Here is a 144,179-nt window from a genome sequence, read left to right as displayed (position 1 = left end):
AAGTGAAATAAGCCAGTCACAAAAAGACAAATACTGTATGATTCCACTCACATGAGGTATCTAAAGGATTCAAACTCCAAGAAACAAAAAGTAGAATGGTGGTTGCCAGGGGCTGAGGAGAAGGTGAATTGGGGAGCTCTTGTTTAACAGGTATAGAGTTTCAGTTTTGTAAGATGAAAAAGTTCTGGATATCTGTTTCTCAACGATGTGAATGTACTTAACGCTACTGAAGTGTATACTTAGAAATGATTAAGATTAAAAAAAAGATCCTACTACGTGGGCAGGTCACAGGATTGTTAAGAAGAACCATCTGACTCCATCCTGAAGAAATTCCGACTTAGTAGGGTTTAAGGTAGAGGTTTAACAGCTCACCATTTGTAATCCCAGGGTCTGGAAAAGTGGCACACAGTGGGTGCTTCAGATATTTGTTAAATGGGTGCAAAATTATGAACACATCCTTAGAAAAATAGGTTTTTAAATTATTTCAATGAAATGTTAAATTTCAAAATGAAAATTTTGACTTAAAACTACATTACTGCTTTTGAAACTTCCTGTGAATCGGCAGTCATTTGAAGATTAAAAGTTCAAAACAACAAAAACAACAACAACAAACAAACAAAAAGTTTAGTTCCATTACCCTGCTCCGTCTCTTGTTTCTCAGAGGCCTGCCTGGAAGACAGAAAGAGGACTTGGGAAAGGAGAAGCAGGGTGGAAAGTAATCCTTAAAAACTGGCCCCTTGGGGACTTCACTGGTGGCGCTGTGGTTAAGAATCCACCTGCCAATGCAGGGGACATGGGTTCGATCCCTTGTCAGCAAAGATCCCACATGCCGCAGAGCAACTAAGCCCTTGTGCCACAACTACTGAGCCTGCAGACCACAACTACTGAGCCCGTATGCCACAACTACTGAGCCCATGCACCACAACTACTGAAGCCTGTGCACCTAGAGCCCATGCTCTGCAATGAGAAGCCACCTCAATGTGAAGCACACGCTCTGCAATGAAGAGTAGTTCCCGCTCACCACAACTAGAGAAAGCCCATGCGCAGCAATGAAGACCCAAAGCAGCCAAAAAACCCCCCAAAAAACTGGTCCCTTAAAACTGGTGATATTTGATTCAGGTTTATGGACTATTCAATTGTATTATAACAATGTTCATTTCCTCATTTGGATATTCATACTGTGGTTAATTAAGAGAATGTTTTGTTTTTAGGAAATACATCCTGAAGTATTTAGGAGAAGAGGGGCATCATGTCTGCAACTTACACTAAAATGGTTTAGAAAAAAAATATGGTATGTATATATTGACAGAGAATTGTAAAGCAAATGTGATAAAATGTTAACTTCTAGGTGAAGGGCATATGGGAAGTTTTTGTACTATTTTTGTGACCTGTAATTCTGAAATTATGACAAAATAAAAAAGTTTTTTGAAAAAATCAGGCCAGTTGTGAACCTAGTGATCTGCTCTGGCTTGTAAATAATCAGCAAACTTTGAGCAGCCATCTCTGCCCCTTTGATGACGACAGGTAGATGCCTCTTCTTCATCTTCCACTTCACGTGACCCTCTTCTGCTGTCACCCTAGATGGCTGCAAAACTGAGGTGGATCCTCCATCCTACATGAGGCCTCTTGGTGCTTCTCTTCCCATCTCCCTGACTTCCTCATCTATGTCACCTCAGCCACTTACTCTCCTGGACACAGCCTGAGCAGAATCACTACTCAGACAGCAGCTTCCTCTTAGTCCAGTTTCAATGCTCAATTATTCCCACTTAACTATTCTCTAATTTTTGCTGTCCCTCACTCCTCCTTCATCTTGAATTCAACTTGCCCCCTTGTCTGTCCTTCCATCCCACCCATCTGGCAAATCCTAACCCTGTATGAGGCCAGCCATATTCTTTGTTGTGGCTATATCTGGATTGCTTGGGTTGTGCTGGAGGCTTCACGTGACTGTGTTCATGGGGACCCTAAAAGTCATTGTAGAAAACTCTAAAGATAGAGTTACCATATTATCCAGCAATCCCATTCCTGGGCATACATCTGAACAAAACTATACTTCAAAAAGGTACATGGGGGGGCCTTCAAGATGGTGGAGGAGTAAGATGTGGAGATCACCTTCCTCCCTACAAATATATCAAAACTACATCAACATGTGGAACAACTCCCACAGAATACCTACTGAACGCTGGCAAAAGACCTCAGACTTCCTAAAAGACGCCCTCAGGCGACCTACACGCAGAGGCGGGGCCAAATCCAAAGCTGAACCCCAGGAGCTGTGAGAACAAAGAAGAGGAAGGGAAATTTCTCCATGGATCCTCAGGAGCAGCAGATTAAATCTCTACAATCAACTTGATGTACCTGCATCTGTAGAATACCTGAATAGACCAAATCATCCCAAAATTGAGGTGGTGGACTTTGGGAGCAACTGTAGACTTGGGGTTTTCTTTCTGCATTTAATTTATTTCTGGTTTTATATTTATCTTAGTTTAATATTTAGAGTTATTATCATTGGTAGATTTGTTTATTGATTTGGTTACTCTCTTTTTAAATTTTATATACATATATATTTCCTTTTTCTCTTTTTGTGAGTGTGTATGTGTATACTTCTTTGTGTGATTTTGTCTGTATAGCTTTGCTTTTGCCATTTGTCCTAAGGTTCTGACTGTCCATTTTTGTTTGTTTGTTTTTTGTATAGTTTTTAGCGCTTGTTATCACTGGTGGATTTGTTTTTGGTTTGGTTGGTCTCTTCTTTCTTTCTCTCTTTTTTTATTACTTTTTATTTTTAATAATTTTTTTCTATTTTAATAACTTTATTTTATTTATTTATTTTTCTTTCTTTCTTTCTTTCTTTCTTTTTCTCCCTTTTCGTCTGAGCCATGTGGCTGACAGGGTCTTGGTGCTCTGGCTGGGTGTCAGGCCTGAGCCTCTGAGATGGGAGAACCAATGTTCAGGACATTGGTCCACCAGAGACCTCCCAGCCCCACATAATATCAAATGGCGAAAGCTCTTTCAGGGATCTCCATCTCAATGCTAAGATCCAGCTCCACTCAACGACCAGCAAGCTACAGTGCTGGACACCCTATGCCAAACAACTAGAAAGACAGGAACACAAACCCACCCATTAGCAGAGAGGCTGCTTAAAATCATAATAAGTTCACAGACATGCCAAAACACACCACTGGCCATGGTCCTGCCCAACAGAAAGACAAGATCAAGCCTCATGCACCAGAACACAGGCACCAGGTCCCTCCACCAGGAAGCTTACAAAACCCACTGAACCAACCTTACTCACTGGGGACAGACACCAAAAGCAACAAGAGCTACGAACATGCAGCCTGCGAAATGGAGACCCCAAACACAGTAAGTTAAGCAAAATGAGAAGACAAATACACAGCAGATGAAGGAGCAAGGTAAAAACCCACCAGACCAAACAAATGAAGAGGAAATAGGCAGTCTACCTGAGAAAGAATTCAGAGTAATGATAGTAAAGATGACCCAAAATCTTGGAAATAGAATGGAGAAAATACAAGAAACGTTTAACAAAGACCTAGAAAAACTAAAGAGCAAACAAACAATGATGAACAACACAATAAATGAAGTTAAAAATTCTCTAGAAGGAATCAATAGCAGAATGACTGAGGCAGAAGAATAGATAAGTGACTTGGAAGATAAAATAGTGGAAATAACTACCACAGAGCAGAAAAAGAAAAAAGAATGAAAAGAATTGAGGACAGTCTCAGAGACCTCTGGGACAACATTAAACGCACCAACATTCGAATTATAGGGGTTCCAGAAGAAGAAGAGAAAAAAAAAAAGGGGGGCTGAGAAAATATTTGAAGAGACTATAGTTGAAAACTTCCCTAATATGGGTAAGGAAATAGTCAATCAAGTCCAGGAAGTGCAGAGAGTCCCATACAGGATAAATCCAAGGAGAAACACACCAAGACACATATTAATCAAACTATCAAAAATTAAATACAAAGAAAAAATATTAAAAGCAGCAAGAGAAAAGCAACAAATAGCATACAAGGGAATCCCCACAAGGTTAACAGCTGATCTTTCAGCAGAAACTCTGCAAGCCAGAAGGGAGTGGAGGGCATATTTAAAGTGATGAAAGGGAAAAACCTACAACCAAGATTACTCTACCCAGCGAGGATCTCATTCAGATTCGACAGAGAAATTAAAACCTTTACAGAGAAGCAAAAGCTAAGAGAATTCAGCACCACCAAACCCAGCTCTACAACAAATGCTAAAGGAATAATAATAATAAATAAATAATAATAAATGCTAGGCAGGAAACACAAGAGAAGGAAAAGGCTTACAATAACAAACCCAAAACAATTAAGAAAATGGTCATAGGAACATACATATTGATAACTACCTTAAATGTAAATGGATTAAATGCTCCAACCAAAAGACATAGACTGGCTGAATGGATACAAAAACAAGATCCATACATATACTGTCTACAAGAGACCCACTTCAGACCTAGCGAGACATACAGACTGAAAATGAGGGAATGGAAAAAGATATTCCATGCAAATAGAAATAGCTGGAGTAGCAATTCTCATATCAGACAAAATAGACTTAAAAAAAAAAAGACTATTACAAGAGACAAAGAAGGACACTACATAATGATCAAGGGATCAATCCAAGAAGAAGATATAATAATTGTAAAAATATATGAACCCAACATAGGAGCACCTCAATACATAAGGCAAATGGCTAACAGCCATAAAAGGGGAAATTGACAGTAACACAATAATAGTAGGGGACTTTAATACCCCATTTTCACCAATGGACAGATCATCCAAAATGAAAATAAATAAGGAAACACAAGCTTTAAATGATACATTAAACAAGATGGACTTAATTGATATTTATGGGACATTCCATCCAAAAACAGCAGATTACACTTCTCAAATGCTCATGGACCATTCTCCAGGATAGATCATATCTTGGGTCACAAATCAAGCCTTGGTAAATTTAAGAAGTATGAAATTGTATCAAGTGTCTTTTCCGACCACAACACTATGAGAATAATATCAATTACAGGAAAAAATCTGTAAAAAATAGAAACACATGGAGGCTAAACAATACACTACTAAATAACCAAGAGATCAATGAAGAAATCAAAGAGGAAATCAAAAAATACCTGGAAACAAATGACAACGAAAACATGATGACCCAAAACCTATGGGACGCAGCAAAAGCAGTTCTAAGAGGGAAGTTTACAGCAATACAATCCTGCCTCAGGAAACAAGAAACATCTCAAATAAAAAACCTAACCTTACACCAAAAGCAATTAGAGAAAGAAGAACAAAAAAAACCCCAAAGTTAGCAGAAGGAAAGAAATCATAAAGATCAGATCAGAAATAAATGAAGGAAATGATAGCAAAAATCAATAAAACTAAAAGCTGGTTCTTTGAAAAGATAAACAAAATTGATAAACCGTTAGCCAGACTCATCAAGAAAAAAAGGGAGAAGACTCAAATCAAGAGCATTAGAAATGAAAAGGGAGAAGTAACAACTGGCACTGCAGAAATACAAAGGATCATGAGAGATTACTACAAGCAACTATATGCCAATAAAATGGACAGCTTGGAAGAAATGGACAAATTCTTAGAAAAGCACAACCTTCTGAGACTGAACCAGGAAGAAATAGAAAATATAAACAGACCAATCACAAGCACTGAAATTGAAACTGTGGTTTAAAATCTTCCAACAAACAAAAGCCCAGGATGAGATGGTTTCACAGGCAAATTCTATCAAACATTTAGAGAAGACCTAACACCTATCCTTCTCAAACTCTTCCAAAACATAGCAGAGAGAGGAACACTCCCAAACTCATTCTACGAGGCTACCATCACCCTGATACCAAAACCAGACAAAGATGCCACAAAAAAAGAAAACTACAGGCCAATGTCACTGATGAACATAGATTCAAAAATCCTCAACAAAATACTAGCAAACCGAATCCAACAGCACACTAAAAGGATCATACAACATGATCAAATGAGGTTTATCCTAGGAATGCAAGGATTCTTCAATATACACAAATCAATCAATGTGATACACCATATTAACAAATTGAAGGAGAAAAACCGTATGATCATCTCAATAGATGCAGAAAAGCTTTTGACAAAATTCAACACCTGTTTATGACAAAAACTCACTAGAAAGTAGGCACAGAGGGAATTTACCTCAACATAATAAAGGCCATATATGACAAACCCACAGCTAACATCATTCTCAATGGTGAAAAACTGAAACCATTTCCACTAAGGTCAGGAACAATACAAGGTTGCTCACTCTCACCACTATTATTCAACATAGTTTTGGAAGTTTTAGCCACAGCAATCAGAGAAGAAAAAGAAATAAAAGGAATCCAAATTGGAAAATAAGAGGTAAAACTGTCACTGTTTGCAGATGACATGATACTATACACAGAGAATCCTAAAGATGCTACCAGAAAACTACTAGAGCTAATCAATAAATTTGGTAAAGTAGCAGGATACAAAATAATGCACAGAAATTTCTTGCATTCCTATAGACTAATGATGAAAAATCTGAAAGAGAAATTAAGGAAACAATCCCATTTACCATTGCAACAAAAAGAATAAAATATCTAGGAATAAACCTACCTAAGGAGACAAAAGACCTGTATGCAGAAAACTATAAGACACTGATGAAAGAAATTAAAGATGATACAAATAGATGGAGAGATATACCATGTTCTTGGATTGGAAAAATCAACATATGAAAATGACTATACTACCCAAAGTAATCTACAGATTCAATGCAATCCCTATCAAACTACCAATGGCATTTTTTCACAGAAGTAGAACAAAAAATTTCACAATTTGTATGGAAACACAAAAGACCCTGAAAAGCCAAAGCAATCTTGAGAAAGAAAAACAGAGCTGGAGGAATCAGGCTCCCTGACTTCAGACTATACTACAAAGCTACAGTAATCAAGACAGTATGGTACTAGCACAAAAACAGAAATATAGATCAATGAAACAGGATAGAAAGCCCAGAGATAAACTCACACATATATGGTCACCTTATCTTTGATAAAGGAGGCAAGAATATACAATGGAGAAAAGACAGCCTCTTCAATAAGTGGTGCTGGGAAAACTGGACAGCTACATGTATAAGAATGAAATTAGAACACTTCCTAACACCATACACAAAAATAAACTCAAAATGGATTAAAGACCTAAATGTAAGGCCATACACTATAAAACTCTTAGAGGAAAATATAGGCAGAACACTCCATGACATAAATCACAGCAAGATCCTTTTTGAGCCACCTCCTAGAGAAATGGAAATAAAAACAAAAATAAACAAATGGGACCTAATGAAATTTAAAAGCTTCTGCACAGCACAGGAAACCATAAACAAGACAAAAAGGCAACCCTCAGAATGGGAGAAAATATTTGCAAATGAAGCAACTGACAAAGGATTAATCTCCAAAATATACAAACAGCTCCTGCAACTCAATATCAAAAAAACAAACAACCCAATCCAAAAATGGGCAGAAGACCTAAATAGACATTTCTCCAAAGAAGATATACAGATAGCCAACAAACACATGAAAGGATGCTCAACATCACTAATCATTAGAGAAATGCAAATCAAAACTACAATGAGGTATCACCTCACACTGGTCAGAATGGCCATCATCAAAAAATCTACAAACAATAAATGCTGGAGAGGGTGTGGAGAAAATGGAACCCTCTTGCACTGTTGGGGGGAATGTAAATTGATACAGTCACTATGGAGAACAGTATGGAAGTTCCTCAAAAAACTACAAATAGAACTAGCATATGACCCAGCAATCCCACTACTGGGCATATACCCTGAGAAAACCATAATTCAAAAAGAGTCATGTACCACAATGTTCATTGCAGCTCTATTTACAATAGCCAGGACATAGAAGCAACCTAATTGTCCATTGACAGAGGAATGGATAAAGAAGATGTGGCACATATATACAATGAAATATTACTCAGCCATAAAAAGAAACGAAATTGAGTTATTTGTAGTGAGGTGGATGGACCTAGAGACTGTCATACAGAGTGAAGTAAGTCAGAAAGAGAAAAACAAGTACTGTATGCTAACACATGTATATGGAATCTAAAAAAAAAAAGGTTCTGAAGAACCTAGGGGCAGGACAGGAATAAAGATGCAGACATAGAGAACGGACTTGAGGACATGGGGAGGTGGAAGGTTAAGCTGGGACGAAGTGAGAGAGTGGCATGGACATATATACACTACCAAATGTAAAATAGATAGCTAGTGGGAAGCAGCCACTGTGTCCTCCCCTAGCACAGGGAGGTCAGCTCTGTGCTTTTTGTCCCCCTAGAGGGATGGGATAGGGAGGGTGGGAGGGAGACACAGAGGGAAGAGATATGGGGATGTATGTATATGTATAGCTGATTCACTTTGTTATACAGCAGAAACTAACACACCATTGTAAAGCAGTTATACTCCAATAAAGATGCTAAAAAAAAAAAAAGATACATGCACCCCAATGTTCACTGCAGCACTATTTACAATAGCCAAGACATGGAAGCAACCTAAATGTCCATCGACAGATGAATGGATAAAGAAAATATGGTATATATATATATATATATATATACACACACACACACACACACACACACACACACACACACACACACACACACACACAGTGGAATATTACCCAGGCATTAAAAAAAGAATGAAATAATGTCATTTGCAGCAACGTGGATGGACCTAGAGATTATCATAGTAAGTGAAGTAAGCCAGACAGAGAAAGACAAATATCATATGATACCACTCATATGTGGCATCTAAAAAAAAAAAAAAAGACACAAATGAACTTATTTACAAAACAGAAATAGATCCATAGACATAGAAAACAAACTTATGCTTACCAAAGGGGAAAGATGCAGGAGGGATAAATTAGGAGTTTGGAATTAACATATACTCACTGTTATATATAAAATAGATAACCAACAGGGACCTACTGTATAGCACAGGGACCTATACTCAGTATTTTGTAATAACCTATAAGGGAAAAGAATCTGAAAAATAATACATATATATATATTATATATAATATATAGATATATATAACTGAATCCCTGTGCTATACACCTGAAACTAATACAACATAGTAAATCTACTATACTTCAGTTTGAAAAGAAGAAGTCATTGTAGCCAATCTCAAGCCTTCAACACAGCCAATCTTCCCTAGTAAGTTTAACCTTTTTTTTCTTCATGAGAATTATTTCAAACTTTCTTATATCCTCCTTTCCTCACAGCAGGTGAGCTTAACTTTACACCAAACCTTTAAACTCACTGTCATCCGCACAAATTCTTCTCTTTAGCTTTCTGTAGCAATGGGAGAGTGTTTGACCAACCCAGCCAAGGCTGGTACTTCTGCTGGAGCAATGACTCCCTCTCTGTTCCATCTTCTCACCAAGAACCTTACTTACTATCACTTACCCCTCTCTGGCCTTAGTCTTTAACCTCTCCCTTTCTACGGCTTCCTTCCTATAAATACTGCCATAAAAATATACCATAGACTGGATGGTTTAAACAAGAGACACTTATTTTCTCACAGTTCTGGAGGCTGGAAGCACAAGATGTTGTAGTTTTCTTATGACAGGGCCGAAAGTAAGCTCATCACACGAGATGAATTGTGCCGAAACACAGCAGTAGAGGGCTGCCGCTCGCTCAGGCAAAACAGCGCCATCTGTCCTGCTGTGGTAGCTTTTATTTAGGCATTATCTATGTTTACATCTTAAGACTTGTTTTCTTAACATTCCAGAAATGCCAAAGCAGCAACATATGCTTTTATTGATTATACAAGCAACAATGGGCTTTCTTGAAGACATGCTGTGCTTCATCCTTGAGCTCACAAGCAACACAAGGACATCTCCGTGTTCCCATCATTCTGATTATACTAAAGTAGCACAAGGACATTTCCTTGTGTTCCCATCATTCTGATTATACTGAGATCATTTCATGGATCAGCGCCCAAAGTATCCAGGACTGCCAGCACTTCTGGCTTACTCGCTAGCCCTTGGTCTGCCGAGGGGTTCTGGCTTATTCGCCAGCCCTCGGTCTGCTGAGGGGTTCATGGGTCACATCTCCTCAGTTATTCCACTACATTTCACTACACAAGATCAGGTGACTAGCATGGTTAAGACCCTCTTCCAAGCTTGCAGATTGCCAGATTTCTCATTGTGTGCTCATGAGGGCTTTCTCCATGTGTTCATGTGGAGAGAGAGAGAGCTCTGGTGTCTCTTCCTCTTCTAATAATGGCACTAATTCCATCATGAGGACCCCACCCTCATGACCTTATCTAAATCTAGTCACCTTCCAGAAGACCCACCTCCTAATACCAACACATTGGTGGTTAGGGCTTCAACATAAGAATCTGGTGGGAGACACAAACATTCAGTCCATAGCAAACACTTACATCTTTTTCTTAGTGGTGGGGAGCTAAAGCCAACTTCCCATCTGAAAGCACCAACTGTTTTTTCCTCATATTGTTAAACCTACTTAGTTAGAAAATATTCTTTCAACAAGCATACAGATTGATTTTATTGTTCTACTCCTCATTACTTTAATCTCTGACACCTCTCACTCCCCCACTGCCACAGGGCAGACTCTTTTTCATGGAATGAGCATGGCTTCTGGAGGAACTGGAGCTTTTTAGAGCACAAGGTGGCTGCCAGCCCTGTGGGTCAGCCCATGCTAGTCGGGGCACTCAATACCATTGGGTAATTTTAAGGAAGGTGCAGAATGTTCCTTGACTTGGGTTTTCCCATCTCTCAAAGGAGGGGTTGAGGCCCAGGCACCCCTTGGGGTCCTCCCTGCCCCAGGAGTATTAGTACTGGCCAAGAGGGAATGGCAATGACCAGACTCTTGCCCCCTGAAGCTGCTCCCAGGAAGGTGAGGTGATGTCACCTTCCCCAGCAGCCAGGGGGCAAGTGTGACTTCTCTGGGCAGTCACACCTGTGTCGCTCTTGCTTCTGGAGAAGGGGGCAGCCTTGTGCATTGAATAATGACAGGGATTTAGAGAGACCAGGACTTGACTCTTCACCAGCTGTGTGGCTTTGGGCAGGTCTCCTTACCTCTCTGACTCTGAGTTCCCTATTCTGTGGAAACGGGGAATTTACTCTCTACTTCACATCTGAAAGGACTGGATGAGATAACTCTGGTAAGGCTCTTGCCACTGTACAGAATGGGGGGCACAGCAAATGCAAGCCCCCTCCCTCCCTCCCTCCAGCCTGGCAGAGAGAGCCAGGGAGCCCACAGAGTCCGCCAATGTGGCCAGCACAGGTGTCTGGGCCAATGAGGGCAGCATCTCTGCTCACACACTGGTACTATTGTTCCAGCCAGAGAGACTGGACATGAACGTGACTCTTGGGAGGGGGAAGGGCAGGGCAGAGGCAGAGAAAAGCTGTGAGCAGAGGAATGTCATAGAAAGCTCTGCTCTTTAAACAGGGCCTCGCGGCCTGCCAGCATCCTGAAAATCTCTGGGAACAGTAGCTCACTTCCGTCGGGGCTATGCCATCAACTCGAAAGTGTTCTTGGTGCACAGGAGCGTTCTTTTTTGTGCTAGAGTCCATCGCCCAGCTTGACAAAGCCTCTTCTGTGGCCTCCATAGTTCCTTCCTGTGGGGAGCCTGAGCCCTCACCTCCACCTCCATTATCTCCCATGAGCCTCACACTCTGTGAAATACCTGGGAAAAAAAATCCAACAACCCACTTACATCAGTTTGCTAAAGCTGCTGTAACAAGGTACGACAGACTGAGTGGCTTAAACAACAGAAATTCATTTTCTCACAATTCTGAAGGCTAGAAGTCCAAGGTAAAGGTGTCCGCAGGGCTGCTTTCTTCTGAGACCCCTCTCCTTGGCTTGTAGACGGTGCCTTCTTCCTGTGTCTTCACATCGTCTTCCCTCTGTAACTGTCTGTGTCCAAATTCCCTCTTCATATAAGGATACCAGTCATATTGGATTAGGGCCCACCCTGATGACCTCATTTTACCTTAATTACCTCTTGAAGACCCTATCTCCAAATACAGTCACATTCTGGGACTTGCCTGGCGGTCCAGTGGTTAAGACTCCATGCTTCCACTGCAGGGGGCTCAGGTTCGATCCCTGATCAGGGAAATAAGATCCCCATTTGCCACGCGGTGAGGCCAAAAAAAAAAAAAAAAAACGAAAACAAAAGCAAACAACAACAAACAACAAAATACAGTCCCATTCTGAGATGCTGGGAGATAGGACTTCCTCTAATTATTCCCACTTCTCAGAGGAGGAAACTGAGTCACTGAGTGGTGAAGTCACGTCTCACAGCTAGAAGGTGACGGAGTTAGGATATAAAAGTGGGCAGTCTGGTGCCCAAGCAGGCTCCTATCACTGCACGCCACAGCCTAAAAGTGGGTCAGCCTGTCTTGTCCTTTCCACACTCAATCTTAACCAGCTACATTTCCCAGCTGGCCTCACTCACTGCCCGACCACGCCAGGCCCTGCTGGGCTTGGGGAAAGGGTGACAGGCCAGGATTCTCCACAGCTGCCATTTCATCTACAATCACATTTAAAATTTCCCTCCATCTTGAGCATGTCTTACCCAGGGGTGTGCTTTCTCAGACCTCCCTGCGATGAGAGAGAAGACGGGGAGAAGCATATGGGGCTGGCTCAGATCCCATCCCCACAGCCCGGCTTCCACATGGCTGAGCAGGAACTCTGGAGCAGACGCACACAAAGGAGGGCTTTGAGGTGGCTCCAGCCAGGCCCAGGCTGATCCCCTCTCCCCCCCTGGTGCGTCACTTGCCCCAATCTGGGCCTCCCTGTGAGCCTGATTTAACGGGAAACTGTGGGCCGTGAGAAGTTCCTTGTGACACGCTAATTCCAACCTGCTGACTGGACCACGCCCCCAGAGGAGGCAACCTCCAGGCCCTGGAGGACACAGGCACCAGGTGTCCCAAGGAGGAGCCGCTGACTTGGCAGGTAAGTCAGTTGCAGGGGCCTGGCTGGGCCAGGAAGCCCAGGACTAAGGTGAGGAGTCAGCGGTGGGGAGACCACACCTCAGGCTGCTCAAAAACCGAAACCAGCTAGCCATTTTTCAGGTTGAGCCAGACCAACCTGATGGCAGACTTAGCAAATAACAATATAGGACACCCAGTTAAATGTGAATTTCAGATGAACAACAAATACTTTTTTAGTATAAGTATGTCCCAAATTTGTATGGCACATACTTAAACACTTCAAAAAAACTTTTGCTCATCTGAAACTCACATGTAATTGGGCATTCTGCATTTTAACTGGCAACCCTAGACGGCAGGGAACAGCCTCGACACGGAGTGAGGGGTGGGTATATTTTCTTGTATACAGCTCATAAATCAATATTTTAAAAATCAGAGTTAGTAGATTGGGCATATTTTAAAAAGAGTTGCTGTACTGACTTTAACCCTCCATTTCTAAGATCTAGGATCTTGTCCTGATGAGCTGCCTAACTGGCTGGGGGTGTCTAGCCACTGTCTCTCCTGTCTGAGCCCCTTGCTCAGGGAGTCCTATCAGCCTCTCCCTTTCTGTTCCAGCAAAATCCAAGGGAGAGCACAGTCGTATTTTAGTCTATCTTGTATATATGCCTGCATATTTGGAAGTCTACCTGCTAGAAAGCTGACTTAGATTTTATTCCTGTTGGTGGATGACAGCCCCCAGAACCTCCCTGCCCTGCCCTGCTGGGTCTGTGGAGTGGGAGAGGCAGGAAATGGGAGATCCTCAGATATTCCCTGGCATCCTCTAAGTCTCTCTGTGCAAGTTGGGGTAATGATCAGTATGATGCTAAGAAAGGGAAGGGGAACTATGTTTTAGAGCAAAACACTGTGCTAGGTACCCTACAGAAATTATAGGATCTTCATTACAACTCTATTTGGTAGGTGTGGTTATTATCCCCAATTTGCAGATGAGGAAACTGAGGCTCAGAAAGGTTAAATAACCTACCGCCCTAGCTCATATGGGTGGTAAATGACAAAGCCTGATTCAAACCTGGTTCTCTCTGACCCTAAAGGGTTTTCTGTGACACCAGCTCTCCTAGGGAGTTTGCCTGGAGATGTCTTGGCTCTAGGTGTCAAGGCAAGTCTAGGTCTCAGGCAGACATAGGTTCGAGTCCCACCTCTGCTACTAACCAACAGTGAACAGATGACAGAACTGACCAACGGAAACCTGGTCAGAGGCAGGAGCAGGGTGGTGACGGGTCTGGGGACATTTAGGTAGGAGAGGGGAAAATCTGGAAATAGAAGAGTTGTCTCCAAAAATACTCAGTGGGTTGTCATGTGCACAATGAAATTGGTTATGGTGGTCAGGCACTGCTTCTGTGTTCATTATTTAATTAAATCCTCATAAACTTCCATCTCCCTTTTACAGGGGACAGCCAAGATACAGGTTAAATCACAAAGCTTGCAAATGGAAGAGAGAATTCGAACCCAGGTCTAACTTTTGCCACAACAGGCTGCCTCTTGATGCTGATGGAAAGTTCACAGCTTGGTCTTAAGTCTCGATCCCTGGCTATTGAGGGCTGTGTGACCTTGGACAAGTCACTTATTCTCCTGGGCCTGTTTCCTCCTATGTAGAATGGGAATAATAATGCTGGCTCCCAGACAATGGATTTGAAAATAGTGCACCACAAGGCACAGAACACGCACCCAGTTATGGTTATGTAACTAGCCACCACCCCTCTGGAGAGTTAATTCACTGGAACGGGGCCATCCACTAGGCTGGGAAGTTTCTGAGGTGCCCCTTTGGGCTGGAAAAGGAGGGTCACAAATGGGAGGATGGATTGCCTTATCCTGCAGTGATCATGTAACTGAGAATGGAGGCTGATCCTAGTTTTTCCTAGTTTTTCCCTGGCTGGGCCAACTCATCTTAAGAACTGAGGTTTGAGGTATTTTTGTGTGTTCCTTCTCAAAGGGGAGCTTCCCAAAGTGTAGCCCAAGAACCACCTTCTTCGGAGCCACCGGGGGTGCTGTTTTAAAGTATAGATGCCCGGGCCCCAGTTCAGACCTCCTGAGTCAGAATCACAGGTGCAGGGCCCAGGCATCGGCATTTCTAACAAATGCCTCATGTGATTCTGATGCACTCAAAAGTTTGAGATCCACTGTTCTGAGACAATAACAGAACAGTTTCTCCATACCACTGCAGCCCTGACTTCCTCTCCTAGGAAGGAGGTTGCCTGGAGAGGCCAGGACAGAAGAAGTGGGGTCCTTCATTTTCCAAGCACTCCGAGTCTTCCAGAGGCAGCATGTCAGAGGGGGTGAGTACCCCTGTGCCCTGGGGCTCCCCTCCATCCACCTTCCCTCCTTCCCTTTCTCCCTTCCTGTTTCTCTGTCATCTGGTCTGTGCAGGGTTATGGGCATTCACCCCTACAACCTCTCTGCGGTCCCTGACCCCACCCAAAGGGAGGAAGCTCAACGGTGACCTTGGGCAAAAGCACTAGTTTAGGGTCTGAGCAGACCCATTTGACTGGCTTGCTCAGGTTGCTGGGGGTCTCTTCCTGTCTTTTCCTGACTTCTCTCTGCCCAGGCGGGCACATTCCGCATGGTCCCTGAAGAGGAACAAGAGCTCCGTGCCCAACTGGAGCGGCTTACAACCAAAGACCACGGACCTGTCTTTGGCCAGTGCAGCCAGCTGCCCCGTCACACCTTGCAGAAGGTGAGGTGGCCCCGGGGTGTGCAGAGGGACAGGGTAGAGAGGCAACAAGGGGGAATGTTGATAGCATCCTCTCTCCTGTAGAAAGGGTCCAGCACCAGCTTTCCAGGTCATTCTGGACCTAAAGGACTGGCTTGTTCTAGGGGCTATTCTGAAGGTCAGGGCCATGGCAGCAGTTGGGGTGACCAGATGTCCAGGCCAGCCTATTCCAAGACTATGGCACCAACAGTGTTCCCTGAAACCAATGCCGAGACCTAGGGCTTCTGGACCAGGGATCATCCTAGACTCAGATATGAGGAACATTGGTTTGCAATGGTCTTGGAGAACAGGGATCCACCTGCTGCCCCCATTGGATAGGAAAAGGCCTGAGTTCTAATACCAGACCGACTTCCAACTTGCTGTGTGACCTTGAGCAAACTTCTTTCCCTCTTTGGGTCTTGCTTTCTGTACCTGTGAAAGAAAGTTGTTGAACCAGTTCAGAGTTTATCAGACTGTGCTCTGTGGAGGGTGGCAGAGCTGTGTTGGGGTTGAGCTGGACCTGGGCTCCTGGCTTCCATCTCTGCTCCCTGGGCGTCTCAAGGGAAAGGTGCTCTGAGCTCCCCCAGACCTGCCTTTCCCCCTCATTCCATCCAAGGAAAGAGCTGCCCCTGGCATGCTGAGGAGTTCTCCAGGCTCAGCCAAGGGGAGGAATAGGAGGCAGAGGACAGGCTGCCATCTGCCTGGTATCTTTGATTTTGGAAAGATCAGAAATGAGCCTGGGAGGCAGCAGAGTGAAGCGATTAAAAGTCCAACCTGAGTAAGAGTTTCAGCTTCACCCCTTTTTATCTGGGTGACCTTGGTCAAGAATACCTTGACTCTTTCAGCCTCAGTCTGCTCACCCTGAGAAATGGGGATAAGATGACAACCTTCCTGTGACGGATTGTGGCAAAGATTTAAAAACATAATGTATCTAAAGGACTTAGCAGTGTGCTAAGTCAGGGCTCCAGTAGGCTGTTGTGATTAGAAAGGTTTAGCTCTCTGGCTGTCTCCTCAAACAAACCCAGGATGAAAGTTTGACTTAATTTTCTCCAAATGTAATTGGCAGTCTGAGGTGCTGCCAGTGCAGAAGCTGCCCCTGCGGGCAGAGCAGCCATGTCCCCAGCTGCCGTGCCCTCTGCCCCTCAGCCGGTCTGGCACCTGGAGGAGCCTCCCGCACCCGCGCCTACCTGACTTCGTGCCTGCACCCCATCCCTGTTCCAGGCCAAGGACGAGCTGAATGAGAGGGAGGAGACCCGGGAGGAGGCGGTGCGGGAGCTGCAGGAGCTGGTGCAGGGGGAGGCAGCCTCGGGGCAGGAGCTGGCCGTGGCCGTGGCGGAGAGGGTGCAGGGAAAGGACAGCGCCTTCTTCCTGCGCTTCATCCGCGCGCGCAAATTCCACGTGGGCCGAGCCTACGAGCTGCTCAGAGGTGAGGCCTGCGCCGGATGGGTGGCCCTGGGAAGGCTACGGGGGGTGGGGAGTGAGGGGGGAAGGGGGGAAGGTCACGAGGAGGGCGTTGACCCTCACCCGGGCACTGAGACCGACTCCTTCACTTCCCTCCCATTCCCTGTGCCATACAAGTCACTCTCTCTGAGCCTCCTTTTCCTTTCCTGTAAAATGGGTGTGTGAACTACATAGCCTTCAAGATCCCTTTCAGCTCTGACAAGGAATGGATGAGTCTGGCAGGACCAGATTCCTAGAGGTCTGGCCCCGCCTCTCCACTCTCCTGAGTCTCAGTGAGCAGAACTGAGTCACCCAAATTGGGGTAGTTTCCTCTCTCACCCCTGCTCTCCCCTTCCCCACCCGCCCAGCCTAGGTTTTGGCTCTGGAGCACTGCAGGGAAGGTGGGTATGAGCTTGACTCCCCTCAGGTACCCAAACCTCACGCATAGTAGAATTGAAGATGGTGCCAGCCCTGGGGGTGAGTCCCAAGGACAGAACCAACCTGGCCGTGCCCATGGGATGAAGACCAGTGTCTTAAGGAAATCAAGTCCCTGGTGCTGGTGGAGGGAAGGGGTGTCTGAGCAGGCCCTATGCAGGCTGATGATTCTCCTTACTTCTTCCTTCCTTCCGCAAATGGTAATTCTCTGCTTTGCTTTGCCAACCGCTGTTTGAGGCCAAAGGATGTGGCAGAGAACAAAGCAGACAAGAACTGCCGGCCCTCGTGGGTCTTATAGTCTAATGGTGGAAATAATAAACCAGACAAATAAAATAAAAATATACAGAGAAAAATAAAGAAGGTGGATATAAAGGACTGAGGGGTTGAAGTTTCAGGTAAAGAGGCTAGGAAGGCTCCAGTGCAAAGAGAACTCTTAAAGAAAAACTCGAAGGAAATGAGATGCCTGGGGAAAGAGCAGTATAGCAGAGGGTACAGCAAAGACGAAGGCTAGGTGGTGGGAACGGGCCTGGAGTGTTGGAGGAGCAGTGAGGAGGTCAGTGGCTTTCCCTTGGCAAATGCCTCCCCAAACCTCCTCTGGGCCTGGTCCCTCCGGGGTTTGGTGGAAGAGACAATCGCAGATAGGCGGGGATCTGTTCAGGATGGGTCAGGGTGGGGTTAGTGGGTGGTGGGAGTGCCGCTGGAGTCAGAGAGGGCCTCTGTGTCCTGCTTTGGGTTTTATCTGGGGGTCATTTCCCCACCCCGCCACTCAGCTAACCCTGTGCCCAACTGAGAAACCTGTGCCTCTACCGTTGGGAAAGAGAAAAATACCAAATAGTAATTGTCCTTAGATTTAGGATTCCATCTTGTGTTTTTACAGTTTACTCATGGCGTCTGTACCTGGAATCTTGTTTGATTACCACAGCAACTTGGTGAGATAGGCCAATATTATCGTCCTATTTTTTGGAGAGGTAATATGGGGCACAGAAAGGTTGAGTATCCTGCTGGGTTACACATAGCATGTAGGTGGAGGAGCCAGGCAGGAGCCTGGGTCTCTGGATGCCCACCATGTGCCACCCCAGGATGGGCTGGCTCCCTGAGGGGCCTCTTCTGCTCCCCCTCTGCCAGGCTATGTGAACTTCCGGCTGCAGTACCCAGAGCTCTTTGACAGCCTGTCCCTGGAGGCTGTCCGCTGCACTGTCGAGGCTGGCTACCCTGGTGTCCTCTCCAGTCGGGACAAGTATGGCCGAGTGGTCATGCTCTTCAATATTGAGAACTGGGACTCTGAAGAAATCACCTTTGATGAGGTCAGTGGGGATTCGCCTGGCTCCCTCCCATCTCCTGGGCTGGGCTCCCTCCTCCAAACCTGGCCTCTATTGGACCCTCATTCCTGGCTCCCCAGGAGGCGAGGTTTGTGGGGGAATGGCCAGTAGCTCATGGCACCAGACCCTTTCCCGGCAGGAGGAGAAATCCTAGGATGTGCCATGGCAGCTGGAAAACCCAGCAGCTTTGAAGGCAGGGCCCACTGGCCAGTACATTGCCAGCCCCTGGTACCCCTGCCAAGTGGGAGTGACAGCTGTGGGCCACGAGCTGGGATCAGCCCTGCCAAATGCTGAAAGCTGAGAGCAACACCGACCACATATATATATATATATATATATATATATATATATATATATATATATATATATATATATATATGTGTGATTTCACTTGTCAGGCCCTTAAGAGAGCTGTCCTAGCGGGGGAACTAGGGTTTATCTTGGGAGAACTTTGGCATGTGTCACCAGGCCTTAAAAAAAAAGTACAAACTCATTTTAGAAAATGCTGCCTAGTAGTCGCAACACCATTTATTTAGAAGTCCATCGTTTTCCCCAGTGGCTTGAGATGCCATCTTTATCATATTCTGCATCTTCATATGTGTTTGGATCTATTTCTGGACTTTCTATTCTGTGCCATCGGTCTGTCTTTTCATGCTTCAACATCACACTGTTTTAATTATAGAGATGGTATAGAATGTTTAATATCTGTTGGGATTAGTTCTGTCCTTAATGCTCCTGTTTTTCAGGGCTTTTCTAGCTATTCTTGCATGTTTACCTTTCCTTATGAACTTTAGAATTAATTTATTAAGCTCTAGGAGAAATGTCAGGAGACTTTTATTGGTATAACATTAATGTAACTAACAAACTTGGGGAGAATCAGCATCTTTATGAATGCAACATCCATGGCCAGTGGTACTATCCACAAAAAAGGGATGCCTTCCCTTTTACATTTTGAGCTTCCAGGAGTGTTTTAAAGTTTTCAAACCGTATGCATGTTTGTCAATAAGTTTGTCGTAAGTATTTATTTTATTGTTGCTATAGGTGGGACTTTCTCTGCCATTATATCTCCTACTTGGTTATTTTTTGTATCTATGAAGATTATTGGTTTTGTATGTTAATTTCGTATCCTGGTATTTTTACTGAATTCTTCTGTTATTTATGTTACTCATATAAATGACTCTCTCAGATTTTCTAAGAATACTATCATATTATCTGTAAATGGGGGACATTTTTTCTTTTCCTCTTCTAGTTCTTATACCCTTGATTAAAAAACAACAACAACAACAACTTGGATGCACTGGCCACTACTTCCAACACAGAGTTGAAGAGTGGTAGGGAAAGTGAACATGCTTATCTTGTTCCTGATCGTATTAGGGATGCCTGTAGTGTTTGCTACTGAATAAGATACTGGCTTTAGGACTGAGGCATACATACGTATGGTAAGGAAGAGACTTACAAATATTTTTTCTTGTTACATAAGTGATATCTACTCATTTTAGAAAATACCAAAAAAATCACAAATTTAAAATCATCCACAATTCTACCACCCAGAGATTTCTACCACTGACATCCTTCCAGCCTATTTTTTCTAGAAACCTAGAAACATATGTGAACGCATATGCACACAGACATACATATTTTTTCTTATAAAAATGGGATTGTATGCTACAATAATACACCATGAATGGATATCTTTCTATATCATTAGTCTTATATATCACCGTTCTAGAATACTCCATGGCATGAATACACCATAATTTCACCAGTCCCTTATTGCTGGACATTTAGGTTGTTCCACTATCATAGGGGTACAAGGATAAACACTCTGGCATCTAACCGTGGATATGACATTGAAGATTATTTTCTTGGCATACATTCACAGAGGTGGACTGTCCCAGCTCAAAGCCCGTGACAAATTACCTCTGGGAAGGGGTATACCAGTTAGCTCTCCCGTTAGGACCTTGAGTCTTAACTGTCTTTGTGGGTTGGATCTTACAGCCCGTTCACGTTGTGCCCAAGATCTTGCAGGCATACTGTTTCATCCTGGAGAAGCTACTGGAGAATGAGGAAACTCAAATTAATGGCTTTTGCATCATTGAGAACTTCAAGGGCTTTACCATGCAGCAGGCTGCTGGACTTCGGGCTTCAGATCTCAGGAAGATGGTGGACATGCTCCAGGTGAGGCCACAGAACCCTGTCCTGCAGGAGCCTCTCACGGGTGGGAAGGCTGGGAGGCTGAGCCGGGTTTCCCGGTTTAATGATGTTAGCAGGGACCTGAGAAGACAGCCGCCTAGTGCCCAAAAGAGCAATGACAATCACAGCCCCAGCCACAAACACTTCGTGGTGATCAACAGTTTGCCACGTGTTCACATTCATTAATTTATTAACTTCTTAAAAGCATTCTCTCCCTGCTTCCCTGCTTCGCTTTACAAACCTGGAAATCTAGGCTCAGAGATTTGAGTGACTTCTCAAGGTCACACAGCTATCAAGTGGCAGAGGCGGGACTTGAACCTACACCTTCTGACCTAGAATCCCATTCTCTGTCCACATATGTCATGCTGCCTCCCTCTGGATGTGAATTTCTCCTGAGAAAGAGATATCATTAATGCTCCTGACAACTCACTCCTATATACTCATGTGTCAGAAGTCCTTTCTTAGACCTAATCTAATCTTAAATCTGCTTTGCCTTGGAAAGGAGAGATGGGAGGTGGGAGTCATGGGAGGGGACAAAGGACAATGAGGCATGACAATAGTGTACCTCTGGTCTATAATAGTTTGCAGTCCGCTCAGAAGGCAAGTGGATTTGAAAAACCTTGGTCACCTAAAAACCAAGCAAGGCTACCAATTCATTTCCTTATTCCACCTAATTACAAGGTTTTGTGCATCTGCAGGACGAGTGTTGGGTTGCGTGGCCTCTGGGGCATCCTTCCTTCAGTTTGGAGCTGCAGTGAAGCCAGGGCTCCCCAGCTGCTGGCCTGGGGATGGAACCTTCAGTGGGCTATCCTCTGGGGCAACCGAGTGATGACAACTCTGTCCTCTTGTCATGGGGAGAGGCAGTGGGAGAGTGAGTGGGAACCTCTGAGGTCATGGGGCATGTGGTGGGGTGCTGTCTGTCCCTGCAGGATTCCTTCCCAGCCCGGTTCAAAGCCATCCACTTCATCCACCAGCCGTGGTACTTCACCACAACCTACAACGTGGTCAAGCCCTTCTTGAAGAGCAAATTGCTCCAGAGGGTGAGTGCGTGGCCACGCAGGGAAGGTGCCCGGTGATTGTCTGGTGTGTGAGTGAGTGAAGGGGGTTGTAGCAGGAAAGGGTTCAGGAGACAAGAGGATTGAAGGTGGAGGAGGAGGGCACCCCGCCTGAGCCCTCCTCAGGCTCTGTACCAGGGTTCCGAACCAAGTGGATCCCACAGACAGCACAACAAGGAGGACTTTTGAGCAGGCCATCACCAGGCAGAGATGGCATGTGTGCCTTTGTCCTGTCCCTCTTCTCCTCCCAGCCCTCATCCTAAGGGAACCCCCTTGCTCAGCTCTATCTCCTCTGCTTCCCTGCAGGTCTTCGTCCACGGAGAAGACCTCTCCAGCTTCTACCAGGAGTTCAACGAGGACACCCTGCCCTCTGACTTTGGGGGCACACTGCCCAAGTATGACGGCAAAGTCGTTGCTGAACAGCTCTTTGGTCCCCGGGCCCAAGCTGAGAACACAGCCTTCTGAGAACATCCCCTGCCATCTGATCTGTAGTTAGTGTCCCTGGGCCTCTCCTCAGCTGCCCTGGACCCAGAAGGCTGGGAAAAGGGCTGCCTGGGATGACTGTGGTTCCTCTGAACCTTCCTAAGCTTGGGTGAGCTCAGGTGTCACCCTCCTCCCAAGCTGGGGGGCAATAAAAAAGCAGGGGAATTCCCTTGAGCAAGAAGAAGTGAGGGCAGTTATATTCCTACTGCCTCTGAAGCTTTAGGACGGAGACTTGTGTGGGGTTGAGTGTCAAAGACTCTAATCAAGCTTCTCAGTGATTTTCTTTGTAATAGTTTTACTATTTAGGGTCTGTGAAAATAGGCAAGGAGGCTGGTTTAAAAGTCTCTCCCACCCCTAAATATATAAAAAAGAAGATAAGAGAGGGGGAATATAAGTGAAAATGATCTGGCAAGTATAGTGATCTTGGTGGCTGGTAGGCAGGTGAAACGCTTTCCACGGGTAATTCCAGGGTGGAAGCAGCCTTGAAGTAGCTCCATTTTGGGGTGGTCTGGTCCCCCTCAGTCAGGTGCAGTCTGATGTATGCAGTGGTGGTCAGGAGCTTGGACTTCCTTCAAGGGTGGCAGTTGTGTCCCCCTCCTGTCTGTGGGGTCTCTCCACCAAAGCTCTCTCCTCCAGACCCCTTGCCTCAACGGATGGTTTTACTTAGATTTACAGATGGTATCCTCTCTGAGCACTCTCCCAGTCCTCAAGTTATACAGTGAAAGCTCTTCTTTGTCTTCAGTCTCAGACACCTTATAGAAATGAACTTCTACTTTCAAGCTCTGCATATTTAGACAAATATAAATGCTTTCCTTTCTGTGCAGTTGGCTTTCCTCAAGTGTCTGGTGACTTTTGAGTGTGTGCTGGGCATGCTGCTCTGTCTTGGGGAAGGCCTGGCTTCTTCTGGGCATGGGGCTCATAGGCACTGACAGATTCTTTTCCCAAGATCCTACACTGACTTTCCCAGTGGAGGCAGACACTTGTTCCTGTTGTCTGGCTCATGGTGGTGGGTGAGTGTCACCTGGCCTGGCTGCCTCCACGAGGTACCCTGATAATCATCCCAAGACTTCTCTGCTCTTGCCTCCTTCTGGGCATGAAGCACCCTTGGTGCTGTACCCACCTTTTGGGGCAGGACCTTCAGCTGTTTCCTGGGCTGTGGGTTCAATCCAATGCAGTCTGCTTTCACGCCTTTAGGAATTTCTCTGAACCACTGAATTCTCTTTCTCGTTTTCCAGTGTGGCTATGTACATGTACATATATATGTGACTGTACATATATATGCATTTACTTCTTATATCTTTTCTTTCAGTTCTAGGGTTTGCAGTGTATGCTCATCACCCAACTAATTTCCTTCTCTATGATGTTCACAGTCAACAATCTATGTTCATAAATGATATACATACGACTTCAGAGCTGGAGGAGGAATCATAGCAAATTATTGTGGGTGGCTGACCAGTGAGGATTTCTCCCAAACCCTTCTTTAAACCCTTTGAAACTTTTCCAAATCAAACCTTACATGGAACTCTAGTATTAAGCCTAAAAAGAGTGGAGGTGATATGGTTGAAGGGGGCTCAGCAGCCTCACCCCAAGAGATCTCCTAGAACATCTGGAGCTAAGAAGGTATTTCAAGTGTGAGGGCACAAACATGCCGCTGAGGGGGCAAGTGATAAGAGAATGGGGACTTGCGTTTGCCAAGATAGAGGGCATTGGTGAGTCGACAGTACAGGTGTTGGTGGAGTGGGAGCAGGGATGAGGCTGAGTTTAAAAAATTAAAGGAACGAGCATTTTTTAAACTTTCAAGATACACTTATAATTGTTTTGTAAAAGAGTTGTGTCCCAAATTTGAGGGAAACAGTGGCTGATTCCTCTTGGATGACTCCCATCTTTCCCCTGGCCCCTAATTGCCAGGAGCCCTCCTAGTCCCACCCTCTGATTTGTGGGAGCTCTAATTTATAAATGAGATCAGGATATGGAAAAAACTGCAGGCAGAGGCTCTTGGGGCAGCTTTGTCTTACTCAAATCCAAACGGATGCTGGTGTCCCTCCTAAAGTCAGCAGGGCTAGGGCCTTAGCTTAGGGAGGGTTTGACGTAAAAGCCCAGGGGCTTTCTGAGGAAGAAGCTAGAGGGTTGGGACCCAGCGAGTCGGTTCTGACCGTGGGCTGCCACCACCCCCTGCTGGCCGTGCCGTGGTACTGCCCCTCCATGCCCAGGGACAGACTAGCCAGGGGCAGGCCGAGCCAGACCTTGCCAGGAAGGTGGTGCTGCCACCTTTGGGAACAGGTGCCTGAAGACCACGAATGTTAATGTTAAAATCTGATGTGCTCAGTCTCACAGAATCCGAGCTGCCTACATATGCTGTATTCCTACAAGTGGCCACAACCCCCGCATTAATGAGAGAGGAAGAGGGACAGTAAAATACTCTTGAAAGCCAGCAAATATGGGAAGGAGGACCACTTGCTGCTCAGAACACCTTCCTTTCTGGAGACGTCTGGGATGAGGCAGGGGTTCTGCATGTGAAAGTAATCTGAGCATAGCAAAGGTTGGGAAGTCACAGTGATGCGTCATGTGGCCCTTTGGGGAAATATTATCTGTTAGCAGATGGAAGCATTTGTTAAGGTGTGGATGGAGGTCTCAGTAGGGAAATGGGCCATCAGCCGCAGAGAGCCTTTGAGCAAGACTGGTCACTGCTTAGAGCCTTGAGTTTATGTAAGGGACGCTGTAGGAGGCCAATGCTCCCTGGTATCCTGGCAAAGTCTTCCTGGAAGAGGGATGCCCAGGTCTTAAGTCAACCAGGAAAAGAGCTGAAGAGTCACCTTCAGGGTGAACTGGACCACCTTTCATCCCACTTTCAATGGTGGGCGTGGCTCTGGTGTTGAGGAAGCTTAGCAGTGCAGGGTCTGGAAGCTCACCGGATACCAGAGAGACTTACTACTCAAAGTGTGGTCCCAGGAGGGGACTGCTCAACATAACACTTTGAAAAACATTATTTTATTTGATTCTCTCAATATCTAGAGACAGGCATTCTTATTAAAATTATTCTCATCTTAGGGGTTAAAAAAAAAAAAAGAAAAAGGAAAACCCAGAGTCCAATACTGATCAGGGTCACAGAGCTAGGAAGTGGCCTGGATGGGACCCTAACCCAGCAACTCTGGCTCCAAATCCCTTGGCTCTGTTACTACCAATGCTTTGTCTCAAATGTTTATTTCTGGGGATAGAGGAAATGTAGGTAGAGGTGGGGAAGAGGAACCATGGAATTAGAGCTTCATTTATTCCAGGTCAATTTCACCAACATCATCAGATAAAGGAGGAAATAACTTTAAGGGGAAACCAAACGGTCTTCAGTAGAGATGCTGGGGTAATTCCAAATGGGGTAGACAGCACGAATCAAATATAAGTCCTGGGTGCACATAGCCACAGACAGAGAGAGAGAGGTTTAACTTTTCTCTGGGGAGAGATTGAGCAGTTCAAGGCTAAACCACTGGTAAGGTCATCCCAACCACTCAGCTACATGTGACCCCCTCTAAGGGGGGATACACCAAGACAGAAATGAGGAGGGAGGCTGTCATACAGCTGGAGGGCCATCCAGTTAGGTGTTTGGTCCTTAACATGGGAAAGTACTCCCTATAGAGCTAGAGCTGAGAGGCCTGTTATTGGAAGGTATAAGAAAAAAGACATCAGCACCCTTGGGTCAGCGAGTGATTGTAGATAAATGTCACCGACAGCAAATCTATAGGGTAGAATCAGGAGAGGCACAGCTGTGTGCTGACCACATTGGCAAGCTGTTGGCATCGATCTGCCTAACACCCTGGACCTGAAATCTCTTTCATGTGGTACTTTTCATACGCAGTATTCTCTGCAAGTTGGTTTTCTTGGATCAAAGTAGTCTGGCTATTTTGTGGGTGATAGGAAGTGGGGCGGTGGGGTTGGTGCTGGGGGAGAAGCTTGCTTACCAGCAAGGGATACACTTTGGAATTCGATATTGGGCATTTTTAGGCCTCACTAATGCATGTCCTCCAAAACCAACACTCCCCACCCCACTTAGCTTGTCAAAGGTTTTGCATGGCCAAGGAGGGAAGAAAACTCTGAGTGCAAGGTCCCTGGGGTGGGGGAAGCACGGACTGGCACAACTGTCCTGCCTGGGCCAGGACTTGGCCCTTGGAGACCCTTAGCTTGGATTCTGACAGATGCAAAGGAGAAGAAAACACCACCATTACTCAACCAACCCAGTATAACCTTAATTTAGGTCACGTTCACCCAGTCTTTTCAAAGAACACTATTAGAAAAGGAAGGGACTCATGCGTGGCAACCACCATTTACATCTCACCTTACATTCTGTCTACATGGTTCACTTTATAGAGCAAGTATTTAAAATGCTGATATCTCACTCTTCCCAGGCCTTGGCTTTCTTCCTGGAGAGGATGGGCTTGTAAAGACACCTGTGGGCTGCTCATTTCCTTGGTATTTGCAAGGCTGGGTTAAAATCAGTTGTGATGAGAACTTGGTGTTTTGCCCATTTCTTTCAAGCTCATGCTTCGGTGAAGACACAGGAAGAATCCTTTTAGATAGAAAATCTCCACTACAAAGGACGCACAGCCACGCCACATTTTTAGCCTTTTATTTTTTTAAGTAAAGAAATTCCATTGAATCAAAGATAACAAAATTACAGTTTTTGTTTGTAATGATCTTTGTTTACCACCACACAGAATCAAAACAGAACCAAAAGTAATATGAGAACATAAAATGATCAAGGACACCACTGTTTAGTATAATTTCTTAATAAAGGTAAATATCCTCATATTTAGAAAAAATTGCATTGCTAGTTGCAAATCTTAAACACCTCAGTGCTGGAGGATCCTGTATTCTGCCTTCCCCACCCCCAATCCACCAGCACGGAGGCTTTCAGAACACAAACTCAAAAATACATTATTTTCAGGGCAGCATTTGAAGTTTCAGAAAGTCCAAAAAAAAAAATCAAACAAAACAAACAAAAATTAGGAATGTGAAAGTGATGGTTCTCAAAAATCAGTCTGGAAGCAGATCTGCCAACAGAAGAATGGGGTTCATGGAAGTCTAACCAGGAAAGGGGGAGATGCAAACTGGCTCCCCCCTCCACGCCCCCAGCCCCTGGTGTCACTAAGGCAGCTGCAGTGGCAGAAGTCAAAAGCTCAGGTACAGTGAAGGTCTTCCTGAGGCAGTGGGAGAGACCCAGATCACCTGAAACTGGTGTGGAGAGGTGACAGGATTCTACATGGACTTGTGCTTTAGGAAAACTAAAGAGGCCAAAACAAAAACCAAACCAAACCTAACTCCCACACCCAGGAACTCGGTCCACACACTGGGAGGGAGTGGCTGGCGCTGGGACTGAGGGCTCAGCAATTATTCTACGTGACTGTTGGCTGCTCCATGTGGGTGGTCTGGAAGGAGAATGCCTATTGAGATGAAGGGTATTTCTGCAGGTGCTATACGTGGACTGTCCCCAGCTTACGGCGATAGATTTCTTGGCTAATGGGGACCAGAACGGGGAGACGGCAGGTTATAGGTTTTATTACTAACTGACAGGAGTCGAGTTAAAGGACTTAATTCACTGGTTGGAAATTAACTTCAGCTTATTCATTAGAGATAGGTGAATGTTTTACCCACAATACATGCTAGGAAAAACGGTTCAGAAAACGTGGTGTGTGTAGGGGGCTGACTCCTTCAAAAGGGGCAGCTGTCTACCGTCTGGGGTCTGAGAATGGCTGCTTCCAAGGGCCACTTCGGGGGGATGCCTGGGCTACAGCGTCCGAGGCGGTTGCAGCAGTGACACAGGCAAGAGGAAGCAGCTGTAGCTTTGGATAGCATCCCAGTTCTCACTGCGAGTACGGGCCCGTTCCCCTTCAAATAGAATTTGGCAAAAGCAATCCTAGTTTATGAAGAGGGGGCACTTCCCTCTGCTTTGATAACAGGGGGGAGAAGAAAACCTTTCTCCCAATTGCTTGGCCTCTAAATGCCAAAGGCAGGCCACTTTTCATGGTTTTTTGAAGCATCCAAAGTGGCTTTGAACAACAGAGTGAGGCCAAGAAGGAAGAAAGGCGTCAGAGATGAGGTGTTTGGTCAGTTCTGGATTGCTCTTATTGTCAAGGGGTGGGGGCACCTAATGTAATAAGGAGCGTACAGGCCACATGGAGACATTTTCTGGTTTTGCTGTAGCTTTGCTTCAGACTTCTACAGCAGAATAATTTGAATTCCAAAGCCACAATAGTGTTGTACCACCAGGGGATATTCTAGAGGCAAGTTAAGGCTTTCTGGGCAACGAGAACATTCCAGATGATATTGTGAGCGGATGCTGCAGTGAAATGCTTCTTAATAACTCTCCTGTCCTGCCTTAGACGACAAAGACCTGAGTTTTCAACTCAACGTGATGTTTCAGTGATCTTCACTTTAGCACTAAGTCAGAAGCAATGCCACGGGAAAAGAAAAGCCTCTCACAGCTCAGACATCTGCTTGCCCGGCAAACACAAACAAGAACACATGTATTGTTTCCCCGGAGCTGGCAAAACGGATCTCAAGCCACACAGTGACAAAGAGAGCTCTCATTCAGATGCCAGGCATATAAGCTCAGTTACCCAGAAAGTTCAGCTTTAATGAAGACTGTAGTTTTAGAATGAAAGTCTGAGCAGGAAGGGTTTCTGCCCTGGAAACTCTCAAAGCTTGCCCGAGTCACACAGAAGGATGGGGATATTCACCTCGTTCCAACGGTCAGCACCTGTCCCAGTCATAAGACCACCCTCAGTACAGAAAGAATATTGAGATGACAATGGAGGCTCTGAAGAGAAGCCAGTCAGGGACACAGGGCTTTGGGCAAAATCAAGGGTCTTCACCAGCAAAGGCTGAATGCAGTAGCTTCCTCTCTCCAAGTCCCCTCAAGATCAGCCCGAAGTCTTGACTTATCTGTTTCCACTTGCAAGGGCTGTAAGAAGGCCAGCGGGAATGTTCTGGCAAATGATATGTAAGTAGATTAAGTAGACTTAGAGATGGTCTAAGATGAGGTAATTGGAGCTCGGAGAGGTGAAGTGATTGCCCACAATCCAACGTGAATTAGAGACAGGACAAGAATCCAAGTCTCCCAAACCCTGGTTCCCTAACACCACGTCAAGAAAGGCACGCTCCCCTTGCAGGTATATTCCCACTCTCATGTATAAAACGCTGCGGGGAGGTTCAAAGAATATAGTGACAACAAACAACTTTCTGCCTCCCTTCTGCTCTGGAATCACTGGTGCAAACTCACGGGCGGGAAGGTAAGAGGTTTTCCTCAAGTCTGTTAAACTCCCTATTAACATAAATGCATCAAGGAGACTTGAGACCATTTTTTCAAGTCAGATAATCCTGACTTGACTGGGATCTTCATCACTGTCTTCAAACTGTTTAGAGGCAGGGAGAACAACCCGGAGAACTGTTAAAAACCTGCTTGGTTTTTAACATGTTCTTCCTGCGATAGAACTGTCTAGGTTTCCGCAAGTTATATCCTTAACCTGACTTTATTGTATTTTTAACCTGATTTTAAAATATAATATTCAAATACTCTTTGAAAATTCTGCCTTGTTTTAGCCCAAGAGGACCTCAGTAGCAAGAAGAGCCCTCACATTATCATCAGGAACGAAGGAAAAGCAAGGAAAGCTGGAGGAAGGAAAAAGCTGACCTACACATAAAATGCTGCTCCCTTGTTTATTAGGCGAGCTCGCATCTCTGTAAATTCAATGCCTCTGTGCTCTCATTCAGGGACAAACAAGAATTTTCCTGTAAGATAGCCACAGTTACACTCTTATTTCCATGCCTGAGAGCCTGGAGCTTGAACAGAGGCCTTCAGTTGATTTCATGTGAGCCAAAATGGAATGTAAGTGCCATTCAGAGGCACACACTAAAAAGATTTCAGCTGGGAGGCGGTCTCCACAGTCCCGTGGGGTAAATTCCGGTTATGTGGCAACAAAGGCTGTGCCCCGAGCCCTGCCTCTCCTCCGTGGGCCACCAGAACTGCCGTGCACACCAGGCTCCGAGGACTTCTGCCCCCATCCCTGCCAAGTGTGTGACAACAGGACTGTTTTCTCCTCCTGAATGGAGCTGGTACCTGGCCACTGCTTTGTCGGAATAGATCAAGAGATGTGACCTAAGGCAAATGAAAAGGAGCCTCTTGCTTCCTGGGATGGTGATTCAACCCCATTAAGTTATTGCTTCGTTCATCTAATTTCACAAAAAAAGGTCTTGAGACATGAAGGTTGTAGCAGGATATATGACCATGAACCTTCTAGATTATATCTGCGGTTGTTGGTTGGAGGGAAAAGTAACAGAGGGGAGAGACTAGCTTCGAAATTGAGGGATAGATGATAAAGTGCCAATTTGTACTAAAAGAACATGAAAAAGAAAAGCACTTGAAAAGTAACAACTTGGGGGGAAAGTCACAATGATGAATTTGGTGTGTGTGAGAAATTGTACCAAAGCAAAGTCAAGACCATAGAAGTCTCAGTCTCTTCAGATACGGCTGTTTTTGATGTTATTATTTAGGATGACCTGGTGATTGTCAGAAAACAACTTCTTCAGGTTACAGACATTACTGTCACATGACTTGGACCGATGCCCAAACTACATTCACCTGCGGCCATGAGGGTCTGCATCCAGGCCCTCAGGTGGCTCCCTTTACCCCTTAAACATCCACATACAGACCCACTATTTACATTCCTGTCTGTCCTATAGCAAAGGAGAGGAAGCCGGGAAATTTTTTTTATTTATTTAAAGTATCTATAGGTCATTTCACTTGTAATTCTGTTTAGTTCCAGATAGCAACTGCTGATTTTTCAAAGTGCAGGGTTTTTAGATATTCAAGTACCATAGGATTGGAGGAAAGGAGTACTTGAAATGTAGAGTGACTTTTCATTTGAGAAGATAACACTCTGGAAAGATCTGTCCAACACGCTACAAATATGAGCTATTACATTACAAAATCTGGTTTCAAAATCACACCCTCTTCAGTTGGAAAGATATTTCTCCAAACTCAGATCCAACTTTTGAATTGTTTGGTATCAAAAGCCAGAGTTAGAGAGACCTGGGTTAAAAAAATAAAATTATAACTGAGTGTTTAAAAAAAAAACCACCAAAAAACCCCCTCTTTATATGAAATGAGGGACATAAAAAAAAAAGAAGGAAAGGCAAATGACGTCTACATGCTTAGAATAGCTCTCAGGCTCCCCTGGAGAGGTGTTCTCTCAAACCTCAGTAAACTGAGTTTGTCATTGAACTTCAGAACTGGTAGTGATATCGGCAATCTACCTGGCCCAAGTCCCCCATTTTACAGGTGAAGAAACAAAAGTTCAAAGGGACTTTTCCAGGGTCATATAGCCAGTGAGAGGCAGAGTCAGGCATGGCCTGAAGTCTTCACCCCCAGCCCAAGCCCTTTCTGAGACAACACATAGCGATCGCACCAGGGCAGCCGTACACGACAGGCCTTGCAGCTTTGGAGGCTCCTGGGATCTAAGAGATACCTCTGACTACGAATTTCAACAACACAAACTACCGAGATGTTTCTAATTTAAAGGCTCTGCACAACCGTGCTTCTCAAATTTGCCTGGTGAGGAGAATCACCTGGGGCACTTGTCAAAAATTAGAATCCCCAGGCCCCTTCCCAGACCCACTGAAACAGCTTCTCCAAGGGGAGGGACCCGGGAGGCTGAATTTGTAAAAAGCGTCCCAGGTAACTCTCATCAGCAGCAACCTGTGGGAAAACTGTCTTAGAGGACAGTGAGGGAGAAACTTGGTTTGTGAGTCAAGGGAATTTTCTTTGCCACGTAGGAGGCTACAGTCTTGGCCTGGGAGGCCCAGGGTCCCCGGCTCCCAAGCTGAGCTGCATCTACAGCATTGGCTCTTTTTAGGGTCTACGTCAGGACACATACACCACCACAAAATAACATACATCCTTCACTGCTCTTGGGGAAAAGCCTTCTGATTGGCAAAGCAAAACTGCTGTTCAGACACATTTTTAATAGGGAAACTAGATGTAATTGGCTTGAAAGCAATCAGATGCTGACACCGGACAGGAGGGTGAAAACCCCGTTGCTTGTCACCATGGCTAACAATGCAGTGGAGAAAACCAGTAACTAAGCACAAAAATAGCCTGGAGCTCCCAGGGACGGCCACCTACTTCAAGTCAGGTGTGTCTAGTGGGTGGTCTCCGTTGATGGTGTGAGGTCAGATCCAGGTCACTGAGGGAGATGGGAGACCTGAAACAGCCGGTGACCAGGGCAGCTGGTGCGCACCAGAGTCCGGGGGCTGCCTCACTCCAGGTCGGCCTCCACCTGTTCCGTGTCAGAGCACTGCGACTTGTTGCGTTCCCACTGGCAAATGGCATTGGCGTACTCCACCACCAGCTTATCCATCCATGTCAGGGGCTCGGGGAACAGCACGGACCCCTCAAAGAAGCCCAGGTGGCCCCCGTGCAGGGGCAGCACAAACATGACGTTCTCCCGTTTCTCTGTAGGAGAAAGGCAGCTGAGTGAGTCACTGTTCTCTGACCAGCTCCAGGGCAGGAGGTGCAAAAGTGAGCTGACCAGGGCGGCCCAGGCTTTCTCCACAGGCGAAGGTGTCACCTAAGTGGACATCTGATTTCTACTCCCTCTGCCTCATTCACCAAAGCGGGAGGGAGATTTGGTGGGGCAGGCAACATGGTGGGATCTAGCAAGTTTTGGAATAGCAGCTTGGCTTTGGAGCAGAATGGGTACCGCCTTAGGAGATCCTTAAAACTCTAAGTGGTTCTCAAACTTGGCTGCATATTAGAATCACCTGGGTTTTTTTTATGATCCCTATGTTGCATCCAGACCAATGAGATTCTGATTTGAGGGGAGGGGTGGGGTGGAGTTGGGGGGTGGTAGGTGAGAGAGGGAGGACCCAGGTGCTGGTGTTGCTAAAACTCCCCAGCTGACTTGATTGTACAGCCAAGTACCTCCCAACTTCGTGTATCCAAATCACCTGGGAGACTGCCTTAAAATGCAGATTCAGCTTTAATAGGCCTGGGGAAGGAGCTGAGATCCTGCATTTCCTTTTTTAAAAAGATATTTATTTATTTATTTGGCTGCACTGGGTCTTAGTTGCGGCATGTGGGATCTTTAGTTGTGGCATGCAGGCTCTCAGTTGCAGTGTGCAGGATCTAGTTCCCCGACCAGGGATGGAACCTGGGCCCCCTGCATTGGGAGCGCAGAGTCTTAACCACTTCGCCACCAGGGAAGTCCCCAGATTCTGTGTTTCTGACAAGCTCCTGGGCGATGCCGATGCTACTGGTGGGGACCAGCCTTTGAGGAGGGACTCATAACACTTAACACTCTTATTTACTAGAGAACCAGATGAATTCAATGGAGTCAATGATTTTTCATTACAGAACTTTATTTTTCAAGGCTAAAACATAAAGCTGCGTTAAAAGACGGCCAAGCTCTCAATGGCACGTGCTAAACGGCCATTTGAGAATTATTAACCTGGAGCTTGACCTTATGAGTCCACGTTTAAGTTAGTCCCGCATGGGCTGGTAAAGCCATTACCGAAGATATGTGCAAAATGGGCAGCCAGGTACAGTCAGGTACCACAGGGAGCATCTCTCTTCCCAGGGGGATAAGTGACAACGGGTCCCTTGCTGGCTGCTCCAGGCCTCTGAGGCGCTTCCTGGCACTCACATTTCTGGCTCTGCAAGGGCTCTTTTCTTGTCTGACCCCCTTTATTCTTCCCTTTCGGCTGCTATTTTCTAAGTTTCTGTGTGACAGCATTACTGCTATGGATGTTACTTTAGATATGCAGAAGGAAACCAGCATGGCTGCTTCCTCTCACTGCAGCCCACGTGGCTGCTTTTGTGTAGGGAGCCTGTGGTCTGATAGACGGTTGACACATAGCTTTTTATCACATAATGCACCTGCGACACACGCATTCACTCTGAGCGGAGAACGGAGCTCTGTCTGGGCGTGGGTCCTTTATCTGCTTGCTATGTTATCTACTCTTTAACTTGGGGTCATGAGAGAATCAGAAGTACCCCTTTTCCCCCTGGTTAACATATGGTATTTACAAGAGGAAATGCAATTACAGAGGACTGGGAAGGGAGATTAGGTACAATGCAAAGTAACTTTAGATTGTGACCCAAGTGTTTCCTTCCGTTACCCTCTTTCTAGTTTCTCCCGTAGCTCCTACCTAGCATGCTGTGAGGCCGTGCAAGCCTGGGGCAAGATAACATTCTCATGAACAACATTCTTTGCTTTTTCAGTTGCTTATATTTTTATCCTCAAAGCAGATGGGGAGGCTGTCTGTCACAAGAGGTAGCAAAACTGGCTTTTTTGTTTTGCTTTTCAGGTCAAATTTTAAGTCTAAATATCTCTTTAAGTCAAACTCTCAGACTTAATGGACCCAAATCCCTGAGGCCGTAATTTCACAGAACACCAGGGGACTCCCCGAACCTCTTGGCTATGGATATAAATGATGATCCTGTCTCTTGCACCAGGAGAGAACATGAAAAGGCTCTACCCAGGCTCCATCACAGCCCCAGAACTATCAGGCTAGAATAAATAAGAACACTGCCAAGAGATACCCTGATCGCCAGGATATGACAGCATGATGAAGGTGACATACTGTGGCAATTTGCTGAGCGGTTGAGGGAGCAGCAGCAAGAAACACTGACCTGAAAGAGATTTTGGAATGGTTAGAAGACTTTCATGCACCAAGGGGTCATCGGCTGCATTCACCAACATGAGAGGTACATAAATCTGAAACAAGAAAATAAAGCAGAATTAAATGATCAGTTCTCTTTTTTTAGACCCCGTTGATCCAAGGCTCAAATACACTACCAGATATGTCTTTGAAGCAAAGGGAAGAGGGTCAGTGCTCAGTTTCCTGAACATGTGGACTCAGGACACCTCGTATTTCCTGGTGGTGGCAGGAATGATAACTGCTGCTGTGATCACAGCCCTGGCAGGCATGTGCAGGAGCCAAGCTCGGTGTCCTAGGTGACCCACGTGCTCTGATGGAGCACGGGTAAAGACTCTACAATACTCACTGGCAAAATATTTCTGATCGTCCGCACAGTGTCTCATATTAGCCATACCTTTCCGAAAAATGACTTTACAGAGTTATGTACATATTCATTCAATTTATATGGTGGGGAGGAAAAAAGGAGTGTGCTCCACTCCAGAAAAAGGAGGCTTTCTAGAAGAATCTGAAGGTTGAAAACAGGTGCAGGCTGGTGGATATCGGGAAGCTCTTGGCAGCTTTGCATTCAACATCCATTTATCAAAACAGCCAGTAAGCGTTCTTTTTCATTTTAGCAGAGGTGGTGCTGATGGGGGTGCTCAGACATTACTGAACAGCCATGCCCAGGAACATAATGACTGGTTGCCTCACCCGGAGGCCTCTGACACTGGCTCTGGACAGCTTCACGTTTCTGTAATGGCTTAAATGAAGACATGAAAAGCCTGGATGATGACGCTAAAGTAGGAGGGGTGGCCGATATGACACGAAGGCAGAACTGCCATTCACAATGGTATGCTTAAGCTGGGGGAGTGGTGGACTAAACAACAGGTGGACATTGATAGGGATAAATGGGAAGTCCTGTGTTTGAGTAGAAAGGGCTATTGTTCAAAGACAGAAGGGGAGAGACTGATTTGGTGGTGGTTCAGGTAAAAAACATGGGGGTTATGATTGGCCACAAGCTTAATTTAATACAAAGTTTATTGTAGCTGCTCACACCTGCATTAATATAAACCAGTCTACTTCGACAAAACACATGCTCCTCTATCATTCTGACACAGAAATGCATCTATTTCACTCTGTGCTTGCCAGATCATGGCAGGAATTTTGAGTTCAGTCCTAGGCACCATACCAACAAAATACATGATGACCAAAACAGGGTCTAGGATTATAAGAAATCTACATGGACTCCCTGGGAGGAACCATGGTATAGGAACCAGGCAGGATTATACAGTCAAAGGAAGACTAAGAAAAAAATGGGTGCGGTAGCGATTTTAAGGGCTTTCACCACACTAAGGGGCAGCTCTGGGATATTATATGGAGGTCACAGAGGAGCAGAGTTTGGTTCAATAATAAACCCAAGTCAACAACTAGAGCAGTTGGAGCCAGATGCTGGGAGAGCTTCCACCAGGGAAGCTTAGGAGGGATGCTTGTTATATCACGGGTGGAGCTGGGTGGGGTGATACTAATTCTGAGATGCTGTTTCCTGAGTTGACGTGGTCACTCACCCTGTGCAGGTACCTCATGCAGCTTTCTTCCTCGTAATATTCCTTCAGGGAGTTATAGCCATGAAACTTCCTGGGACACACACACACACACACAAAGGAAAAAGACAAAACAACACTTGAAATAAGATTAGAATGCTGAATTGATTTTATTACTGTGCCAGTTCCCACACTAGCTCATCATATCAGTAGAATATACACAGGCACCAGAGTTAGGGGTTAAGAGCACCCAGCTTTGGCATCTGACTTCAAATCCTGGCTCTGTCACTTACTGACTATGGACCTTAGGCAAAGGGTTTAACCTCTCTGAGCTTCTCTTCTGTAAAATGGAGCTAGCGACAGGAGCTTCTTTAACGGCACTGTGAGATTTATGACATTAAAGTGACATTTTATTAGCACAGTGACTGGCCCAGAGTAATTACTCAGTAAGTGTTATCTGTAGTAATTATTAGCGGATGTTACATCTTTTTGAGGCAGCATAAAACCAGATGTCACTGTAGACACTAAGAAACTGCAATTCGAAGACATTTACTAGAACTTTGTTTTCAACAGAATTCTTCCGGGCAGAGTGATCTGGACCACTGTGAACTGGAATGAAATATGTACTGGATAATAGAAATGAGACAGGGATTCAAAGTTACCGACTCTGTCCTCCATGGAGCAGTAGTCAGAGACACACTGACATTGACAAACCCTTCGGTGCTTCAGCAGGCAGGTCCTGCAGCTTTGCCCTGCCCTGTGCTCTGAGAGGCCGGCACGATTCAGCCTGGAGCTCTGACACCAGGAGACAGAGTCAACCCCAGGTCAGAGGATCTCTGGAAACCTCATTTCATTCTGACACAGATTAAGGCCTCTGGTTTGTGAATAGTAGGAGTTTTTTGTCCTGACTGGGGTCTTCAGGGTATCTCGGCTCCCCTGTAGCTGTAGATCTCTTCCACTCCCAGGCTCCTTAGACATCTCTGCCGGCGAAGGACCCTCAGGTTGGACTATTTGGGCCAAACTTGACAGGGAGGAGGCCGAGTGCAGAAATCATCTCTAGGACATTTGTCTCCGTGAAATCAGCCCCTCTGAGGTCTCAGTGGGCCAGGAAGGCACTCTCGTCCTCCAGTATTACTGGTGGCGGGTTGATGAGGAGGCTGCCCAAACTGGTTATGATCATGAAAACTGCTACTATCTAACACTATTAAAAAAGGAAGAGGGCTTCCCTGGTGGCGCAGTGGTTGAGGGTCCGCCTGCCGATGCAGAGAACGCGGGTTCGTGCCCCGGTCTGGGAAGATCCCACATGCCGCGGAGCGGCTGGGCCCGTGAGCCATGGCCGCTGAACCTGCACGTCCGGAGCCTATGCTCCGCAACGGGAGAGGCCACAACAGTGAGAGGCCCGCATAACGCAAAAAAAAAAAAAAAAAAAAAGGAAGAGTTTTAGGAAGAGTTGAAGAACACTCTCTTTTGGGCTTAAAAAAATTTAGAAGATGAATGAAATTTAAGTAACTTTGTTTTCTTTTTCTCATTAGTGTAGTGTCTGCACCACAGTAAAGTTGCACACCCCATCGTAAGTGAGGCTGGGTATAATTCATTCTCACCTTCTGAACGTGCCAGCAATTTCCCAATTTCCATTTCCTTTGAGTAACTGTTCATGGGCATATTTCAAAGTTAACTGGTGTAAGAAGGCTACTAAAATCCCATAAGGAAGGTAAATACAGATCTCATACTCTTAGGTCAATACGTGCCTATCTATTGGATGAACACTAGCTTGCTTTAGGCCACACCTGAAGGTATCAAGTGATCTCTAAATAAAAAGGATGACTTTTTCAAGAGAACGATGAGGTCAGAGATTAACTTTACCTCTTCCAGCTAATGCTAACCTCAGTCAGAAACTACCGGTGCCAGGAAAGAGGACACTGTCAGTGTGGTGACCTCAGGTGCCTGGAGAGGCCTGGAGGGGCGGCAGGGAAAGGGCAACCGAGTGAAGTGGGCGGGCTTTGCATATTACACTCAGAGGAGAGTCTTTATGCCCCTAAAGGAAGAGGCTCTGTCCATTTTTCTTGTAACACACAGCTCTCTCGGTCTATTTTTGGTTTTTCTACTTTTGATAGAGACATAGGCAGGTACAAGAAATATTTTCCTTCTCCTTTTACTCCAATGCCACATGCAGTTTATGTGACATCTGATCCCTGACCGGTGTTGAGGACTGTGGACAACTAGGGCACGCATACCCCAGCTCCCCAGTTCAAGCTCAGTTGGCCATGCAGGAATGTAGAACGAGTGGTCAGAGCCTCTTCCTATTTTTTTTTTTTTTTTTACATTTTTTGGCCATGCCATGCCATGTGGCATGTGGGATTCTAGTTTCCCGACCAGGGATCTAACCCGCACCCCCTGCATTTGAAGTGCTGAGTCCTAACCACTGGACTGCCAGGGAAGTCCTCTTCCTATTTTTTTAAGAGACATTAGAAATTTGGATTTCTCTGTGAAATCTTCAGTTTTTAAACAGTAGACATTAAAAAAAAAAAAACAACCAAAACCCTTAACACTAAAGTGGGCAGAGGAAACCCCTAGCGCTGGGCAGCAACGGCCTGCTACCTCCCGCCTAGCACCCTGCCCCAGAGCATGGGCACACCTCATCACATTGTCGTCGATCTGCATCAGGGATGTGGCTGTGTAGAGGCGGCTCAAGTCTGTGTCCTCCAGGCTCTGAGGTTTCTTAACATGGTCTCCAAAAAGAGCTTGCCTACAATGAGACAAGAAGCAAACAGAGAATGAAAAGCAGATGATAAACCAAATCATCACACTGTACAATGAAATACCTTACAATTTTGTCAATCATACCTCAGTAAAGCTGAAAAAAATTTTTTTTTAAAGCACATGATAAACAACCACAGCCGAGCCTACTTTCTTGCCCAGAGGCAAGCCAGGAGAGGGTCTCCGACATAGCGTCTGCGCGTAACTTAGAAATAAATCCCTTCAGGCTTCAGAATGTCCCAGAGGACACCCTTGCACTGTTGGCTTTTGAATAACCGAAGAAGGATCAACAGCAAGACCTTATTTTCCTTGCCGCTGTCTAAGGGGCAGCTAGACAAACTGAAGATTGTGTTTGAGCCTAGGTGACTATTACAAAACTGGCCCTGCAGAGAGGTCTCAGGATGGGCTCTGTGGCCTGTGGTGGGCTGTCAGCCAAACAGTGGGGGGCCTTAGTCTAAAGTTGTGGAGGCCCCATCTTTACACTGGTGTTGACACCTCCCCCTTTAGCAGAACCCCTTTCTCTTTATGAGCCCTTTGTGTCACTTAACAAGGAAGATAACGGTTAACCCATTCAGCATTTGGGCAAATCAACAGCCCTCCAATATGTTCGCTAAAAAGCTAACGTATACTCAGAAGAGTAATTATTTCCAGTAAGAAAATGATCCTTCTGGAGAGGATGACAACAAAGGCAGAGATCAAAATGTGCACATTTAGACGTCCATTCCCAGCAAGGGCTCTCACTCACACAGCTGAAGGAAGACTGAGTTTGCTTTGAGGTTTGGCCCTACAGTGGGAAAAATTCATTACGGAAACTAAATGCTCTGGTATCCATTCACAACCTCTTCCAAAGAAGAGGAACAGATTTCTTAAAAATTTTTTTTTTCAAAAGAGTATTAGGAAGATTATATACTTAAAGGATAGAATTCACAATTTAAAGTGTGTCCCAATAAAACTAGAACAAAATTTTAAAAAAGAAAAGACAATGCTGATAGAGAAAAAAAATTATAATAAAGTATCCCTAAAATTTCTAGGTGTTTGGCTTTCTGTGGTAAATTTTAAAAATGTAAATACCCTGAGAGCACATCCAGAGGACTCTGCCAGTTTGTTAAGAATTACAAGATGGACCCTTTGGACTAATTTATTAATGGCAAGACTGGGCCCTGTAGCAAAACAAATGTTGCCTGGGAGGAAGGAGTTCACTTTCCATTGCAGAGGTATGGGAAGACACACAGAGGACTTGGAATTGGTGTCTGATGGCCTGGTTTCACCCCTGCTGGAACTTCAGCAAATCCCTGGATCCATCCAAACCTCAGCTGAGCCATACCCGAATCAGGGCCCAGCACACAACTGATGCTCACACACCATGATCTGAGCAGAAAGTCAGCCAGCCCAGGGGACATAAGTCTCCCTGTGCCCTCCACTCACCCAACACCAGGGCCTGGGGATGTGCCTGACAGCCTGAGGGGCCTGCAAGCGCCAGCCTTGCCCAGGCGCCATGTGAACCCCACCTACAGGAAGCCCAATCTAGGGTGCTTGGCTGGCCAGGTGGGCAGTACATTTTATTTTAATCACTGAAAAAAAATAGGATAAGAAACTGATCATTCAGTCAGGTTGCTTTTCCTAGGATGGCATCAAAACCCCCCTAAAATTGTACTTTTTGAGTGCCCAATATGTACCAGGCTCTGGGGGAATCAAAACACGCCCGAGCCCTCCAGTGCTTTCCAGTTTAGTTCATGATGCGGGACTCACACTGCGGAGGCAGCAGAAAAACGACTTGTCAGGGGAGGAGCTAGCTTCACAGAGGCAGATACCCGAGACGGACCTAAAAGGATGGGCTGGGTTTGGACAAGCAGAGATGAGGGGAAGGGGGTCCTCAACAAGGGCATAAGTGGTGTGGGAGAGGCCAGAGGGCACGTGGGCCTCTGAGCGGCCTGGTCCAGCTGGAGAGGGAGGGAGGCATGGGGGAGGAGGGAGAGCCAACATCGCTAACAATAATCACAACGATGAAATCATCACTAATATTTCTTGAGCCCTACTGAAGACCAGGTGCTGCTCTAAGCACTTGTCAGGGGCTAACCCACCAAAGGATTCTGAGCAGGAGACAGGCAGGCAGAGCATGGAGAGTGTGGACACCATGCTTGGCATCAGCAGCCAGACTCCTGTCATGCTGCTGCTTGGTCACAACCCCAAGAGCCAGCAGAGAACGATTCTGGATCCCCAAGCACAAAAGCATCCTAAGGAGAAAAGCTCCCCAACAGTGACAAGCCAACCTCAGGATTGCCCGCATTTGGGAAAGAATGGTGTGGAAACGGTTTCTCTTTCTTCTTGGACTTTTTGAAAATTATGGAAGCAGAAAGCGATTTGGTGAATTTGGTAGCTTGGGACAAGTTTGTTTCTAACCAAGTCACAAAACAGTCAGCAGACAATGTGTACCACCTCTGCCTTTTTTTTTTTTTTTCCTGGAGAAAGAGGAATTTTGGCTTTTAGTGAAATAAGCTCAGAAAAGAACTGTCTCCCAAGGGATAGGGAAGGCAACACACCTGTGCGAGAGGATAATTTTCTTCATGTTGTCGGCCATGAGGAAGTTGTAGAAGCGCCGGCACTGATCCCACTGCATGAAGGTTTCCTGGGCCCTGGAAGAACCACAAGTGACAGTGAGAGGGACTGTGTCCTGGAGAGGAGAGGATGGGGCTGGCGAGGGCAGGAGGCAGAGCTCTTGCCGCTGGAGAGCACCAGCTCCCTACGCTGGAACGTGGGCTTTGATGCGTGGTCCTCAAACTACCTGTAGAGATACCAGAACAGCTGAACGCTGCTGAACATGAGGCCCCAGCCAGAAAGCTCTCTGGGGCCACAGGCTTTGTTGCTGACACTCCTGACCCCCTCCTTCCATCACCTTGGTCTTCTCTTCGTCACAGGACCTATTCAATTGTCATTTGAACACGTTCGCTACTCGGCTTCCTACCCTGCAAGCATGTTTTTCTGGCTTAATAACAGGAGTGTGTAAAGGGAGGGGGTGTGTGGAGAAAATAAGTGCATGGAAAAACCTGAAAACACTTATACGTGGAATCTAAAAAATACAACAAACTAGTGGATAAAACACAAAAGAAGCAGACTCAGAATAAACTAGTGGCTATCAGTGGGGAGAGGGAAGGGGGGAGGGGCTGTGGGGGGAAGGGTTATTATGGGAGTGTATGAAATCGTGTGTGAAACTTTTAAAAACAGTAAAGCACTATAGAATTTAAACAATCATTCAATAACGGTTTAAAAAATGGGAAGGGAAAAAAAAAACAACACTTGTTGCCATTTGTGAGGCAAAGGAAAATCATATACTTTGAGCTTTCTTTTGATTAGCCTTAGCATATTCAAGGGGCAAGGAACGGAAGAAGTAGCGAGGCCATCAACCCCTTCTAGGCCCAGCTGCTGGGACTGGTCCTGAGTCTTTTTTCCTCTAGAGCTATTGTGTGATTGGCACGGCAAGGCCTACCGACATGTGGGGTCACCAGGCAGGCAACACCCCTGCTTCCAGATCAGGAGACCACGGGCTCAGAGACGTCAAGCGACCTGCCCTGGGTCACACTGGAACGGTCAGGTATGGCTGAGTCTAAGCCAGGCCTGCCTGGCTCCAGCATGTGTGTTCCGCCACCATCACCTTGTCCCTCCTCTACTCGCCTCTGCGGCCAGATTTCCTCACCCACGTGTCAGGTGAACAAACACCGATGTTGTCATTCCCAGGCTGCCGCTCAGCCCTCCCCACTTCGTGCTTTCTTCCCTCGGGGGGTGTGAACCCAGACACAGCTGCCACGGAGGCCACGCTAACCTTCATTTTGCAGATTTCTGAGTCTTGAGGCCTGATTCCACCCTGGGAATGAGTCTGGGTGTCACTATTCCCATACAGATTCCATTGGCCTCATCTCCCAGATGGCCAGAGAGGGGACTCTTGAGAGAGGGTGGTACATAGGTATTTTTAAAAAAAATCCAGGGAGTTACAAAAGTAATTTCCCCAAAACTGCCACACTTCAATTTTGGAATAACAAACATTTCCCGTAACATCGCGGTTAAAAAATCAGAACTGGCGGGAAGTTAAAAGTGAAAGGGTTTGTGGATTTAACGGCCTATGATGTGCTCATAAAACATGGGCTAAAGCTCACAGTGAAGACTAACACTGCCTTCAAAGGTCAAAAGGTCATTCTATAAATGCACGAGTTTTTTGTGGGGGGCTCCCTGAACACTGTAGGAGCAGAAAGGACGGGCCGGATCACCATGGGCAGGGCCCCAGCTAAGGCAGGACTGTGGACACTTGCCTCTTGGTCTGAGGGAGGAGGGGGGTCACCCAATCTGTGACCCACAGCCTGCTGCCAGGGCGGGTCTCCCTCCTCTGACCTTGGACCCAAGCTGTCCCTTCTTCAGAAAGACTATGGTCTCAAAATCCCAGCTTTCTCTTGCCCTCATCCTTTTCTCCCTTTGCTGACCTTCTAACTGCTTTTGTTAGTATCTCCTTCATATTAGAGGAACTGCGGAGGTTGGGAAGGAAGGGGGCACTGACCATAAATTTAAGCTATGAGAAGATGCTCCAGCGCTGCAGATTCCTTGATTGAATCACCCCAGCGGTGCCACTCACTGAAAGGCTCTGGGAATACACGGGGGCCCCGGGCCTCAAGGGACTGGGATAAGGTTGCTGGGACCAATGTTTTACCCAGTCAACGCTGGCCAACATTGATTCCTCATATCTTCGGTTTACCACACAGTATATTTAAGGGATGTCTTTCACTACCTCTGAATATAAAATTAAGGGATTGAAACTTAATTTTATATTAGTTTTAAGAAAACATAATCAAGACCAACATATTATAAAAACATTCATTTCATATATCTAAAAAATGACCTGGTTTCTTCAATACCACCACCACCAACAAACTGAAAAGAAATAAAAGAGAGGGGGATCCTACAGACTAAAAGCAACTGAAGAGACAAATCAATAAATGCAATGTGTGGACATTATGGGGATCCCAATTCAAACAAACTGACTGTTAAAAAAACTTCCATGAGACAATCAAGGAAATCTGAACACTGACTAGAAACGGGATGATATTAGGAATTATTAATTTTTCGGTGTGATAATGGTATTGTGATTATGTTTAAGAAAAAGTCCTTAGAGTTTTTTAGTGCTACTTAGTGAAATATTTACAAGTGATATGACATAATGTCTGGGATTTGCTTGAAAATAATCCAGTTTATGGGGGAGTGGTACGTGGATGAGGTGCAGAGGAAACAAGAGTGGCCAAGAGTTAAGCATGGTTGAAGCTGGTGGTGGGTACACGGGGGTTCAATATCCTATTGCTTTTATTTTGTATGTGTCTAAAATGTTCCATAACAATGAAGAAGAAGGAGGAGGAAAAGAAAGATAGAAAATAGAAAATCTTTTGGATTATGAGCTACTGAAAATTATTTACCCTGCTGAGGACAGCCAAAGATCAAAGTCAGTTTTAACTGTTAACCCTGAGCCTCAACAACCATTTTCAGGGATGGCAAAAGACCAGCAGGTGGTCTGGAACCGTTATATACATGGCCCGTCAAGAACCTCACTCATGCAGCTCCCACTGAAGCCAAACTCCAATTTATCTGTCATGTTTTTGCAGTGAGAGGAAGCAGGAGGCAGAACCAGGCTAGAGGGGCAAACGAGCCCAGGGCTTGGGGCTGGTGATGGGATGAAGGTCTAACAAGATGTCCAGGCCACCTGGCTGGCAAGAGTTAGAGCAGAGACTTGAACTAGGGCCCATCTGACCCCACTGGGTAGTTCACCAAACTCTGCAGAAGCCACTTCACCTCTCCAAGCCTCAGTTTCCTTATCTGTCAAATCAGGAGGTTGAACTAGAGAAGCAGTTTTCACACCCAGATTGCTCTGTGGCTGAGGTAGGTAGACAGTTCTATCACAGGCCTGACAGAGGCCACCCTGGGGGCCTTGGTGTTGCTTTCATTGCTTCTGTTAATGGTGGATGGACTTCTGCAGACAGTGGTGGATGTTGTGAGTGGGGAGCCGGCCAACCGGTGGTGTTAAGAATGGGTCTGAATTCTGGCCTCGGCTGAAGAGACCTGAGGGATGGGCAGGCTCCTGGGCATGCATCTCATGAGGATGAAGAGAATGTCTGCCTGGAAACCAGATGATTCAGTCAAGAAGGTTTAAAGAGAATGGTGGTGGTGGTAGGGGAAGAACACTCAGATGAGACTATAACATAGGGTACCATGGCGGACAGACTTCAAGTATGACAGGGTGATAAGCATAGTGGTGTCATGAGAACAAACGGCAAAGAACGGGGAGGGAGAGATGACATTTATAGCCTCAGATACCGGTATGCCAATGGAAAGAGCACGCACAGGTGAACTCAACTCGGCAGAGTCATAAGATATGAGAGGTATCGGTGAGACTTGCTGAGATGAGAGCAGGATTGGAAGGAACCCTGCGATGGACACTGTGTAGCTATTTAAAATAAGGTAGACAAGGAGAAGCAGAAAAGTGCTATATGACAAGAAAACAGAGACCAAGGTGGAAAAACATGTGGGGAATGTTTGGGTGAGATCTGCCACGTCAGATGGAAGAAATGAATTTTCATTTTTTGATGCTAAATGGGCACCAAAACCAGGGGACTTCAGCTCTCTAGACACTGAAAGAATCCCTTACTTCGCCACACAGCAGAATATCCAAGTTCTTGACTTGCCTCTAAATAGCTATGTTCTCCAGAAGAGAGAAGGGATGGCAGAAACTGCTCCCAGGCTGAGCTAGATGCTGGCCCACCAGGAGAAACTGGCTGAGGACACAGCAGAGATGTGTGGAACCTGGGAGAATGCAGCTAGGTCATAATTACAGGGAGGAAAGCCTTTGTATAATCCAAAGTGAACTCTTGTTGGAAGGAAGGCAGGTTTCATAGACTTCAGAAAGAACGAGATGACTCCAAAAGGGATGATGCCCCCTGAGAGATGCAAAGCCCTCAAAAATGATTCTGTCATTGAGATGGCAAATGAGAAAAGACAGTACCCCAAAACACTAGTAAGGTTTCACTGGGAGTCTTATTCCAGAATGACATGTATGGATTTTTAAAGAACTTTATCCATCCATCTACCTATCTATTATGAAAACCAACAAAGTTCTTTAAAATGCTGTTATTTCTAATCAATGTAACATTAATAAGATATTACCTGTACTGGTTTCCCAGCCATCTGCTGGTGAGAGATTTCTCTCTGCAGGGTTAAAAGAATTTTAAAAGGTGCTGTGGAAGGAGATGGATATTTTCTTTTCTTTTTTTTTTGGCCGTGATGCACGGCTTGCGGGATCTTAGTTCCCTGAGACCAGGGATCGAACCTGAGCCCTCTGCAATGGACGCGTGGAGTCCTAACCACTGGACAGCCAGGGAAGTCCCAGGAGATGGATTTTTAAATCACTTAGAAAAGGGTCCCAACAAAACAGGGGTCTGTAATTATGTTCAGAACAATCAATTAGGCAAGGAAGAGCTGAGACAACTGCTTTATGCTCCTGGGGTACTGCTCAGAGAAAGCTCAACTTTTCCAACTCATGCTTTGCAAAATGAGTGGACAAGGCATCCATTAAAAGGAATTAAAGTTGGAAGAGAATGAACTGGGAGAAGAATGCATCTAACACCCAAAGAAATTCAAATCTCCTAGCACATATAAATTTCATCTCAGAGTGCTGGGAGACTGTGAGAACACCAGACAGCTTTCCTGTGGTCTTTGAGAAAATATGGAGGATGAGAATGAGAGACAGGTTCTATACGTCTGGGATGGGCAAGCATGACTCTCACATTCCAAAAAGGGGCACCACAAATTAAGACTGGTAAGGAATTTCTTAAATACGGTCCTAGGCAATATTAAAAAATAGCTTGAAAGTAATATGCCTATGAAACCTTAAAGTATATTAAGTATTTTCCCAGAATGCTACCACACCAATATAACCAATATTTTTATTTGCGAAGGGAGGGGGTTCCCCTCCAGGCTTTGCCAATATGCAATCATTAAAATTTTTTTTAATTGTGGTAAAAAACACATAAATTTTACCATCCTAACCCTTTTTAAGCGCATAGTTCAGAAATCTTAAGTATATTCACACTGTTATATAACAGATCTCCAGAACTTTTTCATCTTGCAAATCTGAAACGCTATACCCAGTTAAACGACAACTCTCCATTTTTCTCTCCCTACAGTCATATTTTTGCATAGTTACCTTCCCCCCTACGTTTAATATACACAGTCTGCCATTTTATATATTTTCTTAATTAAAAAAAATACAAGCAGCCTTGTTTTCTACTGAATGGGTACACCATAGCTTACAACTATCCCTCTTGCTGGACACGTGGGTTATTTCTAACTTGGCCCTACAAGAGAGTCATACTGCAGTGGGGCAAAACCAGGACGAGCCTTGAACAGTGTGGCCTCTGGGAGGAAGATGGTGGCACCTCTGTGCCCAAGACACCCAGCAGAAGGTTCCCGGCTGGCAGCTGGTTGCCCTTCAGGGGCAGGGCTGACCTGTGGAGAGGTCGTTACCTCCAGCTAGTTCAGCTTGAGACTGCAGGCAAAAGAAAAGCTCTCCGTACCCTACTAGGGACTGGGCCCAGAACTCTTCACACCTGCCTGGCTGGGCTTTGTGGCCAGACAAGGGTAGGGATGGCCACCCACCAACCCCCTTTCTTCCTTATCAGAATATTTTCCCTCAGGATGCACTTTTACAGGAATGGGATTAATGGGTCAAACGGCATATCATACACCCTCATTTTTCTGATTACAAAAATTAACAATGAAAAGTAAACAAAAATCCCCAAGGACAAAACATTTGGTTAGCTTCATAACCCAGTGGTGGCAAAGTTAAGCTCTTTTTTTTTTTTTTTTGCGGTACGCGGGCCTCTCACTGCTGTGGCCTCTCCCGTCGCGCGGAGCACAGGCTCCGGACGCGCAGGCCCAGCGGCCATGGCTCACGGGTCCAGCCGCTCTGTGGCATGCGGGATCCCGCCGGACCAGGGCACGAACCTGTGTCCCCTGCATCAGCAGGCGGACCCCCAACCACTGCGCCACCAGGGAAGCCCTTAAGCTGTTTCTTAAGGTTGGAATTCTGTCCATGGAGTTTTGTCTAAACTCAGCAGATTTTCCTCCTTTGCTGGGCTCTGTTAAAAAAATTACTGAGTATTAAAATTATTTTACAGCTCGACTATGAACACAGGTTTGATGAAGTTACAGCTCTACAGAGGGACTTTATGAACGATAATGCTTGCTTTTGTCATAAACTTATCCATAGTCTGGAGTTTGCCCATTTGCAAAAGAGAGAATATATGCATAATTCGGCAGGAAAAGTGGGGCCTGCCTCTTCCTTGTGACAGGAAGGCCCTGCTAAAAATGCTGGGCTGTTAAAGTGGCTACGAGTTAGTGGTGCTCATGCACTCACTTAGCCAGAAACATACTGCATTTAGGGAGATCTGATGGTTCCTCCACTGCCCTGTAAGGGGCCTCTGGCCCCACCTCACCTCCTTCCAAAAATCCCTCCCCACTGACTCCCCACTTGACTGAAGACTTCCTTGGCACCCATATGCCTAGCGTGTCCCCATTAGTGACATTTATTTGTTGGTTTGCTGCTGTGTAATCATCATTCTATTGCCATTAGGCAGGTACAGACTATCTCTTACACCCAAACGGCAACAGAATGCTTGTATTTACTCATATTATTATTGGCGGATTCTTCAGTGCAAGATTGTTGAGGGCTTCCTCAGCAATGACGACTTGATTTTACCTGAAATGAGACTACAAGACCTTCCCTTCCCTTTTCTTTAAGCTCCACGAGGGTGAGGAATTTGTTGGCCTTGTTCACAGTTGTGTCCTATTACCTAGAAGGGTGTCTTGCTGAATGAATCAAAGAATCAATGAATGAATTAATCACGGGTAATCTTTAGGCATCACTACTTCTCCCTCTTGCATTTCTGTCTGGTTGCTATTCACTGGATGCATTTATAATGAAGGTCTTCATGACAGCTTCAAACGATTAATTAAACCAGAGAGTTAGGCTGAGTCTGACCACACACATTTCCAGGGCTAGTTAGTTGGCTGCTCTTTATCCTGAGGCAACATGTTAAGTCAGCTGGATATCATGTAGTTTTGGCACATCTGTTTCCCTCCTTCACTGGTTCAGCACCTCATCAAAGGTGAGCTAGTTTAGCAGCAGCTAGTCTGCTCTAACTACAGCAAGCAGGCGCTGGCTTCTGAGCCTAGAACTGGCTCTGGCTAGTGGGGAGGTGCGCTATAGGGACGAGAAGCCAGAGGGAGGGGATGGATCACTGACAAGCGGTTGTGTAGACTCAACAAGGAGGAATTTACCGGAAGCATGAACTCCTGTGTGGCCCCTGCAGAGGCAGACGAGCCCTCCCCGCTCCACCTTGGCATATAGGAAGCATGGCTGCCATCATCCCAGTGCTGAAAAGGCTCATTGCCCTCAAGCCTTGGCAGGAAAAAAAAGGTTATGCTGGTTTAAAGTAAGCCACTGTCATTTAGCAAGTAGATCTCATTAAACTGTTGGGGGGACCTGAACTCATTAAAATGTTGGGGGTGCACATAGGCGATGGTGTCTCCTTGACCTGCTGCCAGTTCCTGTGTGTAGGGCCACAGGATCTTAGCCTTAGCATTAGTTCTCTGTGCTCTAGAGGATAAAGTTGCCTGTTTCTCTCCTCTTTGCAGGAGGCTGATGTGACAGTGATTATGAGTATCAAGATCTTTGAGGTCTCAAAGAGAAGTGGTGTAGACCACGCCTGCAAAATGTTCAGCACCTCACAGATGTTGGTCAGTTTCCTAGCTTAAACCTTTGCCTTAGTTTGAACACCGTGAATCGGCAAACGCGTGAGTCGTGTGCTTGGCCAGCAGCAGATGGCGCTGTTGCAGCAAAATGAAATCAGGCTGTTGCTGAAGAGTCTGCGCGTTGGAAAAAAAATGAAAACAAACTTGTTCTACATCCTCCTGCTTGTCAAATCCAGGGCTCTCTGAACACAAAGGCAGTGTTCACAGTAATTTGACAGCACTTGGTTTAGGAGGGGACTTCAGCGATTCTGATTTTTACAGATGCTAGAAGCCTTGCCAAAAACGGGACCACTTGCCAGGTGACAAGGGCCTCCTGCCAGGCCCTGCTCCCTCCCTCGGATGCTGTGGCGGGCCCTTTGCTCATTGCTCTAATATTCCAGTCACTGGGCAGGATGGGACTTCGGTTAACTCTGGTTACATAATGGCTATGAATTGGGAGTTGAATATTTTTAGCCAAGCCAAAATAAAGGAACATGTCCTGGCTCACCAGAGTATAGAGAGGAGTGAAGGGGAGGATTCCCATCAGGAGGACGAGGGGACTAACCTAGTCCTGCAATATTAGAGCTGGAGAGACCGCTGAGGTCCCCAGGCCCAATGACGGCTAAACGTGGCTAAATCTCAGGAGTCACCTGTGAAATGTGTCCAAACGCAGATTCCCGGCCCTGTGACGCAGATGCATGAATCAGGATCTCCAGGGCTGGGGCCCAAGAAAATGAGTTTATTTCTAACACGATCCTCCAAGTGATTCTTAATGAAGTGAGGCAGTCGCTAGTTCACTAGATTGGTCTTTGTCATCCACTGATCTAGTCCACTTCTTTTACAATGAATAACGATGATAATTAACAGTTACTGACTTAACTTTCTACATGCCTGGCACTGTTGCAAGTAGTTCATGCCCATTAACTCATTTGACCCTCACAATGGCGCCATGGGGTAGGTACCATTTATTATTACCGTCATCTGCATATTGCAGGTGAGGACAACCGGAACCTAGGCCCTGGCGCTGGAACTCAGGGAAGGTTCCAGCAGGGATGTCTTTCATGTCTATTTTTGGGTACATTTAAATTCTCCGTTTTGGCCAGCTTTAAGGCTCAGGCAGAGGCTGAATTCCGAGCTTGCATTTGCCCTTTGGATGTGTTGACTTCACATTCCAGTAACAGATATTTTTAGAAATAACGTAGCCCCTTATCCATTAGAAAATGACAAGATAGGTTTAAACTACACCAGGAGAGATATAGGTGAGGCAAAAAGGAAGGATTCATTTATTAACTATAAGGACTCTTTGGCATTAGACTGGATCAATCAGGGAGCTTTTTGTTTGTTTTTACTTTTTTTGTGTGATTTTGGATTTCAAGAGTTCTTTAATAAACTGGTCATACCCACTGGTAATACAAAAGACATTATCATGAGCAGTGAGTACAGGAAAAAATATGAATGCATTTAAAGAGTCTGGAAAGATGTGTGTGTGAGTGTGGTGTGTATGAGTGTGTGTGTATGTGTGTGTGAATGTGTGTGTGTGGTGACTCTGGAGTGATCTAGGACAACACTGATCTGGTGGGAGGTCAGAGCAGACGATAATGCCCTCCTAGGACTCCTCCTTCAGGGTTCTGTTGTTGGGAGACTAAGGGGAGAGGTAAACCTTTACCCAGTAGGTCATCTCTTGTGTGTGATTCTGGGATGCCTGAGAGAGATGACTATTTGACAGTGAGGGCATGGATTAAATGGTTTCTAAAGACCCCTTCCAGATGCCACCTGAGACTCAATTCTTTGGTAGACAGGAGGAATCTGGGGTCATAAGGCCCAGTTCTCAGACCCTGGTTCACCAAGTCTCCTCTGTTTTCATAAACCCACAGTTCTACAAAACTCCTGGAGCAAGAACAGAGTTAAGTCGTCTCACAGAGACTCCAAAGGGGAACAGCAGCTATTAAGGGGGGCTTTGGCTTATTCAATTACAGATCTGATCCCAAAATAGAGCTGCATATCCCAGGCTTAAGGGGTCTGATAAGACAAATCCAGTGTACGATGTGGAAGCAAAACAAGGTGAATCCAAGACCCAGAAACTTCTGCTCAGTCTGCCCCAGCATTTCCCCTGCTCTTCATGGACCAATGTCCTGTGCACTGGGGCATCTCAATAAACGAGTGCCAACTGGAGGACCAACGGCAGAAAGAACTGGGAGCATGTGGCCGGGATCACTCACCTCAGTGCACTGTAGCCCTGGCACACGCTGACGCAGCACAGAACCTTTTCTTGGTTGGCCTGGGTCTCTCCCAAGTATTTACACACGATGTTACCGCCCAGGCTAAAGCCCACGACCACCAGCTGGGTCAGGGGATATGTCTTCTTGATGTAGTTTACCATGGCTCCAAATTCCCAGGTGCAGCCTATGGGCAGAGAGGTAAGATGACTTGGTCATTTCAGGTGCAACAAAGATTGGAGAAAATGTGAGCTGGAAGGTTACTAAGTGGGTGTTAAGACTCTAATAGAGAGAGAGAGAGAAATATATACGTACGCAGCCAGCCCTCTGTATCTGCTGGTTCTGCATCCGTGGATTCAACCGAATACAGATTGAAAATATTCAGAAAAAAAATCCCAGAAAGTTCCAAAAAGCAAAACTTGAATCTGCCGTGCACCAGCAACTATTTACATAGCATTTACATTGTATTAGGTATTATAAGTAATCTAGAGATGTTTTAAAGTATACAGGAGGATGTGCATAGGTTATACGCAAATATTATGCCATTTTATATATAGGACTTGAGCATCTGTGGACCTTGGTATCCGTGGGGATCCTGAAACCAATCCCCTGAGGATACTGAGGGATGACTGTATAGGAGTGTGTGTGTGTGTGTGTGTGTGTGTAGAGAGAGAGAGAGACACACATACATTCAGCCAGACAGGCAGACTTCTCTTTGGCTGCCTGCAGCGAAGTTCCCAGATGCCCCTCAGTATTAGAGGAAACACGACATTAGTAGTGCCCATGAGGGAAGGGACCATGTATCAAACGCTTGTACAATGCTCCTTTAAAGATGGGTTGTAAGAAACCTATCTGGATACTCATGGAAATTAAAACAGATATTCAGGGTGTACATGAGCATCTGTGTTTGCACACACAGGTAAACAAAAGCAAGAGCAATACTCTTTGGGGTTAGATTCTTAGGCTACAAAATAGGATGTTACACCCACATGTACAATGATTCATGGTGTTAAGAAAAGTACCAAGTGGATGTTATTTACAGGACTGCCTTGTCAATGTGGGGAAGGGAAGGAGAGACAAACTTTAGTCCAGAGGGACGGCCAAGATGCTCTGTGGGATTAGGATAAAATGTTCTTGGTGACATAGGGACAGGTGCCGTGGGAGACAGACCCATTCAGAAACATACAGAGGAGACTTCTGAACGGAGAGGGTGTTTGGGCCCAGTCTGCCCAGGAGGGATGATGTCAACTGGTGTCCCCTTGGGAAGTTGGTGAAGTCATGTTATGTCTCAGCAGCTTTGCGAAGAGGAGAAGGTTAGTGGCCATACAAATGAAGGGGTTCATCACATCCTTCTAAGGCCCAGCCCCAGACTCAGCAGGGAGACAACTTAAAATAAAACCTAACAGGGAAAGTGAGGGACTTTGCCAAGAGGCATGTACGAGACAGACCAGCATGAAGATGGTATGGATTTTGTTCGTTGAAAAAAAAAAATGAAAACAGACTTCTTCCACATCTTCCTGCTTACCAAAGCCAGCTCAGAGGGCTGGACATTCCTAAGAGAGTTGAACGGCTCCTCTTCTAACCCACAAACCCTGAGGGACACGACCTTCTGAGCCGGGACAAGCTCCCCCTTGGATCTGTCTTCCTCTTAACAGTGGAAGGCCAGCACAACCCCATGCAGGGGTTCTCAGCCCATGGGGCACAAAGAATCACCTGGAGAGGGTGTTAGAAACGGGCATTCCTGGGTTTCACCCCTAAAGAGGCTTATTCAGTAAGATGGTGGCCAGGCCCAGGAATCTGCATTAAATGTGTTTTTTTTTGAGTTAGTTATTCATGCACATGGTACAAAATTCAAATGACATAAAAGATGTGGTAAAAGGTACTTTCCTATACTCTTTTTAAAAATACCAATGGCAGGGCTTCCCTGGTGGCACAGTGGTTGAGAGTCCGCCTGCCGATGCAGGGGACACGGGTTCGTGCCCCGGTCCGGGAAGATCCCACATGCCGCGGAGCGGCTGGGCCCCTGAGCCATGGCCGCTGAGCCTGCGCGTCCGGAGCCTGTGCTCCACAATGGGAGAGGCCACAACAGTGAGAGGCCCGCGTACCGCAAAAACAAAACAAAACAAAACAAAACAAAACCAATGGCAGCATACATATTGCTTAGCACTGTTTTTTTTTTTTTTAACAATATGTTTCGGAAGCCATTGTGTAACAATACACATAAAGCTGCCTTCTTTTTTATTTTTATTTTTAGTGAGGTGTAACATACACCCGGGAAAGTGCACAATCGATGAATCTACGCATTTACACCCATGCAACCACTGTGCAGATCAAGACGGAAAATATTCCTGACACTCCCAGAGGCCCCCTCGCGCCTCTTTCCAGACAAGATCCCCCAGATTTTGACTAACGATTGCAATTTGAAGGTGTTCAGAGCTCCTGAGGCTTGGAAGGTGGCAAAAGATGCTTAAGACTAGGGGAAAAACTGGGGGCCAAGAGCTGCTCCCTCCCAACATGGAAAGACCCAGGCGTCACCCTGAAAAGGAAGTACGTCTCTCTCTCCATTGAGATATAAGAGATCAAGTCTCCTATTTTTCTCCCTCCTGCACCCAGCAGAGGGTGGTGCACCTTGCAGCCCTTCAATAAATAGCTGATGAATTGAGTGGATTCTGAAGGCCTCTGATGGATGGGTCCTGGTGACAGCCTCCTGGAGCAAGGAAAAGCTGGTTCAGAGGGAACCCTGACTCTTAACTTAGGAATCTGAAACGCCAGACTTTTGTCCCAACCTAGGTTATTTATCCAAGTTTCTCTTTTTAAAAAGGTAGCAATAGAAGGAATGTTATATCTCTGGGAAACGCTAGGTTTAAAATGGGGAGATGTGATGTAAAAGAGGGGGGAGTCTTCAAACACACTCAGCTGATATCACGGCTGCTCAGGCATGCAACATATAAAGAATTCAGAACTCCTGTTAGAGACATTTGTTCACCTCTCTTAGGCCATAAGAGGCCTTAAAAACACAGCATTAATGAGGCAGTCTGGCCCCATGGCTGAGTGAAAGAGCTCTGTGGTCACACTGTTTAGGGTAGGCCCCTTTAGTGGCCCCCAATGCTCTCAACTTCCCAATGATGACAAGCAAATCCTGGGGTACAAGGAAAATCTATACCTCTGGGCTCCCTGCTGGAGGCTCAGAGTCCACAGATACAGCATGGGGTCTGGCAATGGGTACTTTTAACAAATACTCCAAATGATTTTTATCCTGAGGGAACTTTGGAAAATACCTTGGGCAAGTTACCAAACCATTCTGGGTCTGTTTCTGCATCTGTAAAATGGAGGTAATAATGGTGAATACCTTACAGAGTTGGTTTGCAGGACTGAGTAAAGTGATGTAGGTAAAAGGCTTAGACCAGGGCATAGTAAGTATTCAATGTTAACTATTATTATAACTGTTACTTCTCTTCTCTTTTAAAAATATTATTTAAGTACACCCATGTTCATAGCAGTTTTTATTCACAACAGCCAAAAGGTGGAAGCAACCCAAGTGTCCATCAACAGATGAATGGATAAACCAAATGTGGTACATGTATACAATGGAATATTATTCAGTCTTAAAAAGGAAGGAAATTATGACACATGTTGCAAAATGGATGAATCTTGAGGACATTATGCCAAGTGAAAAAAGCCAGACACAAAAAGACAAATACTGTCGGATTCCACTTACACGAAGTACCAGGAGTAGTCAAATTCACAGAGACAGAAAGTAGAATGGTGGTTGCTAGGGGCTGGAGGGAGGGGGAATGGGGAGTTGTTGTTTAACGGGTATGGAGTTTTAATTTTGCAAGATGAGAAGTGTTCTGGAGATTGACTGCACAACAATGTGAATGTACTTAACACTACTGAACTGTACATTTAAAAATGATGAAAATGGTAAATTTTTGTGTATTTTACCACAATTTAAAAAAATCATTTAAACAAGGGATTGTAGCTTAACCCTTGAAAAGGCCAATCTAGATTTCTAGATTTTTCTCCAAAGCAGTGTTCTGTGATCTGACTGCACATTAGAACTACCTGAGGATCTTGTAAAACAACAACAAATACTAATGCCTGGGCCCTCCCCAAACTAATTAAATCAGACTATCTGAGGGTAGGACCCGGGCATGGGTGTTCTTTTATGAGATCTACAGGGGACTCCAAAGTGCAACCAGGGCTGAGAACCACTGTTCTAGCGAACAAGGATCCCTTTGGCTCAGACTAATAGGAGAAAGCATTCTTTAAGGCATACTCCCACTTGGTCTCTGGACCAGCCTCTTCAGACGTCCCTTTCCACTTGCAGTAAGCAACCTGCCCACACGGAGGCACTGCCCTGCCTTTTGGAAGCTTCTGAAGCAGGGCTGTTGCCCTGGTAGCTGCTTTCCAAATATTTCCTCAAAGTCAGGTTTCTGTAGTGGGTGAACCCCTGCTCAACCCAACAGGGCAGCTCTACCGGGTCCATCAAACTCCTAACAAAAACAATCTTTAAAGCCCTAAATACACACAACTGCTTTCTGGTAATCGTTCTTGTAGAGTGGATCAAAAAAGCTGCACTGAGGTTAAATATTACTGCAAGAAAAATGCGCTAGCCCAGCGGTTCTCAAAGTGTGGTCCCTGGCCCAGCGGCATTAGCATTGCCTGGGAATTGTTCAAAATGCAAGTTCTTATGCCTCACGCCACCTACTGAATCAGAAACTCTAGGGGTGGGGTTTAAACAGAGGGCTCATTAAGACACAGATTGCTAGGTCCCACCTCCAGAATCTTTGATTCAGGAGGTCTGCGTGGGATGAGAATTTTCATTTCTAGCAAGTTCCCAGGCAATGTTGGTCCAGGGAACACACTTTGGGAACCCCTGTCTGAGTTGATAGGAAAGGTGGGTAAAATCTTCAATTTTCTGTTTCTTTTGGCCTCTCCCGTTGCGGAGCACAGGCTCCGGGCGCACAGGCTCAGCGGCCATGGCTCACGGGCCCAGCTGCTCCGCAGCATGTGGGATCTTCCCGGACCGGGGCACGAACCCGTGTCCCCTGCATCGGCAGGCGGACTCTCAACCACTGCGCCACCATGGAAGCCCTTGCTGCAGCTTTTTAAGATGACGAAATAGGAGGCACTAACATGGCCTTAGACAGATGAGTACCACAGGCCTATGTTGGAAAAGCAAACTGCCGAGGACAGGAGAGACCTTTTTCTTGTACCATCTATTTCAAAAGCCATTTCCCCCAAAATGGCACTAACATGACTCAGTCAGCTCAAATACAAGGACCCAGAGACGTGGTCTTCCTTGTGGATGGAGACTTTGAGTCATCTCTGTATCCTCCACACCAGGCACATGGTGGGCGTGCCATTGATGGAGCTCGGTAAGAAGGAAGTTTGAATCATGCGGCATGAAAGCACACAGTATCAGCCAGCGTGACTGAGCAGGGGACGGGAAAGAAGAACCTAAATGTCCTTCCCACTAAATTTAATGCAAGAGAGTGGTCAGCTAACAACATGGCTCACTGGCAGACTGTTGGCGGCCTAGCAGCCCCTAGCATTTTCATAGTGAAGGTGTGTGAGTCATTTCCTAGAGCTGTGGGCAAGCTGCTGCAAAGCTGACTCACTCGGGAAGAAAACAGCTGTGGAAATAAAGTGAGAGCCTTCTTTGCCCACCATATGAATTTGCCTTGTCTTTAACTCTGAAACAAAGATTTTCGCAAATGAGTGCTGTTGGCTTTGTTTCCCGGGGTACAGGATGCTGAAAACTGCCCTCTTCTGTCTGAAGGTTAAATATTCAGATCTCATCCAGAAAGCACAGACCTGTCGAGGCTCCTCCACAGTTCTGCTCACAGTATTACTCCCCAACATGTCCCTAAACTCTGGGCCCCTCCCTGGGCACCCTCTCCAAGCTCAATGACTCTCAGCAGATGGTCTTGTCAGATGTTTTACTAAGATGCTTGAACTTCTGCAAATTCACTACCTTCGCTTCCCCATTCTCCCTCTCTCTTCACCCACCTCCCCCCCTCCTCCCTTCCCACAGTGTCCTTCTGCCATTATAACACTCGACTGTTGCAGAGGCAACACAGTTCCTGGCTGTCATCTGGAATCATGAATACGATTCAAAATGTAGTCTGCATCACAGATGTAGAGAACAAAGTATGGACACTAAGGGGGGAAAGTGGCGGTTGGGGGCAGTGGTGGTGGGATGAATTGGGAGATTGGGATTGACATATCTACACTAATATGTATAAAATACATAGCTAATAAGAACCTGCTGTATAAAAAATAAATAAAATAAAATTCAAAAAAAAAACTAAAATGGAGTCTGCATCAATTAAAATGGTAGACATGAAAAGCTTACAGAAACATTTATGTTCATGATCTAATCAAATATCTTCAGCTAGATTGAGCAGTTACTTCTACTTCTAACAAAGTAGAAGTTTCTTAAAAATCACTGTCTGCAACTCTTTGTGGCAAAATGCCTTGGATCATGTGGGTGACCTCTACAGCATGCTGTATAGCAGAGTGACCATACACCTTAGTTTGCCTGAGAGAGTCCTGGAGTTTGTCTGTTATTCTGATGCAGTTGTTAGTAAGGTCCTTTTTCACTCTCATAAGTGACCCAGTTAGGTTGCTAAATTATATGGTGATCCCAGGTACAGGGCTTCCCTCCCTTCTAAGATGGAAATGCTATCCCCTAAGCAAGGCAAAATTTTCTGATCTTACATTGAGGTTCCAAAAGACAGTTAAAAAAAAAATCCTGTATTAAACCCAATTGGACATTAATGAGCTCCTCCTCCAAGCAACAGAAGATGATGCTGTGATTTCATGTACCTCTTCTCAGCTTGAAGTCTAATGTAAGAAAGCCAGATGTTTAGAAATAAGGGAAGAGCCCACTTCACTGTTTAAACTCACAGGAAAAGGCAATTTAAATCGTTTGAGACCATTTTCAATGTCAAAATGTCCTAGGTTGGCGTTCGGTCCTAAGTTCTTAGGAGGTTCATGATTCTAAGGGACTCAGTCACCTTATTGACTGAGTCACCAATGCAAGGTTATTATTTTTATTCCTTTCATCTGATATAGAAAAGACTTTTTAAAAATCTTAAATTTTTCCTCTAATCAAGATCAAACTCATAGACCCTTTGTCACTTGGCTCTTAACTTGGCTCTTAACTTTCTGGTCATAAGACATCACGGTCAGTCTTAGAAATGGAGGTCAGAATAACCACAACTGGATCATTCTGGTTTTTAGTTCGTTTCCTTGGCTGGTGGACTTGATCCAACTCTACTTTGCTCTGAATATGAATACTGGACTGCTGGGATAAGGCATTTAGCCAAAGATAAAGATGGAGCAGAATATTTCCTGAATTTACTGGTCCCCTGCAGCATCACTGACAACATTACTCATATTCCTAACACTGCCTAGGTAAAAAATTAGTTAAGTCAATTGTTCACTACTGCAGTGTTCCAATTAAAGATTAGGCCCTGTATGATAAATACACTTCAAAAAAATCTTCAAGACTTCTATGCTTTCCTTCATTTTCAAGTGTTATTCATTGATCTCATCCAGAAGATAGGGTTATGGACCGCCGGTCTGTTCCAGCAAAGTATCGTACTTAAATAAGAAATTTAAAAGACTGATAAATTCTACCCTTGTGGGTTCTACTAGTCATCCTAACAGTTTCACATTTTGTCTTTGGTCAGATCAGATAATGTCATGTAACTCATCAAAAGGGAAATCTTTAATATCTGCTGGTTAAAAAAAAAAAATCTATGAACTATTCTGAGGCAAGTGGTATGGAAATTTTTTAAAGAATGAAAATAATTTTTAGAAAGTTAAAATATAGCTAATAAACATGTACTACAATAAAAACAACTTTCCAGTACTGATTTTGAATATAGAAGCCAGTAACATTGAGCTGGAGGTGTGTGACCACCCCCCCCACCCTCAGCCTGGGCCCACCAGATTTGGCAAGGAGCCAGTACTGAAGGTTATGAAGCTGGAAAGCAAGCACTGAACCCTTCAAAATAACCACCGGGGCCTTGCCATACCTGTAAAAAGAGTCATAACTCAGACCAAGCTCAAAACAGAAATTTATGCTCAACAAGCACTGCTTCTCAAATTGGCCCTTATGACAGTTCACAGGCAGTCAACTGTTTGAAGCCGACATAGAGGCTAGGCCATTTAATTGTTCAAGTAAACTTTCACCTTTTCTCCTCTAAGTGGGCTCACAGAAAACACAAAGTAAGAGTGAAAGACTAATAAAGACAATAATCATTGGCATTTACTGGTATTTGCTGGGCCTCATGCTGTGTACTTTTATATTAATGCTAACTTCCCCAACTGCGGAATTCAAATTCCCATCTGTTTGACTCTAAAACACTGCCTTTTCCTTATGCAGGCATTCCCTGAGCAACTCTAAGTGATACGCTATATGCAGGAGATTAACAAGAACATAATATAAAAATTGAATATTAAAATATGGCCCCTGTCCTTAAATAGGCTGCTGTTGGTAAATATTCTTTTTGGACAAGCCCAGCCAGTAAGTGCAGACTGATTGGGACTATTTCCCCCCCTTCCCTCGATGGTGAGCTGTTCTTCACTAGAATGGGAGCTTCCGGAAAGCAGGGACTTGAATTCCCACCTGTATTCTCATCACAGGGTCTGGCCTCATGAATATCTGTAGGATGTGAGATAAACAAAAACCAGAGCCCAAACCCAACAGGCCTGTTTCTGTGGCTCTGAGAAGCTCCTGGCTGCTCTTTTGCCTTAAACCTAAAATGTATCCGACTGGGAACTATTTCGTTACTCCTTAGAAGTATCAGCAGGATGCAGTCCCTTACATGGAAAGGCTATGAAGTTGTTCAAAAGCATGGACTCCAGGACTAGACTGCCTGGGATGGAAACCTGGATCACCCACTCATCAGCTTTGTGATCTGGAGCAAGTTACTCAACCTTTTTTTAAAAAAAATTTTTATTGTAGTATAGTTGATTTACAATGTTGTGTTAGTTTCAGGTGTACACAGCAAAGTGAATCAGTTATACATACACACATATCCACTCTTTTTTAGATTCTCTTTCCATCTAGGTCATTACAGAGTATTGAGTAGAGTTCCCTGTGCTATACAGTATGTGCAAGTTACTCAACCTTGCCGGGCCTCAGTTTCTTCATCTGTAAAAGGGGGATGACTGATTTAATACATCCTATAAAGTACTTAGAACAGTGCCTGGCACACAACAAGTACAATGTAAGCGACAGCTACTAATAAAAACAGTAATGACCACTACCACCATAGTGGGGACAAATCTTTTTAATGCTCAACTATCTCCCTGCTCCCCTTTATTCTAATAAGCAATATCATAAATAGGAAATGAACACTACGGCAGAGGTGGTACTGAGTTGAAGTTAAGAATCACGCAGTTTGAATGCTGGTCCTACCACTTACTGGTTGTGTGACCCCAGGCAAGGTACTTAACCTCCCTGAGCCTGGGAAGTGAGGAAACTAACGCCTACCTCTGAGGCATCAGGAGGATCAAGGGAAGTAATATCCGTGCATGCTCAGCACATGCCTGGCACTGTTAGTGTGAGATAAATGGTAACTGCTGTCATGCAGGATTTTCCTTAATGAATTTATCTTTCAAAGGCAGAACTAAGGATTCATGTGATTCTAAGTCACAAGAATGTAAGGTTATCCATTTAGGAAATTCTTCTGTTCAAGAGATCTATTTTCAACAATTTCTAATCACATCAGCAAAGATGCCCAATAACAAGGGATTAGTGCTTACGTGGTTTAGAACAGAGTTAGTTTGATAAGCAGGAAAAGGTCTTTTGCAATTTTCTCAGAAAGAGAGGTGTGTGTGTGTGGGGGGGGGAAACAGGAAATGAAGAATGAGGGCTTCATGCTCATGCCCTCTTTAGTTTGCTCTGGTCAAGGTCACAGTTTCCAAAGGCCCCAAGAGTATCACAGTGACTGGAAGGCCTGCCACCTGCTCCAGAGCGACACGGTTTACATAAGGACAGGTCATACAACCATAAGGCACACCTGTTTGAGGCATGCTAGTCTGCACAACATCACCTTCCATCCACAAACTGTCATTTCGCACCCTTCCTCTCAGTCCTCATTCAGGCAACACCGACCTAGTGAGCACTTTCTATGGGCCAAGCAGGGTTCGAGGCCCTGTGGGGCTAGAACAGGAGCACAAAGACCCCGGGCACTTGTGGAGGGGAATTGGGGATGGAGAGACAGGAAATAAACATGTAAACAAATACAACATTTCATCAAACCATACGTGCCTTGAAGAATGTGAAGAGGGGGATTAGACAGAGAATGACTGGGGGCGAGGGGAGTCTTGGAAGGGTTCTCTAAGAAGGTGCCATCTTGGTTGAGTCCTGCATGACAAGGTGAAACCTGGTGAGACAAGAGAAGGGCCCTCCACACAGAACTTGGGCAGACCTGAGGTCAGCAGGCCCCTCAGGCCATGCCTGGTGCCCACGTATGTTCTGGATGGGTTGTGCCATGTCCCAGGGATCTGGACCCCCTTCATGTCACATCCAGTTACCCCACATGTAAGAGGCTGACTTGACTGGGTCTATTAAAAGTGAAGGGAAGGAGGGACTTCCCTGGTGGCACAGTGGTTAAGAATCCGCCTGCCAATGCAGGGGACACATGTTCGAGCCCTGGTCCGGGAAGATCCCACATGCTGTGGAGCAACTAAGCCCGTGCGCCACAATTACTGAGCCTGCGCTCTAGAGCCCGTGAGCCATAACTACTGGAGCCCATGTGCTCTAGGGCCCGCGTGCTGCAGCTACTGAAACCCGTGCACCTAGAGCCTGTACTCCACAACAAGAGAAGCCACCACGATGAGAAGCCCGTGCACCGCAACAAAGAGTAGCCCCCACTTGCCGCAACTAGAGAAAGCCCGCACGCAGCAACGAAGACCCAACACAGCCAAAAAAAAGAAAATAAAAAAGTGAAGGGAAGGAGATTTAAAAGAGGCTTAAGAAACCTTTGAGACAACTGTAATATATGGGACCTGATTTAGATCCTGAATTGAGCAAACTGTAATTAAAAAGGAAAATAACAAAGAAAGAAGTTACTGGGGAAACTGAACTGCTATGAAGGAATACTGTTAAAGTTTTAGGTGTGATGATGGTACTGTGCTATGTTTATGTTATGGACTGAATTGTGTCCTCTCCAAATTCATATGTAGAAGTCCTAAGCCCCAGTACCTCAGAATGTGACTGTATTTGGAGACAGGGCTTCTAGAGAGGTAATTAAGTTAAAATGGGGTCATTAGGGTGGGCCCTAACCCAATATAATTGGTGTCCTTATAAGAAAAGGAGATTAGGGCTTTCCTGGTGCTGCAGTGGTTAAGAATCCACCTGCCAATGCAGGGGACACGGGTTCGAGCCCTGGTCTGGGAAGATCCCAGATGCTGCAGAGCAACTAAGCCTGTGCGCCACAACTACTGAGCCTGTGCTTTACAGCCTGCGAGCCACAGCTATTGGAGCCCACACGCCTAGAGGCTATGCTCCGCAACAAGAGAAGCCACTGCAATGAGAAGCCTGCGCACCGCAATTAAGAGTATCCCTCACTCCCTGCAACTAGAGAAAAGCCCGCGTGCAGCAACAAAGACCCAACGCAGCCAAAAATAAATAAATAAATAAATTTCAAAAACAAAACAAAACAAATGGTATGGATATTTGACCAAAAAAAAGAAAGAAAAGGAGATTAGGACACAGACAGAGACACAGACATGGACACACAGAGAGACAGCCATCTATAAACCAAGGAAAGAAGCCTTTGCAAACCTGCCAACAGTTTGAACTTAGACTTCTAGACTCCAGAACTGTGAGAAAATACATTTCTTTAATTTAAGCCACCCAGGCTATGGTATTTTGCTTTGGTAGCCCTAGCAAACTAAAACAGTTTACAGAGAGTCCATGTACCTTAGCACCACATTGAAACAGTCACAGATGAGATGATAGGCTGTCTGGGACTTGCTCCAAAACAATCTTGGAAGGGGGATGCAGGAAAGGTGTGGTTTATGGATGAAATAAGATTGGCCAGAAGCTGAGTACTTGTTGAGGTTGAGTGATGGGTACAGAGGGGTTTATTCTGAGTTCATTTTACTATTCTCTCTACTTTTCTATATTTTGAACATTTCTGTAATAAAAAGGTAAAAGAAAAAAACTGAAGAGGAAACAAAGAATGTGTAAGACCTACATCTGTGGCTCTCAGCCTGGGGCGGGGGGAACCTTACACTCCTGGGGGCTGGCCCCTGGCCTTGGTATCTTTCAGAAGTTCCCCAGGGGAATTCTAATGTTGATAACCACTGAACTAGAAGTTCTTTATGGGAGAAATAAAGGAAGACTTGAAGGGAAGTTCCACATTCCTGGATAAGAAAACACTGTAACAACGAACTTTTCCAAGTTAATTTATACAATAAAATTTCTATTCAAAAATTGTGATACAGTGTGCTAGAGTTCACCAAAATCTACTTTCCCTCTCTGGGAACAACACACCTCCCCCACCCGACTGAAGTTAGATTTGACCATGTAATGTGCTTTGGCCAATAAATTGTGACCTCTACGGGTAATGCTCCAGATGGGGGCTGCTCCATGAGCCTGGGTGCTTGAGTGAGGATGGTGATGGGACATAGGACACCCCCGGCCAAGCCAGGATGGATTTGTCATGTGAGGAAGACATAAATCTTTGTTTTTAAACCAGTGAGATTTGAGGGTTGTTTCCACAGCATAATCGAGTCCATCTTGACTGGTACAGAAACTCAACACAGAACTTGACAAAGTAATTCTAAAGTTCAACTGAAAAAATAAACACGCAGAGAGACAAACGCACACGCTGAAGAAGCAATGGGTCAGGGTGAATCCTATCAGATATTAGGCCATATCACAAAGCAACAGTAATTAAAAATGAATGATAGTAGGTGTAGAAATAAAAGTCGACAAATATATTTATACTGAAGTATAGAAAGTCCATAAATAGGCAACTAGTCAATACAGGACTAAGTGTGATGAAGATTTTTCAGTTCTAGCTTGTTAACAGTTGAGCTGCCTCACTTTACCAGTGAAAAGTAACAAACATAGGCTTTGCTCTAATGTATCAGGCCAGCTTTGTTGAAGGATTGCTCCTTATTCACCAGTCCAGGGAACCGTTTATTAAAAACCCATTCTTTTATTTTTTTAAATTGCAGTATAGTTGATATATAATATTATATAAATTACAAATGTACGATATAGTGATTTATAATTTTTAAAGGTTATACTCCACTTATATTTATAAAATATTTGAAAATACTCCATGTTGTACAATATATCCTTGTAGCTTTTTTTTTTTTTTTTTCGGTCGTGTTGCACGGCCTGTGGGATCTTAGTTCCCCAACCAGGGATTGAACCCTCGTCCTTGGACTCCTGGACCACCAGGGAATTCCCCTTTATAGCTTATTTTATACCTAAGGTACAAAATAAGAGGTTTCTATCTCTTAATCCCCTATATTGCCCCTCCCCCATTCCCTCTCCCCACTGGTAACCACTAGTTTGTTCTCTATGTCTGTGTATCTGCTTCCTTTTTGTTATATTCACTAGTTTGTTGTATTTTTTAGATTCCACATATAAGTGATATCATACACTACTTGTCTTTCTCTGTCTCTATTTCTTTCTATTTTCTTGTCTTTCTCTGTCTCTATTTCACTTAGCATAATGCCCTCCAAGTCCACCTGTGTTGTTGCAAACAGCAAAATTTCATTCTTTAAAAACCCATTCTTTTAAACTAAAGTCATATTAATAGCACTTAAGGAAGTACTAACACCTTCTCTAAGCTACCAAAGACTTTTTTTTTTTTTTTTTTTGCGGTACGCGGGCCTCTCACTGTTGTGGCCTCTCCCGTTGCGGAGCACAGGCTCCAGACACGCAGGCTCAGCGGCCATGGCTCACAGGCCCAGCCGCTCCGCGGCATGTGGGATCTTCCCGGACCGGGGCACGAACCCGTGTCCCCTGCATCGAGGCGGACTCTCAACCACTGCACCACCAGGGACGTCCCCAGAGACTTTTTTGTTTGGATTTCAAGTGCCTTAAGTTCTGGATTTTTGACCTCAGGTCACATTTGTTTGACCTTACTAACCGATGGTTAAACAATGCACCTCAACAGTTAAAAGATGTACTGATAAACAAAAGAACTAAATAGCACAGCTAGAAAAATCATCCATATCTTTAGGTACCTGTCTTTCTGGAAAACTACTAAAATAAACTATAGGAATTTATTTCTAAAATTCTGATGAAACAAACGGTGACAACAACAAAAAGGGTAAGTTAAATTACTATGAAAGATGTGGGTGCTGAGCTCACCCTAGATGGACTCACTTCACCCCACGGATTTTCCTTTCTCAAATTCTGCTTGCCAGCCCAGATGTGCCACTCTCTTAAAAGGCAGCTGCTCTCTATTTTTGAGCTCCAACCCCTCCTCACCTTGAGGACCCAGTTCAAATGCTTTTTCTGGGAGGACCCTTCCTTCCACGCGTGACCCTTGCCTATGGAGACAGGCTGGATTCTCCACCCTGCTGCTGCGCGCCCACCAGACACTCTCAACTGGTGCACTCATCATACTGTATTGTAATTATTATTGATATTCCCATCTTCCCCTGCAGAACACGTCTTATGTATCTGGGCCACACAGAGCACTGCTAATCTTTCACTAGCGTTATAGGATCTTCAAGTATTTGAATAAGTCGAACATTTCATAAGTGGATACTATATGTTAGGCACTCAATTGCCTGCTAAGTCCTTAGTGACCCATATTTAATTGTAAAACTGTAACCCCCACTTTGCAGTTGAAGAACCTGGAACTGAGGTTAAGCAAATTCAAGGTAACACAGCTGGCCAGTGGCAGGGCTGGGTAGCCTCTCTGTGACCACGTCCCACACTGAGCCGACTCGTCTCTGCTCCTTTAGCCACCAGACTCCTCGACTTGTGTGTGAGTGCCCCCCAGTCTAGACTCCTGTCTCTATAGCTCAGCACTCTGAGGGGCGGGGGCCTGGACTGCACAGGCCTAGCTCCTCTCCTGGGATTCTGGAGGCCAGGGCGGCAAGATTCAGGTTCTTATCTTGGCTCTTCCACTTACGGGTTCTCTCCCTGCCCGAATTACTTAAACTCTCTGTGCTTCAGTCTCTCCATCACAATTTCACTCACTGCCTCAAGGGCTGCTGTGGAGATGGAAGAGATCACGTCCATGGGAAACGGCGGTGCTGTGCTGGGCACATGTTAAGTGTTCTCGCTGGCATTTCTTGTCTTGTTGGCACTTCGTGCTGTTAGGTAGCACTCCCGTCCCAGACCCTGCGGCCAAGCCACACTTCCCCATCCTCTACTTGTGCACCCGAATTTGTATATCTAAGTACAGGACCTTATAATTGTTCTCCATTGTTTTCATTTTTGTTAGATACTGCCTGTTTCTGCCTTTTGATCCAAACCTGTCTCTCACTTACTCACTACTCCCCATGTGCCTGTGTTACGTGTAAATCTGGAGCTTCACCTGTATCTTCAAGCTACTGACCAAACTGTTGAACAGAAGGGAGGCTGTAAAATGGGTGTCTTTAGGTGGGAGTGCACACGGAGGAGCAGTCGGATGGGAGCCCCCAGCGTGGCACAGAGCAGGTGCCCCCGCTCACGCTTCCTTACCCACCCTCACATGCCACCAAGGGTGGAAAAAACTGGAGCAATATTACTGGAGGACAATCTGACAATATGTACAAGACGTGCATAAAAAATGCTGACTCTGAAATTCTACTCCTGGAAATTTACTCCCAAGAAGACACTAAAGAGAAGAAAAAAGTTCTATGAAAAAATATTTATAGCATCATTATTTAAAATGCTGAAAAACTTTAAATAACCTAAATGGCTACAAAGAGGAATGGTTAAATAAACTATAACAGGGTAATCACAGCAATGTGGCTCTTTAAAAAGATTAAATATAATGACTATGCATCTTTATGTTAGTGAATATAAAGTTATTTAAATTAAGTTACCATAGATATACACACTATGACTGCATCTAAATAAAAACTATGTGCACACAGATAAAAGAATGGGAGGATGAAGAAAGAGAAAATTAGTTATGGTGAGATTATAAATGTAATTTTCATTTGTTTCCCATGAAAACACCTTATAATTGATGTGGTTATAAACAGCACAAATGTTGGTACATATACAGACACATATTTTAATGTTTATTATTTATGTGTGTTCAGTTAATCTGAAGGGAGAGTTAAATAAGATTTAAGAACGAGCGGTCCAGAACACAGAGCCTTACCTAACAAAGGACTTCGATGAAACTCAAGAAGCATGTGTCTAAATATGAGATCCAATTCCCGTCCTCAAGCAGCCTGAAACCCACTGAGTTGTTAATGTGCTAGACTCCCTTCCCACTAACATCCACATGCCTCATCACAGCGCTGTCCTGCCACTCACAAGAGTCCTGAGGAATGAGCATCAGGAGGACATAGTGATGAAGGGCATTAACTTACCAGCAGGGGGCGCTGTGCAAGACCTTCCCCTGTGAGCTTTAGTTTCTGCCTCTGAGATTGGCTGAGATAGGGGTTGTTCCAGTGCCCAGCTGAGAGGCTGATGTGAGGCATGGCTTCTCAAATGCCCAGTACACATGGGCTGCTGTTACAATTGTGTGCCCCACCAGCTCTTTCAGATGGGCACAAATTCTAAACTTAGAAAAGTAAGGCAGAAGCAGAAGTAGCAGCACACTTGGAGTAGGAAAAGAAATAAGGGGTTCTGCACTTGGCTGTGCCCCAAGCTTACCGTAGGTGAACATGCGTGGCGAGGTCAGTTCAATGTTGGGCAAGGCGCCCAGGTGGTTCAGCACGGCACACCGATAGCCATTTTTCTGGGCGTAGTCAACGAAGGTGCGGATGTACTGCTTCTCACTGTGATTGGCAATTCCAGGGCAGATGACCATGGTAACATCATCTATGTGGTGGAGGAGGAGATTCCGAGATAGCCAATAAATAGTGACATGATAAATGGTCACAACTACACTTCATTGGCTTAGCCAACAGTAGGAGAGAATTTAACATGCATCTTGTCACTCATTTCTCTGGGAAAGAATATCTTTCCCTCTAGCTGGAACTCTCTATAGCAGTGTTTCTCAAATTATTTGTGGTGAAGGGTCAGTTTTTAAAAGTTCCAATCCATTATGGACAGATGCTTTTGAAAAATAAAATATAATCAAAATTAACTACTAGAAAAATGAAATGAAAAAGATTCAAATCTCAATTTTTTAATTATTAGAGTCAATGGATATAAAATCACTCTGTCAAATTCTTATACAAGTTTCCAAGCACTACTCTTAATTTCTATATGAAATTCTGTATGAATGAATGAATGAAAAAATAAAAAGCAGTGTTTGTTTAGACCTCTTTGATCCAGCAATTTTACTCTCAGGTATTTATCTTACAGATACATTGTACATACACAAAACAATATATCTACAGTATAGATTGTAATAGCAAAAGACCGAATATAACATAAATGTCCAGAAATAGGGGTCTGCTTAAATAAATTTTTGCATATCCGAACGATGAAATATTATGTAGCCCTTAAAAATAATGAGACATCTTTACATACACTGATATGGCAAGCTCTCTAATATGTATTAAGTGGAAAAAGCAAGGTGCAGAAAAGGGTTATGATATGCTACTATTTGTTGGGGGGAAAAGACATCTATGTTTATAAACGCATCAACTAGCTCTGGAATCAAACACAAGAATCCTAACAGTGGGGACCACTGTTAGGGTGGGAGAGAGACTTACACTTTTACTGTATATCCTTTAGTACATTTTGAATATTCTATCATGAGCATGAACTACCTACTTAAAAATATGAATATGTGTTTTTCTTTAAAAGAAAAGTGGTGTTTGGGTTATTAAATCTAATCACAAATTTTCCTTCTGAAAGTTAAGAACAATTTTAAAATTCGTACGCAATATGCATAAAGAAACTTAAAAGTTTTTCTAAACCTTGACCTTGTAATTCCAATTCTTGGAATCTTGCCTTAAATTTTATGAGTAAGGATGCTTATCAAAGGATTATTTGAGAGCAACAAAATTATAAGCAAGCTAAATGCCCAAAACCAGAATGATTAAATTATGGTATGACCACATTGGAGACTATTAAGCAATTGTTAGACTTTTGTTATTGAAGACTTTTAGACTTTTAACTATATGGGGAAATATTTATATTATAATTTATAATATAATGTGTAGTAATTTAAATTTTAGAAAAACTTTGCATAGAACCGAAGGTAAATGGAACAAAACGCTAACAGTGGTATGCTGGGTGTAGGATTACAGATGATTCTTTTCTTTTTTTTAAATGTTTCTACATTATCTACATTTTCTATGAGTGAGTATTTATTCCTTTTGTTGTCAGGAAGAAATCACTAAAAAGGAAAAACGGCTGCTTTTCTTAGAGCGTTTCCTGGAAGCATTTCTGCCTTCCAGAACCACCCTCATCAATCCTTTCTGGGCACAGGGGTGATAGAAAGACACAGACAATCACAAAAAAGAATCAGTTTCGTCCTTTTCAACTTTCCACCTCAGTCCTAGAAGAGCAGGTTAAATTAAATTGCTTAAATTTTGTACTTTAATAGTAGAAGAAGTCAGAGCATTAGAAGCAAGGGAAAAAATATTTAACTTTTTTAAATGGTAGAGAAATAAATATTTGAAAGATCAGCTACAAGGCTTAGAAACACAATGTGAACTCCTAATCTATTCATTTATTCACTTCTGTGACTGTTTATTCGACTCTGGGGATTCCTACATTCTAGCAGACAGATGATAAACAACTATGCAAATAAGCTCAGAGAGTGGCAGGTACCATGAAGAACTAGAGCAGGAAGGTGTGATGGATTTCCTGGGAAGGAAACACTAGTTAGAGGAGTCAGGGACCATCCCTCTGAGGTGACATCGGGGCTGAGAGCTAAATGACAAAGAGGCAATTGTGTGAAGGTCTGGGACAAGCATTCCAGACAGAGGGAACATAAGCTAAGTTGTCACTAGCTACTCAGAGGTTCTAAGTGCTTTAAATAACTGAGAGCTATATTACATTTACTGGAATTTACCCCTAAATATTGACTGAGTTCCTGTAAAAAACTAGGTGCCTTTGAATACTACAGAACTCAAAAGACATGTCCTCTTCCAGTAGTAACAGCATTCAAAGGATGCAGCCATCTAACTCCACTTCCTCAGAAGTCCTCATTGTGAAGCTTTTTATGAATGTTTATTGTGCAGTCTGCACAGAGCAATGAGAGTTTTATCACCAGTAGAAACCGTGGTTGTTTCTGAGATATAGGTGTCCCAGACCTCTGGAAACCTAAGCAGAGGGTATATGAGAGCCTTTGTTATCTGCTGTTGTCCAACAAACAAGACCAGCTACACTGCATCTCTCAGCTTCAGTTTCCTCATCAGTAAAGTAGGGATAATAAGGCACTGACTTCTCAGGGTTGTTGTGAGGATTAAATGAGATAATAGCATACATAAAGCACTTAAAATGGTCCAGCTTCTGTTGCTGTCATCAAACCAAAGGCCTGGTCCTGGGCTCCAAGTTCTTATACCAAGCTTTTCTATTTCACAAAAGGACTAAAAAACTGTGTTCAACAATGCTTTCTGAAGAGCCCTACAGGACGCCCGGCAAGCACACGCTGGAGCCAGTCCTTGCCAGTTGCTCCTAAGTGATGCACCTCAGCAGACTTCCTACAGGACCCTGAATGCGATGGTAAGTATCAATGGCTCGAGCATTTATATTGAGGCTCCCTCACGGACTAGTTCCCCTTCCCTGAGTGATGGCCCAATCATATGACCTAAACTTGCTTACCTCCCACACAGTGCTCAGCCAAGGGCTCGAAGAGGTCAAAGGTCGAAGTGGCTCCGTCAGACATGGTGATGAACTTCCGGTGCCCATACGGGTGTGGTGACCTCACCCTTCCCATCTTCCCATACAAGGCTGTTTGGATGTGTCCACTTTTCCCCCAGATCAAAGGTGGAATATATCTAAGAAAGAAGGAGAGGAGAGGTCAATTTTCCCACACTCCTTGAATAATGCTCTAAAAAAACTTTGGAGCAAGAGCTTTTCAACCTCTTTTTTTTTTCCTGACAAATTCTGTTCACTAAGCACAAATATGAGATTTTTTAAACCTTATACCCATGCCATGATTTATCTCCTTTTCCCACTTAACGCATCAGATTAGCTTTAGAAATCAACCAGGGCATGCTTATATAGACAGGACTTCAAATTTAAGGTGTTAATTAATTCAACACGGGTTATTGCCATAATAAATTAATTCAACACGGGTTATTTCCATAATGTAGAATAGAAAGAAAGCAACTAATACATTTTGAACACATGCTACTTGACAGGGTTAGCCTCATTATCAAATGAGCTACTGTATATAAAATAGCTAGCACGGCACCTATGCAAACTAAATGTTCACTTCTTTGCCTTCCCCCAATAAGGCAGGCCACAGCTGCGGGGGTTACCCCATGAACCAAACCTGCTACCTTGTTAAACTGGGAAGGGCTGCAAAGCCTCCTAAGAGTCTGTTAAGTGCCTTGTCCATGTGTGTGTGTGTGTGTGTGTGTGTGTGTGTGTGTGTGTGTGCTGGGGGGCACATTGTATGCTCTGGAGAATGTGCTAGAAGGGCAGAGCAATGTAAATATTTGTTGGATTAATGAAGGATAAAGTCTTGTTAGCATAAGCAAGGCATGATACCACCCTAACAACTGTCCTTCGTGAAAACACAGTGACTCTGGTCCTTGGTAGGAAGTGCAAAAATCACAAACTAGTTAATCACTGGGAAAACAAGGTGTTCCAAGTTACAATTAAGAAATGATTATAGTTCACAACCACAGGGCAAGATGATCCCATTTACTGAAACTGCTATTGGTTTCTCTTCTTCAGCTTTGAGCCCAAGCTTGATGCGTGAGCAGGATTTGTGTTCTGTATTAAACTAGAGACATAATATAAAATGGTAATGACATCAATCCTTCACCTCTGTAGTGTATCACAGTGGTGAACATTTTATTAAGAATTTACCTTAACCTGCTTGCCAATTTGTGCCTATCATTTCTATCAGACCAGATGATCCCAGACCCTCTTCTTAAATTAAACCAGATTTACTCTCTGTTTTTGGCAATTCATTAAATCTACACAAATTTAAGAGAAGGGAAGTCATCACCTTAAGCAAGCCAGTTCCCAGATAAGCTTCCTCTCTGGGGGCAGGGAGGAGAAGGAAGAGTTTTTTTTTTTTTTTGCGGTACGCGGGCCTCTCACTGTTGTGGCCTCTCCCGTTGAGGAGCACAGGCTCCGGACGCGCAGGCCCAGCGGCCATGGCTCATGGGCCCAGCCGCTCCGCGGCATGTGGGATCTTCCCGGTCCGGGGCATGAACCCACGTCCCCTGCGTCGGCAGGCGGACTCTCAACCACTGCGCCACCAGGGAAGCCCAAGGAAGAGTATTTTTAAGACCTATGGACATGAAACCACTTGCCAGCATCAACCACAGGTGCAAATCTCAGTGCAGAGACCACGGCCTTTAGAAAGCAGGCAAAGGCATTTTTAAGAGATAAGTGGATTATGACAGTAACAAAAAGCAAGCTTATAAAATAATGTCAATAGGACAGCTGAATACTATACAAGATTTAGATAACCGAATTTATAAAGGGTTTCAGACTACTAAGTTGGACAATAAACTGTGCATACGGGGAGGGGAGTGGTCCAAGAAACCAAACTTCTGATTGTTCCTGGAGGAGAAGTTCGGAGAAAATTTTGTTTACGATACAAATTAAAAACAGAAATGTGCTGAGGTTAAAAATGTCAGAAGAATGGGTTAAATTTCATCTACTTATCCTCTGATCTCATTTAGAATATAATATAATCATAGAAAAGATGACAAAAGCATAAAATTTCCTTTTGGCTACTCAGATTTCCTGTATAATCATGACACAGGTGATCAATCCTGATGCCATGCTCCAGATTCAAGGTCCTGTCACCGCCTCTGAATCTTGGCAATTGCCCCCCAAGTGGCCTCTCAGCCTCTAGTCTTGCTGCCATCGACTCTGGCATCCCCCCACCAGTGGAGGGATAACTAACACACAAACCTGGCCACGGCCCTCTATTGCTTGAGTCCTAGTAGCTCGGCTTAGGAGGTGCCACCTTGGTGCCTGCTTACCTCTTTTGCCTAAGTTCCAAAAAACCTGAACCACCGTCCACTCAAGAGTCACTTCCAATCAGGTTTTTTGGGAAGCTCCCTGCCTCTGTGCCCCCTGGAAAAGCACCCTGCACACCCTAGCACCCACGAGGCTTGATTAAAATACACCTTTTTCAAGCACACTCCTCCCTGCCACCTGCAGGGCCTGGGCTCATTCTCCTTTGTGTCTATCCTCAGGGCACTCGAAACACACGAAGCACGTAGGGAGGACTCGAGGATGAACAGAATACAGACCCACTTAGTAAATCTGAAAAGACAAAGATATGCTTAAAAAATCATATGCATCAGGATGATGTGAACTTGGCTGTGGCATCATTGGTGTTTGGCTGTTGTTCTCCTTCCAGGCTACTCAGCACCATTCTCAGACTGGGCTGGGATGAAATTCTCAAGCTGTTCCTGTGTGTGTGCATGCGTGCGTGCATGGTGTGTGGACAGGTGACTGCCTGGGACTTTCTCAGTTCAGTGTAAGGTCAGTTGTACACAGTGGAAGTTTCACTGTCTATAATTTTATGACAATACCACCTACTGATAAAACACTTTTTAATTAACATCACAGTAACCCAACACCAGGGCTTACAAGATTGAGTTTTTGCATAGCATTTACTGTGGTGGAGCTTTATTGTGTTTTTGTTTGTCTTCATAACTGATCCACAGATCATAGGAAAAACATTAAGAAAGTAAAAACCAGGGCTTCCTTGGTGGCACAGTGGTTGAGAGTCCACCTGCTGATGCAGGGGACATGGGTTCGTGCCCTGGTCCAGGAAGATCCCACATGCTGCGAAGCGGCTGGGCCCGCGAGCCATGGCCGCTGAGCCTGTGCGTCCGGAGCCTGTGCTCCGCAACGGGAGAGGCCGCAGCAGTGAGAGGCCCACGTACCGCAAAAAAAAAAAAAAAAAAAAAAAGAAAGTAAAAACCAGAATAGGTGCCCACTCACGTGGTTCAGTTCAGGGAAGGAATCTGGACCAAAACAACAGAATATTTTGAAATTTATATAAATATGGAAATATTTAATTTTTAAAATTTATTTATTTTGGGCTGCCTTGGGTCTTCGTTGCTGTGTGCAGGCTTTCTCTGGTTGCGGTGAGTGTGGGCTGCTCTTCGTTGCGGTGCGCAGGCTTCTCACTGTGGTGGCTTCTCTTGTTGCGGAGCACGGGCTCTAGGCGTGCAGGCTTCAGTAGCTGTAGCATGTGGGCTCAGTAGTTGTGGCTCACGGGCTCCAGAGCGCAGGTTTAGTAGTTGTGGCGCACGGGCTTAGTTGCTCCGTGGCATGTGGGATCTTCCCGGACCAGGCCTCGAACCTGCATCCCCTGCATTGGCAGGCAGATTCTTAACCACTGCGCCACCAGGGAAGTCCCTGGAAACATTTAAGAGATGTTGCTGAAGTGGTACATGGAGGAATATGTTTTACTCTAACTACCTATGGGGTAGTTTGTCTGAAAATAGAGCCGCCAAATAATTCCACCTATTCCTGCCCCCACAAGCCATTCTTCCCGTCAGGAGCTAGATTCCTACCTCCCCTACCCCACCCCTATGGATCTAGGCTGGCCTGTGACTTGTCCGGTCTGCTGGACGTGGTGGGAGGCCTGCTGTGCAGATCTGGGCCTGGCCCTTCAGAAGCCTGGCAGCTTCTGCTTGTATAATACCTCCTTGGAAGTCTGGTGCTATGCTATAAAGAAGCCAGGCCTTGACTACCCAGTGATGAGGGAAAAACGGAGGGGGGCTAGAGAATGAGAAATAAAACCAAGAACTGTGTGCATTTAAAATTTCATAGTACCACCGAACTGCCTCCCAAAAGAGAGGGACCAATTTACATTCCTACCAATTGTGTATGAAAGTACCTGTCTTCCTCACCCTCATCAATAATTGGTGTTTTAGGGCTTCCCTGGTGGCGCAGTGGTTGACAATCCAACTGCCGATGCAGGGGACACGGGTTCGTGCCCCGGTCCAGGAGGATCCCACATGCCGCGGAGCGGCTGGGCCCATGAGCCATGGCCCCTGAGCCTGCGCGTCTGGTGCCTGTGCTCAGCAACGGGAGAGGCCACAACAGTCAGAGGCCTGCGTACCGCAAAAAAAAAAAAAAAAAAAATTGGTGTTTTGGCTACTTTGATAGGCAAAAAATGGGTATTATATTTCAATTTGTGTTTCTTAAGGTTGATCCAATCTATGGCAGAAAAAAAGTTTCTTACTTGAATTTGCATTTCCTTGATTCATGTGTTTATTAGCAATTTGTACTTCTTTTCTGTGAATTGTCTGTTCATATCCTTTGTCCATTTTTCTATTATAGTTTTCTTTTTCCTTTTTTATTTTTATCACTCCTACATTAAGTCATTATATATTATATTTTGCAAGGGTTTTCTCCAGTCTATTGTATATTTTAATTTTATTTTTCATCTTATATAGCTTTTTATATTTTGTGGTTAAATTTATTAATTTTTTCTGTTAAAACCTTTGTGTTTTGCATTTTGCTTTAAAAGGGGCTATTCCAATACCCAATTATAAATATATTCAGCAATATTCCTTCTATTATTCCTATAGTTTTTAAAAATGTATTACCCTGAAGTCACTTATTTTTGAAAATGATGCGAAGTAAAGATCTAATTCATTTTTAATCTAATTCAACTAGTTAGCTAATTGTCCTTACTCCATAAATGGCCCATCCTTTCCCTACTGATTTCAACGGTCATTTTAAATATATACCAAGTTCTCAATTAAATATCTGGATTTGTTTCTGCATTTTCTATTCTGGTTCATCGATTTCTTTGTCTATTCTTATGCCAATATGGCACCACTTTAATTAATACAGCTTTATGGAATATTTTGAAAGTTGATGGTGCAGGCCTACTTCACTCTACTTTTTCAAAATTTTCTTGGCAGACTTTTGACATTTTAGTTTCCAGATGAACTATAGGATTAGCTTGTTCTATGAAAAATTTTGGAGTTTTAAATTGGAAACACACCAAACATATACTACTTTGGGAAGAACTGACATCTTTACAGTTTCGACTTGTCCCATTCAAAAACATGGTGTGAGGGGCTTCCCTCGTGGTCCAGTGGTTAAGACTCCACACTTCCAATGTAGGGGTCGATCCCTGGTTGGGGAACTAAAATCCCACATGCCACGCAGCACGGCCAAAAGATAAAAAAACAAACATGGGGGTTTCCCTGGTGGCGCAGTGGTTGAGAGTCTGCCTGCCGATGCAGGGGACACAGGTTCGTGCCCCGGTCTGGGAGGATCCCACATGCCGCAGAGCGTCTGGGCCCATGAACCATGGCCGCTGAGCCTGCGCGTCCAGAGCCCGTGCTCCGCAACGGGAGAGGCCACAGCAGTGAGAGGCCCACGTACCGCAAAAAACAAAAACAAAAACCAAAACCAAACATGGTGTATCTCTCCATTATTCAGGTATTTATGTCCTATAGTAAAACTTTATGTCTTGCTTCACGTTTCAATACTCATTTTTTACTACACTAATTTGCATGCATTTCTACATTTTAAAAAGCTATTCTTAGAGTTAGTATCTGGGCATGTTTTATTCCTGACTCCCAGAAAGCAGAAGTGATGTCTTCTACTTCTTTACTTATCTAGATGGTATTTTGTCCAATGTCATGCTGTGGTCAGTGGTTAATGAATCCTGTTACTAAGAAAGAAGCTAGAAGATCACAACAAAATCTAGAGGCCAGCATGTCTTTATCTTCTGAACCTACTTATAATCAACATCTGGCTATGCTAACGGAATTGCCCAAAGGGAAAGACCACAAGGGAAAATCTGGACCTCCCTCCCTCCCACATCCCTCCAGACATGCGTGCGCGCGCGCGCGCGCGCGCACACACACACACACACACACACACACACACACGCTGCCTTTGGGCACATGGAGTTCACACGAGCAAGGACAGATGGTTGCTGGGCTGTTTATAAGACAGTTGAAAAAAAAGCCGACTAATGCTCATCTTTGCCCTAAATCTGTGGGTGACCAATTCTTCCTTATGGGACTTGGGTCCCTTGGTTGTAGATCAAACCACTTTATAGCTATGGGACCCAGACTTAGCCGTTATTCCCTTTGATCCTCTCCAGTACCTCTCTACCAAATCGGCCCAAGGCCTGGCACACAGTAGGTGTTTAGGATATGTTGTCTGAGGTTGAGCCCCCCACCGACTCCCAGCAAGTCCTTCCCAGTGAACCAAATGCCCATCAGCCGCTACTCCTTGGCATTTTAAATTTGTATCAAACAGGCTGCTTTGGTTAAAGCAACAAAACCCAACTCCAACTAACTTAACTCCTCTTATATTACAGGGATGCTGGGGTGCTCACCAAATGGACAAGAGTCTGGAGAACCAGGCTTGAAGAGCACAGGATCCAGGAAGGAAACCAGGGGGTTGCTCTAGCGATGTGCTCTTTACACAGTCAGCAACATCACTGCCCCCCACCCACCTGGAAAGAGTCAATATCCCAGGAGTGAGGTGTCTAGAAGCAGGGAATTTCAGAGTGGGTGGGCAGGGCAACCTTGATTTACTACCTACATGCAATGGGAGAGAGGAACTTCCCCAAAAGGAAATTTGTGTGCCCCTGGAGAGGAAGAATGGATGCTGGGCAGCAGAAAAGTGACAAATGTCCCCTACAAGGTTTTTAGCTGGACATGTCTTTGGTTCAAAAAGCTTTTTCAGTGCCCCTGACACTCCACAGCCCCCATCAAATCACAGTATTCCCTCTAGTTCTTCCAAAGTCTCCTCTTTCTTTCTGTCACTGTTCCCTGAAACCGGGTCCCAACTCTTAGTATTTCACATCGTTCTAAAATGTATCTATTGATATTTTAGAGCCTCTTCAGAAAAGCTTCACCTATAATACAACATAGATCAGAAACAGGCAATCTACTTGCTCAAGCATTGTTTTTTTTTTTTCTCACACAGCCATCTTTCTAAAAGCTAATTTCATAAAAAAAAAAAAAAGAGTTTGTGTTATTTTCTTTAAAGGAGACATCTAGCAAAGTAGAGTTTTTATGACTCTTGGCCAATGATCTTTATTGGTCTTAGAGTAAAATAGTACATTTTACGCAGCCCATCATTTTGCCCCCACTATCTTTTTGAGTTAAAATTCACATAACATGGAATTAACCATCTTAAAGTATACAATTCAGTGGCATTTAGTACATTAACAACATTGTGCAATCATCACCTTTACCTACTTTCAGAATATTTCATCACTCCACAAGGAAACCCTATATGCGTTAAGCAATCACTCCCCATTCTCCCCTTCCCCCAGCCCTGGGCAACCATTCATCTGCTTTCTGTCTCTATGAATTTACATATTCGGGATATTTCATGTAAATGGAATCATACAACGTGTGACTTTTTGTCTTGTGATTTTTCACCTACATTACGTTTTCGAGGTTAATTCATGTTGTAGTCTGTGTCAGTACTTCATTCCTTTTTATTTCATTTCATGGATATACCACATTTTGTTTACTCATTCATTTGTTGATGGACACTTGGATTGCTTCCACCTTGTGGCTATTATGAAGAGTGCTGATATGAATGCTTGTGTACCAGTTTTTGATTGAATACCTGTTTCTAATTCTTTTGGGTATATACCAAGGAGTAGTATTTCTGGGTCATCTGGTAATTCCATGCTGAACTTTTTGAGGAACCTCCAAACAGTTTTTCATAGCAGCTGAAACATTTTACATTCCCACCAACAACGTACAAGGGTTCCAATTTCTCCACATCCTTGCCAACACCTGTTATTTTCCATTAGAAAAATTATTACTGCCATCCTAGTGGGTATGAAGCGGCATCTCTTGTGGTTTGATTTGCATTTCCCTAATAATTAATGACATTGAACAGCCCTACCATTTTGACTCTAGGCTATTTTCTTCCACTCTCTCTCTACTTCTATCTCTGTCTGTGATACTGATCACAATTTAAAAGATGAACCAGTTGATAAATAAATGTATACTGGACTTCCCTGGTGGCACAGTGGTTAAGAATCCACCTGCCAATGCAGGGGACACGGGTTCGAGCCCTGGTCCGGGAAGATCCCACATGCTGAGGAGCAGCTAAACCCATCCACCACTACTGAGCCTGTGTGCCACAACTACCAAAGCACGCACGCCTAGAGCCCAAGCTCCGCAACAAGAGAAGCCACTGCAATGAGAAGCTCGTGCACCGCAATGAATAGTAGCCCCTGCTCGCCTCAACTAGAGAAAGCCCACGTGCAGCAACGAAGACCCAAGGCAGCTATAAATAAATAAATAAATTTTAAAAAGTAAATAAATAAAATAAAATAAATGTATACTATTAGCCTCCTGTTCACTTCACAACGGCTACTACTGGTAGAAAGAATCGAATCAGAATAAAATTGGTAACAGTTAAAACAGCATGTGGTATAATCCAGTATTGCCTAAATTTTGACAAAAGAATCCAGTTTTCATAAAAGCATTTAGACTTGCAAAGTTTAACCTAGAGAATTGGTCTTGATGAAAAGGAGAGCCATAAGAGAACTTTCTACGGTCAGTAACATACAATACGAACAAAAACTGATTCCAAGCTTTGTAGCAAAAGTTAAATGGAAAATAAACCTGATGAAGATAAAATTTAACTGTATTATATTAAAAAAATCAACACGGAGTCAAATTGGCTCAGTAGGATTTGCTCCTGAAAATAGTCTAAAACTCTTTAATGTTAGCACAACTCTAATGAAGATACTTGTATTTAAAATGTCCTTGGATTCAACCTCTCCTGAGCCTTCTCCCAATGGGAGTGCAGGTGGTTAGAATTCAACTAGAGGTCCTCCTTCCCAGCCCAATCCCGACAAATGACTCGGGACCAACAAAGGAGATGATATGAACTGAAAAGGAACCATGTGGAAGAGAAGATCCCAAATGCAGGGTCCACTCAGGGGCTGTGGAGATCCGTGGGAGTCATCTGAGAAGTCTTGCTTCTCCTCCTTCACAAGGAAGTAATAGGGTTCATGATTTCACAGAGAAAAAGGAAACAGGAGGGAAGGGTTACCATGCTCTAATTATCTGCAAGAATGAGTTGAGATACATTGAAGACAAAGGTCGCTGGAACCTTACTAGAGCAAAGGAATATCACCTGGACTGAAACCTAGGGCCTCTCCCTTCATGACTTTGGGCACATTAAGGATGTTCCCCAAGCCCTTTACCAAAGGAAGTCAGGAGCATCTGAGGTACTAGTCATGGCTCCATCACCATTATTTATTTACCTCCTTTGAACACAAAACATTTTATTTACTTATAGCACTTCACAATTTTTCAAAGTCCTTTCTGTATAGGATTTCATTTGCTTTTTAAAACATTTATTTTTACTTTTTAAATTAACTAAATTTTTAAATTAAAGTATAGTTGATTTACAATGTTGTGTTAGTTTCTGGTGTACAGCAAAGCGATTCAGTTATATACATATATACATACTCTGTTTCAGATTTGTTTCCATTATGGCTTATTATAGGATATTGAAGACAGTTCCCTATGCTATACAGCAGGACCTTGCTGCTTTCATTTGCCTTTGATAACAAGTTTGTGAAATGGGCAGCTGTTGTCAACCATGGGGACCCTGCGGTCCAGAGAGTGAAAGGCTTGGCCATGGCCACTTGTCACTCTGCTAATCAAGGGCAGAGTTAGGACTTCAACTGAGGCCTTGACCACTGCGTCCAGTGCTTGTTTGGATGATAAAATAGGCGTGATGAGGAAAATAGATGCTTTCATTCCGGAGACTCCTATGACTCTATTAGTCATCCTTTAAAAATATTAGTTATCTAGAACCAGTGTAAATGAGGCTTAAGGTATCTTAAATAGTCAACGACCAGCCTCTAGCTTTAAAAATACATCAAATTAGCATACGTGTATTCCAGAGTTGTCTGTTTTTAAGGCTATGGCCGACCAGGGGCTTCTCAGCAACACGGGGAGCCCCGGGAGGTCACTCCTGATACAAATCTGCTTGTTGAGTTGGAAGCTGGCAACACACAGGAGAAAGGACAAACACTCAGACCACGACCTGGGCCTCCAGCAAGCCCAACAGTCACGACAAAGGGGTCATTCGGGAGTGACCCCTTCTCCTGTTTTAACCTTGCTCTCTCCTCCTCAGGGTCATTCTGTTAGTGTAGTGGTGTCACGTTTCACCCGTAGCCTGATCCTCAAGGATCCTCGAGGATCCTTAAAAGGTCAAGCCATCAACTATAGTCAAATCACCCCCCAGAATACCCTACAGGAAGGAAGGAACACACTGTCTGTAAGCGGAGCCCAGGTAGCTCTTGTCCAGTGCCGGGCAGATGGCTGGGACTGCATTAACACAGATGGCACTGGTGGCCTGAGGTTAGGGCTGTGTTGTGAAATATAAAACCCCCAAATCTTTGACTTCCCTGGTGGCACAGTGGTTAAGAATCCGCCTGCCAATACTGGGGACAAGGGTTCAATCCCTGGTCCAGGAAGATCCCACATGCCACGGGGCAACTAAGCCTGTGCACCACAACTACTGAGCCTGCGCTCTAGAGCCCAAGAGCCACAATTACTGAGCCCATGTGCCACAACTACTGAAGCCCATGTGCTCTAGGGCCTGCGTGCCACAACTACTAAGCCTGTGTGCTGCAACTACTGAAGCCCGTGCACCCAGAGCTCGTGCTCCGCAACAAGAGAAGCCACCGCAATGAGAAGCTTGCGCACCGCAATGAAGAGTGGCCCCTGCTCGCCGCAACTAGAGAAAGCCCGCGCACAGCAATGAAGACCCAACGCAGCCAAAAATAAAGTAAAATAAATAAATTAAAAAAAAAACAAACTCAAATCTTTAAATGAGAGGATGCAGCACGATGCTCCCTCTTGCAGGAGAGGCACACAGGCCCTGGCACTACCAGCGGGGATGTGAGGCTCCCAGCTCACACACCATGGGGCCTGCACTTGTCTGAGTGGAGAGGCCGGTTGAGGGGCCAGCACAAAGGAAGTGTGTGTGTGTGTCTGTGTGTGTCTTTCTTGGTGTAAAGACTTGGATCTATACAAGTTAAGTCACATATGATACAACTCCACTGAAGACTAGAAAGAATATCAGGATAATAATTAAATATTGTAATGTTAAAAAAAGTAGTGGGCTTCCCTGGTGGTGCAGTGGTTGAGAGTCCGCCTGCCGATGCAGGGGACACGGGTTCGTGCCCCGGTCCAGGAGGATCCCACATGCCGCAGAGCGGCTGGGCCCTTGAGCCATGGCCGCTGAGCCTGCGCGTCCAGAGCCTGCGTTCTGCAACGGGAGAGGCCACAGCAGTGAGAGGCCTGCATACCGCAAAAAAAAAAAAAAAAAAAAAAGTAGTAATTTAATTTATCCCCAGCCTAAATTCCAGGCACTGGGCAGAAGAAGGAACACCCAGTGCAGAGCCATCTGTCTGCAGGATTCCCCCAGACATCCACAGCTACCTCCGGGATTCACCTAGGACTCACTCTTGAGGTTTAATAGGTCATCCGGCAAAATGAGCGGCCACCTTCTCAAGGGTTGGTGACTTTCGACTGTCAGCATCTGGGAACTCAGCACTTGACTGGAAGCCCAACCAGCCCATGGCCCTGACTTTGTTCCCAACACAGAGGTTCGCTCCACAGACACGGGTCTGCCCTCGGCTTCCCTCTCCTTCAGCAAAGCCCAAGCCCAAGGGACACTTCAGTGATGGGCAGAAAGCAGAGGGGTCATGTCATCCTGGGAAGCCCTCCCAAGGGAAAAGCTCCCTTTGCGTCGGCCCCACAGAGCGCTGCCTCACAGCTGCTCCCATTTCTCTCCTGAGAACCTCACTTTCAAGTGGCTGATAATGTCTTTCCCTGGGTTTGAGCCAAGATGCCGGCCAGGGGTCAGAGCAGGTGCTGGGACTCTTTAGGAGACAAGGGCTCAGGATGTTTCCTCAGCTTCCCCTTCCCAGCAGGCCCTCCACTCTACTCAAAGCACAGCCTCAGGTAAAGAAAAACAAATTTTCCATTTCAGGAAAAATATTTGTCCACTGAGAAGAGATTTACTCAGACCAAGAGATTTGTTTGGAGAGTGAGCACACGGATGAGGAATGCCTCTAGGAACACGTGGCTGGCAGCTGGGACCAAACCAGAGACATTATCGGAACTGAGCTGGCCTCTGCCTATGTTTTCTTTTGGCTCTTACATGTTGAGTCAATAAAATTCAGAGATTAGCAAGACACAGTGCCTGACCTTGTAGGGTTCACAACCTGGGGGTGGAAGCGCATGAGGGAAACACAGACAACTACTGTCACAGTGAGAAGGAGTGGGCAATGGGGGCAGAAAGGCAGGATGGGAGGATGGTAATGGGGAGACAATCACGAGGCTGAGAAGCACGAGTTTAACTCAGTACATGATGGGGAGTGTTAAGGACTGAATGTTTGTGTCCCCCCAACATCCACATATTGAAGCCCTACCCGCCACCCCGCATGTGATGATATTTCAAGGTGGGATCTTTGGGACATAACCAGGCTTAGAAGAAGTCATGAGGGTGGAGCCCCCGTGATGGGACTGGTGCCCTTATAAGAGGACGATGAGAGACCAGAGCTCTCTCTTTCTCTCTCTCTCTCTCCACCATGCAAGGACACAGTGAGAAGGTGGCCATCTGCAAAGCCAGGAAGAGGGCCCTCACCCGGAAACAAACCTGCTAGCACCTTGATCTTAGACTTTCCAGCCTCTGGAACTTTGAAAAATAAGTATCTGTTGTTTAAGCATCCCAGTCTACTGTATTTTGTTATAGCAGCCTGAGCTGACTAAGATGGAAGTCTAAGGTTCTCAGAGAGGGCAAGTTTCTGAGCAACCAACCTCTGAGTCAAGGACTGGGCTGGTCACGTCTCTCAATCTTCACAATACCTCTGAGCGACGATATCGCCCCCCCACTTTACAGATGAGAAAAGTAGAGTCTTGACTTGCTTGATATCACAAAGTCAGGATTAGAGGACAGATCTCTGATGTCTGTCCAGAGCTTTTCTTACCACGCCACACTCGAGACCCATCAACTCCCTCAACTACAAGTTAGAACAACAATTAAAACATTTTTGTGCCTGCTCTTTTCTGTCTGATCAACTGGCAGAATGTTATATTAAATCATGTTTTTCCAAATTGATAACTGAATTTGTTGGAACTTGTCTTTGGTGTTCTTCACGTACATTAAACAAAAAAACATTTCTTTGATTTTACATGTTTTTCACAACTGTAACCATCTTCTTTAGATTAGTGAAGTTTTTTTCTGCAGGAGATCCATCTGGAGGGTAATTAATTTGGATATTCACATTGATTATTTCAAGATGGGGCCAGAATGTTAACTCATACTGAATAGCTCCCCAAAGATAATGAGACCCGGAAGAGTGATGATAAAGAGGCTAGAGGTACTTCTGGAAAGGCAAGAGATGTTTGGTTTGGGGAAGCATTTTTACCTACTTTAATGAGTGAGAATAAATTAATCAGGACAAGGATCAGTGGGGCAGGGGGTTGGGGTGGGGGGAATACTGGGAACAGAGCTTTGGGGCAGCTCCGGAAGTCAGAAAATTGACTTCCGCCTCCGTGTGTGTGTGTGTGTGTGTGTGTGTGTGTGTGTGTGTGCGCGTGTGTGTGTGTGTGTGTGTGGACAAGCCTGTGTCCCCACAGAGGAGGTGAGGGAGCAGGGAAGGGGCAGAACTCTTTAGACTTAGGGGAACAGTTTGTAGATACTTATCCTGGATCCTGAACTGCCAGAGCCTCCCCTTCATAGACCTTGAACCCAGGACTCTTGCTGCTCCTACCACAGATCCCTTTGGTTCCCTTCGTGGCCTCTCTTCCCCTGTCCAGCCTGGCTGGCCTGAAGCCAGATGGTCTTTTGTGTGCCTACAACACTGGGCCTCACCCTTCTCCACTAGGACACAGGCCCCTGGAAGCCCCCTCTTTGCAGGAGGCCAGAGGTGGAGGAGACCCTGCATCACATGACACCAGTCCTGCTGGGGAGGCAAGGCTGAGGCTGGGAAAGGACTTCATCATTTTAGCTTTGGAAACAAACACCTTGGGCCTTTTATCTCAAAATGTCAAGTGGCATATTCAGCTTCCCCAACACCCATTAATAGGCTCATCAGAAATATGATTTGGGGGACTTCCCCGGCGGTCCAGTGGTTAAGGACTCGCCTTCCAATGCAGAGGGTACGGGTTCGATCCCTGGTTAGGGAGCTAAGATCCCACATGCCTCGCAGCCAAAATACCAAAACATAAAACAGAAGCAATACTGTAACAAATCCAATAAAGACTTTAAAAATGGTCCACATCAAAAAAAAAAAAAAAAAAAGAAAGAAAGAAATACGCTTTGAACACAGCATTTTCCCCACGGGGCGGGGGTAAACAGTTCTTCACAGCTGTCACACATTACATTTTCAAAACTACTGTTGTTAGATGCTCTATTCCTGAACTGCAGGATGATGCACAGGAAAATTCCAGTGCAGAGCGGGTTGTTTCTGCCTGAAATGACCAAAAGTGGCCTAAGGAAATGAGAGAAATCAGCTTCTGTTCCTGAGACTGGTTTCTAAATAAATACAGGACACTGGCCCATCTACGACCCATTGTGTACCTTGTGAAAGCCATGAAATGCAAATGTTAGCAAGAACAAGCGCATGAGTGACAATAAAACCACTTAAAAAGAAACCACACATTTTTTGCTCTGAGGAAAAATAAACTCAATTTTAAAGTTCAAAGAAAACCAGTTAAAACCCCTCAGAACTGCATTCACATGTTAAAGGTCTCTGATCCCATTAACTTCCTGCATATTTTTTTTGTTTGTTTGTTTTTTGGCTGCACCATGCAGCATGCGGGATCTTAGTTCCCTGACCAGGGATCGAACCCGCGCCCCTTGCAGTGGAAGCGTGCAGTCTTAACCACTGGGCCACCAGGGAAGTCCCAATCTTCCTGCACATCTAGCTCTGGTCACAGTCCTCTGTATACAGAAGGGAGGAAGCACAGTCCTCTCTCCTCATGTATATCTCAACCTGGTTTGGACACTATGCTCTAAGTGGGCTCGTAGTTTATTACGAGGCTCCAGGGTTCCACCAAAAAATACCATACATTAAAGAACTAGTCCTGCAAAGACCCAGTCAAATATTAGTTACCTAACTAGGGGACTACATCACAGCTCCTGGAGTCTGGCACTCAAGATGCTAAACTGTTCCCCTGCCTTACCTTTCTTATCGCTAAATCATGGATTTGAAAAAACTGCCTCTGCCGACCAGACAGGGCGCATGGTGATGCACAGCACACAGAACACCTTCGTTTTGTCCCTGTCTCCCCGCTCAGCCCTCTTCTGTCTGGAGGACACGCAGAGAAATGTCAGTGGTCTGCTCTTTGCCCAACCCTTTTTGGCCACGTCTCAGGCCAAGATCACCTCAAAAATCTATTCCAGGGCTAGGCAGGAAGATAAGAGCTGAAATATCACATCGTATCTGCTACTATTCCTAGTGTGGGAGGAACTGGAATAGCTACATGTGAGGTTCCTGGATTATCTACATGGAATGCCCCTTTTAAGAACACTTTAATCAAGAGATTACTGTAAGAATTAAAATGTTAGCATTCAACATGGGCACATATCTTGCCTTTCTTTGATATGCAGAAAATAATTCACAAAATGGCAAACAATGACATTAGAAAAAAGATGGTTCTTAAAATAGTTAATTAAAAACATGCTTCTATTGTCAGTAATTATATATATCCTTACTACTGCCCCACACTCAAAACCTGGCTCTGTTCTTGTTCCCAAGGAGTTCACAGTCACGAGAAGGGGATAAGAAGGAAGTGTATAAAGCTCTTTAGGGCTCAGGAGACCGGAACAAACGAGCTTGCGTTGGAAAACTCAGCCTCGCAAATATGCCAGTTCTCCCTAAATTATCTATAAATGTCACAGAGACACAGTAAAAATAACAGGATTTTTATATCTGGAATTAAACAAGCATTCTAAAGTTCATATGGAAAAATGAACGAGCTGTAATAGTCAAGGAAATTATGAAAAAGAAGAGTAGTGAGGGGGTAGCAGAACCAACCCCACTGCCCAGAGTAAAACGTATTAAAAAGCTACAAATCTGCTTATGGTATATATTCAGGATTATCACCAGAATGGAACAGACTGGAAATACGTCTAAATGCATCCAGGAAACTTAGCAGGAGAAAAAGGTGGTGTTTCAATAAATGGGGTAAAGATGACTTGTTCAATAAGTGGCATTGGGCAAAGGGTAGCCATCTAGAAAAAAATGAAGTTGGAGCCACACTTCACACCAGCACAAATTCCAGAGAGATTAAACATTTCAAAGTAAAAAATGAAAGCATATATGTGCCCAAAGAAAGTTTGGTGTTTTTTAAAATAATTGTACAATGAAGAAGACCTCTCAAAGGAAAATAGAAATCCCAGAAGCCAAAAGAAATGATCCAACGATTTGACTATGCAAACGTTTAAAAAAAATTCTGCATGGCAAATACCACCATGAGCAAAGTCACAAGACAAATGACAAACCGAGAACAAATATTTGCAACTCATACCACAAAGGGCTAATCTCCCTAGTACTTAAAGAGCTCTCTCAGGTGATTCTGAAAAGACCAATGACCATCAGAAAATCGGGCAGGGGCTACCAATAGGAGGTTAATAGAAAAGGAAATAAAAACAGTTCTTAAATATAAAAAAGATGCACAGCCTCTTTGATAAAAGAAATACAAATTAAAACCACAGTGAGAAAATACTTTTTGCTTATCAGATTGGCAGATATAAAAATGTAGGAGAACCTCTTCTGTTAGCAAGGTTTGGGAGAAACAGCACTTTCATACTCCCGGTGCTTGTGAGGATAGCCCTGAGGGCATTAGCTAACACAATTTTCCACGCGCATCCTCTTTGACCCAGCAATTCTACTTCCAGGAGTTTATCCTACACAGACACGTGTGCATCATGACGTAAATGTAAAATTATCTGTTGCAGCATTGTGAAAGCAAAAGTTTGGAAATAAATGAAACCTCCCTCTAGCAGACTAATTAAACAAATGACGGTCCATTGTGGAATACTAAGAAGTCAAGACATATGTGGAGGAAGCTCTTCCTACATTCATATGGGAGAATCCCTCGGTGGTATTTCATGAAGAAAAGCAAAATGCAGAAGAGTATACAGAATACTACCATTTGTGCAATAAAAGGAAAAGAAGCGTGTGTGTGTGTGTGTAATTGTTTTTGCATAAAATATGTCTGGAAAAATAGTCAAGAAACTGGAAACATTGGTTGAAGGGAAACATTGGTTGATGATGTCTGGGGGAATCTTTTCATGGGAATGTAACCTTTCTTTTAAAAATAAATATAAATATAAGCTCAATCCATTCCTCAATCCAGGAATTGAGGATGTTTATGATATGTGTAACTATAATAAATTTACTCTGATAAACCTCAGAGCCTACAAGGGCAACACTGAAGGACAGAACAAGGTCATAGACTCTGCTGGTTGATGAGAGAACTACTGGCAAATGCAGACACTGCTTCTTGAGCAGAAATGTAAAAGGAAGGAAATGATGCAGCTGCCCTGGAGCTTTCAATAAGAGGAACACAGTTCCAAAAGGCTGAAAGAAGCCACTGTTGAAGGCTGTGGTTTAGCCCTGTTGAAATGGCAGCCCTTTGCTATGACGTGAGAACAGATAAATATTTCCTCAAATAGTCAACGACTCCATCCTTGTGAAAACTCACAGCAACTTAGGCACCAAACCTTCATACTTGTCCACAGGACAAGAGAGCATCACAAAATCATACAGATAAGCATATTCTAGAAAGTTCTGCTAAAGCAAAGCACATCTCTCTTTACACATGAAGGACAGATTCAAAAGACAATGGCTGGTGTCACTGCTTATACCTATTATCAGCAATGAACTACAAACGACTTTCAAAACTATGAAGGATGAAACGTATATTCAGAGTCCTCAGTTTTATTTCATATCAATCTAAAACAGCTAGAAGAAATCAAAAGTTTAAAAATCATCAAAAAAACAAAATAAAAATCATCTATACCCTCACAACCCTTATGAAACGATTTTCACTTTTGTTTCCTTTTTACCTGTATCTACTTGAATATAGAGTATTGATACAGTTATAATATTGGTATATCAATATGTAGATATATAATTTTGTCCTCTGTTTTTTTCACTTATTCCCTGTTTTTACATATAGTTATAATACTAAGTTCTGGATGACTGCACAAAATTCTAACCTGTTTATTAGCTATAGTTTAGAGAGCATTTATCTGGCACCTTCTATGGACACATTACATAATGTATTTTACCCCTCACAGCAACATGTATTATCAGGACCTCTCTTTACACACCAGGAAACAGTGTCTAAAGATCCAGCAGGCAGTCGACCTTGCATTTGAACTCCACATCTCTGACCTGATACCCACGTTCTTCCCCCTGCATTATACCACTGCTGCCTCCATTGGGGATCCTTTTGTTCCCAAGGTTTATTACTACAATAAACAACGCTGGTAGAATATCTTTCCACGTCTCGTTTTTACCTTTCTAGAATTTTTTTCATTTTTTTCAACACAGTAAAAAAGTCCAACAAGATGCCTCCTTACCCTTCTCCACTCCCAATTCCTGCTTCTGAAAGACAAGTATTTCAACCCTGTTGGTTGTCCCTACTCTCTTATACCACCCCAAAACATGCATTTTCTCCACCACCCCACCCATTCTTTTCAATATTGTTATAGCAACATGTTTGAATTAATTTTCAGCATTTATATTATAACTATGTAAATATCAGTCACAACTAAGTCACATATTGTATTTTTCTTGTAGGACTCTTCATTTTCCCTCAGGTTACCACTTTTATCTTTTCCTCATTAGCTTAGTCTTCTTGGCACCAATCACCAACTTATTTCCAAACTCTAAAGGACCTGTAAGTCACTGGACAGTCAAAGACATCAGACAATCACCTGTTTTGCTTGATCCTGGAGACACTGCTCAAGGAGCTCTCTGTGCTGCTCCCTCTGGAAGGGCTCCCCTTCCCCCCATCCTGCGAGGCCCCTTTGCCTCTCTCCTGTGTTGTGGACCCCATGGCCACACTCCTTGGCTAACTTCCTTCTTTTGGTGGAAGTTGGCTTCCACTAGCTTCTTGAGAAAAAGTAAATTGGAAAAAAACGTTTTTGAGACCAACTCTCCATATCTGAAAATGTCTTTATTTTACCCTCACAGTAGGTTTAGTTTGTCTGGTATATAAGTCCAAGTTAAAAACCGTTTTACCTCAGGATTTTGAAGGCCTTGCTCTACTGTCCTTCAGCTTCTGGTCTGCCATTGAGTGTCCTTGTGTGTGCTCTATTTCCTTACTCTCCGCAAGTTTTTGGGATCTTGCTTTAGTGCCAGTGTTCCAAAATTTCACAAGAGCCTTTATTAGGTCTTTTTCATTCTCTGGGCTAGGATTTCAGAAGTTCTTTTCAATCTGGAGTTTTCAGATCCTATACTTATGGGATAGCTATTGGGATACTTCTTTGATAATTTCTTCCCCTTCACTTGCTCTAGCCTCTTTCAGGAACTACGACAATTTGGATATTGGATTTCTTGGACTGATCCTCTAATATCTCTTCCACTTTTCTTTGTTATTTTTGTTGTTACTGTTATTAAGTTATAAGGACTTCTTATTCTACCTGCTGGAAGAGATCTTCATTTAATCTTCTAGTCTCTTTATTAATCTTCTCCATTTGTGCTCCAAAAGCTCTTCCTGTTCTCTGAACGATGCAATTCTTCTTGCCACAAGGATGTACATCTTCTCTTCCCTCTGAGTATGCTCATGACAGGTTTTCTCCAGTTTACTTTGGTTCCCTCCATTGTGTTTCCTCCCCTTCCTTTCATCTGCTTGCTTTATATCTTTGCCTTTCATGTTCAAGGCTTTCCTTACATGTCCAGCAACTCTTGGTGGTCTGCTTCTATGGCAGGAGAGTTGATGCCCAGCTATCTGTCTACATAGGCCGGGCCTGTTAATCTGTGGCTTCCAGCCGCTCTATTACAGGACCCCCAAATAGCAGTCTTTGGGACTTTTCCCTTGGGCAGGTTAGTTTCCCCAGAGGGGAGTCCTTCCACCTCCTTGGGGAACCTGGTCATGGCTGGGACTTTCCACGCACAGACTCTGTGGCCTGGCGCTTCACTCCCACTCTCAATGTGCCAGTCTCCTGCCAGGGCGGAGGCAGGGCAGTCACCTGCTTGTGTGGGATGGGAAGAGAATGGGGGACTCTCCACCAGTCTTCGTGGTTTCAGACATCTTTCACGCCCCATCCTCAGGGATGCCTCGCTCCTGAGTCTTCAAATCAGCCTGACTCTTGCAGAGTTCTCACTCTGTAGGCTGGGGTTTCAGCTGTCTCTGCTCCTCTAAGTTAGTTTCTACTTGTCCATCTGCTTTCCACTCTCCCCTCTCCTATCCTATTCTCTATGTTCTTGAAAATTTGTGCCTTTTTTCCCCTTATTATCATTTTAGTGGGGATTCAAGAAGAGGTGAAGATAAACATGTGTTCGATCTGCCACTGTTAATCAAGCCTGTTAGCTTTTCTCTTTGTTTAAATGATTTCTTTGTGTTACATTCATAGCAGTGGAATCAACATTTTTGCTCCTTTATTTATGATCTGTGTCTTTATGTATTTGCTCAGTAAACATTTACGGAGCACCGAGTGTGTGCTGGACATGATCCTGGGCAGTGAGAACACATGGCAGAGAGAAAACAACAAGGACTAGGGAGTCAGGCAGACCAGGGTCCAATCTCAGTTCTTATAGCTCTGCACCTTTGGGCAAGTCAATTCACCTTGTTGAGTTGCATTTACTTATTAGTTAAAAACTAGAGGGTAGAGGTGAAGAATAATAACACCCATTTTGCAGGGTTGTTCTAAAGATGAAATAAAATATATTGAAATCACTGAACTTGGTGGATAGTAGCCACTCAAGAGACAATGGTATTTGTTATTTTTGTTGTTATTGCTGTTAATAGTAAGTTATTTCATAATTTATCATGGAATATCAACTAGTAAATAATTTTAATGCAGATGAATGTAAATTCTATAATGGAAGTCCCAGATGCTGTGAGGTAACCAACAACTCACTCCGAGTGTGGAGGACGATAACCAGGAAGGCTTCCTCAAAGAGGTGGTATCTGTGTTCTCTCAAATAAGGAGTCTGTGTAAAGCTATGGAAGGATTCCAGGTAGAAGGAATGACAAGTGTGAGACACAGGCCGGAGAGAACACAGGGTATCAGGAAATGTGGAGTGATTTGATGTGTCGGGAACACAAGGCATGTGGGTGGGAGAGAAGCAGCAAGGCTGCTTAGAGCAGGGGCATGACATGACCAGATTTGTGCTTTAGAAGACAACTTGGTGGCCTGCAAGGTGGTTAGAAGGGTAGAGAATAGATGTGCAGCTATGGGATCAGTCCAAGCAAGACCTGATGACGCCCTGAACTGAGGCAGAAGCAATGGGATGGTGCGGAGAGACAGACTGAGGAGGTTGAGCTGATACGAGTCAGCAGCTGTGGTCACCATCATACTCCCTCCTCCTGGATACAGGGTGAGTCTGTGTGCCTGAAGTTAGGCGTGTCCATAAGCCCTGCTTTAACCAACGAAATGGGAAAGAAAATGACTGAGGGTCCCTTCTGGGTAGCAGTGAGTTGTCTCAGCCCTTTTCCCACCTCCGTGGTGGCCATGGAAGCACACATGGAGATGACACCTCCATCAGCTGGGGTCCTAGCGGGAATACAATCAGTAGAGCCCTCCTGCTGGTTAAAGTAAACATGTAGCAGGAGTGAGAAATAAATGTTTGTGGTTTTAAGACACTGAGATTTAGGGGTAATTAGTTACCACGGCGTAAACTAGCCTATCTTGACTAATGCCGTGTCCAATTTAATTTCATATTGATCATATTGCCAGATTTTCCTCTGAGTATCCAACAATACTCCATTTTTAAAAGTTTCATTGCTACCAAGGCTAAACATTATTTGGTATTTATTACTCGTCTTTCCTCTTGTGGAAATTATCTAGTCATATCCTTTACCCACTTATCCACCGAGGTCTTATATATGTCCAAATATTCTTGTATGAACTTGGTGTACATGATGCCCTTTGTCATTTGTATAACTGATCTAGCTAACAGTGTTAATATGAAAATAGCTACAATAAAGCAGCTATACTTACTGAAGTCTTACACATGCTAAGCGGCCTATAAACCGTTTCCCATTGCTGTCTCTTTTTATTTTCATACTGAACCTATGAAATAAGTGCTCTTATGCCCATTTTAGGAATGAGGAAACAGACACTCAGCAAGGTGAAGTGGCCTGGCCAGGAGGGGCCAGAGCTGGCATTTGAGCCCAGGTGGTCTCACCACGGAGCCCGGGCTCCACATCTCCCTGAGCAACAGCTGCTAACTTCTCCCTCTGCCTGGCGCCCCGGCACTCACCTTCCCAATCTTGAGGAAGACCTTCATCCAATTTGACTTTCTCCTCTAGCTTCCTATTTTTTCCCCTTCCTTTCTTTCTCAGCTTTGGTTACCACACTCATTTTTTTTTCCCCCCTCAGTTTCTATGAGCTGACTTCTTTTCTGACCCTACTACTAAAAACTCACCCTCAAAAATCCCTGATTCTGGGACTTCCCTGGTGGTCCAGTGGTTAAGACTCCGTGCTTCCAGTGCAGGGGACGCGGGTTCGATCCCTGGTCGGGGAACTAAGGTCCCACATGCCACATGGTGCAGCCAAAAGATTTTTTTAAAAATCCCTGTTTCTTTCTGGCCGAGCTCCAAGGCCTTTGGTCAGCCCTCATTTTTCCTCACTTTCTGTGGTTTCTGACACTGTCTCGTGCCATGCCTTCCTTCTCTAGCTTCTGTGGCAGCCGGGGCTCCTGGCTCTCCTCTAACCTTTCTGACTGCCTATCTCTGGCTTGCTCACTGGCTCTTCCTCCCACCCTCACCTGCCACAGCCATCAGTCCTCAGCTCTCTCTGCCCCTCTGTCTTTCTCTCCCCCGCCGGCAGCCGCTCTGGGATCTGCATGTCGGGCCTTATGCCCACACCTAAGCCACACTGTTGCCACATTTGCACCTGGGCACAGGTACATCCTACAGACTGACCCAAACTAAACAGCTTTCCCCAAGAAAGCAGCTTCCCTACTGGACTTCTCTATTTCTGTCAATGATTCTATTCTTCTCTCAACTGCTCAGTAACCTCTGCATTTTCTGTGATTCAGCCCTTCCCGCCCGATGCCCAAGGCCATTCCATTATTCACCAACATTTGATTGATTGATTCTATTGATTCTACCTTGAAAGGCATCTGGAATTTGTCCCATCCTTCCCTTTCCTACCACCACTAGTGGTCGTGGGATCAAGTCCAAACACCTCCTTTCTGGGAATTTGAGAATCCATGTGATCTGACCTCCTCTTTCTCCCCTGAAGACCTGGGGCTCTCTGCTGTAATCAGACGCTCTTGTCACACCAGATCATGGCATAGGGACCTGGCAAAGAGCTGGCCGGGAAGCAGCTATGGAGACTAGGCTAGTGATGGGGCCAAAGCACACTAGCAAACAAAATCAAGGGCACAATGAACAAAGGGCAGAGAGGGCAGCAGGTCCAAAGGCTACACAAAGAGCACCAAGAAGATGTTTGGGAATTGCAAGAGAGATGGTCAACGTCCAACCAAATGAAGATCCTGGAAGTGGGGCGACAGGAGCAGAGGGGCTGTGGGGTCAGGGCACATCAGTGACAATGAGGAAACATGCCAAGTCGGTGAGGACTCCATCATCTTGTTACGCAGGCCAGCTGGCTGGGAGGTTAGCAGGACAAGGGGAGAGATGTGGGTGGGTGAAGAGTGCTGGCCCGGAGAGCAAAGTCGGTTTTCTACCGGAAGCATTTGCTTAAAGGATGGATTTCACTGGCTCACGCTCACACCAACCTCTCTATCTTCTCTTCTTTCCAAACCAACTCATCTTTCAGGATCACACAAGACCTCAACATCCAAGCCACCATAGTACCATCTCCCTCTTTCTCTAAACTCCTTTATCACTTACCTGAATTACTCATTCTGACACTTAATCACCTGAGTTCCTACCAAAACTACCTAAAAACATTAGGGTGCTCTGACTCTGTGCAAAGTAGCAGCCATAGAGAATAAAGAAAATTTTAAGATGGTGTCCGTCCTTAAGCCTCTCAGAATACAGAAGAGAGATACACACATGGAAAGATATCATTTACATCCCTGTTGTTAGGTAGGAGCCAAAGGGGCAGAAGAAGACCGCAAGTCTGAGAATGCTGGAAGAACTAGGATGTGGGGAGGCCCTGAGGGACGAAGAGGACTTTGACGCGCAGAGGAGATGGAAACACGAGAAAAAGGGTTCTGTGTGTGGGGGAGGGGATGAGTGTGGTATACACATAGAGAACAGACTGGAAGAGCAGGTTACTAAATATTAACTAACTTTAAAAAATACATATTTATGTATTCACTGAGAAGAATCATCCTTTATTGCAATGCTAAGGAAGGAAAAGTCTGTACTGTTACGGCTTGGCAGATTTCAAGTTTAAAAAACATACATGGGGAATTCCCTGGTGGTCCAGCAGTTAAGACTTGGCTCTTTCACTGCTGTGGGCCCGGGTTCAATCCCTGGTCAGGGAACTAAGATCCCACAAGCCGTGTAGCACGGCCAAAAAAATAAAAGAAAAAGAAATTAAACAAACAAACAAACATGGAGTTTCTCACTTTATATTAATAAGGAATTACTGTTCAAGCTTTTGTTATCTGGCTGAAAATACTAGTTCTGGAGAATCTGGTGCCACGTGTCAACAGGAAAGTCAGGTTGGTTGGCAATGGCATTAGTACTCAGTGGAAACATGGAAAAATACACAACCTGCTGCTTCTTGTGGACCTCTCCGTTCCCACAAGGCCAGAGATGGTTTGGTATCAACCACTGGACCTCCAGGCTAGGAGGTTTCCCAAATGCTCCGGATTATAGACTCTTACTGTCTACCTCAGAAATTAAGCCCTCCAACTTGACGCCAGGCACCCTCGCTGACCGAGAGTCCTCACTCTATGATTAGAAATGACATGGGGTGGAGATTTAGGGTGGTTCACAAGCTGCCACAAGGGCTGACTCATTTCCAGGGCTTGTGGTGACACTGCACCGCAGGCAGCCGCCTTGGGCAGAGGAAGTGCTTGCTCTGAGGAGGACACAGCCCTTGAGAGAGGGCACTGCTCAGCCTGGCAGACAGTTACTTGGGGTGGTAACAGGGATGGCATCTCATCCAATCATGTGAAACAACAATTCGTGAAGGATTACAGCTTTCTGTATGAGGAAAAGCTTTGCTTCCTAGAATTTCACGGAGGGGTAGATTTCCTTAGAAATCCAGGAAGATGCTTTCCTTGAGTTAACCACCAAGCAGATTCTGATCCTAAAACCCAGTCCCCCCAACAGACTCCATTTGCTCAGAAGGTATCCTTGAGGCTGCTGCAGAGAACTGGGGGCTTCCAAAATTGGTCGCTTCACACACGGCTGCTTCAGACAAAGATGAAGTAAAACTGCAGTCAGCTCTTAACCCTCTACACCGCTGGATGGCAACAGGGGCAGTTAGAGTTTAGAAATCATATTTATTAACCCTCTAGAACACACTTTCAAAGTCAAGTTGCTGTCTTAATTATACTTTACTAGTAAAGCATATACTGCTTTGCAGTATCGAGTGTACTGTCATAGTGAAGGGAGCCGTGCCGTGGAGCAGGCAGACAAAAGGATTAGTTTGACATCAAAATTGGTAAGCACTAAATTTATAGGATCAGTAGAACATAAGAAACTGATAAAAGTTGGCTACACTTGGAAATTTTAGAGTTTCTAGATAATGAGGCCCATTTCCTGCTCCTGGATATTGGACTGATTTTCAGTCAACTACATATTGAGAAGGACCGGAAACGTGGATCTGATCCCAGGCAAATCCTGTAAAGTAAATTGGATTTAGTTAAGTTGTTTAAGCAAAATTAAGGATGATTGGTGGACGAAGATGGTCGCTGGAGCCTAGTCTGGGAAAGACTGAAAGAGAGGGTGACTTGGCAATGGGACCAGCCTTGCACGGAGCAGAGGCCTACTTGCCCATCCATATGTGCTGGGTTTGACACCGTTGTGATGGAATCAGCTGTGGCACATGCTTCTTTTGCCTTTCTGAAGGCATGGTAGAGCCCTGAAGAATAAACTCAGGCATGATGAACAGGGGAATAGGTTGGTCATACGTTTTTGGAAACTGAAATTGACTGCTTTAAGGAGTGCACGGCACATGGGAGATGTGCTGCCTTCCATCTGAACTAAATCAAAGAAGTCTTGAATATTCTGGATTTGGAAGCTTTTAGATCTTTCAGCAATTCCTGCATGAAGGCACAGAGTCTCTAACAAGAAGCTACAACCTGTACCAAGGTTAGAGAAAGTGGATGAATTTCTCCACAGGCTCAGCTTGCTCATCTTAATTCAATACAAGAGGCCTCAAAGATGGTAGCATTTTCCTCCTGGCCTCTTGGATAAGTGACCTGCTAGGGCAGAGACAGTACAGGTGGGCAACATCCAAGAGTTAAATTAAACCTGACCACTGGCGAACTGAACACCTACCCCTAATGCATACCCCCTTATAAAAACCTCACCATCTGATGGCAGAAGACAGTAACAGAGGGTGGCCAACGCACCCCCGTTTGTCTGGTACTTCCCTGGTTTTAGCATCAAAAGTTCCATATTCTGGGAAACCTATCAGTCCTGGGAACACCGAGATGTTTGGTCAGCCTAGTAACGGAGGACAGTAGCCAAGGTTTAACAACTCTCAACTTTCTCACCTTGACCGCTTTGGTTTGGGCCATGTCATCAGAAACAAGGAATTTTAAGATGAAGTCACCTGAGAACGTGTCCTCACTGAGGCTAACCATCAATAATCAGTCTCAACAGAGACGATTTTGAGTCTTTCATCTTTCAAGAACTCTCTTGCAATGTAAGTTTCCCAAAAATGTGCTTGAAGGTCTGGTGCTTACATAATAAGCTCACCAGAGCGCTACAGATCCACTTATCAATTGTTAATGATTTACCACAAGCATCTAAGGAAATATTTGCACAGTTCTTAAAATGGGTAAAATCAGGTCAATAGAATTAAGACTCTTGGCAATTAGGAGATTATCCTATAAACAGGACAAAGCTTTAGTGTTCAGCCAAGGAGGAAAGGATCTAAATCTGATTTGGAATGTCTCTGGGAGCAAAAGAGGGAATTAAGAATTTAAGCCCAAGATAATCAAATTCTTTTCAACTTTAACTCACTATAAATAAGCAGTGCTGGCTCCAGAATTTCTACCCAGGAGGGGCCTAGGGGTGGCAATCTGACTGGAAGGGGACGTGTGAAGCTGCTTTTGCATGGTGTTTTAGTTAAGACTGAGAAAACACCAATTGTCTATATCCAAGACCCTTGCCCTAGCTTCCCCTGTGACACTGCCCCTGCAAATAGACAGTAAAATAAAAAGGAGGCAAGGAAGGAAATGGGAAAGGGAGTAGGAGTTTATATACGGAGTCCTTTGCTCTTTAGATTTGGAAAATAATTCCATATACTGCAGTATCAGAGAGACCTGAATTAGTGATTTTCTGTTGAGTACTTCTAATTAGGACAAAAATAGTGTATCTTGCATATATATACATATATATATAGTAATTTTATATATAGAATCAGGCTTTTATTTGGGGTACATAAAAGAAAAATGAATATTACTGTTAGGAAGGGAATGTGTATGACTGCAACAGAGAGGGAATTGGTATTGCTTGAGAGAAGAAATAATTAGGAAGCACAGTTGTGCAGAAACCAATAACATTTTAGTTTTAGTTTTTGTTTTTTGGCTGTGCCGTGTGGCATGCAGGATCTTAGTTCCCTGACCAGAGGTCGAACCTGCACTTCCTGCAGTGGAAGCTTGGAGTCTTAACCACTGGACCGCCAGGGAAGTCCCTAAAAATTTTGTTCACAATGAAAAAGGTTTTAAAAATGACCTTTTAAAAATACCTCCCAACAATGGAGTCTCAGAGAAGTAGGTCTTCAAATGTTCATTAACCAAGACTAACGGAGGACCACTGGCAGGAAGCTAAAAACGTGGACTAATTATGATGAGAACAACATTTCAATAGGATTCTTGTTTGGAGTTTGCACTCTTGGTGAGTGAGGAGAGAAACAGAAAAAAAGCACAGAAGATGAACCCATTACGATCCATGGAAAGGTCATGGGGTTTCTGCCATTCTCTTATCAGTGTCCGAGGCAGCTTCAAAGAGGAAATGCTCAGAAAGGGCACCATGGCATAGGTGAGTCAACTACTATTTTCGACTTGGTGTTGGAATGGGTGTGACCCTCTTCTTCAAGTTTCAGGTATCTCTCAAACTCACAGAGAATAATAACATCCAGTTCTTATTAATACCGGTGGCAGCTGGTTGCAGAAGAAACCCACTACCTTTTTGTCTCTGTGGAAGAAAGGACCCACAAACATGTGGCTGAGGTTTTGATCACACTGCTTCCCTTCTCCAGACCCCGTAGGGACTCACAGATGTCTCTTGCATCCAATAAAAACACCTCAGCTATCCGCTTTTAGGCTTGTCTATTAGCTAAGTGCTCCATCACATTCCTCCTAAATGCCTTCATCTTCAGCTATACCATGACCCATACTGACAGGTCTGCTAATGAGTGAAAAAGTAGAAGCCTGGCTTCCCACGGGGAATATATACATTTTAATAGCAGGCTTCCAGAGATGGGGCACCTGCTTCCTGTCTTCGTTTTCTAATGAGGACCTGGTGATGGAAAATACAAGGGAAGGGCAGAGGTTGCAAACTGCCTTTCTGCATAGACCTGGGGTTGCCCTGACTTAATTTAAGACCAAACAACCAATCTATCTACTTTCAGAGACAGCATGGTGACTTCCTAATAAACAAAACTTGATCAGAGCTGAAGGTACACCTGATTCCCTGGAGCGCCCCTGAGCAGCACTGATTGCATAAGCTGAAAACAGTGTGGTTTCTTTCGCCTGAGCACGTGGCATTCACCAAAATGGGAACATCCCTCATCTACACCTGTCCATGGAAAATGAGAAACAGAACGGCATTATACTTAAAGATCTGGCATTGCTAGGAAACCTGTTCTGTCTGGTCAAGAGTATGGCTCTTGATGTGGAGGTACGTGTACTCCACTGATGAAGAAAAGAGACAGACACAGATCCCTAAAGAACAAAATGAAATGTGCTAAATGGACACAGAAGCTACATGCTGGGGAAACACGGGTAGGAAGATGGAAGAGGGCCTCATTCTGGCTGAAGAGGAGTTGGAGGAAGTCAGGCAAATTTTCTCAGAATTGAAGCTATTTAAAGTTTCTCTTACAGGGTAAGGAAGTATCTTGGTGGAGAGAGAAAGAAGGGATTTGGGGGAGCCAGGGATGAACACTTAAGGGGTAGGCACTTAACAGGCAATGGGAGAACGCCATGAGTGGTAAGGCGGGCCAGGTAGGCTGGGGTCACACTGTAGCACCCTGGGTGCTGGCCTGCTTGAAGAACCCAACTCAAGTGGTATTGTGACAGAGTGGGGCAGAGGCAGGGAGGTGACTCGGGACACTCCTGTAAAGCACAAGGGAGTGACAGTTACACAGGTGAATATATATGCAAAAGGCCCTGAGCTGTATACTTAAGGTTTGTGTATTTTAATATATGTAAATGATAGCTCAAAAAAGTCCTTAAAAAAAATAAAAGCCCATGGGATTCAGTGTTCCCTTGTCTTAGAGCAAGGGGAGTGGGAATAGTTAGGAGAGGGCAGATACACAAGAGAATCCTTCTCTTTGGGTTCTTGCCCTTACCTTGTAGCCAGGGCTCCCCAACCCCAGGGTCCTTCCTGCAGGAAACTCTTCTGGTGCTTGGTGACAATGCAGTGGTCCTAGACTCAGAGGATGTTAGTGCTGAAAGGGTACTGCAGGAAAGCTACCTGTTTCATTTTATTATTTAATTTAATTTTAATTTTAATTTTTTTTTTCTGGCTTAAGTAGCAGAAATTATTTCTCACAATTTTAGAGGCTGGAAGTCCAAGATCAAGGTGTAAGCCAATCTGATTCCTGGTGAGAGCTCTTTTCCTGGCTTGTAGAAGGCCACCTTCTTGCTGTGTCCTTATATGGTAGAGACAGAGCACTGGTATCTCTTCCTTTTCTTACAAGGGCACTAATACTATCATGAAGGCCCCACCCGTATGACCTCATTTAACCCATATTATCTCTTAGAGGTCCCATCTCCAAATATCATCACATCAGGAGTTAGGGCCTCAACATATGAATTTGGGGAGGGACACAATTCAGTCCATAGCACAACCCATTTCCCAAGCCACACTGGGATGGTTCAATGTGAGTTAGAATGGGAAAAGAGGCAGTATACACAGCCAGAATAATGGGGTTAATCAGCCCTGTTTTTTTCATGCATTACAGTTAAAGAATTACCATCAGAAACACTCAACCTTTTCTTCATGGCTTAAAACTAGAGATATATGTAAAGCACAGCTCTAGAATGTTCCCCTCTTCATGGCTCTGTGACTTCTAGTCACTGAGTCATTCACCCCCAACAAAAAGCTGGGGTATTAGAAGTCTACGTGGTGTCTGCCACATGTATAAATAAAAAGAACATTGATGCTGTCTTGGGTAGTACTTTCCTATCATAGCTTCATGATGAGAAGTAGCTTTGTAAGACTGTTTCATTTTATACACAAGGAAACCAAGGATCAGAGGGCCTGTCACTTGGTCCAGGGTTCTGCAGCTAGTTTAGAAGAAGACCTCAGTTTGTATCCTAATCTACATTTCAAACCAAGCCTTTTTCTCTACACCACTGCTGCCAGAGGCCATTAGGAAATCTGAATGGTTGACATAATTCTGAAGCTGTTAAAAATCAAATATTAGAAGATAAGTAGCAGCGTGGATAAATGTCCATGGTATATCAAGTGCTTTGTTTTGTTTAAATTTTTTGACTGCGCCGCAAGGCATGTGGGATTTCAGTTCCCCCACAGGGGATTGAACCTGCACCCCCTGCATTGGAAGTGCAGACTCTTAATCACTGGACCGCCAGGAACATTCCCAGGGAACACGAAGTGTTAAAGCAGGTTACCAAATGCTATATATGCCCCTGATTTTGTTGGGGGAAAATATCTGCAGCAGAAAAAACCCCACAGGGGTGATGACCAAAGTAGTAATGATATGAATCTCTGAGGAGGAGACTTACAGAAGACTTTTGTATGTTTCACTTTATTCTCCATTTAAAAAAATGAATATGCATTAAATTTTTTATTCGGGAAAAAACGGAGATCTGTATCGTCAACTACATTTTCTAAATACTGATTTGATCTTTTAGTTTGCTTGTTTCACTGAAAGCAAACACTTCTTGAGAACAAAAAAAAGGAATTGCTAGGTAAATATTGATCTGTTGCTAAGTGAACAAGAGACATATCATCCCATCTTAGAAAAGTTTTCTTCCAGACATTAAAAGGTTCACTTCTAATGTATCTTTAGATAGGTGATCTCAAAACAGATTTAAAAACTGACTTCAGTGCTGAAAGGAGGGGAAAAAATCCCTATTCTCCTAACAGGTTTTCGATGTTCACCTTTCACCGACTTTTTTTTCTACACCAGAACAGCAAGAGACTATGTCCTGATTCCGGACATGAGTCATAGTAACTGGCCACTTTCAGTCAGGGTTACTGAGTAACACCATTAGCTTGTTGTAAATCAATTAACTGACATTTCTAGCCTAGATGATTGTTTGTGAAGGCTGCAGACAGGCTTCCTCTGGGAAAAAAATCTTCAAAGTCCCAGGAGAAGCACTTTTACCCATAACAGATATGTTTCCTGCCCTCAGCTTCAAATATATGGAAGGCTGTTACAAACACGCCACACAGAGAAAGAACATCAAGCCCACTGGCTTCCGACAGGGATTAAAATAGAAAGAGGGTCATGCAGGAATCGGAAGACCACTCTGGGGCCAGTCCTGCTAGAGACTCTTGTCGTGGGCTGGCCCCTCACTGCTATCGGCTTCCTCTCTCTCACCTGTACCCTGAGAAAGGTCTCTGTCCCACTCCCTGTGGATAGGAAGAAAGCCAGCTCTGGGGTCACAGACTTGGGTCCAGTCTCCGCCTCTGTTACTCCTCATTTCCCCATCCTTAAAATGAGAGGAAAAATGAATCTAACCTCAAAGTTGTTAAGAGGATTAAATGGCATAATGCTTATGAGAGATACTCAAAATTTTAAATGCAGTAATGTGGATGAGAGTAACAGGAAAACATTTTGGTGATATGCTACGTGAACACAGGATATAGTTTTTCCCAAAATTAAGAGTATAAATAAAAAATAAGAACCTAGTTAAAAGATGGAGGGGAAACGTGAATTCTTTTGCCCTTTAATAATCATTTGTCACGATCAAGTCAGAGAATGTGGGTGTTTGGCATTTAGCTGTTTTAAGTAATGTTCCAACGTGCTCTAGGAGGGCTGGTCCTGTGCTCAACAGGACAGGTCTTGGAAGTACATAGTTTCTGGGGAATTGTCCTCTCACAGCCACCTTCAAACCATAGCTAAGTCCTAAACATGCACCAGCTCTGCCTTTAACCTAGGCTGACCTCCACCTCTCCCTGATTTGGGTTTCACCAGGAAGGAGCATGGCAACTGGTTAATGAAGGGGGTGGTGGGAGAGAGTGGCCAGAGCCACGAGGTCCAAGGAGACTGTGACCAGGGATGCACTTCCATCCCAGGAGGGAGGGTGGGGGCAATCGCAATAGAGGTCACGTAGCGCCAGGACAGTTCCATAGGCTCATCGAGAAAGAGTGCCAGGAAGGGGAAAAAGCAAAGAGAAACTGTTGGACTTATGTCTCTGGGGTATTTTTCAAAGAAAAACAAGAAAAGAGGTTAAAAAAAAAACCTGCCAAAATCAGCTCTTTTTTTTTTTTGAACACTTTTAACAATTATTGTGGAATCAAACCTTACGTGATGTTTATCCAGAGCCTGGACAGGAGCAACTTTCCCAGGGCTTCCTCTAATTACTTAGGAAGCAATGCTGGGTCGAAATGTGTACTCAGCTGCCTATAATCTTGTAGGGCTTTTAAATTCTTGGTTTTCAAAAGCTCTCTACAAAGAGAAGACCTGGGAACTGGGTCTAACTGGGTCCCACTCAATCTGAAATCGGGTGCAAATGTTCCTTGCCAGATGAGTGAATTATCTAAATTAAGTATGGAAGAAAAATGCTGGACAATTTTGAAAACATACTGATTCTGTGCACGCTCCTCAGAGAGGAGCGTTTTCAATGCAAACACTGCTTGCTAAGAACACTACATCCTTGATAATGGTTGTGGAGCCTACTGTAATGTAAAGTCCCTTCAGCAGGGCAGGTCCAAATTTACTATGATGACATTTATATGGTACATGGCAGTCCACAGGTGTTAGGCAATATGACGGAGTTATAAGTCTCTCTCGACTTGATAGCAACTTTTTGGAGTCATGGCATTATTGTTACAACTACGAGCAAACTGTACACAAACACCCAAAACACCTGCAGCCCACAACTCTTCACCCATGGGTAACAGCACATGAAAATGAACTAGACAACCAAAGAGGACAAAGCAAGAGCTCAAACTCTCAGGTGTCTCTGCTGCCCATCTCCTCTTAGAAGGGAATCATTCACCCAACAGAGGCGGTGAGAGGTTATACTGGGATAGAGGGAAGAGCTTCTGCTACTGTCCACTGAGTATAAGAAACTTCGTTAGGTGCTCCAGGGACACGGTTGGGATAAGACAGCTCTCCAAGCAGCATCCATCTGGAAAGCCAACCTGGCAGAATGGACTAAGCTTGAAGAGGCACAAACAAGGTGAAGCAGCAATGATGAGGAAGGAGGAAGGAACTAAGACCCCAGAGAGCGTGGACTGCTTCACGTGAGAGGCTTGTCCCAAGCGCTGCAGGAAGACGGAGTTATTCAGAAGACGTCAACAGGGGAAGATTTCACGAGGCATCTCCTGAAAACAGCACGTGTGATGATACCCTTTGTTTTACAACTACGGTTTCCTCTATCAGAAGCAGTGCTCACCCCTGCCACCCCCAAAACACAGACCTGGCTTCTGCAGAGAAATCTGGTTCACTTGCAATGAAAACCCTCTCTTTAAGTGGATTCTCTTAGTTAATGCTCAGTATATTTTTCAATAAGGCAGAGGGACAGTACCCAATGAATGAGCCTGTGCTTTTTTTGCTCATTAATTATTTTGGGTCAGGATGATTTCTCTGTCTTAGAACTGGCAACAGAGCATTTGATAAAGGGCTAGAATATTGTCTAAGCTTTCTGCATCTACCTTAAAATGACAACTGTTTTCTGCAAAGTCCTTGTCATGGATAATGACACCACCCCGTGGAGGAAGGGATGTTTCCAGGCAACAAAGATCTGAGGCTGTCTCCTGCCCGCCAGGATTCAAACGCCAGGCTCCTATTGAGACGGTGGCTACTTTAACACCAATGACACTATTTTACATGGATGCCTTGAGGACACATTGTGAGAAGGTTCTTCTTTGAACACTGCAAAGACAGATCAGCAGGCCAGTGTACAGGTGGGTTTGAGGTCTACTCACTCTTTGGTCAGAAGAGGACAGGACTTGAGCAGGAAGCATGAGAGCCCCGAGTCCTGGAAGTAGAGTTCAGGCGGGGCCGTGGGGCTCTTCAGGTTCAAACACCGGACGATCACATACAGCACAGCAGCCACTGCGGCCAGCTTCACCCCGTCAAACACGGCCGGGAGCTCGGGGGTCTCCAGCATGGCATTCATCTTGATCTGGGGAGCAGGGGTACAGGCAGGTTTAGAAGCACGTGGGGAGGGGAGGAGCCCACCACCCAGAGACAAAGCCAGCAATCACCTGTCACGATCCAGATGTGTCCGCAGAACCCACCCTGGCCGATTCCCATAGGTGCCTTACAAGTGCCAACAGACTGGCAACAACCCAGATCATGAACAGTCCTGAGCACTAATAAACTGGGCTGGGTGGTGTTTTTTTTAATCTAATGAACATTTATTTCTAAGATGAGCGAATTGGAAAATGCTGTGAATAGCGTCCTGTTGAGAGCAGGAGAAAGGAGTCCAGTCGGAGAGGTACAAGGGGGACCAGGAGGCGAGCTCTGATTTCTGTTACCAGGCAATCTTGACTCTCTCTGCAGACTTAACCTGCACCTGGAGCACCAGCTGCACGTGAGGCGCTGTGTTTACAGCCTTGGACAGAGATGTGAGATGGGACTGCTGTTGCCACCAGGTGAGGCTGTACTGCCTGCTGGACTCACCTCTGTTTTCAGAGCAGGAAGGGCCTGATTCAGCCACCTGCTCCTTTGGAGGCAGCCCTGGTGCTGGAGCCAAGTTCAGGCTCAGCCCAGGTCGCAGTGGTTCTTGCTCCTGGGAGTTGTAGGCAGTGTGAAATGGAACTTGGCCACATTTTTCCCCACCGAAGGCAACTGACTATAGCCGTTAGTCCAAAATTGGGCTAAAAGTGGACCAAATTCAACTGCTAGACCAAAATTAAAAACTGAAGTATGGAAAATGTACATGCATATCTGGCTTTTCATCTTCTCAGGTAGCTTTATTTTGTACACAGAACACACACACACCACTTCAAACATAAAAAACCAAACATCAACAGCAACAAAACTCCATCCTTTTCCTTGCTGCAAGGCAGGAAAACAGAACATCAGCTGTTACCTTAAAAATCAGGGAAACCACAAGCTAACAAAAAGGAGAAAACGGTAACTCTGGCAGCCAAGGTAGCTATGGCAACAGCTTCCCCTGGAATGGTTTCAAGTAGCCTCTGCTAAAAACAGTATGAGAACTCTGGTGGCCAACGGCGCAGACAGAAGAGGCAGGACAAAACAATCTCTCAAAAACGTGTTTGGGGCATAACCGAATGAACTCATTTGAGACCTACAGCCAGGCCAGAGAGGTCTCAGAAGCTCTCTTCTAAAATCGAGGTGATTTTGGCAAATACAGGACCCAAACACACTGTAGACGATCTCTGGCAGGGGTTCCAACTCAGTGAGGAAAGGCAATTAAACATCCCACAAGTTATCATATGACATCACTCATATGTGGAATCTAATTTAAAAAAAGAAACAAATGAACTTATTTACAAAACAGAAACAGACTTACAGATATTGAGAACAAACGATGGTTACCAAAGGGGAAAAGCGTGGGGGTGGGGGGGGGGAATAAATCAAAAGCTTGGGATGAACACACACACACCACTATATATAACACAGATAACCAGCAAGGACCTACTGTACAGCACAGGGAGCTCTAGTCAGTATTCTGTGATAACCTATATGAGAAAAGAATCTAAAAAAGAATGAATATATGTATATGCATAACTGAATCACTTTGCTATACACCTGAAACTAACACAACATTGTAAATCAACTATACCCCAATTAAAAAAAAAAAGACCCCAGCTCCTTAACTCACCATCAGGGCAAGAAAATAATTTTTTAAAATTTATCTGGCATGATTTAGAATCAAGGCTGGACCTCAGAATATACTTTTCAGCTACATCAACCTTTGACCTTTTATGAGCTGACAGTTTCCTTAAAACTTAACCTCTGGGGACATGTCACCTCACTCCTAGGGCCATGTTCCCCAAAGGCTGTTCCTCAAACCCTTAAAACAAGGATTCTTTTAACTTGGGGTCTGTAGGTCCCCTATGGAATTCTAAGGTCCAGGAACTCCCTGAAATTATACATGAAAGTGTGTGTGTCTGAAAGTTTTCTGGGAACAGGGTCTGCAGACTTAATCAGATTCTTCTAGGGGCCTGTGACCTAAAAAGTACACAGCACTGCACTCAAAGATGCCCTAGGGGTTCCACCTGTGGCCCCTGTCCCTCATCTCTCCAAAGCCCTGCCACCTATGCCAGTCAAACCGACAAGAAACAAACATCCAAGATAACACAGCTTGTTAATAGGGATTTTTTTAAAAATTTATTTTATTGAAGTATAGTTGATTTACAATGTTGTGTTAATTTTAATAGGGATTTTTAAGTGTAGTTAGTGAAGGGCCAAAACCAAAACCTAGCAGGAATTCCAGTTTCTCTGACATGATGCTGGTGATATGGAACTGAAACAGACATCCTTCTTATCCCCTTGGTTGCAAAGAGAGGAGAGGAATGCATTGGATGGCTTGACCAGTTTCCTGGCTGGTCTAGAGTAGACTTATTGAATTAAAAACGTACAAGAAGTCCCTCTGTCCCCACTTCCACTCCTACTTACTAATGTCAGGGAAGGTCGGGAGAAGAAGCAAAAATAAGAGTCTCGCCAATATGTACCTACGTCACCTGTTCCTCTCTACTGCGAATATGAACTGTTCTTGAAAATCTGTACAGCTGGGCCAGTCAGGTCAGATCTCATTCGATTTAACCTAAAAGCTGAAAAGATCGGATGGTGATCTATTAAAGGCTGAGAAAGAAGCAATTTAACTGAAATATAAGCATAGTCTAAGTTTTTCTGCATTTAAAGCCTTTAGGGAAAAAGACAATTTCTTTAATTAACACATGTGACGCACTCTTGGCTGTTTGGACAGACCTGCTGGCAAAGCCTCTGTGAATCCACAGACTGACAGGCTCTCTGTGGTTTCCAGGACGAGTTATCTGCTGCGTTCAAAACTCTGGCTAACGCAAACTCACACTGCTTTTGTCCTTTAACTTGTAACGTAATCTTCAGAAACACCTGACAGGTACCATCTCTGTGTGACCAATGAAATAACTTAGCCAGGTTTAGGTCAAGACAGCAGGCAGTTGACTTGTTCCATCTCTCCCAGGTATACAGCAACGACAGGAAAAAATATGAGCTGAGAAAAGTAAAAGGGCACAGATGGGCTCAAAAACACAGTTCCAGAAACAGAACAGAACTGAAAGTAATAAGTGGGGAGCCGTAACACCTGTCAAATCTGGTCCATACTGGGGGCTGGAGGCTGGCTACTCAGGGCCATCCGGAGCTAAAAGTGCTCACCGTGAGATGGGGAACCAGAGCCAGGCCCACTGGGCTAAAGATCTGTGGCTTCGAAAGCAGCAGAGGAAACACAAGAGAGAAAGGGGTGGGGGAGGGACAGCCAGTGTTTATATAGCACTATCTATGTGTCAAGCTCTGCTCTTCATACTTTACCCATCCTAACGCTATTAACTGTACCTCTGAGGTAGGTACTATTATTATCCCCATTTTACAGATGACGAAACTGAGGCATAGAAACCTCCTTGAGTAACGTGCTCAAGGTCACACAGCTAGTAGGCAGAGAAACCAAGATTCATACCAGGCTCCGAAGAGCGTGCTTTTAACCACTACGCTGTGTGAAAGCAGGAAAAGTAAAGAAAGAGAGAAACAAGAAAGAAAGTGGATATTACCTGAAAACACAAATGAGACACCAAAAGCTTGCTCAAGTTCATGTGGCTGTAAAATAGTAGAGCTGATATTGAAGCCCAATTTTCTCTGATTCCATCACACCAAAATGATTTAAAAAGAAAATGAAAGCCAGTTGAAGGGGAGATTCAATTAACCTTCAGAGTAGCCTTGTTCAACTTCAAATTTTTATTATTTCTTCACATTCTGAGACAAATTAGCCACAGAGGCCCAGGCTTTTTTGGGGAGGGGACTAAAGAGCAATGTCTCCAGCCACATCACAAGCTACTTGACCTTTCCAGGGCTCGGCTGCCAACTAAAAACAAGGGATGTGCCAGATCAGAGACCTTAAACTGGCAACCTATGGGATGGCAGTGCATTTAACTGGCATTTTAAAAAAATGAATTTATTGGCTGCTAAGTTATAAACACCAGGAGATTTCAGATAAAAATCTGGATCTCTGGTTTCTCTTGAGAAAAAAATCTGAAGATTTGGCAACACTGATCCAGCATTCTCACATGGCAGTAATGAATGGAGCTGGGCGGGGCTGCCCCTCTAGACAGGCCATGCTCCCTCCTGGTTGCCACAGTTCCCACCACTCCCTATCATGGCCCTCAACAATGACCTCTGGCCTACTTAATCATTGCTGGTACCTGAATGGTCCCTGAAGGCATCCGAATGTGCAAACCTTGCAGAAATCTAAGGTCCTTACTAGCCCTGGATAAGTCTATATTGATAGAATATTCAAAACATAACACTATCAGTATATGTATAAATGATAAATTAATAAAAAACAATTATGGGAAGGCAGAGTAGCAAATAACAAGATGTAGTATGTTTTATTTATTGATATTGACACTGATGTTTATTTATACCTTCACTCTTTTCCACAAACTATTTGAGATAGCTTCAAGAGAACGCTGAATAGGGAACTTCCCTGGTGGTCCAGGGGTTAAGATTCCATGCTTCCACTGCAGGGGGCGCGGGTTCAATCCCTGGTTGGGGAACTAAGATCCCACATGCCCCCTACACAAAAAAAGAATGCTGAATAGACTTACACAGAGAAAGATTCAGAAATGTGGCTGACTGCTGATTGCTTCCTGGTAAGAAGTCTCTCCTCCTTTCTTTCAACACAAATCTGGAAAATGCACCTAAGCTGGAAAAAACTAACTACAGATCCCAGGCTCCATGGCAGGTAGGCAAGTCCACGTGACTAAATGCTGGCCAGTTCTGGGGGGGCTGCTCTGCTTTCTGGGGAGAATCCTTAAAAGGCAGGGAGTTAACTCTTCTTCTGCCCTTTTCCCTCCCTGCCTCCTTGGAATGCAGACGACAGGGCTGCAACTCCGACAGCTATCTTGGGCTGTGAAGTGACCTTGAGGTCACTCTAGGAGCCACATGGAGAGGACAGCAGAGGAGAAAGACAGAGACCTGGAGTCCCTGATGATTCCATGGAGCCATCATGTCAGACCCAGACTGCCTACCTCAGGATTTCTCTTATGTGAGAGAATAAACCCTTGCATGTTTAAACCACTGTTATTTCTAGACTCTTGTAGTCTGTAATTTCTAATGACACAGGAGGAAGTACTATCTCCCCAAATCTTTATGGATGCTACACTGGTTGGGTTATTATTAGAGCACAGGCAATTTTTCTTTTTCTTTTCCAAAATTCATAATGACTACAAACTTTTTTTTATTACCAAAAAAAAAAGCTTTAAAATAGCAACTAACAAAATCTAAAAAGAAATTAAGAGACTCTAAACAAGGAAAATACCTAGGTCAAAATATACAATTGGGACTTCCCTGGTGGTGCAATGGTTAAGAATCTGCCTGCCAATGCAGGGGACACGGGTTCGAGTCCTGGTCTGGGAAGACCCCACATGCCGTGGAGCAACTAAGCCCGTGCGCCACAACTACTGAGCCCACGCGCCTAGAGCCGGTGCTCTGCAACAAGAGAAGGCACTGCACCGCAAGGAAGAGTAGCCCCCGTTCGCAACAACTAGAGAAAGCCTGCACAGCAATGAAGACCCAATGCAGCCCAAAATAAATAAATTAAATAAATTTATATATATAAATGATATACAACTAAACATATGACTAAGCCTAGAATGTGTCTGAGCTTTCTGACTGCCAGGGGGAAAAGGGAAACCTAGCCAGACCTATGGTTTCTCCAAAATGCAGAGCTAATCCGTAGTACACTCTTCTTACCTCCAGAGAACACGACAGATACTCAAAGAAAACAGGGTTCTTCTGGCACAGATTTATAAAAAAAAATTCTGCGGGACTTTACATATGGGGACCTTGAGTGATGTGATAGGTAATGTCCTCCTACAACTTTTTTTAATAGCAAATGAAGTAGAGAATTAATTTCCTCAACGTTTGAAAAATGCCAACGGTTTAAAATTGAATTTGATTCGGTGAAGGCAATCCTATGAGAGGTTTCTAATTATTACGGTCCAGATACAGAGCCTTGAGCTGAAGTCCTGAGGAGCAGGGCGGTTCTACCGCATGTTGCTAGGGCCACCTTCCTTGAACTTCAGTGGGCTTAAGGACTTGATGACCTACTGTGTGCCTGGCTCTGTACTAAGTATTGTGTAGAACCACAGTTAAGTCGAATTCTCATTTTAACTGGGGAGAAAAAGAAAAGAAGTTTATGTTAGGGCTACATATACTTTAGAAACTTGGGGACCAGAATAAGTAGTCCAGGAAAAAAATAAGTGGGGAAAGGACTTATGGAGAAGTTAGAACTAGAACTGCACCTTAGTGAAGTATAGATTTAGAAGAAGTGTGTGTAAGTCTGTGGGAGAGAGATTTTGTGGTGTGTGTGTGTGTGTGTGTGTGTGTGTGCGTGTGCATGTGCACGATATACATTAAACAAGGAATTAACTGGCAATCGTAGAATAAAACTCTTGATATTCATTTAAACTTATCTTGCTGCATTTTATTTTATGGTCTTCTTTCTATCTAAGTTTGACCTGCCACTAAAAATTAATATTCTGCACTTGTTCCAGACATAACAAACTTAGCTTCTATTGCGCTATTTTGTGTGCCCCTTCTCCCATTCTGGGCAGGTGAAATCCAGTTAAAGTGCACTTCAGGCAGCTTAGGGCCAGGTATGCGGAAGATGGAAAGGAGACATCTCCCCACCCACACCTCACACGCACCCGATCAGCACTTCCTCCACCCTTCCCTGCTCCCACCGCAGTCTTCTTTTGAGTGAGATTTAGGTGCTGTAAATGATAGTTAAAATTCCATTTGTCTTCTCGACATTAACGAAGAAATCCAAGGTGCTGTCAAAGGCCCAGCAGTAAAGGAACTTTCGGTATTGCCCTCAGTCTCTAAGACAGGCTCCACTGGCATCTCCGCCAGTGCGAGGGCCTGGGCTTCTCACTGTTCCCCATGACTAAGAGTGTTATTTTAAGATGGAGGGACAGATTCAGCGAGAGACGCCCAGTCTGGGGGTTCTGAGACCTGGGTCCTCGTGCCTGCTCTGCCCCTTCTCAGTTGGTGACCTTGAACAAGTCCCTGAACCTTTCTGGGCCCTAAAGAACTCATTTGTAAAATGAGAGGATTAGATTAGAAGTCAATGATACCAAAGGTCTCTCTCAGCTCAAAATTTCTGAGATTCTAGGGATAGAATTGCAGTCCTTGGCTAAAGAGCACAGGAACACTCTCTCTGTGCTCTGTAACAGAAGATAGCCCTGTTTTCCAGCCTACTACATGGACCATTAAACAGTAAAACTCATAAGAACTAACGACCCTCAGGGCCTTTGTTCTTCCTTCAAATAAGTTAAACAGTTCTATATTTTCAGCTGTGCCATTTATGCCAATAATTCCATCATATTCATTCCACCTCCATGGGTGAGTGATGATTTCAGCCTTGGAATATTAATGTTCACTGAAAATCTAAAACTTACAGTGAAGAAAAAGACAAGCAGAGACCTCAAACACAAAAGACTCATTACCTGGTATAATGGGGTGTATACTGTTCCCCCAAAATCCACGTTCACCAGGGACCTGTGAATGTGACCTTGTTTGGATATAGGGTCTTTGCAGATATAATCAAGTTAAGATGGGGTCATACTGGTTAGAGTGGCCCTTAACCCCATGACTGGTGTCCTTGTAAGAAAAGAGAAATTTGGACACAGAACACAGAGGAGAGACCATATGAAGATGGAAGTAGAGACTGGGGTGATGCATCTCTGAACCAAGAACACCAAGGATTGCCAGCAACCACCAGAAGCTAGGAGAGAGACAGGGAACAGATTTTCCTCAGAGCCCTCAAGAACCTGGCTGACACTGAGAACCTTGCCGACCCCTGATTTTAGACGTCTAGCCTCCAGAACTGTGACAGAATAAGCCCAAATGACCTCTCATGACTCAGCTGTTCCACACCCCTATTCTTCAGAGGCTGAAGAGACCCTCTGCCACATGCTTTCGGAAGTTATCCAGACAAACTCCAACCAATACATACCAATAATCAGCTAACAACAAGATGCTCCCAGGCTACTTGTTAACACAAGGCAAATTGTATTCTGTGCACAAATGTTTACTAGCTTGGCCTCTTTGCCTCTGTGATTCAGCTGTCAGGACCATCCTTTCCTCTCCTGTTATAGGAAAGTGAGGGAGCCCAGAGACGGAGACATCACAGGCTAGGAGGGGAGGGCCCTCTTTCCCTTGCCACCCAAAGGACCTGACAAGCAAACTTCAATACATACGTGGGTCCCATGGCAAATACTCCTCAAGGAAAACCAAACCAAACTCCTAAAGGATTTCTCTCTTCCAATTCCAATCAGGTTGAAAAGGATTATGTTTAGGTTCAGGCCCTGGAGTGAGGTAACCCCGTGTTAAATCCTGGCCCCGACAGTTCTGGTATTTGTCTTTGGGCAAGCTTCTTACCTCCTCTGGGCCTCCTCTGCAAACTGAAGGTGTTAATACACAGAAATTATTTTAAAACAATCCTTGACATACAGTAAGTGTCCGTCCCCCAAATATTAGCCATCCCATCCCCACCATTAAACTCTCCTCCATTTTGCCTAAGTAAACGCTAATCTGACAGAAATTACCACAAAAGATACTTTTTTCCCAGCTGACAGGCCTCATCAACAATGAAATAACTAGTGGATCCACTGCTTGGGTCTCCTCTAACAAGTTTAAAATTAATCCCAGGACACACTCTTGATTCTTCTAACGCGGAACCGTGTTAGACTTAATAAATTGTTGGATAGTAAGTGTTCATCACCAAGGTCCATTAACAGTTCCAAGGTGTGTTCTCGTTTCTGTGCTGAAAGGGGTCTGGCGGTGCACAGCCTGGACCCCCTCCTTCCGATACACACAACCTCTCTTCTGCCAAGGGACCCCTCCTTTCCCGCAGAGAGACCGTTCCTTCATCTGCACCTCCTTCCTGCAGGTAAAACCACTCGTGTCTGGCCCAACTCTCCTAGCAAACCTCTTCAATGTCCTGAAATAAAACCCTACGCCAGCATAGTAAGCCTCAGGCAGGCTTCCTTCCTCAAGAATGCCCTATGAGTAGTGTAGCAGACAAAACCTCACGTCATCCCAATCTGTCAGCCTTCTTGGTGGCAACTTAGATAAAAGTAGTTAACCAGAAATGTAGGCAACATGACACCTTTGGGGAGAAAGCAGGGAGGAAAAGGGCCAGTTTCTCACCCCTTTATCTGCCATTTAACTAAAGAAATCAGGGCTATTGCACACACAGAAAAAAGTAACTCCACAGAAGGGGAGAAACAAGCCCAGAGCAGACTGCTAGGACAAAGCCCCACCACCCCCACTGAGCTGTTTCTCTGCACTTGTTAAGTGCTCACTGCCACGGGGCTGGGACAGAGTCAGAGGCACGGCCAGAAGGTTCTGAGGTATGTCCTAGTCTACCCAGGCCTGCGTACCCTTGATAACCTGGGCCGCTTTGGGCCCCACTCTGATCTCACAGGGAGATTTCGATTCCCTGGGTGAGCACCTCCGCCAGCAGCTCACAGCACCGCCTCTCAGCACAGCCAGGCTGTTCTAGTCCTGCGTGTCCTTCTCCCAGGGATAGTCCTGTTGGCTGAGTCTTCAGGGTAACTGGGTTTTGAAATTCCCCTTCTCACCACCGCCACTACCTCAAGCCCCAAATGATGGAGAGCCCTGGCAACGACGGGGCCAAAACCCTGTTTTCCAGAGATGCCAAGAGACACTGATTGATTGATTAATTAATTAATTTTTGAACATTAAGCATCAAGTACCCAGACCCTTTCCTTCAGCAGATCAAACCAGGGAGCAGCCCTGGGGGCCTGGGACCAGGTTATGACACTGGGATGTGGGTGGTGGCAGGGAGACTGAAAGCAAGATCTAGTCCCACATCCCTTACAAATCAGGTCCTATGCGGTGAAGGGAATGTCCTAAGTCACACACAATTTGGTAAAGAGAAGAGAATTTACAGATAATTAAATACATTTAGGTTAACCTCACTCTCAGTTGCATTCAAATTTAAGAGCTTGAAATTGCCTTTTTGTGCAAACTCACTCATGTGATAATAGTTTTATTTAACCATATTCTTCCACAAAGTCATAAGGCCACACATTCATCCTGCTGAAATTTCAGAAAATGTCCTACAAGTTTCTAGTAAGAGGAAAGTTACCCTATGAGAGAAAATGTGAACCTCCTGTTTACATATCAGGAATGGCTACTAACCCACAACTTTCACAAAGTCACTAAATTAAAAATAGCTGGAGACTGAGTCACCAGTTAAGCATGCACATTTAATTGGGCACTTTTACATGCATTTACTAAATTACTGAAAGGCAGCTGGCCTCTCTCATTAGCAAATAGTCTTGCTCAAAGAGTAGTACTTTCAAGTGGAGGACAGTGGGTAAAAACACTTAGTAAAATCACAAGCAAAATTGCTTTCTCTACCATCAAGAAACCATTCAATGCACACCTGAGAACAAACCAAAAATCCTAAGCCAGGTGTTTCCTCTATGGAGATGAGAGAATTTTCTAATAGGACAGGCATTTTAATGGAGAGATTTGATAATTCTAACATTGTATTAAAAAACATATACTGCAATTAGGGCTTCCTTCGTGGCGCAGTGGTTAAGAATCAGCCTGGCAATGCAGGGGACACGGGTTTGAGCCCTGGTCCAGGAAGATGCCACATGCTGTGGAGCATCTAAGCCCATGCGCCACAACTACTGAGCCTGTGCTCTACAGCCTGCAAGCCACAACTACTGAGCCTGTGAGCCAAAACTACTGAAGCCCGCACGCCTAGAGCCCGTGCTCCGCAACAAGAGAAGCCATCGCAATGAGAAGCCTGCGCACCGCAGCAAAGAGTGCCCCTGCTTGCTGGAACTACAGAAAGCCCACGTGCAGCAACAAAGGCCCAATGCAGCCAAAAATGAATAAATAAATTTAAAAAACCATACACTGCAATTAAAATCTGTAATATCAAAAGAAAACCCCAGTTTGCCTGAACCCAACAAACTCAAGTGCCCGGTTTACTGGAATTTTTAAGAGATAGATACAGCTGAAGAGAAGAGAATCTCCAGATTTATTCCACAGAAGAAACTTTCTGGGGCATGTGCTGGAATCTCACCAGCAAAAAAGCTTCCAGAAGGAGGAAACTGGGGATGGGGTGGGAGGCACGGCCCTTGGCTAAAAATCATTGACCCCATGGAACTCACTAAAACAGAGAAGAAAGTTTCACCTAGAGCTGCAAAACAAAGCACTTACAGCTACCTTCAGTTAATGAGAAAATAAAAATAATCAGCAGTCCCCATTCCTGAGCATTCTGGGGTGTCCCAAGGGCCCCAGAGCCAGAATGGCGCACAGTGCCGCTGGAAGCTGTAATGTGAGCATTACCAAGGGCAGCCCTTTATAATCCTGACACTTGCTTTTCACTGCACAGGCAGCAAGAAGTATATCTGTGAGGAGACCAGACCCACAGGTCAAGCCCCTCGCCCCTCCCCTAGGGAGAGACACTCCTGCCCACTCGCAAGGCCAGGGGCAGGGCTGATCTCCTCCACCCCCCCGCCTCTCTCAGTTCTGGGCTCTCTGATGATGAATTTTGCCAGTAGTGAGAACAGTAGCTCCCCTCAGGGCTCAGTCTAGAAAGCAGGAAAGGTTCTGGGCTTCCTGTCCTTCCGAGACTGAGAGAAGGTTCTAGGGGCAAGGGTATGCAGCGTGCATGGCATTTTAAGGCATGCTTTATTTCTGTTTTATATACCTCGGGCACTGTGACTAGAAAGAGTATCTCCTGCTAGCTTGGAGTAGTAAGCTTAAAGGTCACACGGATTCCACTGTGACAAGTGCCCAAGTCCTAGAAGACAAACTCTACCAGCTAAATACAGATACATATGAAGGACTGATTCACACTCACACCCTTAGGCTAAAAATGAAGGACACGATATTAATGCGAGATAGTCACCCTTCTGGGGCTGAACAAGCCAGCCCCAGTACTGGGCCTCCAGGGAGCCCCTACCCAGCCTCTGCCATCAGTCCTGCCGATTCTGAGAGCTAGACAGAGCCTCGCCCCCAACTTCTAGGTCACAACCCAAGTGGAAGGACCCAGACGTGCTGGATTCTGGATGTCAGAAGAGGGAGGGAATCCCATTTGTGTCTCCATACAACTTGCTTCCAATGGTATCTGGAATTATTCTCCCCTCTGAGTATGCTATGCTCTGTAGCTCTGGGCACATCACTTGCCCTCTCTGGGGATTTTGAAACTTACCCTAAGGGCCTGTGTGCTATAATCAAATGACAAAGATTATATTTTTCTCTTCCGGTTTTATTGAGATGTATTTGACATACAGCACTGTATAAGTTTAAGGTGTACAGCCTAATGATTTGACTTACATCATGAAATTTATCACATAAGTTTAGTGAACATCCATCACCTCACACAGATACAAAATTAAAGAAATAGAAAAAAAAAATCTTTTTCCTTGTGATGAGAACTCAGAATTTACTCTCTTAACAACTTTCATAAATAACAGACAGCAGTGTTCATTATATTTATCATGTTGTACATTACAACCCTAGTACTTTTTTATCTTATAACGAAGTTTGTACCTTTTGCCCACCTTCATCCAATTTCCCCTCCTCTCACCCCCTGCCTCTGGTAACCACAAATCTGATCTCTTTTTCTAAGTTTGTTTGTCTGTCCGTTTTTGAAGTAAAATTGACCTACAACACTATGTTAGTTCCTGTTACACAGCACAGTGATTCAATATTTCCATACTTTTCAAAATGATCACCACAAGTCTAGTTATACTATGTCACCATACAAGGATATTACATAGTTATTGACTATATTTCCCACATTGTACATTTCATACGGGTGACTCATTTATTTTGCAACTGGAAGTTTGTACTCTTATAATCTCCCTCACCTATTTTTTCCACCCTCTAGCAACCACATGTTTGTTCTCTGTATCTAACTTTGTTTCTGTTTTATGTTTGCTCATTTTTCTTATGTTTTGTATTTTTAGATTCCACAAATAAGTGAAATCATACAGTATTTGTCTTTGTCTGACTTATTTCACTTAGCATAATACCCTCTGGGTCCATCCATGCTGTTGCAAATGGCAAGATTTCATTCTTTATTATGGCTGAGTAATATTCCATATTATATATAGTATATATATATATAGATATAGATATAGATATATATAGATATATATATACACTACATCTTATTTATCCATTCATCTCTAGGTGGGCACTTAGGTTGCTTCCATATCTTGGCAGTTGTAAATAGTGCTGCAATGAACATAGGGGTGTATTTATCTTTTCTAATTAGTGTTTTTTTTTTCCTTGGATATATACCCAGGAATGGAACTGCTGGATTACATGGTAGTTCTATTCATAATTTTATAATAATGAGGAACCTCCATACTGTTCTCCATAGTGGCTGTACCAATTTACATTCCCACCAACAGTGCACGAGGGCTCCCTTTTCTCCACACCCTCTCCAGCATTTGTTATGTGTTCTCTTTTGATCACAGCCATTCTGACAGGTGTGAAGTGGTAGCTCATTGTCATTGTGATTTGCATTTCTCTGATGATAAGCAATGTTGAGCATCTTTTCATGTGCCTGTTGGCCATCTGTAGGTCTTCTTTGGGAAAAACGTCTATTCAGGGCCTCTGCCCATTTTTTAATCAGGTTCAAATGACAAAGGTTTTAGAGTCAGAGGACTTGTGTTTGAGCTTAGGTTGTGCCAAGTGACCTTGGATGAACTACCTAAATTTTGTGAAAGTTTCCTTTTTTTCTATAAAACGGGGTAGGGGAGGTTACCTTACAGACTATTGAGGGAAAGAAGCTGATGAAATTTTGTAGGTAAAAAAAACCTCTTTATAATTATAAAATACCCATACTCTCAAGATGAGGTTTGCAAAATGCTTTGAGCGTTTTAGAGGAAAACTGCCTTATTACATATTTCAAGATTATAAAAATGTCAGTTTTAAAGAAACAGCTAGGGAATTTTCAACACATGAAGGACATGGGAATTGGTCCCCAGGCAGTCTTGAGCTGGACTTCATCAGACCCTTCTACTGAGGACACTGAAAATCTAGAAAAATAAAAATTCAAAGGCTCTGAGATAGAAAGGGCAGCCCTCTGGGTTGATATATTTTGGGGTCTTAACTAAATAGATGGCTTTTCCAAGTAAAGAGACAGAATTAGGTTCACACCCTCGAAAGTTCTTGTCTCCTGGTCCATCCAGCGCAAACATCCCACTGCTGTTCTGGGCCTTTCCCCCTGTCCTCCCACTTTGGAAGCGAGCTTTCTTGGCTTACTTTAAAGCCTGAGGGCAAGTCCCCACCATTACTCCTAGTTGCCCAGCAGCCTTCCTCCTTTGGTTTTTGTCTAAATTTTGCCTGTATCAGGCAGGCATTTTCTCTGAGTCCATCTCCACCTCTGCTCAAGGCAGGTGAGCCGCGTATGGAGCAGAGACTCAGCCACGAGCTCACTGTACAGGAGGTCTTCCTCTGCCAGGCTTTCCCCACGCATATGTGATGCCAATCACGTTTCTTGGGAGGCAAGGAACTAGCCATCAAGGAAGATTTCCTTGGAAAGGAAGGAAATGCTTCTCCATCATCAGGAAAGTGATCCCATTTCCCCCAAATTGATTTACCTGTATAAGTTGGAGCACCCTCATGGATAAAGCAGTGGTTTGTAAAAGAAAAGGATAGACCTCCCCCTGCAAAAAAGTGTGTTAATACCACTGGGGGAGATATTTGCAAAACTACATCCTGCTTCTGACATTCCACCCTGCTCCCCACGGGTACCAAAGACACCAGCTTCATTCTAAGCTCTGTGGGGACTATGAAAGAAGTATAATACATGGCATCCAGGAAATAATTAGCAAACAGTGCAAATCCATGTATAATTCAGAATGAAATCCTGAAGTTCCAACTATAAATACTAGAGGAATTCAAACAAAGGAGGCAGAAAGAATGAGATGGGCTCAGATAGCTGGAGAACCATGGGAAGGGATGGAACAGAAGAAGAGAAAAAGGAGGGGGGGTGCAGACCTCAAGCTAGCCTCACAGGCCAGCCAAGGATGCTGGGCAGCCAGGAGAGTGGCAGGCAGGGCAAGAGGGACAGGTTTGGGAGCAGTGGGAGTGAGTCACTGTGGAAGAAGCTTCAGGGTTTTTACTCCCGAGGGAATTCCAGACATCAACCTGGAAGATGGCACCTTGGTAGAGCCTACTGTGCTGGCCCAGTGGGCGACTGATGGGCCTCGTAAGTGTGAGAAGGCTTTGTTTGGCTGTGTGTAACCTGACCCGTGGGGTGTTGGACAAACATTGTCATTCACCACGTGAAAATCACCCCAAGCCGCCATGACAGCTAAGTAGTTTTCATACAATCTGCTCAACTATACAGGAGTCTTCATTTGAGGGCCATCCCCTCCAGAGCCTGAAAATCATCCTGTTTCCTCCCTTCACATTTTGCAAATACTCTTTCATAACTAGAAAATCAGCAAGCTTCATTTCCACATAAAAGTGATGATTCATATCCCTTTGATCTCTGTTGGGGATTCCGGTCTATGCCCTGCTAATTCAATCCTCAGTGTAAAATTGTATACTAGTTTAAATTCAGGGTGTGGAGCATGGGTGGGCACTCTGTAAATATTTATTGATTGACTGAGCCTGTGGGAAAGGCCCAACGCATCACCATTCTGATCCCTTGAGCAGAATTTTCTCATGAGGAAATTATTACATTAGGCTGAGAGGTAAGGGCCATTATGAGTAACTGCCATACAACCGTGGGTCAAGAGAAGAAGCTCAGTGTGACCTGGGCTGTCAGTAGCTTTTGGATATTTTAAAGAACATTTTGAAGTTCAGGCAAATAATTATCCACCGAAGTGAAAGTTTTCCACTTTTCATCACTCAGAGAAGCTCACGTCCAATGCCATATTTCTTTTCACCTTTTCCCCTGTTTATCTAAAGTTTCACAGAGTTATAAATCTACTTCAGAAACTGCTCACCAATAAAGAAAGAAAGAGAATTCAAAGCAAAAACAGGCTGTTCTATGTGGCAGAAGGAAGGAAAAATGCCCAAAGAGAAGGTAGGCAGAAAACTATCCATTGACTGTTGGCATTCAGATAAATACTGAAATACCATTAGAAGACTCATGATTTGTGCTTTTCACTCCAAAACATCCAGTGCAACAAAACTGTCTATGGCATTTTCCAACTGATGTGAGCTTATCTGATCCAGAAAATATAAATTTGAGTACAATTAATCCTAAGGTTAACCTAGATTGAGAGGTTAGTGGAAATTAAAAAATAGGGATCCTTTTTAATATCTAAGAAAAATGGGAAAATCCTTCCTTAAATATCTGTGGTATCTGAAACAGGTTTATGTAAATAGGTCAGAACAAGTCTTGTTACAAAGATTTCTACCTCATTGAGAAGCTTCCTGTGGGTGTGCACGGATGGTGGGGTAGTAAGGCCACTCACAGTAGGGTGATGGGCTTTGGGGACAGATAGGTCTGGCCTGAATCACAACTCTACCACTTACTGGTTGTATGACTTTGGGCAAATTTCTTAACCTCTTTGCACTTCAGTTTCCTTACCTATTAAAACGGGGATGATAAAGAGTGCCTTATTATTAAAATGAAAATTTTAAATGCAAACACAATCTTTGGCAATGGTGTGTCCACCAGACATGGCAGAAGAGGGGCTCACTTTATCCAACAGGGCTAGAGGGTCCCAGGGCAGAGACCAAAGTCTGTGTCTTCAAGCCCAGTTAGTCCAGCTCCTGGACTTGCCTATGAGCGATCACTACCAACCCCAATTTAACCATCTTCTGCAGGTGATGAGTAGATCACGGATGTACTACAAGTTCCTGCATCCATTCCAGACCATTAGCTTATCTATCAGCCCCCCAGAGAAAATATTAAGTCTGTGAACCACAGGTTAGGGGTCAAACCCTCATCTTGGGAACCAGTAAGTGCTCTCTGGCTAATGCCAACTAACAAGTCACCATATTTTCAAAAGGAAGGAGCAGAACTAGACAAAAATAAAATTCCTATTTGTGTAGCTCAACAGTTTATCACAGGCTTGTGATTTAAATACATGACCTCAGTAATTCCTCAAACATGTCACAATGGCTTCCCTGGTGGCACAGTGGTGAAGAATCCACCTGCCAATGCAGGGAACACGGGTTCGAGCCCTGGTCCGATCCCATGTGACGGAGCAACTAAGCCATGCGCCACAACTACTGAGCCCATGTGCCTAGAGCCTGTGCTCTGCAACAAGAGAAGCCACCACAATGAGAAGCCCGCGCACTGCAATGAAGAGTGGCCCCCACTCGCCACAATTAGAGAAAGCCCACACGCAGCAACGAAGACCGAACGCAGCCAAAAGAAAAAAAAAAAGAAACATGTCACAAAGTGCATTGGTGTTGACATGGAAACCAATCTGTAATTTACTGTTTACAAAGTATGCCCTTAGACATTACCTCATTTGGTACTTATGACAGTTCTGTGAGTTATTATTAATGCCATGGAGGAGTCTGAGGCCTGGAGACCCACCCTGGGCCAGGTCTAGAAAAGGCTCTAGGAATACAGAGAAACAAGGCACCTGTCACACAGCTGGATGGATCCTGATACCTTTTGCCCCATTGACAGACACTCTGCAAGTCCTCTCCCATCCAAAGAGAGCCTTAAAGAAATTTGCATTCCTCTCATAAACGCTTTGGTGGCAAAGTCAAGATTTCTCTTGCAATTTCAGTGTAACATCCAGCTTTCTACGGGGAGTCAATAAATAGACTGATGGGTGATATTAATGATAGACAGAGAGAAATGGTCTGTATTTTCTAAATTGGGAAAAATATCCTTGGCTATAATCTCCTTGGCATTTTCTATCATCTTACTATTTAGAAGGGCACATTTTTCAATGTCATTGACAAGAGTGAGTGAGCACTTTATTTATCTGATTGGAATAGAGAAGGGAATTGTAGCCAGGGTATATGGAATCTGAGAAGCTAAGTCTACGGTGTGAATACATTCCAGGCCACACAGGGAGCTAGCTAGCTGTGAGGGGCTGGGAGCTCAGCAAACATTCATGGACAACCACCTCTGGGCTAAGCATGGGCCAACGGTGGGGCAGAGGGTGTCCAGGCTTCAGGGGAGAGCCTGGATGGCAGAGGCCCAGCAGAGAGAGGGCTCAATAAATGTTGAAAGATTCCAGTGCAATCACATCATCCTGGGAATGATTGTGCTTCCCTCAATTTTTCAAAAGCAGTAATGTCATAATTGGATACTTGAGAAAAGTTAATAGGATGCCAAACAATACATATGGAGATTTGCTAAAATCCATCATTCCATGTTAAGCGAACAAAGCAAGGAACAGAACAAGCACAATATGTGGCCAGTTATAGAAAAAAGAAAGATACAGGATAGAGATATACATACATTTGCTGCGATATGCATAAAATACCTCTGAAAGAATATATAAGATACTAGTGACATTCATTGCTTTGGGGGAGGTTTTTTTTTTTACTGTTTCCTATGTCATAGCTTTTGACTCTTATACTGTGTGAGTGTATTACCTGTTCAAAAATAAATAAATAAATATGTCTACAGGGCAAATGACCCAGTTTCTCCAAAAAACTGCAGGGAAAAAAAGAAAAGGAAATGGACTTGTAGTTTAAAAGGGACATAAATGGCAGAGCCACCAACCACAGTGTGTGAACCTTAGTTGAATCCTGATTCAAAAATGTTAAACTGAAGAAAAGTACTTCTGACATTTTTAGACACTTAGAAATTTGAACGATGACTAGATAGCTGATGATATTAAAGAATTACTGTTAACTTTTTAAAGAGTAATAATAGTACTGTAGTTAGGTTTAATAAAGGAATCCCTATCTCTAAGAGATATCACAGAAAAATACATATAGATACAACTGTATGATATTTGGGATTTATTCAAAATTGATGTGAGCTGGGGCAGTGGCTGGTAAAGAGGAAACAGTGGTGTTGGGTACTCAGGAGTTCCCTATATGATTCTCTCTACTTCTGTATACCTTTAAAATCCCATAATAAAAGCTAATAAGTGAATGAATGATTATTTAGCCACAGTACAAACAGTCTCAGTAGTCACTGAGGTTCAAGTTCACACCTGGCTTTCAGTTATGGTCAAATCTCCACTGTCCCTGGGCTGATGAGTTACTTGTGGTGAATAAGCTTCAGGCTGCTCCCAGGTATGGCCCTCCTGGTAAGTGTGTGGGTCATGTAAATATCAATAAGAAAACTTTATCACTAACTCCAAAATTAAACAAAAAGAATCAAAGACATTACTTTTGGAGGGCTCCCCTCCACTGGGACGGACACTTAGTGTGGACTGCACATACAAACAGGATCTCATTCAGGCGGCACGGCAATGATGCAAACTAACTCTTCATTTCGACTCAATGAATATTTCTAAAGTGTTCAACACATGGAAAGGAGCCATGCATGACACAAACATGACTGGAAACCTCAGTCATGAGGTTAGATTCCTACGCTGGGGTCTTTCAAACTCAGGTGCTAGTTGGCCCCCTCTACAGGAAAAAAACGGTCCCGCCGGATCCTCTGGGGACTTTTTATTCAAATCTTAAATTTAAATTGAATTACTTTTATTCGATTATTATTTCTTATATTATTTCTTAAAATGTACGAACATAAAACCAGACATAAAGTTTTCTTAGCACTTTTACAATTATGGAGACTAAAACGAATGTACAAATAAATACAAATACAATTACCCAAACAGTATAATTCAGGTTAACTACACTAACGTAATGAGGCTGATGCCATTTCTCAGACCTGAAATCCCCAAGACAACGTCAGGTGCTCCCACCCGCTCCTGGGCAGGTTGTATGAGTACCAGGCGCAGTGTGGTGACTGTTCTCGCACCCCTTTCCTCTGCTGGGACCCCCGTTTCAGCCTTCCTTTGCACACTTGGCTTCACTTGATGCTAGCTCCTCTTCTTCACGCTAAGTCCATCTCTGTATTTTTCTCATAGCAGGTTAGCCTGGTTCTAACTCATCAGAAATTCACACACACCTAAGGGGCACTGAGGTGGTGTGTGCCTGGACCTGGATATAATTAGGTCATCCCCGTGATCCAGGACATGCTTTTAAAATATTTCCAGTTATCATTAACATGAAACCTAAAAGTCTGAGTGTTCTGAATTTAAGGAGAACTCAAAGAAACTCAAGAATATACCCTTGGCCTTGGACTGGGAAATACCCATAACACAGAAGGAATGTCGTGGTACTTACTTTTGCTGGAGGAGAGCAAAAGGTGCCATGGGGACTCAGGTGATAAGTCACATTATATCTCAGAAACAACGGGAGCCACCACCTGACACATTACATCAAGAATTTAAGGAGTGTAAGCAGACGCTTCAAAAGCCTGATGTGTAAACCCATCGCATCAAATGGCCTCATTCCAAGTTGTGGAGGTCCCACCCCAATTTCCCTCACTCCTCATTGTTAACAACTACAACAGGGCACTATATTATTGTGGTTTTTTTAGTACCTTTTTTTTTGGCCACGCCACGTGGCTTGTAGAATCTTAGTTCCGCGACCAGGGATCGAACCCAGGCCCTCGGCAGCGAAAGCGCGGAGCCCTAACTGCCGGACCGCCAGGGAAGTCCCAACATAGCACTTTAGACATGAACACATCCAGCCCCTGCTGAGTCTGAGAACAACTCCCACCAACAGCTCACATCAATCTAAGATGCTACAACTGCACATCGACACTGTGTGGTCCATACCATCTAAAAAAAAAACACTGGGCACAAAACCACATCAAATGATGCCATGGCTAGGTTAGCTGGCTAAGTGAATGGCCTGGTTTCTCAGCAAAAGAACAGCTGGCACTGTTTAAGGAAACTGAAAAGTGGAACCCTCCTTGAATAGAATCCTCTACCTCAGACCCACTCAAACGCCACAATTCGATTTCCATGAGCTCGACCTTTTTATCAATCTAAATATGTTCTGTTTAGAAGGCTGTTCTTTATCCTCGGATACGGACCTTCCCACATTTTTGGGGTTAAAAAGTCTTTTCTTAAATGATGGCGATGATGGGAGATGACAGGGCTTTTTTAATGCCTTACTTGAAAAACCTAAAATTTGGCAATCCTATGTTGGACTTGCTGATTTGTTTTCTACTGCTCTCATTGACATGACTTAGTAAACAGTACACAAATACATGCCTGGAGTGACTCTGCAGAAATGGGGCAGATTTTTCAAAGCTTCTATCTCTTCTACCCCAGACGGACTGGGAAGAGGCTGACTGATAACATCACCTCCCTCTCCTCATATTACATAACACAGCATCTGTGGTACAACTGATTGATGACGTGGACACCCAGCAAGGAGCAAAGATCAGAAAGTAATTACTCTCAATAGACTGGCTGACTAACACCATAAAGATTCAATGCAATTCAACACTCTAAATTAGATTGGGAGGGAAATAAAAACAAGATGAAGATTAAGGCACATTTTTTTTATAGCTTATTCCCAGGAGGATTGTGTTCTATTTATTTTTTTAATATTTATTTATATTTTATTTGGCTGCATCAGGTCTTAGTTGTGGCATGCGGTATCTTTAGTTGCGGCATGCGGTATCTTTAGTTGCGGCATATGAACTCTTAGTTGCGGCATGCGGGCTCTAGTTCCCCGACCAGGGATCGAACCTGGGTCCCCTGCATTGGGAGCACAGAGCCTTAGCCACTAGACCAGCAGGGAAGTCCCAAGACACATTTTAAATAAAAGTGAGAAACAAAGCAACAGGCAACCACTGGGAGCCACAGAAGACCATGAGACCATGTTTAAACCAGCGTGGTTATCCAAAACATAAGGGCAGCCACAGAAAATTCAAATGTGAAGACCCCCTAAATTCTCTTCTTAGAATAGTGATCAGCAAAAGCTTAGCAAGGTCATGTGAGGCTCAGAGACCTTGGTCAAGTGATATGGAGAATGGGAAACACTCCTAAGAAGAGCAACAAATATCATATTCCCAAATGTTGTTTGGGAAAAATGCTTCACAGAGGCACAGGTGTGAGAGCTGGTTTTTCATGGGGTGAGAGAAAGGAAGGGGTGGGGCCCTTAACAAAGCTTTCCAGACAGGAAGTCCCGTCATGAAGGGCAGGGTTCCTCTCTGATGCCCAAGGGCGAGAACAAACAGAGCCGGGGCTGGGGTGCAGGAGACAGGATTCGACGTGGTAGAGATGCTGAAAGGTGTATCAGGAAGGCCGGGAGCTTTCACTGGAGACCAGAGAAAGCATAGCAAGCTTTCCCAGGCAATTCCAGCACATTCTGCCCAGAGGGCAGGTGAAGAGCCTGAGGGCCAATGCTCCTCATTTTGTAATGTCCCCGCTCTCCCCTCATAGGATGACCTTCAGGAGAGGCCCTCCCCCTCACGCGGCCTCTTCTCAGGCTCAGAGCTGCAGGACAGAGAAGAAAAATATTTGCCCCCAAATAATCCACAAAATGCTTTAGGATCTCCATGTGAAGCTGTTGCCTAAATAAGACTGGTTCTTAGCAGTCTTAGAAACAGAATCGAATATCTAAAATAGATCACCTTCGTAAAAAATGAGGCTGAAGCTCTTTCCATACTGCGAAGAAACACTAAGTGAAAGAAGGCAAGGTTCCAAATAGCATGTATCGTTTGCTACCATTTGTGTTAAAGGGAAAGATAATCATAATGGATTTGCTAATAGATGTTATGAAATATCTCGGCTGTGCCTGGAACACCTCTGGAGGATGAAGAAATCAGTAACGCTGGTGCCTCTAAGGAATAAAACTAGGTGGTAGGAGTCTGGGGTGGACAGAGATGTATTTACTACTTCACTTTTGCGCCTTTCGAATATTTTCTTTCATCATGTAAATGCATTACCTGTTAAAACAATTTTTAAAATTAAAAACACTGAAAATTTTAAAATGTAAAATAAAAACAAAATAGTCTTTCTGCAGCAAACCAAACACCCTTGTTAATCTGGACAGCTGTCTTCCTGGCACACACCAGATGCTCAGTTTGTTGAACTTAATGAAGCTCCATTCAAAGACAACAAAAGAAAATCAGAAACCAGGCAAACCCAAGGGTATCAGTGTTCCAATTCTCTAATAAGCTCTTTACCTGTCTGCTACTTAACTATCGCAAAAGATCGGAAAATGGGTCCTTGGGTCACAAGCCCTGCACCCAACTGGGTCCAGTGCGCAAGCTTCATGGGTAACAATAGGTCTGGTGGCCTGCCCACACCAGTCATTTTATAAATAGAAAATGTTTAATCCAAAAACATGATGCCTTGGAACCAAGACCACAAAAACAAACATGCAGATATGAAAATGATCCTGAAGGGAGATAATGTCAGCACCTGCAGGGTATCAATGCAGAAATAGCAGCATGAGGGTTAAAAACAACACGCACTGGCCAAAGAGGTTGGAACATGCAGAGCTGCTATAAAATCCTAATGCCAGAGAACATCAAGAGGCGGCCTGAACTCCTTGTGCTCTGCTCTAGGGACAGCGTAGCCCAAGATGAAACAGGAAGGCTTAAACACCCCTTGCCCCAGTCACCTATGCTCTTAAATTGGTCAAAGAGTACTCAAAACCCACCCTGCAATGAAAACCGGAAAACTAAGCAGTAGGTTAGAGCAGAAATTCTGCCACGTGAATTCCATTATATTGGAAGACTCTCTCTCCTAGGGCTTTTCAAAGAGCCAGGTTTTAGGCAAAGAACAAGGCAGACTTCACCCCAGTCTTCCATAGGACCAAAGAAATTAGTTCGTGCTCTGGACAGGAGCTTGGAACAAGGGCAGCGGGGAACCACTACACTCTTCGTGGGCCCTGCCAGAGATTCCCAGGAGGAAGGCGGAAGTGGAAGAAGTAAGGAATAACAGCAAATAAGAAGCCCTTTCACCAAGACGTTATGAGAAAAGAGAACAAGAGAGTGAGAGAAAGGGGCCCTTATTAATACACAAAGAAACTAAAACAATTATTCTAAGATGGCTGAGTTCCAGAATGTCCTAAACAAAAAATCCAAACTCAGAATCAACGCTTAGGAAGGTGCCAATTGATAAATAGTTTGCTTCATTCTAGAAAACATGTAAAAACAGAGAAGGGAAAACCCAAAGTGACCGGATTCCTGCAAGAAATAAAGGTGACAGGTATCTTCTGATTAAAAGAGAATTGGATGGCGGACTGAGAGTAGATATTTATCAGAACCGTGAAGGTGATAAAGAGAATGAAGGTGAAAGTAGAAAAGAAAGGGAATTTCCCCAACTAGAACGAGAGAAAAGACCGTTCCGCTGCATGTCCCATCTGGTTTATTTCAAGCTCAAGAAAAGAACAGGAAAAATGCAGTAAAATTAGTGAAAGAGCTAGATTACCAGCAAGAATCAGTCATACACTTGTGTTTCTGCCAGGCAAGGCAGGCGTTGCTGGTGCACCCCCTGCTCCAATGACTAAGTAACTTACTTCAATGCATTTGACACACGATCCCTGAACTTCCGAAAAGCACTTAATACAGTGGCTCATGAAATCTTCATCTAAAAATGTTCACCCATTTATAATCACGCTGCAGCACACTGACAACTGGGAAATAGGGCCAAACAGAGGGAATAGATATTTGGAAGGATGCCATGGAGATTGGTATCATCAGGGACTTGGTTTATCATTTTGAGGGATTTCCCCCACCCCCCTTTTAAAGAGAATCAGATTTGGAGTCTAAGAAGAGTGTAATTACAACGAGAGGACTAACAGAGAAAATGAATTACCTGATTCAATAAAAGACAAAAATAAGAAATGAAATGCGACGTGACTTGGAAAACCCCACAGACATATGTGCTAAATACAATGAAATCTGAAATATATTTAATGAACTGGGGGAGAGGAAGCAGGGGAAAAAATTAGCTCCTGATAGAAAATACTGGGTGGTAGGTATGAAGAAAAGCTGTATAAAAAGGCAACAGAAGATCGTATTTGGCAAATCTATAGTGCTTACTGTGTGCCACGCACTGTTCTAAATGCCTCAGATATAGTAATCTTCAAAACAACCTTCTAATCTAAGTACCTTGTTATTCCTGTTTCATAGGTGAACAAACAGAGGCACAGAGAGGTTAAGTAACTTTCCCAAGGTTACAGCTAGTAAGAAGCAGGGCTAGGATTCAAATCCAGACACTCTGACCCCAAGATCTGTGCTCTTAACCTCTCTAGACTCCCCTAGAATTTCAACACAGAGAGCGAGATAAGTAGTCTAGGAGTGAAATACAAGTCATGCACTGGCTAGATCCAGGGTCAACAGATCATGGTTCTGTGATGACCAGTCAGTCCTGTGACCTCCCCAGGCCTTCGTTTCCTCACTCACCTGTGCATTGAGAAGACAGATTAGACAAGCTCTACCTAAGGTGTCTTCAGCTCTAAAATGCCGCAAGTTCATGCGACAATCAGCAGTATATGGACAGGTCTGCTTTCTGAAGGGTTATTCAAAGGTTAATTCATCCTAAAACAAGCAGCAAACTTGCTATTAAGGTTCTTCCTCTGCCTCCTGACCTTCAGAAGATTATTCCTCTTATTATATAATAATATATATGATTATATATTATATATATTATATATATTACTCTAATAATAATAGATTATTCCTCTATTATGCCTCTATTCAGGCAAATGACAGAGGGTAGTGAAAGGGGTACTGCATGGTTTTTCTTTTGGACTCTACTTCGCGTGGTTGCAATAAAATGGCCCTCGAAAAGCTCTGGGCCAGATCACATTAACTCTGCCAAACCTACAGTCCCACCCAGGCACCTCTCAGGAGTCTGATTTTGGAGCCTGCCTTTGGATCTGGTTACTGGAATGCAGGTGAAACTGACACACTGGAGGTGAAGCAACCAAAGGAGAGGAATCAGGAAGACCAAAAGACGCACGCAGCCCACAGTAGTTCAAATTAAGGGTTTCATAATGGCTAAAGAAACCTTATCTTCTTGGTATGGTCCGTTCTCTTTGCTAACACCCACTCTTTAGAGTTGAGACCACAAGTTCATTGTGGATGAATTCAACACCCACTTTCAAACTAATGAGCCCCCAGCAGTATTCTTCTCAAGGTAGGCATTAAAGGTCAGAGTGCATCTGTGAATGGAGAAGGGCCTTACAGGTGGGTCATGCAGTCCTCCCTTGCGAGTCCCTTCTAAGCATCCCTGGCAGGTGGCTGTCACCTGGCCTCTGCCTGGTCACTTCCAAGGTCGCGGTGTTGGCTGCCTCGCCTAGCAGGGCCTGCGCTGCTGGACAGTTCTCACTGTGGGGAAAGACCACGAAGCGCCTAGAACAGTGCCTGGCACGTGGGCGAGCTAAATAAGTGTGCCTCCAAGTGGGTCAAAAGCTGCCTCCGTACAACTTGAACCCATCATTCCTGGGTGCCCCCTTGGAGCCCAGAAACGCAGAGGCCCCTCGGATATTCGGGGCTGTAATCAGGTCCCTCGGCCCTCTCCTTGCAGGTGCCGAACCCGGATCTCCATCACCAAGGCTGGAAGAGCCCCTCCCCAGACCCCAGAGGTCCCAAGAGTGCGCACTGATGGAGGGATGGCCGGTAGGGAGGCCGCAGTCGGGGTTGTCCCCATCCTCGGTATCTGAGGCTGAAGGGGACAAAGGGCTTTCAGGAAGGCGTATCCCACCCGATGCGTTCCAGGCTGCCTCCCTCCCCGCCGGCCCTGGGGACCACCGCGGCGACAGGTGACAGGCCCCCCGAGGATCCGGGGCGCTCAGGCTGCGGCGCGATGGGCCGAGCCACGACAGGGACCGCGGGGCTCAGGGGTTTGGCCCGACTGACGGGGGGCTCAATCACGGCTTAGCGGAGCTCGCTCCGCCGTGGCTTTACCTGCTTGTGGTTGACTACCGCGGCCCAGTTCGCCCCCAGTCAGGTTCCCGCAGCTCAGCAGCTGCCGCCGGCGCTCATGGAAATGCAGCCGGAACCCCTGGCCAGTGCCTCTCCCGCCGCTACCGGCCCCGCCCAAGCAACTGCCGCCACGCCCCTGACGACCGCTTCTGCCACGCCCCTAGCCACGGAAACCCGCCCGTTCATTGGGCCGCCCAGCCGCTGCTCTACTAGCCCCGCACTTCCATTGTACCCTGAGGGTAGCCCATTGGTCAACGGAGCTGCTCCTCAGAGCGGAGGCGGAGCACTTAGCGAAGAGCTCCACGACAATTGGTTATTTTTCACGTCTTTAGCCCGTTGGCCGAGACACTATAGGATAAAGCCAGCCCGGAGGGGGCAGGGAAAAGAGAGGAGGGCTACTGGAGGGGTGTTGTTTGATGTTGACTGTGGAGGGTTGCAAAGAGGGAGGAGGCAATTGTGACCGCAAGCTGGGTTGGACGATTGGGTAATGTAAGGTGTCGTCTGGGGTTGGGAGGAGGGAGGCTGACTGGTAGTTCAGCTGCCGGGTCTGATGGCTCCAGGCCGACAGGTGGACTCACCTGTAGTCCAGGACACCAGGGGCAAAATTTGGGGTCGTGTCCCGGGGGAGAGGAGTCAGGTTAGTGAGTCACCAGGCCTCAAGGAGTGGAAGGATGAAGAGGCAGCGGCTTCTGGCCCCTTCCAGGTAGGAAAGGGTGATGGGGCCGTGCCAGGCAGTGTGGACCTCAGTTATTGTCCCACTGTTCTTTCAGCCCTTAAGACGACCTTCTCCCAGTTGGAGGCAGCCTGGAAGACTGTAGCCTTTGGAATCATATCTAGAATTGAACTCCCTGTTGGCATGTACAGGTTGTACGGCCTTGAGCAAGTCACTTAACCTTTCTGCTTGCATCCTGATTTTTTTCATTTGGCAACTGGGAGTAACAATAGTAGTTGTTGAGAAGATTAAATAACTCCGGTAAACTCTAAGAGTGCCTGGCACTCAGTAGGCATTCATTCAAGACTAGTTCCCCACCCACTTACACATTGGTTTATGGAATTAGGTCCAGTTCTAAAATTCTGAGTCTGAAACTGCTTTTGCAATGGCATGTGCTTTTACCACGAATAGAACACTTGACTGTCTTGAAAGGCCAACTGCTCTAGAGCAGACAGGGCCACCCTACCAAGAGCAGGGGTTGAGATGAGAGTAGCCATTTAGCCAGAGGAGGGAAGTGGTATTTGTATCAATGTTAAATTTTTTCCAACACATTTCAGGATTATGACAAGAAAAAATGGAGCTTCCTTTTTCCTGTTCACCCATCCAAGTGTCCAATGGCTCATGTTTCATCCCTTTGAAGGCTGATCAGCACTGGACCAAAAACCACTGCATAAAAATCTATCTGTCAGGAACTCCTGAAGCCCATTGCCCACTCTGAAGGTGTGGAAGTCCTAGAATGTGAACAGAAATAGACTCTCAAGCCTGAATTTAGCCCCAGATCCTTTGGATCTGCCTTTGAGAGAACCCACACTTGTGGTTTTCTAGGGTGAAGGAGGAGAAAGAATCCTTTGCCATTGCTGTATTTTTGTCATTCCGTTGTCAAAAAAATTTTTTTACCTCAGCATTTATTTATTCCTCTATATTCTCTTCTATTTTAGGAAAGAAAAACCCAAAGGATTTTAGTGAGGGACGCCCATAGTTCCGACTCTGTGTTAAAACAGTTTGAGCTTCCAGAAAAAAGCTTTAGATCTGTGGCCAGTTGGATGTGTGTGTGTGCACGTGTGTGTGTGCACGTGTGTGTTCATGCACTTGGTTCTGCTCCACAGTTTTCCAGTTGTTGTGTCTTTAAATAGTACTGCTTGGTGGCCATACATACGTCTGCACGCGTGCTGGGGAAACAGGTTTGCTCCTGCTTGTGTTTGCTGAAGGAGACTGAGATGTCTTGTTAGGCCTTGAAAAGCATGTAGTGGCTCCTGATATCCGGGAAGATTTCTCCAGCTTGATTCAGAGCCACAGAAAGCAGCTGTTGGGAGTAGATTGCAGATGGACTTATCATTGTGCCAATGGATTTTTCCACCCATGTCAGGAACACAGCTTCAGCCAAGAGTTCCAGAAAGGGATGTCCATCCAATTCGGGAATTCTAAAGCACAATTGTGTCACTGAGGCTCAAAGGGAGGTGCAGAATGAGGCCAGGCAGAGGAGAAAGAGGGAAAGGACACGTGCATCTTCTCCTTTGCAGCTCTGGCTGGTTTAAATAACCATTACCATTTGCAGCACATAGAACTGTTTCCTTATTGGTCTCTGGTTTCTGTTTCCTCTCTTCTGCTTTGGCTCTTGCCATATTCTGTTGAATCATACTATTTCCCTCTATAAAGAGTTTCTGTGGGAGGCCATTTAGGAGACAGAATGGACTCAAGTTTAGTAGCCTATTGGGATTGAGGATTTGGTGAGGCTTGGCTTGGGATAACCAGTGGTTAGGACGTGGCTATGAAGTACACTTTTGAAAGCATAAGAGTGCCTTGTTATAAAGGGAACAAGGGAGAGGGTGTGCACCCACTCACGTTCTGGAATGACTAAAGCTCCATCAATTTACCGAAGTAGAAGTGGCTCTAAACTCACCTGGGGCCTCTCAGCAGGATTTGTGAAAGTCCTGGAGGTCCTCAGAGAGATAGCGAGCAGCAGAGGTCAGAGAAGGTAGTGAGCTCTATTTATTCTTTCCTAGCAAAATCAGTGATTCACTCAGCCTGTCATTTTCATTATTCTGTATCCTTAGTGAATGATTGAGAGCAATGGGCTTTGGCCCCTCTGCTGCTGGGGCTTGAATCCTGCCTCCGCCTCTCCCAGCCTTGTGACCTTGGGCAAGTACCGCACCTCCCTGTGCCCACGTTTTCCCATAAAATTCAGATAACAGTATTTGTGCTTCCCTTATGGGGTGCTGTGAGGAGCAAATGAGTTAATAGATGTAAAGTGCATCAAACAGTGCCTGCCACATATCTAGCTCTTAATAAATGTTTGCCCTAGTTATTGTAGGAACCCATTTAAGAATCTTTCTCTAGGGACTTACCTGGTGGTCCAGTGGTTAAGACTCTGCACTTCCAATGCTAGGGGGTGCGGGTTCGATCCCTGGTCGGGGAACTAAGATCCCACATGCCTTGTGGGAAGGCCAAAAAAAAAAAAAGAAATATAAAAAATTTCTTTTCCTCTAAGTGCTAACTCATTTTCTAAGTTCTGTCCCTCAGAAGTAGTGGTCACAGGATTCAGGATTTGGTTTTATGTAGACTTTATTTTTAAAAATAGTTTTAGATTCACAGTAAAATTGGGCAGCAAGTACAGAAAGTTCTCATTTACCCATTGCCCCAATGCATGCAGGATTTTTTTTACTAGTTATATCTACCACCTAGTGAGAGAAGCTTTTCCTTCAGAATACCCTTACCAGAGAGGGTTCAGAGGACTGAGTTAAGGGTTTTTTTCATATTCTTTTCCATTATGGTTTATTACAGGATATTGAATATAGTTCCCTGTGCTCTACAATAGGAACTTGTTGTTTATTCATTCTATATATAATAGTTTGCATCTGCTAATCCCAAACTCCCAATCCATCCCTCCCCTACTCCCCCTCCCCCTTAGCAACCACGAGTCTGTTCTCTATGTCTGTGAGTCTGTTTCTGTTTTGTAGATAAGTTCGTTTGTGTCATATTTTAGATTCCACATATAGGTGATATCATGGTATTTGTCTTTCTCTTTCTGACTTACGTTACTTAGTATGATAATCTCTGGGTCCATCCATGTTGCTGCAAATGGCATTATTTCATTTTTTTATGGCTGATTAATATTCCATTGTATATATGTACTGTATCTTCTTTATCCATTCATCTGTTGATAGACATTTAGTTTGTTTCCATGTCTTGGCTATTGTGAATAGTGCTGCTATGAACATAGGGGTGCATGTATCTTTTCAAATTATAGTTTTGTACAGATATATGCCCAGGAGTGGGATTGCTGGATCATATGCCAACCCTATTTTTATTTTTTTGAGGAAACTCCATACTGTTTTCCATAGTGGCTGCCAATCTACATTCCCACCATAAGTTAAGGTTTTTGAGACCAGACCTCGTCAGCATAATCACTCTGAGGAAAATGGGAAAGTCTGTAGCTGAGAGAATAGTGATAAAAGCTGCAACCTGGGTGTTCATGAGATTCCCCTCAAGGCCTGAGATACCTTAGGCTCTGAGGACTCCAAAATTGTCACTCTATTGTCTGTCACACCAAGTGCTGCCTGTGTGTAAAGTCTAGGCAGTGAGCTCAGAATGCCCCAGGGCCAGGCCTCCTGGCTAGCTTCTGATTGTTAACAGAGATGAAGTTTGTTTAGAAGTTCTAAGTGCCAGCATGCAGTAGTTCCACGAGAACAAACTATGGTGAAATTCAAGGGTTTAGCCTCTTTTGTTATTAGGAAAGCTTCCTTCTGGCTAGTCAAACAGTGCTGAACAATAACCTTGTCTGTGATTCAGGCTGCTTCCTTAAACCTACATGTGAAGTTGTCTATAGTAAAATCATAGGGTGGTTTTATGCCCAGGACAGTCGTGGTTTATGCCTACTGTCCTGGCAAAATTTGAATAGTGTCCCCCAAATTTGAAAGAGTGTTTTTCACTGTCAAATGGTCTCAGTTTGAAAGATAAATTGGGTGGTAACTTTTACACTTACATACATAGGACCCAGAACTGAAAATTCTCATGTAACACACACACACACACACACACACACACACACACACACACACAGCTGTTGTAGCCTTATAATGTCTGCAGAGTGTCAGACAGGTGGTTGGCTAAAGATGACTTCTTAGTCACCATGTATTCCTTTTCTTGACGTCATCCTTAATTACAGTAATAAAAATTGAGTTGTTCATGCTGTTAACTCAAGAGGAATCAGTAAAACTTGTGCATTAAGTAAGTGCTTTACAATCATTTCCTGCATAATTTCATGTTCTTGAGCTATTTTTTATTTCCACCAGGGAAGCCCTCTTGAGCTATTTTTGAGCTGTTTACATCCTACCAGAGATCCCTATATTGTTTTACCAAATATTTGAGTTAACAAGAAAGTAAATATTTTTACCAAGCAAGACATTTAGTATCAGAGAGAGAGAACCAGGAAGTGAAGTCCCATCCCTATATAGGGCAAGGGGACATATTTGAAGAGATGACTAAAAAGGACTGAGCAGTAAGCAATAAAGTGTAATCAACATGAACAATTATTCTGAGGAGGGAAAAATTTCTTCTGATTTGGATTCTTACAGATTTGAACTGGCCCTTGAAGGTCTATGGGCTGAAGTCAGGCTGGGGTGGCATGACATTCCAGTTGGGGGAGGACAACAGGGACAGAGGCCTCTAAGTGGAAGAATACAAGTTGATTTGTCCAGAGAAGAGTCCAAGTGGAGAATCAATAGGCGAGAAGATGGAAAGATAGAGTGGGCCCGTGACAGAGGCTAGTTAATACTTCATCTAAGTTGACGGCTTCCTCTTAGCTGCCTGAGGATTTGGCTATCCTAGCTCAGTGCATGGCATGCCCCAGGCATCCTAAGCTCCAGGCATCTGCATATCACCTTCATCATTTTGACCCTATCTCTTTACTACCTGCTTATTATTTACTTAATAGTTTCATTAAATTCATTCATTTTTTATATTAAATACCTTCTTCTGTATCATCCTAAATCAGTGGTTCTCAACTGGGGGCAGTTTCACCTGCCAAGGGACATTTGGCAATGTCTGGAGACATTTTTTGGTTGTCAGAACTGAAGGGAGTGGTGTTGGTATCTAGTGGGTAGAGGCCAAGGATGCTGCCACACAGAACAGCTCCCACAATGAAGAATTATTTGGCCCAAAAGGTCAGTAGTGCTGAGGTTGAGAATCCCTGTGGACCCAAGTAATAACATCTATAATACAGCAAGCTTGGTGTGCTGGTTATAATTATTCTACTCCACATTATAATAATTTCATAACTATTAAATTTTAAAACGTTCTTCCACATGCTACTTGATCCCAACAGATATTTGTATACCCATGTTCATAGCAACATTCACAATAGCCAAAAGGTGGCAACAACCCAAATGTTCATTGATGGATGAATGGATAAACAAAGTGTGGTATATACATACTATAGAATACCATCCAACCTTTAAGATGAAGGAAATTCTAACACATGCTACAACATGGATGAACATTGAAGACGTTATGCTAAGTGAAATAAGCCAGTCACAAAAGGACAAATATTGTATGATTCCATTTATATGAAGAGCCTAGAAAAGTCAAATTCATAGAGACAGAAAGAACAGTGGTTATAAGGGAGCACAGGAAGGAGGTAATGGGAGTTATTATTTAATGGGTAGAGTTTCTGTTTTGCAGGATGAAAAAGTTCTGGAGATGTATGGTGGTGATGGTTGTACAAAAATGTGAATGTGCATAATACCACTGAATTGTACATTTAAAAATGGTTGAGAAGCATGAAAGTTTTTGATTTTGAAGTCCAATTTATTTAGTTTTGTTTGTGCTTTTGGTATCATATTTAAGAAGACTTTACCTATCCCAAGACCCATGAAGATTTACTTGTATACTTTCTTCTAAGAGTTTTATAGTTTTAGCTCTTACATTTAGGTCTATAATCTATTTTGAGTTAATTTTTGTGTACGATGTGAGGAAGATGCCCAACTTCATTCTTTTGCATGTGAATATCCAGTTGTCCCACACCATTTGTTGAAAAAGCTATACTTTTCACCCTGAATGTCACCCTTGCTTGTCAAAAATCAATTAACCAGAAATGTATAGGTTTATTTCTGGACTCTCAATTCTATTTCATTGATCTATGTGTCTATCATTATGCCAATATTACACAGTGATTACTGAGGTTTTGTAGTAAGTTTTGAAATTGTAAAGTGTGAGTCCTCCAAATTTGCTCTCCATTTTCAAGGTTGTTTTGGCTATTCTGAGTACTCTAATGAATTTTTCACTTCACTTATTGAACTTTTGATTCCAGAATTTCCATTGGTTCTCTTTTATAAGTTCTCTTTACTGAGATTCTCTATTTAATGAGAATAAATAGAGAATGTGTCATCAGACCTTCCTTTACTTCTATAAATATACTTCTATAAATAAATAGAGAATGTGTCATCAGACCTTCTTTTACTTCTTTAAACACAGTTTCCTTTAGTTCTTTGACCATATTTATAACAATTATTTTGAAGGCTTTGGTAAGTCTGACAACTGGGCCCTCTCAAAGGCAGTTTCTGATGCCTGATTTTTGTGTGTATAGGTCATACATTCCTATTTCTTTGCACGTACCGTAATTTTTGTTGTTGAAAACTGGATATTTTGGGTAATGTAGTAACTTTGGATATGGATTCCTCTCCTCTCTGGGGCTTGTTGTTATTGTTGGCTTGTTTGTTTGTTTAGTGACTTGGCTGGACTATTCTAGTGGAGATATATTACATACAACAGTGTTAATTGTATTTATTATGTTGTACAACTCTCACTTTTCTTGCTAAGATTTAGATTTTCTTGAATAAAAGTTTCTTAATTTACTGTGTGCTCTTAAAACAAATTTCAGAGACTACAAATTGTTGCATTTGGGGTTTTAATTTTTTAAAATAGTTTTCATCAATTATGGTTGTTTCACTGGGGAGAGGGTTCATGGAGCTCTTCATGGCACCATTCCAGCAGTCATATGCTCTGTTATGATTATTTGTCATCAAGTACTATCTTAGTCAAGTTAGTCTGAAGGCAATGTTCAGGGTAATTTATTGTGGGAGAGACTGGAGCCAGATAGAAGAGACAGCAGGCGATTGATTAGCTTAGGTGTAAAGTGATAAAGATATGAACTTGACAGAGGGAAGGAAAAGCAAGGAAGGAGTGATGTGATTACAGAAAGATTTGTCAGGACTTCCTGCAGGTTAAATCTGGGGTGCGAGGGGAAAGGAAGTGTCGGAGAGGATTCCAAGGTGATGGCAATATGGAGGAGGAAAGACAAGTCTTATTTAGGTCTGGTGAGATCATGGTAACAGATAATATGCAAGGAAAAGGGCAAATAGTACATTGGGACTAGAAAGGCAGGATTGGAGATTAGGGGAAAGGTTGAGTTTTGTAGGCAAGGGTTTTCATTTATTTATTTTTATTTTTCACTGCACTGGGTCTTCGTTGCTGTGCGCAAGCCTTCTCTAGTTGCGATGAGTGGCGGCTACTCTTTCGTTGTGGTGCGCAGGCTTCTCACTGCGGTGGCTTCTCTTGTTGTGGAGATCAGGCTCTAGGCGCACGGGCTTCAGTAGTTGTGGTGCACAGACTCAGTAGTTGTGGTGCACAGGCTCAGTAGTTGTGGCACACAGGCTTAGTTGCTCTGTGGCATGTGAGATCTTCCCGGACCAGGGCTCGAATCCATGTCCCCTGCACTGGCAAGCGGATTCTTACCCACTGCACCACCAGGGAAGACCCAAGGCAAGAGTTTTTGGGTCAAAGTTTTTATGTAACCCTTTGCAAAGTTGCCCACATACATGATAGTGGAAGTCATGAGAATAGATAAGTTTCAGAGAGAGAAAACGAGACCAGTTTACCTTAAACTTGGGAAAATGGACTTTTAAGAGGCAGGAGGAGGAAAACAGTAAGGAGATTGAGAAGTTAGCACAAGACAGGTAGGAATAATGATAGCCAACCCTTATTAAACCCTTACTAAGAGCCAAGAACTGTTTTACATGCTTTCTTGAATTTAATCCTCACAATAACTCCACAGGGTGGGTATTATTGTCCCCATTTTACGAATCAAGACACTGAGGCTAGAGAGGGGAAATAATGTGCTCAAGGTCACACAAGTGGTATGCAGTCGAGCCAAAATGAAAATCTAGGCATGCATAACATTCATACCAAAGTGTGTACCCAAAGCAACATACACTAATGTTCATAGTAGCACTGTTTGTAACAGCCCAAATGTTCATCAACACTAGAATGGGTAAGCTAACTGGTATATTCATATTCAATGGAATATTATACAGCTTTGAGAATGAACAAACCATTGTCATAAGGAACAGCATGGACATAATGTTGAGCAAAAGAAGCCAGTTCTGAAAGAGAACATGTTGTATAATTCCATTTATATAAAGTTCAAAAAGAGGCAAAATGAATCTATGGTGTGAATAAGTCAGGTCACATCTGTGGGGTAGTAGACACTGGGAGAGGGCATGAAAGGGGTCCCATAATGTCCTGTTTCCTGATCTCAGTGGTGGTTACACAGGTGTGTTCTTTTATGAAAATGTATCAACCTGCACACTTACAATTTATATACTTTTGTGTAATAGGTAATACATCAATAAAAAGTTTACTCATACAAAAGAAAGCAAAATAGAAGTAGGCCATGTGATCTGAGGACATGCCCTTTTAACCATGAGCTGTCAAGATAGCAGGTGTCCTGTTTCCTCT

General features: G+C 44.3%; 2 protein-coding genes across 3 annotated transcripts; one reads left to right on the top strand and one right to left on the bottom strand.

The window, feature by feature from the left end:
- Positions 1-11,571: 11,571 nt before the first annotated feature.
- Positions 11,572-22,642, top strand: RLBP1 (retinaldehyde binding protein 1; the record flags this gene model as incomplete). Its single annotated transcript, XM_082649427.1, has 9 exons — positions 11,572-11,804; positions 12,948-13,017; positions 15,230-15,322; positions 15,592-15,720; positions 16,957-17,161; positions 18,736-18,914; positions 20,949-21,107; positions 22,052-22,162; positions 22,484-22,642. 9 exons carry the CDS (start codon positions 11,572-11,574, stop codon positions 22,640-22,642), a joined length of 1,338 nt encoding a protein of 445 aa, XP_082505553.1.
- A 4,621-nt stretch (positions 22,643-27,263) lies between these two features.
- On the bottom strand, positions 27,264-134,822 carry ABHD2 (abhydrolase domain containing 2, acylglycerol lipase). 2 transcript variants are annotated; one of them, XM_082648205.1, is made up of 11 exons: positions 134,717-134,755; positions 110,292-110,390; positions 107,571-107,770; positions 72,571-72,746; positions 69,499-69,666; positions 52,680-52,863; positions 42,183-42,275; positions 39,521-39,631; positions 36,910-36,979; positions 35,337-35,421; positions 27,264-33,158 (listed from the first exon to the last, which is right to left on the bottom strand). In XM_082648205.1, the coding sequence occupies exons 3-11, from the start codon at positions 107,762-107,764 to the stop codon at positions 32,962-32,964; spliced, it is 1,278 nt and encodes a 425-aa protein (XP_082504331.1). In that variant the 5' UTR covers positions 107,765-107,770; positions 110,292-110,390; positions 134,717-134,755; the 3' UTR covers positions 27,264-32,961. The 2 variants fall into 2 exon arrangements, with proteins under 2 accessions (XP_082504331.1, XP_082504330.1); XM_082648204.1 differs by lacking the exon at positions 110,292-110,390 and having other exon boundaries at positions 134,717-134,822.
- Between the last annotated feature and the right edge of the window lie 9,357 nt (positions 134,823-144,179).

The sequence above is a fragment of the Grampus griseus genome (assembly GCF_964374135.1).
Source record: "Grampus griseus genome assembly, chromosome: 2".
Classification (NCBI taxonomy): domain Eukaryota; kingdom Metazoa; phylum Chordata; class Mammalia; order Artiodactyla; family Delphinidae; genus Grampus; species Grampus griseus.
This window is presented reverse-complemented; position numbering and strand designations above follow the sequence as displayed.

Excerpts from the sequence above, each read along its gene's own strand:
- ABHD2 (XM_082648204.1), bottom strand. The coding sequence starts at position 107,764 with ATGAATGCCATGCTGGAGACCCCCGAGCTCCCGGCCGTGTTTGACGGG. Across the intron at positions 52,864-69,498 it reads GCCACGCATGTTCACCTACG|GCTGCACCTGGGAATTTGGA; the intron begins GTAAGCTTGGGG and ends CTCTGCCCATAG. Across the intron at positions 33,159-35,336 it reads CATTCCAAAATCTCTTTCAG|AGAAACGGGAGAACGTCATG; the intron begins GTCAGTGTTTCT and ends TTTCTCCTACAG.